General features: G+C 44.4%; 2 protein-coding genes across 3 annotated transcripts; one reads left to right on the top strand and one right to left on the bottom strand.

Annotated features, from left to right (window-relative positions):
* Positions 1 to 43,538: 43,538 nt before the first annotated feature.
* On the bottom strand, positions 43,539 to 100,494 carry LOC119930875 (cytochrome P450 20A1). Of its 2 annotated transcripts, XM_038749598.1 has the most exons (13): positions 100,373 to 100,494; positions 91,667 to 91,716; positions 91,369 to 91,535; positions 81,880 to 82,025; positions 64,896 to 65,063; positions 58,644 to 58,722; positions 57,855 to 57,970; positions 55,735 to 55,789; positions 49,161 to 49,281; positions 47,214 to 47,325; positions 46,998 to 47,062; positions 44,079 to 44,168; positions 43,539 to 43,878 (listed from the first exon to the last, which is right to left on the bottom strand). In XM_038749598.1, the coding sequence occupies exons 1-13, from the start codon at positions 100,442 to 100,444 to the stop codon at positions 43,728 to 43,730; spliced, it is 1,392 nt and encodes a 463-aa protein (XP_038605526.1). In that variant the 5' UTR covers positions 100,445 to 100,494; the 3' UTR covers positions 43,539 to 43,727. The 2 variants fall into 2 exon arrangements, with proteins under 2 accessions (XP_038605526.1, XP_038605527.1); XM_038749599.1 differs by lacking the exons at positions 91,369 to 91,535; positions 91,667 to 91,716 and having other exon boundaries at positions 100,373 to 100,438.
* A 6,351-nt stretch (positions 100,495 to 106,845) lies between these two features.
* Positions 106,846 to 143,828, top strand: LOC119930727 (alpha-aspartyl dipeptidase-like). Its single transcript, XM_038749338.1, has 8 exons — positions 106,846 to 106,962; positions 114,096 to 114,184; positions 120,259 to 120,333; positions 131,450 to 131,529; positions 139,503 to 139,676; positions 140,578 to 140,637; positions 142,567 to 142,649; positions 143,375 to 143,828. Exons 1-8 carry the CDS (start codon positions 106,859 to 106,861, stop codon positions 143,436 to 143,438), a joined length of 729 nt encoding a protein of 242 aa, XP_038605266.1. The 5' UTR covers positions 106,846 to 106,858; the 3' UTR covers positions 143,439 to 143,828.
* The last annotated feature ends 351 nt before the right edge of the window (positions 143,829 to 144,179 follow it).

Here is a 144,179-nt window from a genome sequence, read left to right as displayed (position 1 = left end):
TAGAACAGTGCTTTGCACATAGTAAGTGCTTAACAAATGCCATTATTATTATTATTATTATTATCTGCCAGATATTAAGGGGGAAGAAGTTGTTCCATTCATTCATTCATTCAGTCGTATTTAATGAGCGCTTACCATGTGCAGAGCACTGTACTAAGCGCTTGGGAAGTACAAGTCGACAATATATAGAGACGGTCCCTACCCAACAACGGGCTCACAGTCTAGAAGACTGGCAGGCAGGTAGACTGTGAGCCTGTTGTTGGGTAGGGACTGTCTCTACATCATCAATCATATTTATTGAGCGCTTACTGTGTGCAGAGCACTGTACTAAGCGCTTGGGAAGTACAAGTTGGCAACATATAGAGACAGTCCCTACCCAACAATGGGCTCACAGTCTACATGTTGCCGACTTGTACTTCCCAAGCACTTAGTACAGTGCTCTGCACACAGTAAGTGCTCAATAAATATGATTGAATGAATGAGAGAGGATGCAAGCAAGGAGTGGGTGATAAGAGAGTTGTTAGTAATAATAATTGTAGAATTTGTTAAGTGTTTACTTTGTGCCATGCACTGTACAAGGCACACAGTCCCTGCCCCACAAGGGGTTCACAGTCTCATTCCCCATTTTACAGTTGAGGAAACTGAGGCACAGAGAAGTGAAGTGACTTGCCCAAGGTCACACAGCAGACAAGAGGCAGAGCCGAAATTGGAACCCATGAACTTCTGACTCCTCTGACCATGTTCTATCATCATCATCATCAATCGTATTTATTGAGCGCTTACTGTGTGCAGAGCACTGTACTAAGCACTTGGGAAGTCCAAGTTGGCAACATATAGAGACAGTCCCTACCTAACAGTGGGCTCACAGTCTAAAAGGGGGAGACAGAGAACAAAACCAAACATACTAACAAAATAAAATAAATAGAATAGTATCCACTATCCACTAGGCAATGCTGCTTCAATGGGGTGAGGTTAAGGTACCGTAAGTAGGTTGGCATTAGAGGAATGCAATGTGGGATGTAGTAGTAAAGAAGTAATTAATTTTGCCTTCACAGCTCTTTGGGCAGAGTACCTCATTTGACCCATTTTCTTGAAGCCAGAAAGGGGCTGGAGAGGGAAGCAAAATCGGTTCCATCTCTTGCTGTCAACTGGCAGGACACAGATCTTGTCTGGCCATGGCCGGGGCTCCTGTGAGGTTCCTGTTGTCTCCACCAGGCATAAAAAAGATGGCTGATGAAAAGCAAAATGAGTAGGAAAAATTAAAGAGTGACAAAAAAAAATAATTTACATGAAACCTGGACAGTGGGTGAATAACACAGTAGTAAAGGAAACCCTACATGACTTCCAAACAAAGCAAAAGAAGTCATTGAAGGGAAAAGTATTCATCCTTAGAGAGAGAACAAGTAGACCCAAAAAATTGCAGCAAGGCAGTTACATATAGGAAAGTTGGCAGACCCGAAAGAAGGTTGAAGAATATCTCGTAAGGGATACCAAAGCTAGTAATAGATGATTCTTCAAATGCATCAAAAGTAGTCAGTCAGCTAGGAAATCACTTGATCATGATGTAAAAGTAGAACTCGGAGATGAAAAGGAGCTAGAGGAGCTGAATTAATCTTTCATTCATCTTCACTGAGGAAGATGCTCCAGAGGTTTCATTCATATTGTTATTCAGAGTAGAAAGGCCAGAGAGTTGGATTAAACTGCAGTAATCTGCAGTAAACTGCAGGGTGTTTAAGAACAAAATTAAAAAAATCAAATGTGAACAAAGCAGGAGGGCTAAATGGCAGTCGCCTAAGAGTCCTACAGGAACTTGGAGGGAAACTGGCGGAACCTGGCAAACGTATAAATTATCATTACAAATGGCCTCTGAACTAGAGAATTTGATGGCTGTCAAGATAACTCCCACCTATAAGAATGGTTCCAGAGGTGAACCTGGAAATTATAGGCCATTTTGAGCCTCACTGCTAAACCTGACAAACCAGTAGAAGTTATAATTATGTATTTACGTGTACTTATGTACATATCTGTGATGTATTTATTTATATTAATGCTTGTCTCCCCCTCTAGACTAGAATCTCGTGAGCAGGAAGCCTGTCTACCAACTCTTTTATATTTTACTCCCCCAAGGTCTTAATACAGTGCTCTGCAGAAAGGAAGCACTCAATGAACATGACTGATTGAGTGCCTACAATAATTATCAATGACTAGTTTAGTATATCCGTGTGGAAGAGATTTTTCTTCCGCAACTCTCGAGCATGGTTCATTAATTCAATCATATTGACCAAGCACTTACTGTGTGCAGAGCACTCTACTAAAAGCTTGGGAGAGAACAATATAACAATGAAGAGAAACATTGCCGGCCCACAGCAAGCTTACAATCTGCAGGAGGAGACAGACATTGATATAAATAAATAAATTACAGATATGCACATGAGTGCTGTGGAGCTGGGAGCGGGGATTGAATAAAGGGAGCAAGTCAGAGCGCAGCAGAAAGCTGTGGGAGAAGAGGAAAGGAAAGCTTAGTCAGGGAAGGCCTCTCGGAGGAGACTTGGAAGGGCAGATGCGTAATTGTCTGTCGGATATGAGGAAGGAGAGCGCTTCTGGCCAGAGGCAGGACGAGGGTGAGAGGTCAGCAGTGAGATAGATGAGATTGAAATATAGTGAGAATGGTAACATTAGAGAAGCGAAGTGTTTGGGCTGGGTTGTAGTAGGAGAGTAGTGAGGTGAGGTAGGAGGGGAGGCGAGGTAATTGACTGCTTTAAAGCCACTGGTGAAGAGTTTTTATTTGATGCAGAGGTGGATGGGCAACCACCGGAGGTTCTTAAGGAGTGGGAGAAACCTGGCCTGAACATTTTTGTAGAAAAATGATCTGGGCCGCAGAGTGAAATATGGGTCAGAGTGGGGAGAGACAGGGGGCAGGGAGGTCAGCAAGGAGGCTGATACAGTAATCAAGGTGGGATAGAATAAGTGATTGGATCTATTTATTTTATTAATGATGTGCATATAGCTATAATTAGCATCATCATCAATCGTATTTATTGAGCGCTTACTGTGTGCAGAGCACTGTACTAAGCGCTTGGGAAGTACAAGTTGGCAACATATAGAAACAGTCCCTACCCAATAGTGGGCTATAATTCTATTTATTCTGATGGTTTTGACACCGGTCTACATGTTTTGTTTTGTTGTCTGTCTCCCCCTTCTAGACTGTGAGCCCGTTGTTGGGTAGGGACCGTCTCTATATGTTGCCAACTTGTACTTCCCAAGCGCTTAGTCCAGTGCTCTGCACACAGTAAGCGCTCGGTAAATATGATTGAATGAATGAATGAATGAATAAATTAACATGGTAGCAGTTTGGATGGAGAGGAAAGGGTGGATTTTAGCGATGTTGAAATCCCAAACCCAACAGTATCATTGACTATATTTATATGCAACCACACACACAATTAGAAAAATACAGCATGGTGAGGGAAAGGTAGCATGACTTTTGAACATTCATTGAAGTAGACAATCAACATATGGTGAAAGGGGAACCAGAGGAGTATATTTGGATTTTTAAAAGGCCTTTGACAAACTACTTTTGACATACGTTTGGAGGAATAATTCTGTCAGCAATAAAAAACTAGTTAAAAGATAAGAAACAAAAGCCAGGGACTACATCATTTAATTGGATGGAAAGGTAGTGGGGTCTCCAGTATATTGGTTCAATGACTGGTTTTATTTAAGCATTTTCATAAGTGACATAGAAGAGAGAATGCATAGAAAATCCCCATGTCCACAGATGTCAGTAAATTCTTATGGGAGTTGAAATGACAAACAGGCAGGGAAAAACTGCAAGAAGTTTCCATAAAGCTGAGCACAAAAATGATAAATGACCTTCAGCGTGAACAACTGTCAGGTAATGCATTCAGGGAAAAAGAGTTAAGCCTACAACTTCATGATGATAGGCTCGAAGTGATCAGTCATGACTCAGAAAAAGGATCTTGGAGTAACTGTCAACTAGTATCTCAAGCGATTTTTTTTAATGTGCAGCAGCAGCCAAAAAAAGTCAACAAATACTGGGCATTGTCAAGAAGGAAATGGAAGATCAGACAAAAAGCACTCCCCGACTTCCATAAAAAGAGTTCGCTTTCTCGCAAAACCTTGCAATAAAGAAAATAAAACCATTTTCAACACCACACATTTGTCACGATAATAATAATAATTCATGGCATTTGTTAAGTGCTTATAATGTGCCAAGTACAAGATAATCAGGCTGGACATAGTCCCTGTCCTACATGAGGCTCACAGCCAAAGTAGGTGTGAGCACAGGAATGAGGAAACCGAGGCACAGAAAAGTTAAGCGACATTCACAAGGTCACAGAGCAGGCAAGTGGTGGAGCCAAGATGCAGACCAGCAGTTTCTTCAATAGCATGGCATGCAGTTCCCAAACAGGATTGCAGTTTTTTTTAAAGAATGTTCTATAATTCCCTAATAGAGTTGTATCCAAAATGCCTAATGAAAACATGTGTTATGCCCAGCCAAGGGCATTTTGCCATTATATAGCAACTGTTATATACGGAACTGGAATGCCACATGCCACCTTGCTCCCACATTTTAGGAAGAACACAGCAGAGCTGGAAAAAGTACAGAAAATAAACCACAGTGATCAAGCAGGAATGGTACAACAACCTATGAAAAACATTTTTTCTTAATGGTATTTGTTAGGCACTTACTCTGTGCCAGCCACTGTTGTAAGCACTGAGGTAGGTAAAAGCTAATCAGGTTGGACACAGTTTATGTTCCAACTGGAGCTCACAGTCTTACTCCCCATTTTACAGTTACTTGGTAATGAAGGCACAGAGAAGTGAAGTGATTTGCCCAAGGTCACACAGCAGACAGGCAGCTTAGCCAGGATTAGAACTTGGGTCCTTCTTGCTCCGAGGCCCGTGTTCTCTCTGCTAGGCCACTTTGCTTCTCATTGAAGAGACTAGTCCTCCAGACTGGAATGATGAATGCCCAAAGATCTAGAAAGAATTATTAGAGGGAAAAGTTTGGGTTATGGACTGGCCTAACATTTCTTGTATGCTTATTGGATGAGAAAATGTGAAAATATTGAGAAAAGAGGTTGGTCTGTGGGCATAGTTGTTCACAGCCCTTTTCTCATTGCTTTTACATTTCCATTTAATTAGTATATAAAAAACTAGCTAGCAATTAGTCCTAACACACTCTAGGGAATTTTCCTGAGGTGGGAAATTGAACAGCCTAATTTCGGGATGCTAGGGGAACTCTTTTGGTCGAAGAAAGCTACTTTAACTCCCAGTTTTCTGGCTTGGATTCCAGGCATTAACAATAAATTTTGAGGTGTGGGAGGCCTGCATGCTTAGTACAGTGCTCTGCACACAGCAAACGCTCAATAAATATGATTGAATGAATGAAGCCCTCCCTGTCATCAGAGTGAGCATTCATTCATTCATTCATTCATTCAATCAATCGCATTTATTGAGTGCTTACTGTGTTCAGAGCACTGTACTAAGCGCTTGGGAAGTACAAGTTGGCAACATATAAAGACAGTCCCTACCCAACAACGGGCTCACAGTCTGGAAGCCCTACTGAGAGCTCACCTCCTCCAGGAGACCTTCCCAGACTGAGCCCCCTCCTTCCTCTTCCCTTCCTCCCCCTCCCCATGCCCCCCACCTTACCTCCTTCCCCTCCCCACAGAACCTGTATATATGTATATATGTTTGTACATATTTATTACTCTATTTATTTATTTTATTTGTACATATCTATTCTATTTATTTTTTTTGTTTTGTTTTGTTTTGTTCTCTGTTTCCCCCTTCTAGACTGTGAGCCCGCTGTTGGGTAGGGACCGTCTCTATATGTTGCCGGCTTGTACTTCCCAAGCTCTTAGTACAGTGCTCTGCACACAGTAAGGGCTCAATAAATACGATTGTATGAATGAATGGAAGGAGGAGACAGACAATAAAACAAAGCATGTGGACAGGTGTCAAGTTGTCAGAAGAAATAGAATTAAAGCTAGATGCACATTATTAACAAAATGCATAGAATAGTAAATATGTACAAGTAAAATAAATAGAGTAATAAATCTGAACGAACATATATACAGGTGCTGTGGGGAGGGGAAGGAGGTAGAGCGGGGATGGGGAGGAGAAGAGGAAAAAGGGGGCTCAGTCTGGGAAGGCCTCTTGGAGGAGGTGAGCTCTCAGTAGGGCTTTGAAGGGAAGAAGAGAGCTAGTTTGGCAGATGTGCGGAGGGAGGGCATTCCGGGCATTCACACTGACTGAATGAATGAATGAATAGATGATAGCTATAGACTCAGATGAAAAGCAGCATGGCAGGCGTGGAAGTCAGAAGGTTATGGCTCCTAATCCATAACCACTTGGGCTTGGGAGTCAGAGGTCAACATCATCATCATCATCATCATCAATCGTATTTATTGAGCGCTTACTATGTGCAGAGCACTGTACTAAGCTCTTGGGAAGCACAAATTGGCAACATATAGAGACAGTCCCTACCCAACAGTGGGCTCACAGTCTAAAACGGGGAGACAGAGAACAAAACCAAACATACTAACAAAATAAAATAAATAGGAGAGATATGTACAAGTAAAATAAATAAATAGAGTAATAAATATGTACAAACATATATACATATATACAGGTGCTGTGGGGAAGGGAAGGAGGTAAGATGGGGGGGATGGAGAGGGGGACGAGAGGGAGAGGAAGGAAGGGGCTGAGTGTGGGAAGGCCTCCTGGAGGAGGTGAGCTCTCAGCAGGTCCTTGAAGGGAGGAAGAGAGCTAGCTTGGCGGATGGGCAGAGGGAGGGCATTCCAGGCCCGGGGGATGACGTGGGCCGGGGGTCGATGGTGGGACAGGTGAGAACGAGGTACGGTGAGGAGATTAGCGGCGGAGGAGCGGAGGGTGCGGGCTGGGCTGGAGAAGGACAGAAGGGAGGTGAGGTCGGAGGGGGCGAGGGGATGGACGGCCTTGAAGCCGAGGGTGAGAAGTTTCTGCCTGATGCGCAGATTGATTGGTAGCCACTGGAGATTTTTGAGGAGGGGAGTGATATGCCCAGAGCGTTTCTGAACAAAGATAATCCGGGCAGCAGCATGAAGTATGGATTGAAGTGGAGAGAGACACGAGGATGGGAGATCAGAGAGAAGGCTGATGCAGTAGTCCAGACGGGATAGGATGAGAGCTTGAATGAGAAGGGTAGCGGTGACTCCGCCACTTGTCTGCTGTGTGACCTCGGGGGAAATCACTTCACTTCTCTGGGCCTCAGTTACCTCATCTGTAAAATGGGGATTGAGATGGTGAGCCCTGCGTGGGACAGGGACAGTATCCAACTCAATTTGTTTGTACCCACCCCAGCGTTTAGTACAGTGCCGGGTACATAGTAAGCACTTAACAAATAACATGATTATTCAAGTGCTTAGTACAGTTCTCTGCACACAGGAAGCACTCAATAAATACAATTGAATGAATGAATTTACATTTTATACTCATAATAATAGATATTTTTATAGAATTTATCAAGTTCTTTCCATGTGCCAAGCACTGTGCTAAGAGTGTTAAAAACTGTGCTAAAAACAGTCAGTCAGTCATCCTTATTCATGGAGCACTTACTGTGTGCAGAGCACTGCACTTAGCATTACATAGAGTGCAATAACACAACAAACTCATTCCCTGCCCACAACAAATTTATCTAGACACAAAATAATCACATCAGATGGAGTCCCTGCCCCACGTGGGGCTATCAGTCTAAGAGGGAGAGAGAGCAAGCATTTTATCCTCATTTTATAGATGAAGAAACTGAGGCACAGGGAAGTTAAGCAGCTTGCCCAAGGTCACAGAACTGGCAAGTGGCTGATATGGGACTATCAGTCAACCTATCAATCAATCAACCAATTGTATTTATTACTAATAATAATTTAATAATTTTGGTATTTGTTAAGCACTTTCTATGTGCCAAGCACTGTTCTAAACGCTGGGGAAGATACAAGGTAATCAGGTTGTCCCACATGGGGCTCACAGTCAACTCCCATTTTATAGATGAGGTAACTGGGGCACAGAAAAGTTAAGTGGCTTGCCCAATGTCACACAGCTGACAAGGGGCGGAGTCAGAATTAGAACCCACAACCTCCGACTCCCAAACCCGTGCTCTTTCCACTGAGCTGTGTTGCTTCTCTATTAAGTGCTTACTATGTGCAGAGCACTGTACTAAGCTCTTGGGAGAGTACAGTACAACAGAATTAGCAGACACATTCCCTGCCCATATTGAACATACAGTCTAGAGGGGGGAGGCAGACATTAATTAATATGAATAACTTTATTTACTTATTTCCAGTCTAATTTCCACTCACATGTTCTTTCAATCAGGCCAGGCAAGCAAAAAGAAAAAAAAACACAGTATATTCACCAATGCTACGTTTTTGTTCTCATCTAAATCAATCATTCAGTCAGTGGTACTTATTGAGCGCTTACTGTGTGCAGAGCACCATACTAAGCCTTTGGAAATGTACAGTACAACAGAATTAGCAGACACGTTCCCTGCCCATAAGAAGCTCATAGTGTAGAGGACTCCCCCTCCTTCCTCTCCCCCTCCTCTCCCTCCCCATCCCCCCCGCCTTACCTCCTTCCCTTCCCCACAGCACCTGAATATACGTATATATGTTTGTATGTATTTATTACTCTATTTTATTTGTACATATTTATTCTATTTATTTTATTTTGTTAATATGTTTTGTTTTGTTCTCTGTCTCCCCCTTCTAGACTGTGAGCCCACTGTTAGGTAGGGACTGTCTCTATATGTTGCCAACTTGTACTTCCCAAGGGCTTAGTACAGTGCTCTGCACACAGTAAGTACTCAATAAATATGATTGAATGAATGAATGAATAAACCACAGTCAGGATTACACTCTTCCATTCAGTTGCAGTGCATGATGTTTCCTTCCCTAGTCAAGGAGTTTCACAATTTGATCTACTCTGGGTGTCTTTGGTCTTCTCACTCGCTGTTTATAACTTTGGGGTATCCCGTCTGTGAGATGAATTGCCTACCTATTATTCTGACATAGGACCATGTGTCTGTCCCATCTGTGCTGTCTTCAAAGTTACTTGAACTATGATCGTTTCCCCAGTACACTGCTCCTCCAATATACCATCTCATTAGGACACTCGGTCCATTCTTCATTCCCTCAATCTTCATTTTCTTTTCCTTACATCACTGAACGTTCAAAACCATACATCATGGACAGCAAAATGGTGGCAAAATGGAGAATTGAACAATTCTCTCATCAACAATAGGCCATCATCATCATCATCTTCGGTATTTATTGAGCGTTTACTGTGTGCTTACCATACAGAGCCCTGTATGGTAACAAAGTAGTTATTCCAAAGTAGTTGGGCCAAGCTGCCTTTCTTCTGCTGCTGTATTTACCATCAACATTTTTTCATTCATTCAATTCATTCAATCATATTTATTGAGCACTTACTGTGTGCAGAGCACTGTACTAAGTGCTTGGGAAGTACAAGTCGGCAACACATAGAGACGGTCACTACCCAACAACAGGCTCACAGTCTAGAAGGGGGAGACAGACAACAAAACAAAACACGCAGAAAAGTGTCAAAATCATCAGAACAAATAGAATTAAATCTATATGTACATCAACAAAATAAATAGTAAATATGTACAAGTAAGATAGAGTAATAAATCTGTACAAATATATGTACAGGTGCTCAGGGGAGGGAAAGGAGGTAGGGTGAGGGGATGGGGAGGAGGAGAGGAAAAAGGGGGCTCAGTTTGGGAAGGCCTCCTGGAGGAGGTGAGCTCTCGGTAGGGCTTTGAAGGGAGGAAGAGAGCTAACTTGGTGGATGTGTGGAGGAAGGGCATTCTGGGCCCGGGGGAGAACATGGGCTGTGGGGCGACGGCGGGACGGGCGAGAATGAGGCCCGGTGAGGAGATTAGTGGCAGAGGAGCGGAGGGTGTGGGCTGGGCTGGAGAAGGACAGAAGGGAGTTGAGGGAGGAGGGGGCGAGGGGATGGACAGCCTTGAAGCCGAGAGTGAGGAGTTTTTCCTTGATTTGTAGGTTGACAGGCAGCCACTGGAGATTTTTGAGAAGGGGAGTAACATGTCCAGAGCGTTCCTGCACAAAGATAATCCAGGCAGCAGAGTGAAGTATAGACTGAAGTGAGGAGAGGCAGGAGAATGGGAAATCAGAAAGGAGGCTGATGCAGTAATCCAGACAGGATAGAATGAGAGATTGAACCAGCAAGGTAGCAGTTTGGATGGAGAGAAAAGGGCAGATCTTGGCGATGTTGCGGAGGTGAGACCAGCAGGTTTGGTGACGGATTGGATGTGTGGGGTGAACAAGAGAGAGGAGTCGAGGATGACACCAAGCTTGTGGGCTTGTGAGATGGAAAGGATGGTAGTGCCATCTACAGTGATGGGAAAGTCAGGGAGAGGGCAGGGTTTGGGAGGGAAGATAAGGAGTTCAGTCTTGGACATATTGAGTTTTAGATGGGGGGCAGACATCCAGATGGAGATGTCTTGAGGCAGGAGGAGACCCAAGCCTGAAGGGAGGAAGAGAGAGTAGGGGCAGAGATGTAGATTTGGGTATCATCAGCGTAGAGATGATAGTTGAAGCCATGGGAGCAAATGAGTTCACCAAGCGAGTGAGTGTAGATAGAGAACAGAAGGGGACAAGAACTGACCCTTGAGGAACCCCTACAGTAAGGGGATGGGAGCAGGAGGAGGAGCCCGCAAAGGAGACTGAGAATGAATGGCTGGAGAGATGAGAACCAGGAGAGAACGGAGTCTGTGAAGCCAAGGTTGTATTGCATGTTGAGGAGAAGGGGGTGGTCCACAGTGTCGAAGGCAGCTGAGAGGTTGAGGAGGATTAGGATAGGGTAGGAGCCGTTGGATTTGGCAAGCAGGAGGTCATTGGTGACCTTTGAGAGGGTAGTTTCGATGGAGTGTAGGGGATGGAAGCCAGACCGGAGGGGGTCGAGGAGAGAGTTGGCGTTGAGGAATTCGAGGCAGCGGGTGTAGATGACTCATTCTAGGAGTCTGGAAAGGAAGGGTAGGAGGGAGATAGGGCGATAACTAGAAGGGGAGGTGGGGTCAAGAGAGGGTTTTTTCAGGATGGGGGAGATGTGGGCATGTTTGAAGGCAGAGGGGAAGGAACCAGTGGAGAGTGAGCAGTTGAAGATGGAAGTTAAGGAGGGGAGGAGGGAAGGGGCGAAAGATTTCATAAGATGAGAGGGAATGGGGTCTGAAGCACAGGTAGATGGAGAATCATTTGAGAGGAAGAAGGAGATCTCATCTGAAGATACTGCTGGGAAGGATGGGGAGTAGCGGAGAGGGTTGAGAGTGGGGGGGTTGGAGTAGAGGGAGGAGTGACTTTGGGGAGCTCAGACCTGATGGAGTTAATTTTACTAATGAGATAGGAGGCCAGATCATTGGGGATAAGGGATGAAGGAGGGGGAGGAACAGGGGGCCTGAGAAGGAAGTTAAATGTACGGGAGAGGGATGATGAGCAGGAGGAGAGGAGAGGAAAGAGAGGGAGGAGAGAGGGCAGAGTTAAGGCAGGAAAGGATAAACCTGCAGTGTACAAGGTTGGCTTGGTGTTTAGACTTTCACCAGCAGCGTTCAGCAGTCCGAGCATCCAGTGGGTTGTTTCTGAGGCCTGGTCGGGCCCTTCCTTGGGCCTGGCCTCAGCAGGGCCCAGGACATGGCAGGGCTCCAGGGCCAGGCTGGGGATTCCTCTTGCTTCTGGGTTTCAAGGTCCGGGCGGGAGGTCTTCCAGACGCTTCCAGGCTCCTGTCGCCTTAGTCGGCTATGGTTTGTGAGCTCTGGGCCCTGTCTGGGAGGCTTTCCCCTCCCTGCCTCACTCTGGGGAGGTCCCCATGTTTCAGTCGCCCCTATAACGCTACAAGACCAGCCAATCCATCACCAAAACCTGCCGGTCTCACCTCCACAGCATCGCCAAGGTGCTTTCCTCTCCATCCAAACTGCTACCTTGTTGGTTCAATCTCTCATCCTATCCCGGCTGTGTTACTGCATCAGCCTCCTCTCTGATCTCCCATCCTCCTGTCTCTCCCTGCATCAGTCTATACTTCACTTTGCTGCCCAGATTGTCTTTGTTCAGAAACGCTCTGGGCATGTCACTCCCCTCCTCAAAAATCTCCAGTGGCTGCCTGTCAACCTACGAATCAAGCAAATACTCCTCACTCTCGGCTTCAAGGCTGTCCATCACCTCGCCTGCTCCTATCTCACCTCCCTTCTCTCCTTCTCCAGCCCAGCCCACACCCTCCACTCCTCTGCTGCTAACCTCCTCACTATGCCTCGCTCTCGCCTGTCCCACCATCGACCCCCTGCCCATGTCCTTCTCCGGGCCCGGAATGCCTTCCCTCCACACATCTGCCAAGCTAGCTTGCTTCCTCCCTTCAAAGCCCTACTGAGAGCTCACCTCCTCCAGGAGACCTTCCCAAACTGAGCCCCATTTTTCCTCTCCTCCTCCCCATCCTCCCCGCTCTACCTCCTTCCCCTCCCCACAGCACTTGTATATATTTGTAAAGATTTATTACTCTATTTATTTTACTTGTACATATTTACTATTCTATTTATTTTGTTAATGATGTGCATCTAGTTTTAATTCTATTTGTTCTGATGGTTTTCACACCTGTTTACATGTTTTGTTTTGTTGTCTGTCTCCCCCTTCTAGACTGTGAGCCCGTTGTTGGGTAGGGACCGTCTCTATATGTTGCCAACTTGTACTTCCCAAGCGCTTAGCACAGTGCTCTGCACACAGTAAGTGCTCAATAAATGCAATTGAATGAACGAATGAATGAATTTCTGTGCTCCTGCCAATCAATCAATCATGGTAGTTTTTGACTGCTTCCTTTGTGTGAAACACTGTACTGGAGCAAGGGCAGAGAGCAAGATGGGGCTTCCATTCCCCCTGAAAGTCAGAAGGACTTGGGATCCAGTCACAACTCCTTCTGCTGTGTGACCTTGAGCAAGTCACTTCACTTCTCTGGGCTTCAGTTCCCTCATCTGTAAAATGAGGATGAAGACTGTGAGCCTCATGTAGGACATAATGTCCAACCTGACCAGTCAGTATCTACTCCAGTGCTTAGAACAGTGCCTGGTACATAGTAAGTGCTTACGAAATACCATAAAAAAATCCCAACCTCTTGATCTCATTCCTTGAAATCCCACCATGACCCCTTGAGGCTCCATTCCTTCATAATTCTTCCTCAACTTTGGCCCCGTGCTTGTTTTTTGTATGGTATTTAAGTACCTATTATGTGCCAAGCACTGTCCTAAGCATTGGAATAGATATCCCAACTCTGCCACTTGTCAGCTGTGTGACTTTTGGCAAGTCACTTCACTTCTCTGTGCCTCAGTTACCTCATCTGTAAAATGGGGATTAAGACTGTGAGCCCCATGTGGGACAATCTAATTACCTTGTATCTACCTCAGTGCTTAGAACAGTGCTTGGCACATAGTAAGCACTTAACAAACACCATTATTATTATTACAAGAGATATGAGATAATCAGGTCAGTCTCTGTCCCACATGGGGCTCACAGTTTAAGTAGGAGGGCATAGGATTTAATACTCATTTTTCAGATGAGGAAACTGAGCCCAGAGACATGAAGTGACTTGCCCAAGGTCACACAGAAGGCAAGTGGCAGAGCCGGGATTGGATAGGTCCTTCGATACTCAGGCCCATGCGCTTTCCACTAGACCAGGCTACTTCTCAACAGCTAAAGTTGGCCTCTCTGATTCAATGCCCCTATTTCTTGGAGAGAGATATCAGGAAGGATAATTAGTTGAAAAAGTCCTCAACTATTTGTACCAATGTAAATAGCAATGCAGGAAACTGCACTTATTTTTAAAAAATTATGTTCTTACATCTAAAATTTTTTTTACAGTACAGCATAATGGAAAGAGCCTGGAACTGGGAATCAGCAAATCTGGGTTCTAGTACCAGGCCTGACACTGGCCTGCTGTGTGATATAGGGCAAGTCACTTAACCATTCTATGCCTCAGTTTTCTCATCTGTAAAATGAGGTTAAAATGCCTGCTGTCCTCACTTCTTAGAACTTGAACCTCACATGGGGCAGAAACCCCATCTGATATGCTTGCCAGTCAGCCATTCAATTAATCAGATTTATTGAGCGCTTACTGTGTGCAGAGCACTGTACTAAGCATTTGGGAGAGTACAATACAGCAATAAACTGACACACTCCCTGCCCACAAGGAGCTTACCTTCTAGAGGTGCTAAGCACAAAATAAGAGATTAATAAATGCTATTATTAAGAACACTTTGCAACTATGAATTTAATCTGCTAGCCCTTATATCCAATGGCAATTTACCCACTCCACTTAGATGGTTTGACCTAAAGTAATAAGGGCACCTTCCCACTGCCTATTTCTGGATGACAATAAATTTCAAAGCTTAGAAGGGACATTTATTTATTTGGTAGTGGAAAACCTGGTAGCTCCATTATGTACCAAGTGTCCACTAATTACCCATACTCTTCAAGTTGCTGAAGGAAATGAAAATTTATTCATTTTAACAAATGAGTCATCATGAGACTACATCAGATGAAATAATATGGAAGAGTGGGTGCTTTTAAAAAAGTCCTCAGGGAGTAATATTACCAACTTCACAAATATTTCATGGGAATGTCAGTAGCTCTCCTTGAAGATTAAATTAAAGGGATTCCTTTAGCCCAAGTTTGAAAATAACGCAAACGACAGTATTTATCGAGTACCTACAATGTGCAAGTCTTGTAGAAAACAACATGCCCCCTGGACCAAACATCTTACAGTCTATCAGGGCAGACAGACATAAAATAATTTGCAAACTGGATGAAGAAGGGCTCGAATAGCCAAGTGTGTAAGGCGATAAATACAAAAATGTGATAAAAACATTGAGTGCATTGCGGCAAAATACTAAATTTTCTAAACTGAACTATCAGGGAATTTCAAGTGTTCAGAATTATATTTCTACATGTTAAAGAGGGGCAGTTCCCATCCAGCTTGAAACAGAAACTCTCTCTCTGGACAAAGTATGGAGTAAATAATTCTTTAAAATACGAGATGAATGAAGTTTTTCAATGCTTTGAAAAGTGACAGTAACAATTGTTTTTATTATCAGTCACATCTAGTTATTTTTATCCACATAAAGTAAGCCCTCACACTGTCTCACTTGGAAACCATAAATTGCATGTGTGAAGTCACTTTTCCTTCTTGCTTTGTACAGCTGGTTAAGCAATCCCTTTTCACTGAACATTGTCAATTCCTAGATATTTTCGGGGAGCTGGGGCTTGCTGTAGCACAACTTTAAAGTTATGGTTCCATTTCCCTTTTCGATGACAAAATAGGGTCAAAATATACACTCAGGTACAGAATATCTCATATGTGAAACAAAGAAAGGAGAATATTAGCTTATTCATGGGATTCTTTGGTTCCTTACAAACTTAAAGATAGACCAAAGAACAGTCAGTTAAGGAGAAGAAATAACTAGTTTCTATACACACTAGACTTACCACCTAATTTCACATTTAGTATATTATAAACACCACCAATAATACTAATTAAAAACAATAAAATTGTGGTAATTGTGACATGCTTCCCATGTGTCAAATACTGTATTAAGCACTGGGGTAGATTCATGAATATGAGACTATATATATATTCTCTGTCCCACATAGGGCTCACAATCTCAGTGGTGCTTTTTATTTTAATTTCTGTCTCCGCAGCTAGACTGTAAGCTGCTTGTGGGCAGGGATTGTGTCTACCAACTCTATTGTATTGTACCCTCCCGCATGCTTAGTACAGTGTCCTGAATGCAGTGGGTGCACAATCAGTACCACTGATTGACTGATTAATGGGAGAAAGATCAATATTTAATCCCCATTTTACAGAGGAGGAAATTGAGGCACAGAGAAGTGAAGTTACTTGCCTAAGGTCACACAGCTGCCAAGTGGCAGAACCAGATTAGAACTCAAGTCTCCTGACTCCCAAGCCCCTGTTCTTTCCATTACTTCACGTAGCTTTGCTTAGTTTATGATAATATTGTGATTTTCATGACTTAGAATACGAACTTATGTATATAGCAGCTGTCCTTGGGCATTTGAAAATGATGCATCTGGCTGTAAAATTTTATTTCACAATTTTTATTGTGTATTTGAGTGTGACCGACATGACTGTTGTTTGACTGACAATCCTTTATACATCCTAGGCATGAAAAGGCTGTCACATCAGCAAGGTATAGTCAGGATAGAGCACACGCCTGGGAGTCAGAAGGTCATTGGTTCCATTCCCGGCTCTGCCACTTGTCTGCTGTGTGACCTTGGGCAAGTCATTTCACTACTCTGGGCCTCAGTTACCTCGTCTGTAAAATAAGGATTGAGACTGTGAGCCCCACATGGGGCAGGAACTGTGTTCAACCCGATTCATTCGCATCCACCCCGGTGCTTAGTACAGTCTCTAGTGCATAGTAAGTGCTTAATAAATACCACAGTTATTATTATTATTATTATTATTATTATTATTATTATTATTATTATTATTGCACCTGGCCCCACTTTTGTCACCTACTGTGCTTGGCACCAATTTCATCTTTCCCACTGTGACATGATCTCCTCAAAGCCTGTGCCCTTAAAAAAGTCACCCCATTTCCAACTGCCGTTTGCCAATAATAATAATAACAACGATAATGGCATTTATAATAATAATAATGATGGCATTTATTAAGCACTTACTATGTGCAAAGCACTGTTCTAAGCGCTGGGGAGGTTACAAGGTGATCAAGTTGTCCCACGTGGGGCTCACAGTCTCAATCCCCATTTTACAGATGAGGGAACTGAGGCCTAGAGAAGTGAAGTGACTTGCCCAAAGTCGCACAGCTGACAATCGGCAGAGCTGGGATTCAAACCCATGACCCCTGACTCCAGAGCCTGGGCTCTTTCCACTGAGCCACGCTGCTTCTCTATCTTCTGTTGTTTCTAGACTGTGAGTCCACTGTTGGGTAGGGACAGTCTCTATATGTTGCCAACTTGTACTTCCCAAGCGCTTAGTACAGTGCTCTGCACACAGTTAGCGCTCAATAAATATGAATGAATGAATGTTGTTCTCCTCCAAATGTCCCCAAATGTGCCTCATTGCCTGCGGCTTTGTTTCACTGTGTCTGTTGCCCCTTGGGCCACTGGCCCACCAGCATTGAATGCACCAGCTGCAAAATAAGAAAGAACAGAAAGATAGTGCACCTGCATCAGTCCAAGACAAGACAGTTTGGTCATCAATCAATCAATCATCAATCGTATTTATTGAGCGCTTACTGTGTGCAGAGCACTGTACTAAGCGTTTGGGAAGTACAAGTTAGACACAGTCCCTACCCAACAGTGGGCTCACAGTCTAGAAGGTCATCTCTGGTACTGCTCATCATTCACTCATTCATTCATTCATTCAATCGTATTTATTGAGCACTTACTGTGTACAAAGCACTGTAGTAAACACTTGGGAGAGTAAAATTACTTTATTTATTTATTTATTTTACTTGTACATATCTATTCTATTTATTTTATTTTGTTAGTATGTTTGGTTTTGTTCTCTGTCTCCCCCTTTTAGACTGTGAGCCCACTGTTGGGTAGGGACTGTCTCTATATGTTGCCAATGTGTACTTCCCAAACGCTTAGTATAGTGCTCTGCACACAGTAAGCGCTCAATAAATACGATTGATGATGATGATGATGATAAAATATAACAATAAACAGACACAGTCCCTGCCCACAATGAGCTTCCAGTCATCCTGGAAGAAGGGTCCCCAGACACTAACTCTTGCCACACCAAAAGGGACCATCTCTATATGTCTCCAACTTGTACTTCCCAAGCGCTTAGTACAGTGCTCTGCGCACAGTAAGCACTAAATAAATACGATTGAATGAATGAATGAATCAGCAAAAGGAGGAGGAACCAAGATGATTTATATCACTAGAAGGAGAAATTTCCTCTCAAGAGTTCCTAGGGGGCACATAGCGCTCCCACATCCTGTACCTCCCAAGGACCTTGTCCACTGCTCTGCATCAGGTAGGCACTCAATAAATATGGTACTCTGTACTTGTTAAGCTCTTAGGGCCAAGCACTGTTCTAAGCACTGGGAAACAAGTGGGTTGACTTAGATATGATTAATCAGGTTGGACATAGTCCCTGGCCCACCTGGGGCTCACAGTCTAAGTAGGAGGGAGTAAATATTTCTACTTCTACTACTGGATCTAATATGTGACCAAACTTTTCTTCATCATCATCATCATCATCATCATCATCATCAATCGTACTTATTGAGTGCTTACTATGTGCAGAGCACTGTACTAAGCGCTTGGGAAGTACAAATTGGCAACATATAGAGACAGTCCCTACCCAACAGTGGGCTCACAGTCTAAAAGGGGGAGAAGGGTTTTCTTCACTCCTCTCCTCTCCTCCCACGCCCTTCTGCATCACCCTGACGTACCCCCTTAATTCATTCTCCCTCCCAGCCCCAAAGCACATTAATACCCATATGTGCATTTATTTATTTACAATATTAATATCTGTCTCCCCCTCTAGACTGTGAACACATTATGGGCAGGGAATGTGTCTGTTTGTCATTGCATTATACTCTCCCAAGTGCTCAGCACACAGTAAGCACTCAATAAATACAATCGAATGAATGAGTGAACAATTAGAACTACTCCCAATAGCTCTAGAACTCCAATCAACTGGTTTATGAGTAACTGTTATTATATGAATTACCGTTTGCTAGTGTAAGAACTTAATTTCCTGTCCCTTCAAACTTTTGTTACAGCTGAAAGGTATATGTGTTCTAGTTGAAGTTTCTTTTGATTATCCATTTACCATCTGACTACATTAGAGCGAGTTTCAGACATCTGCAGTGAAAGAGGTAATTGTTTCCTTGAGGTTGCCAGGCTGATGGCTCAATTCCAATCAACTAGGCTTCTAAAATTAACTAATTCTGAACCTATTTTAATTTGAATCCCTTTTGAATCCATCATAAGCCTTCAAGTTCAATAAATCAGCAGGCTTTTTAAAAAAATGGGAACTATATTTACTATCTCTTCATAATAGCCGTTCCACAGAGTACTCAAGTTTCATCCCTGGAATTTGATTGCTAAGGATCTTAACTGACCTGTATGGCACATGTAATCTTCAAGGCTTGTTAGATAATTGTTTTATACTAAAGTAATTTGTTTCTTGGAGTGAATTTCCTTTGTCGCCAGAATTAACTGTACTATTTATTTAGAAGCTAAATCATACAAGGCCCTCAGATCCCTCTCTATTGGGGCTCTGGCAACCTTGGGGAGACAGCTGAACTTTCCATGGCCAATCCCCTCCCACCTCCCTCCCCTATCCTGCTTTCCAAACATTTAAAATGCTGCAAAAGTTGGGACTGTTTTGAATAAGGCAACCTGCTCTCACAGTAAGAAATTTTCCTGTTGCACCTCCTACATTTTTTTTCAGTTCTCCCCACCCGCCTCCATTCTTCATTCCATGCATCTGTTCTCTCTTTCCACCCCCCTGCCCTGCCACACTTAGATTGTAGGATGGGGAATTCATCTGAATTAATATCCATGTCCTCTCCCCAGGGCTTAGAACAGTGCCTTGCACATTATAGGCGTTTAATCGGTGTTACTATTGATCAATCAAGAGTCATGGTAACAAGAAATCACTTGTAAGGAACAAGCGTAACAGAAATAAAGGTCTTTTTGATCACAAAAATCCAGGAAAGGGAGGCCAGGAGCAGGTAACTGATTCATCATTCTTTCCTTAATTACCAAACAAATTTTCAGTAACTCTCTACAAAGAAAATAATACAATAGAAAAATATTCTTGATCTTTTAAAATGGCAGGGTGCGCAGTAGATTTAACAGCACTTGAAATGCCGTCGGTAAGACTCCTTCCCTCCTCCTCCACAGGAATCAGCAGTTTTTCCTCACTGATTCCTATTAACTACTTTTTTCTATTATCTAAATGTCTGCCCACATGAGTAACTGTATGAATCATATCAGTGACATATTTTCTGTTTTTTTTTTAGGATGAGACTGCATGGTAAAATTCCAACTTTCCTCTCAAAATGAAGGCTTTGAGCTATTTTGATTACAATACCAGGCAAGGAGGAATTTTTTTCCCAAAAAAATTGGGTTTAAAGTGAGAGTTTGCATAATTGTGTTTTCAGTGTCTTTGAGCCCGAGGGCTGGACATCATTTTTTTTGGTCCTCAATCCCCTCCAGGTGACAGCAGGCCTGTGTCTTTCAGGTAACAGCCGGGACTTTCAACACTACCGGCTCCTTCATTTTGGATCCTGCTGCCTTGCTAATGAGATAGCGAGTTGCAGAAGTTCTTCCTATTAAAGGTGACCAAATTTCTGGTCCCCCAAGCTGGAATGGTGGCAGGGCCTTTAGAAAGGGCATAAAAGAGGGGACGGCTATAAAGAGAGATGTATTGTAACTGTTTGAGATATTAAGGTATTGCTGGAAAGATCCATAACCTCTGAGAGATGGAGGTGCACAGAAACCAAAACTACTTATTTTTTTCTCTCAAATAAAGGAATTCTTGGGGGAGTATTTAACCAAACAGAGGATTAGGCTTTTGATTTATTGCCTCCCCACCCCCTTAAATCATTTGCGGGAACCTTCCAAAAGTAATTGTTCGGGTACAAAAATCAATCGAGAGCTTATTGAGAGCTCACTAGGTGCAGAGCAATCAATAAATCAATCAATCATATTTATTGAGCGCTTACTGTGTGCAGAGCACTGTACTAAGCGCTTGGGAAGTACAAGTTGGCAACATATAGAGACAGTCCCTACCCAACAGTGGGCTCACAGTCTAAAAGGGGGAGTCAGAGAACAAAACCAAACATACTAACAAAATAAAGTAAATAGAATAGATATGTACAGGTAAAATAAATAAATAAATAAATAAATAGAGTAATAAATATGTACAAACATATATACATATATACAAGTTCTGTGGGGAAGGGAAGGAGGTAAGATGGGGGATGGAGAGGGGGACAAGGGGCAGTGTACTAAGCATTTGGGAGAGAACAGTACAATAGAGTGGGAAGATGTGTTTCCTGCTCCCATTGAGTCTACAATCTAGAGGGGGAGACAGATATTAAGATAAATAATTTATACTGTATGATTTAAAAATATGAACATAAATACTATGGAGCCGAGGGTGGGGTGAATATGAGATGCCCAAAGGTCACAGATCCAAATAATAATTATGATGGCATTTGTTAAGCGCTTACTATGTGCAAAGCACTGTTCTAAGCACTGGGGGTATACAAGGTGATCAGGTTGTCCCACGTGGGGCTCACAGTCTTCATCCCCATTTTACAGATGAGGTCACTGAGGCTCAGAGAAGTTAAGTGACTTGCTCAAGGTCACACAGCAGACATGTGGTGGAGCTGGGATTCGAACCCATGACCTCTGACTCCCAAGCCCGAGCTCTTCCACTGAGCCACGTTGATTCTCACTGAGCCCACTGTTGGGTAGGGACCGTCTCTATACACTGCCAACTTGTACTTCCCAAGCACTTAGTACAGTGCTCTGCACACAGTAAGCGCTCAATAAATACGATTGAATGAATGAATGAGCCATGCTGCTTCTCAAATGCGTAGATGACGCAGGTGGGAGAGGGTGGCGGGGACAAGATGGTTTAAATGGGAAAGGTCTCTTGGAGGAGATCAATCAATCATATTTATTGAGTGCTTCCTGTGTGCAGAGGACTGTACTAAGCGCTTGGGAAGTACAAGTTGGCAACATATAGAGACAGTCCCTACCCAACAGTGGGCTCATGCTGTGAAGGTGGAAAGAGTCATGGCTTGGCATTTATGGAGGGGTCGGGAGTTCCAGGCCCGGGGGAGAATGTGGGAAAGGGGTTGGCAGTGAGATAGACGAGATCGGGTCACAAATGGCAATATTGACTGGTCTGGGGAATAACTAATTTACTATGTGTAAAGAGCCTGGGCTTGGGAGTCAGAGGTTGTGGGTTCTAATCCCGGCTCTGTCACTTAGCTGTGTGACTCTGGGCAAGTCACTTCACTTCTCTGTGCCTCAGTTACCTCATCTGGAAAATGGGGATTAAGACTGTGAACCCCACATGGGACAACCTGATTACCTTCCTCCTTTCAAAGCCCTACTGAGAGCTCACCTCCACCAGGAGGCCTTCCCAGACTGAGCCTCCTCCTTCCTCTCCCCCTCCTTCCCCTCCACATCCTCCCCACCTTACCTCCTTCCCCTCCCCACAGCACCTGTATATATGTATATATGTTTGTACGTATTTATTACTCTATTTTGTTTGTACATATTTATTCTATTTATTTTATTTTGTTAATATGTTCTGTTTTGTTGTCTGTCTCACCCTATTAGACTTTGAGCCCGCTGTTGGGTAGGGACCATCTCTATATGTTGCCAACTTGTACTTCCCAAGTGCTTAGTACAGTGCTCTGCACACAGTAAGCGCTCAATAAATACGATTGAATGAATGAATGAATGACCTTGTATCTACCCCAGCGCTTAGAACAGTGCTTGGCACATAGTAAGCACTTAACAAATACCATCATCATTATTATTATTAGTTTTGATTTGTCCACTTGTGCTTTTTCTTTTTTTCATTATGCTCACGTTCTTTTAACTATTGTATATATAACGATTTATGTCTTGGCTTCACCATTAAATTGTAAGCTCCTTGAAGGCAGGAATACGAGTACCGTGCTTTGCATAAAGTAGATGCCCCCAAAAGGGCTGTTTCATTATTGACTATATGCCATCTACCTAGAGACTTAATCCTGCTAGGTTCTGATGTTTATTTTCCATTTTCAAGTACTTTGGCTAGAAGAGTTGCAGCCTGGCATAGTGGAAAGAGCCCAGGCCTGGGAATCAGAAGGTCATGGGTTCTAATCTTGGCTCTGCCACATGTCTACTGAGAGCTCACCTCCTCCAGGAGGCCTTCCCAGACTGAGCCCCTTCCTTCCTCTCCCCCTCGCCCCCCTCTCCATCCCCCCATCTTACCTCCTTCCCTTCCCCACAGCACCTGTATATATGTATATATGTTTGTACATATTTATTACTCTATTTATTTATTTATTCTACTTGTACATATCTATTCTATTTTATTTTGTTAGTATGTTTGGTTTTGTTCTCTGTCTCCCCCTTATAGATTGTGAGCCCACTGTTGGGTAGGGACTGTCTCTATATGTTGCCAACTTGTGCTTCCCAGGCGCTTAGTACAGTGCTCTGCACACAGTAAGCGCTCAATAAATACGATTGATGATGATGATGATGATGATGATGTCTGCTGTGTGGCCTTGGGTAAGTCACTTCACTTATCTTTGCCTCAGTTGCCTCATCTGGAAAACGGGGATTGAGACCGTGAGCCCCACGTGGGACAGGGACTATGTCCAACCTGATTTGCTTGTATCCACCCCAATGCTTAGTATGGTGCTTGACACATAGTAAGTGCTTAACAAATACCATTGTTGTTGTTATCATTTGGCATTAACGGCAGTAGCACTATTACCAGAGTCTTCATCTCCAGAAGAAGAACTTCAGTGGAAATATATATTTAGTATATTCCAAAATGATGCTGTTGACTGTGGGATTTTTATCAGCGCATGTGGATCTAGCTAGTAGGACCAATGCAAGACTGATATTCCTTCCACAGTGGGTGCAAATAAAGATGGTCTCTCACTACATTAGCTACCTATGATGCTTCGTGCTACTTTCATTTCTTCTTTTTTGTTGTGACCTCCCCAGAGCACCTGTTCAAGAAAGTCGTCCCATTTGAAAAGCATTCTCCAAAAGATGGGGCGGATTCCAGTTAGCCTTGAGCTTTAAGCCTGCCCTAGCAGGAACTTGAATTGCTACAGCTGCCCTCCCCTCCTATCAATCAATCAATCGTATTTATCGAGCGCTTACTGTGTGCAGAGCACTGCACTAAGCGCTTGGGAAGTACACCTAGAGGTCGGTCAGTCAACCAACTAATGATCTTTACCGCACAGACTGTGCGCAGAGCGTTGTTAAGGTCTTGCAAATCTCCCCGTGCTGACCTGCACTTCCCAGGCTGGGTTCATTCATTCATTCATTCATTCAATCTTATTTATTATCAATCAATCAATCAATCGTATTTATTGAGCGCTTACTGTGTGCAGAGCACTGTACTAAGCGCTTGGGAAGTACAAGTTGGCAACATATAGAGACAGTCCCTACCCAACAGTGGGCTCACAGTCTAAAAGGGGGAGACAGACAATAAAACCAAACATACTAACAAAATAAAATAAATAGAATAGATACGTACAAGTAAAATAAATAAATAAATAAATAGAGTAATAAATATGTACAAACATATATACATATATACGGGTGCTGTGGGGAAGGGAAGGAGGTAGGATGGGGGGATGGGGAGGGGGACGAGCGCTTACTGTGTGCAGAGCACTGTACTAAGAGCTTGGGAAGTACAAGTTGGCAACATATTGGCACTTGATCACTGTTTTTTTTTCCAATCAATTATATTTCGATCAAACATGTTTAGTGAGTGCTTACTCTGTGCAGAGCACTGTACTAAGCACTTGGGAGGGTACAATTTAACAGAGTTGATAGACACTTTCCTCGCCCACGACGAGCTTACAGACCTGTCGTGGAAAACCGTAGACTATAAGCTTGTCGTAGGCAGGGAATGGGTTGGCCAACTCTGTTGTACTGTACTTTCCAAGTGTTTAGTACAGTGCTCTGCATATAGGAAGTGCTCAATAAATACCACTGATGATGGTGATGGTGATGATGATGATGGAAGAAGATGCAGAGAATCACTGATTACTTCAGTGAAGCCCCCGTGATTACTAAATCTCCCTGCCCATACTGATAGATCCCACAAAGAATTTCTTGTGCCCAGATTCGGGGCCGGGATAAAGGAAAATGCCCACCAAAAGAAATACATAAAATTTGCTTTTCACACTCATAAAATAGGTTGCCATGGCAACCTTGCTTGAAGATATGTATTTTTAAAGCCATGCAAATTTTAGCATTCCAAACACATTTGCATCTTTCTCCATGGTTGCATAATATAGAGGACAATTTTTCTAGTTTTTGTGACTCCCCTGTGAACAGCTAGTCCCCTAAGCAATTTACGGAAGATGTGGTGGTCCTAATAGCGTCATGCACAAATGAAAAATCTGGCTGTAATAGGAAATCTCAAGCTGAGGAAACACCGGAGCAAAAGTTAGGCCCAGCCTCTTCTGGGATAGTGGTTAGAGCGCAGGCCTGGGAATCAGGAGGTCATGAGTTCTAATCTTGGCTCTGCCACTTGTCTACTACGTGGCCTTGGGCAAGTCACTTCGCTTCTCTGTGCTTCAGTTATCTGTAAAATGGGGATCGAGACAGTGAGCCCCATGCGGGACAAGGACCGTGTCAAACCTGATTTGCTTGTAGCTATCCCAGGGCTTAGTACAGTGCCTGGAACATAGTAAGCACTTAACAAATACCACAGTTATTATTATTATTATTCTGTTAAAACCAGGGTGGACCCTGAGGGGAGAGGACTGATGCTCTGTTGACCACGGGGTCCTTCCCAACCTGGAAAAGCTTAGGAATCACTCATTCATTCAATCATATTTATTGAGCACTGTACTAAGTGTTTAGCAGGGCAGGTTCTACTTTTGCAAGAGTTTAGCATAGTGCATTTCACTTAATTGTCATTCATTACTGCTACTACTATAAACCAATCGATGGTATTTATTGAATGTTTATAGGGCAACACAACATATTTGGTAGACAAAATCCTTGTCCAGGGGCAGCTTACAGCCTAGGAGGGGAGACAGACATTAAAATAAATTAAATTAATTAAAATAAAATAAATAAGTGCTGAAGGGCTGACAAGTGGGGTGAATATCAAGTGCTTAAAGAATATGAATCCAAATGCATAGGTGACAAGGAGTGAGAGGGAGTAGGAGAAATGAGGGCTTCCTCAGGGAAGGCCATTTGGAGATGTGATTTTAGTAAGCCTTTGAAAGTGGGCAGAGTGATGGTCTGTTATATATTCATTCTATCGTATTTATTGAGCATTTACCGGGTGCAGAACACTATACTAAGCACTTGGGAAAGTACAATACAACAATGAACAGTGACACTCCCTGCCCACAATGAGCTAACAGTCTAGATAATAATAATAATAATAATAATAATAACGATGGCATTTATTAAGTGCTTACTATGTGCAAAGCACTGTTCTAAGTGATGGGGAGGTTACAAGGTGATCAGGTTGTCCCACGTGGGGCTCACAGTCTTAATCCCCATTTTACAGATGAGGTAACTGAGGCCCAGAGAAGTTAAGTGACTTGCCCAAAGTCACACAGCTAAGTGGCAGAGCCGGCATTCGAACCCATGACCTCTGACTCCAAAGCCCGTGCTCTTTCCACTGAGCCACGCTTCTTTTAGATGAAGGGGTAAGGAACTCCAGGTCAGAGGGAGAACGTGGGCAAGGGATTGGTGAAAGGATAGATGAGATTGAGGTACAGTAAGTGGGTTAGCAATAGAGGAGGAAAGTCTGTGGGCTGTGATATAGTAGGAAATCAGCAAGGTTTTACTACTACTACTATTATTAATAATAATAATGATAACAATAATAATTGTGATATTGGTTAAGCTCTTACAATATGCCAAGCACTGTTCTAAGTGCTGGAGTAGATACAAGGTAATGAGGTTGTCCCACATGGGCCCCACAGTCCTAATCCCCATTTTACAGATGAGGTAACTGAGGCACAGAGAAGTTAAGTGGCTTGCCCAAGTCACATAGCAGACAAGTGGTGGAGCCGAGATTAGAACCCATGTCCTCAGACTCCCAAGCCCGTGCCCTTGCCACTAAACCACGCTGCTATTATTACTACTACTGCTACTACAGTGTGGCTCAGTGGCAAGAGCCTGGGCTTGGGAGTCAGAGGTCGTGGGTTCTAATCCCGACTCCGCCGCTTATCTGCTGTGTGACCTTGGGCAAGTCATTTCAGTTCTCTGGGCCTCAGTTCCCTCATCTGTAAAAAGGGGATGAAGACTTTCAGCCCCATGTGGGACAACCTGATTATCTTGTATCTCCCCAGCACTTAGAACAGTGCTTGGCACATAGTAAGCGCTTAACAAATACCATCATTATTATTATTATTATAGTAAACGTTTAACAAACGTCATCATTATTATTATTATTACTACCACACCACTACAGCTTAGTCTACCCTTCTAGACTGTAAGCCTGTTGTTGGGTAGGGACCATCTCTATAGGTTGCAAACTTGTACTTCCCAAATGCTTAGTACAGTGCCCTGCACATGGTAAGTGCTCAATAAATACAACTGAATGAATGAATGAACTGGGTACGGGAGGTTAAAGAGCACTTAAGAGAGATGAGGAAGTTAGGGGCAACCTTTTGAAACAAGTGAGGGGGATTAAGCGCTTAGTACAGTGCTCTGCACATAGTAAGCGCTCAATAAATACGATTGATGATGATTGGGGTCCAAGACACAGAAAGAAAGCCTAACTTTCCAAATTAGGCTGATCTCCTTTTGGGAGACAACTGAGGAGGAGAATGTGGATGGGAGGAGATGAGAGTGAGGAGGAAGAAGGGTCTCGTGAGGTAACTCATTTCTAATGGCCTCCGTCGTGTTAATGAAGTCATTTTTGATTTATCACAAATTGGGGAAAGAGAAGGTGGGGCCACACTGGAGGCTTTGGAAGAAATAGCCTGAAAGAGTTGGTGAGGATTTTTGGCAAAGTCTTAATTGGAGATTAGTCCGGGGAATCGGAAAAGGCAGGAGCTTTTACATTTTTTCTCTGACTTTATGAAGAAGAGAAAATGTGAACATCTGATCAGGGCAAACTCCATTTCCAGTGGAAAGCTGAAACGTCAAAGTAGAATAGGGAAAGAAGTAGTTAGAGCCGCTATTTCTAAAACCTCAAAGGATGAGACGGAAGCAGCGTGGTTCAGTGGAAAGAGCCCGGGCTTTGGAGTCAGGGATCAGGGTTCAAATCTCGGCTCTGCCAATTGTCAGCTGTGTGACTTTGGGCAAGTCACTTAACTTCCCTGTGCCTCAGTTACCTCATCTGTAAAATGGGGATTAAGACTGTGAGCCCCCCGTGGGACAACCTGATCACCCTGTAACCTCCCCAGTGCTTAGAACAGTGCTTTGCACATAGTAAGTGCTTAATAAATGCCATTATTATTATTATTATTAACAGAGCAAATGCTATGCCAACTTAAAGAGGGCAAAATATGCCTCTGTAATCAGTCAGACAATCCATCAATGGTATTTATTGAGTGTTTACTGTACTAAGCACCCTGGTAATTACAGACTGGCTGATTTATCAGTATTTGTGAGGATGCTAGCACAAATGTTCAAAACAATTTTCAAGCATCTGGAAGAGCAGAACATACTAGCAGGCAACCGACAAGGCTTTAGAACAGTGCTTTGCACATAGTAAGTGCTTAACAAATCCGATTATTATTATTATTATTATTTATGAAGCACAAATCTTGCTCGATTGCCTTTCCTGCTCATAAAATGACAGGCCATGTATTCAAGGATAACAAGCTCAAAATAAAGCAGGAGAGGTTTTGGTGACATTAGAAATGAGCCCACCTTTTAGACTGTGAGCCCACTGTTGGGTAGGGACCGTCTCTATATGTTGCCAACTTGTACTTCCCAAGCGCTTAGTACAGTGCTCTGCACACAGTAAGCACTCAATAAATACGATTGATTGACTTCTTGGCTCTTCAAGTAACAAAATCCTGGGACAGGCTTCCATGAGGAGACAAGGAGTCAGCATCTCCAGAGAGATGCCCTGGATGGTTTAATCAGTAATCTTTCTGGAGACTGTACCCCATGATCTCTTGAACTTCTTTCTAGAACGATGAATCTCCGATTCTAAGGTGCAAGAAGGCTTTGGATAGACCTATGAATAAATCCATGATGGGTTGGTCACTAGGTGGTTAGAGTACTAAAATATGTATCTTTCTCAAGAAGGATGGCAGCCGTGATAATCTTCACCCAAGCATCTTTCGGTTTTAAGGTCGGAGTCATTAAACTGGTCTGGATGGACCAACGGTCTGATAATGTGGCTTTTATGTCCTAAGTTCCTTGCATGCTTTTGCCCCATATCTTCAGTAATGCCCACTTAAATAATTCATTTACCTTCACCAGTGTCCAAGTCCAGCAAAGACTCTGGACTTCGGATAACTGGGCAAGTAGAATTTATTCTAGGCAAAAAGAACTCTCTTCCTGTTCTGTGATTTTCTTTTTTCTATTCAGTCAGTCCTTTCAGCACATAATTTCACTAATTCTGTAGCATTGTACTCTGTTGTATGCTGGGAATCAGCATGGCTTAGTGGCTAGAGCACAGGCTGGCAGTCAGAAGGACCTGGGTTCTAATCCTGGCTCCGCCACATGTCTGCTATATGACCTGAGGCAAGTGACTTAACTTTTCTATGCCTCAGTTACCTCATCTGTAAAAGGGGGATTAAGAGTATGCCCTATGTGGGACAGGGACTGCGTCCAACCCAATTACCTTGTATCTACCCCATTCATTCATTCATTCATTCATTCAATTCAATCGTACTTAATGAGCACTTACTGTGTGCAGAGCTCTGTACTAAGCGCTTGGGAAGTACGAGTCACAACATATAGAGATGGTCTCTACCCAACAACGGGCTCACAGAGTGCCTGGAACATAGAAAGACTTTCCAAATACCACAATACATTATTATTATTATTTTTTTTTACTCTCCCAAGCCCTTAGTGCAGTGCTTTGCACATCATAAGTGCTCAATAAATATGACTGATTGATTGAATGCCCATCATGGACAGAAAACCAGGCAGAATATGGGAATATTCTTCAGACAGTGCACATCTGACTGTATACGGTGATGCAGTAGCAGTTGAAATGGCTGTGCCATGAGTTTCCTTTAAGGGGGCATTGGCAAGAACGCACCCTCCAGTTATAGGGGAACTGATAGACCTGGAAACTTTTCCTAGACCCCACCAAAATTCCCGAGAAAAGTTCAATGCTCACATGGAGTAGGCTCACATGGTATAAGTTTACTTTTCCCATGTTAGTATGTCATTTAGCAGGTTTTCTAAACAGAAATGAGGATCACTCCTCAAAGTTTTAGAAGTCACTTTGAGGTCGTTATCCTTTAATGTCATTGAGTTCTGAAATACTGCCTTAATGCAGCATTGCCCATAAATATCGTTGTTTAGGTCTCGTGGCGCCTTAGAGAACTATTTTAGAAACACCATAGATTGAAAAAGGAACAAACAACTATTATGAAAGGGAAAGAAATAGAAAGTGTTGGAACACATCATTAGCCCACTCCAAAATCCCCGATGGCTCCCATCACTTCTCATACAAAATAAAACTTCCCGTCGGCTCTGAGACTCTCGAATGGTTGGATCCTTTTTACCTTTCTGCTCTCTTATTCTGCATCCTTCCAGATTGTGTTCTTCACTCCTCCCAAGCAAATCTGGTAACTGCCCCTCCCCCTCCCCCTCGACTTATCTCCTTCCCCTCCCCACAGCACCTGTATATATGTATATATGTTTGTACAAATTTATTACTCTATTTTATTTGTGCATATTTATTCTATTGATTTTATTTTGTTAATATGTTTTGTTTTGTTCTCTGTCTCCCCTTTCTAGACTGTGAGCCCACTGTTGGGTAGGGACCATCTCTATATGTTGCCAACTTGTACTTCCCAAGTGCTTAGTACAGTGCTCTGCACACAGTAAGCGCTCAATAAATATGATTGAATGAATGAATGAATGAACTCTCGACTATTGCGCTCCCATGGGAAGTAGCATGGCTTAGTGGAAAGAGTATGGGTTTGAGAGTCAGAGGACATGGGTTCTAATCCCGGCTCCACCACGTGTCTGCTGTGTGACCTTGGGCAAGTCACTTCACTTCCCTGGGCTCCACGTGGGACAACCTGATTACCTTGTATCTACCCTAGCACTTAGAACAGTGCTTGGTACACAGTAAGTGCTTAACAAATACCATCATCATCATCATCCCAGCGCTTAGGACAGTACTCAGCACATAGTAAGCACTTAACAAATACCATCATCATCATCATCCACTCCTTATCTTTCCCTCCCCCAAATCGGGAATGCACTCCCTATTCAACTTTGGCAAAGTACATCCCTTTCTCCTTTCAAAGCCATCCTAAAAAGTCACCTCCCCTAAAAAGACATTCTCTGATTAATCCCTCTACCTTTCTGGTCATGTCATCTCAGCACTCATGTATTTTTCCATTTATTTATTATGGAACATTTATTTATTTATTTATCTATTTATTTATTTATTTATTTATTTGTCCATTTATTTATTATGGAACATTTATTTATTTATCTATCTATCTATCTATTTATTTATTTATTTATTGGCTGCTCCCCCTCTAGACTGTAAGCTTATTGTGAGAAGGGAATGCACCTACCAACTCTGCGGTACAATCAAACCTTATAAACCAGAGAGAAATTCAACCTAGGAAAACTGCCGCCACTGGACTATACCTCTAAGAGGAAGGTCTTAAAGATATTTTTGAGAGACTCCTCGTCTCTAAGACTTCAGCCTTGTACATTTCCATATGAAATAAAGTATCCACCAAGTTAACCAGTCTAGAAACTTCCTAAGCATGTGTAGTAAAACACAGCTAGTGTTTCTAAATTGATGTGTCTCCCCCTCTACATTGTAAGCTCATTGTGGGCAGGGAACATGTCTACCAATTCTTGTTATATCGTACTCTTCCCCAGCCCTTACTTAAGCACTCAATAAATGTAACTAACTGAGGGAGAAAAAGAAAAGAGGGACTGAAAAACCTCTTTAGGAGGTTTTGTTTTAGAGGTAGGAAAGACTGTGTTACGATCAATTTATTTTGGTATTTTGTCTTCAGATATTTATAGAAGGGGTATCTAAACATGTGTAAGGGGCACAATTGCCCCACCTTAAGTAGATTTGTAGACACACAGCCAGAAACACTCACCCACACGCAGAACCACAATCAATCAATCAATCAATCAATCAATCGTATTTATTGAGCGCTTACCGTGTGCAGAGCACCGTACTAAGCACTTGGGAAGTACAAATTGGCATCACATAGAGACAGTCCCTGCCCAACAGTGGGCTCACAGTCTAAAAGGGGGAGACAGAGAATAAAACCAAACATACTAACAAAATAAAATAAATAGAATAGATATGTACAAGTAAAATAGAGTAGTAAATATGTACAAACATATATACATATATACAGGTGCTGTGGGGAAGGGAAGGAGGTAGGATGGGGGGGATGGAGAGGGGGACGAGGGGGAGAGGAAGGAGGGGGCTCAGTCAGGGAAGGCCTCCTGGAGCAGGTGAGCTCTCAGTAGGGCCTTGAAGGGAGGAAGAGAGCTAGCTTGGCGGATGGGCAGAGGGAGGGCATTCCAGGCCCGGGGGATGGCGGGACAGGTGAGAACGAGGTACAGTGAGGAGATTAGTGGCAGAGGAGTGGAGGGTGCGGGCTGGGCTGCAGAAGGAGAGAAGGGAGGTGAGGTAGGAGGGGGCGAGGGGATGGATGGACAGCCTTGAAGCCCAGAGTGAGGAGTTTTTGCTTGATGCATAGATTGACTGGTAGCCACTGGAGATTTTTGAGGAGGGGAGTAACATGCCCAGAGCGTTTCTGGACAAAGACAATCTGGGCAGCAGCATGAAGTATGGATTCACAAAAATCTCCTTACCCACAGGAAAGGGAGAGAAAAGAGTGAGCCTGTTGTTCGGTAGGGACCGTCTCTATATGTTGCCGACTTGTACTTCCCAAGCACTTAGTACAGTGCTCTGCATACAGTAAGCGCTCAATAAATATGACAATGAATGAATGAATGAATGGTGGTGTAGGATGAGGTGAGATGAGGATGGGCGAGGAAGGAAATTTGGCTGTGGAGAGTGGGAAGTGTTTCACTGCTGCGGGGATTTGGGCCCCTGTGGTGGCAGGGATGAGTGAAGACATGGAGAACATTATGGGGGAGACTAAAACTTTTGGAGGGCAGCCTGCGAAGGTTGGGGAGGGGAAGAGGTTTTCATAGGGCAGGGGCTAGTGGTAGAAGGGGACAAGAAACTCTTTGACTGGGGGGCTTTTAGGTCTTTGCAATTCGTTCATTCATTCAATTGTATTTATTGAGTGCTTAGTGTGTGCAGAGCACTGTACTAAGCGCTTGGGAAGTACAAGTTGGCAACATATAGAGACGGTCCCTACCCAACAGTGGGCTCACAGTCTAGAATGGCCACTGGGCAGGGAGGCCGGCCATCGGGATTGTTTGAGCCATAGACCTGTTCCTCCACGAGTCAAGATGGCCATGGGAGGGGCAGGGGCCGAGTCAGGGGAGGGACCAGCTGGAGCTACTTTTCACGAGCCGTCTAGCCAATTAATAATAATAATAATAATAATAATGGCATTTGTTAAGCGCTTACTATGAGCAGAGCACTGTTCTAAGTGCTGGGGGGGATACGAGGTGATCAAGTTGTCCCAGTTGGGTCTCACAGTCTTAATCCCCATTTTACAGATGAGGGAACTGAGGCTCAGAGAAGTTAAGTGACTCGCCCAAGGTCACACAGCAGACATGTGGTGGAGCCGGGATTCGAACCCATGACCTCTGACTCCAAAGCCCGGGCTCTTTCCACTGAGCCACGCTGCTTCTCTGATGCTGCCATGCTGCTTCTCAGTTGCTGCCCAGGCCATCAGCAAGCCTATCAGGGTGCCCTTTCCTTTTTCACACATGAATGTTTAACTATACTTGTTGAAATTAACTTTAATAATGAAATGAAATTTACTAATAAAATGTATTCTTTCATAAAATGTCATAAAAATACCTATAACTCAAATCTACCACCTCATTTTTTACAGAAAAGAAGATTTCGGACTTTAAAAGGACACTGCCATGATAAATTTTATGTATTTATTCATAAATATTTAACATTTATTTATAAATGTAATTTTATTTGAATTTATTATTATTATAATGGCATTTATTAAGCGCTTACTATGTGCAAGGCACCGTTCTAAGCGCTGGGGGTGATCAAGGTGATCAGGTTGTCCCACAGGGGGCTCACAGTCTTCATCCCCATTTTACAGATGAGGTAACTGAGGCCCAGAATTGTCTGTTTATTTGTATTGATGTCTGTCTCCCCCCTGCTAGACCGTGAGCTCATTGTGGGAAGGGATTGTCACTCTTTATTGTTGTATTGTACTTTCCCAAGCGCTTAGTACAGTGCTCTTCACATAGTAAGCACTTAACAAATACAATTGAATGAATGAATAAATTAAATTTTAGCTAGTTACGGGCAGGGAACTTGTCGGCTAATTCTGTTGTACTGTACTCTCCCGAAAGCTTAGTACTGTGCTCTGCACATGGATAAGCACTCAATAAATACCACTGATAGATATATATATGTATATATGCCTGTACATATTTATTACTCTATTTATTTATTTATTTATTTTACTTGTACATATCTATTCTATTTATTTTATTTTGTTAGTATGTTTTGGTTTTGTTCTCTGTCTCCCCCTTTTTAGACTGTGAGCCCACTGTTGGGTAGGGACCGTCTCTATATGTTGCCAACTTGTACTTCCCAAGCGCTTAGTCCAGTGCTCTGCACACAGTAAGCTCTCAATAAATACGATTGATTGATTCAAGGAAAGAAAATGATTCATCTGAAAGCGAGCAGAAGCGGCTAATTTTAATGTACCCACCGGAACATCAATTAAAAAGGCCACTCGGCTGACTCTGTAACAGCCATACAATTCCTAAATCCGTTTTGCTGTCACTGTTGCTGACACAGCCAGAAATACACAAAAGGAATACTAATTTCAATTATATCAGAGGGTCAGCCAGAACAACAGATGAAAATCAATACCATATCTTTGCCCACGAAAGATGCAGTATTTTTTGTTGTTTTGGTTATCAAAATCAGCACCCGCTTGGGAACGGAACCATTTGTCTGGTCCTCCCTGCTCTGGTTTAAAGCGATGTCTGGCTTTTGGTAATTAATGACTTCTGCCTGGCCTCGCTAGCAGGAACAAACCCTGATCCTACTGAATTCTGCTTCCTTTGCTTTCACCCGCTGCTTACTGGAGCTCACTCGCTTTATAGCTTTTATTTTCAGCTTTCCAGCTCCCACCCACTCTTCTTGGAGGAGTGGCAACCGTTCAAAAATCCCTCCTGCTGCCTCCGGTTTCCAGGAACATTGTCGACATTGTTGTGCACCAGGAGCTGGAGAATAATTTATAATGTGTATATGTATATATGTTTGCACATATTTTTTACTCTATTTATTTATTTATTTTACTTGTACATATCTATTCTATTTATTTTATTTTGTTAGTATGTTTGGTTTTGTTCTCTGTCTCTAGGCCCTGCTGAGAGCTCACCTCCTCCAGGAGGCCTTCCCAGACTGAGCCCCTTCCTTCCTCTCCCCCTCGTCCCCCTCTCCATCCCCCCCATCTTACCTCCTTCCCTTCCCCACAGCACCTGGATATATGTATATATGTTTGTACATATTTTTTTTACTCTATTTATTTATACATATCTATTCTATTTATTTTATTTTGTTAGTATGTTTGGTTTTGTTCTCTGTCTCCCCCTTTTAGACTGTGAGCCCACTGTTGGGTAGGGACTGTCTCCATATGTTGCCAATTTGTACTTCCCAAGCGCTTAGTACAGTGCTCTGCACATAGTAAGCGCTCAATAAATACGATTGATGATGATGATGATGATGAATTACCTGGCAATTATAACCAGTCCCCTAAGACTGTCAGCTCATTGTGGCCAGGAAAGGTGTCTGTTGTATTGTTCCCTCCCAAGTGCTTAGTACAGTGTTCTGCCCACAGTAAGCGCTCGGTAAATACGATTGATGGACTGACTGGCATTCATTCATTCATTCAATCGTATTTATTGAGCGCTTACTGTGGGCAGAACACTGTACTAAGCGCTTGGGAAGCACAAGTCGGCAACATACAGAGACGGTCCCTACCCAACTGGCAGACATAGCAAAGATGGGTGACATCGCCCTTGCCCTGTGGTGATGTCGAGATACCTCAGACTTGCCTCAGAGACACCCCCCCGAGAAGAGGGTAAGTTTTATCTGGACAAGGTATATATCATATGCTTCTGTCATGCTTTCCCAAGTGCTTAGTACAGTGCACTGGACCTAGTGGCATTCAGTAAATACCATTACTATTAATAATAATAATAATAATCATGGCATTTATTAAGTGCTTACTATGTGCAAAGCACTGGCTGGGGAGGTTACAAGGTGATCAGGTTGTCCCACGGGGGGCTCGCAGGCTTCATCCCCATTTTACAGATGAGGTAACTGAGGCCCAGAGAGGTTAAGTGACTCGCCCAAAGTCACACAGCTGGCAAGTGACTGTAAGCCCACTGTTGGGTAGGGACTGTCTCTCTATGTTGCCAACTTGTAATTCCCAAGCGCTTAGTACAGTGCTCTGCACACAGTAAGGGCTCAATAAATACGATTGATTGATTGAAGTGGTGGAGTTGGGATTTGAACCCGTGACCTCTGGAACGAACTCAGGCTTGGGTGTCAGACGTCGTGGGTTCTAATCCCGCTCTGCCACCTGGAGCCCCCAATAATGATGGTATTTAAGTGCTTACGCTATACATACATACACATATATCTTTATGGTATTTGTTAGGCACTTACTATGTGCCAGGCACTGTTCTAAGCACTGGGGAAAACACACGCTAATCACTTTGGACATAGTCCTTGTTCTCCATGGAGCTCGATGTCTTCATCCCCATTTTACAGATGAGGTAACTGAGGCACAGAGAGGTGCAATGACTTGCCCGAGGTCACAAGTGACAGAGCTGGGATTAGAATCCAGATCCTGCTCTATTCACTAGGCCATGCTGCTTCCCCTATATGTCAAGCACTGTTCTAAGCGCTGGGGTAGATACAGGATTATCAATCAATCGTATTTATTGAGCGCTTACTGTGTGCAGAGCACTTTACTAAGCGCTTGGGAAGTATAAGTTGGCAACATAGAGAGTTTGAACAGCAGCTCCTGTCCCACATGGGGTTCACAGTCTCATTAGGAGAGAATTCAGGTTTTGGATCTCCATTTAACAGATGAAAAAACTGAGGCATGGGGAAGTGAAGTGACTTGCCCAAGGTCACACAGCAGAGCCAGATTAGAACCCAGGTCCTCTGACTCGTAGGCCGGTCCTCTACTACTACTATTAATAATAATAGTAATAATGATGGCATTTGTTAAGCGCTTACTATGTGCCAAGCACTGTCCTAAGCACTGGGGAGGATACAAGGTGATCAGGTTGTCCCCCGTGGGGCTCACAGTCTTAGTCCCTGTTTTACAGATGAGGTAACTGAGGTTCAGAGAAGTTAAGTGACTTGCCCGAGGTCACCTAGCAGACATGTGGTGGTCGGGATTCGAACCCATGACCTCTGACTCCAAAGCCCGTGCTCTTTCCATTGAGCCACGCTGCTTCTCTATTCCTACTCCATCTATGACTGCGGTGGGTCACAGATGTCCATTCTGGGCTGGGCTGCCCCATCCTGACTGGGAGAAGACCTGAGGTGTGGGAAGGTTTGAGAAAATGCAGATTGACCAGGCCCAAATAGTGCAAGTCCCAGATTGGGAACCCCATGTGGGACATGAGCTGTAGACTGTGAGCCCGTTGTTGGGTAGGGACCGTCTCTATATGTTGCCAACTTGTACTTCCCAAGCGCTTAGTACAGTGCTCTGCACACAGTAAGCGCTCAATAAATACGACTGAATGAATGAATGATTAGCTTATAGACTGTGAGCCCAATGTTGGGTAGCGACTGTCTCTATATGTTGCCAATTTGTACTTCCCAAGCGCTTAGTACAGTGCTCTGCACATAGTAAGCGCTCAATAAATATGATTGATTGATTATATCTACCCCGGTGCTTAGAACAGTGCTTGTGAGCCCAGTGTGAGAACAGTGAGCCCCTTCCTTCCTCTCCCCCTCGTCCCGCTCTCCACCCCCCATCTTACCTCCTTCCCTTCCCCACAGCACCTGTATATATGTATATATGTTTGTACAGATTTATTACTCTCTCTATTTTACTTGTACATATCTATTCTATTTATTTTATTTTGTTAGTATGTTTGGTTTTGTTCTCTGTCTCCCCCTTCTAAACTGTGAGCCCACTGTTGGGTACGGACTGTCTCTATATCATCATCATCATCAATCATATTTATTGAGCGCTTACTATGTGCAGAGCACTGTACTAAGCGCTTGGGAAGTACAAATTGGCAACATATAGAGACAGTCCCTACCCAACAGTGGGCTCACAGTCTAAAAGGGGGAGACAGAGAACAAAACCAAACATACTAACAAAATAAAATAAATAGAATAGATATGTACAAATAAAATAAATAAATAAATAGAGTAAAAAATATGTACAAACATATATACATATATACAGGTGCTGTGGGGAAGGGAAGGAGGTAAGATGGGGGGGATGGAGAGGGGGACGAGGGGGAGAGGAAGGAAGGGGCTCAGTCTGGGAAGGCCTCCTGGAGGAGGTGAGCTCTCAGGAGGGCCTTGAAGGGAGGAAGAGAGCGAGCTTGGTGGATGGGCAGAGGGAGGGCATTCAACCCTCATAAGCCAGAGAGAAATTCAACCCAGGAAAACTGCCGGCACGGGAGTATACCTCTGAGAGGAAGGTGTTTCAGATGCTCTTGAGAGAGACTCCTGGTCTCTAAGACTTGAGCCTTGTACATTTCTATATGAAATAAAATATTAATCAAGCTAACCAGACTAGAAATCTCCTACGAACGGATGTAAAACACAGCTAGCGTTTCTGGTCCGACCAGAAAAATCATCCATCTTAGTCTGTCACTAAAAGAGAATATTTGAAAATACATTAAGAAACATTTGCATATTTCCCAAGTAATTAAGAACCACTCAAAATGCCAAGGTTTGTCTAAGTTGTGGAATGAACGCCGTCGTCTGGAGACATAACTGAGCTTCAGTTAACCAGAGGGCAAATACCGGCCGAGACTTTTAATGAGCCAAACCAGGTGATAATGCGATGGACCTGAAACACCAGCCGACATATGGAGAAGGCAAAAATAGCAATCTCGGGATTGAAATTATATGAAGCCCTTCATTCTCCTAAGAAACACATTAAAATGTACTAAGGAGAACCCTAGAGGTGCGGGATTTAGAGGTGCCACCTAAATCTGAGCTGACAATTTCAACTTAAGTATTATTTTTTCTCTTCTGAATTCGGAACCATCATCCAATGTCAACCTTGGAAGTGCTTTCACATCACTATAGTGTGACACGACAGCAGTTCACTGAAAGAGGAAAATGCCAAGGCTATCACTCATTAGGAAGTTGAGGGAAAAGGACTAAAACAACATAAAATTTGGTAAAACTCAAACCCAAACCATTCTGGTGTATTGTACTCTTCCGAGCACTTAGTACAGTGCTCTGCATATAGTAAGTGCTCAATAAATAGCATTGATTGTTTCCATCCCCTACTACTACTCTACTTGGCAGTAACCAAAACCATTCTGGTGTATTGTACTCTTCCAAGCACTTAGTACAGTGCTCTGCATATAGTAAGTGCTCAATAAATAGCATTGATTATTTCCATCCCCTACTACTACTCTACTTGGCAGTATCATTGATTTTTCTTAATGGTATTTGTTAAGCACTTACTACGTGCCAGGCACTGTTCTAAGCGCTAGGGTTGATGCAAGTAAACGGTGTGGGACACAGTCCTTGTCCCACATGGGGCTCACAGTCTTGATCCCCATTTTAGAGATGAGGGAACTGAGGCACCGAGAAGTGATTTGCCCAAGGTCACATAGCAGACAAGTGGCAGAGCCGGGATTAGAACCTGGGTCCTCCGGCTCCCAGTTCAGTGGGAGTTCATCCCAGTTCATCCACTATGCCATGCTGCTCAATCATTAAAAGCTAAAAGCTTGCAGGACTAATGCACTGTAATGTACAGATCTTTGAATTATACATTATAATTCACTTATTTCATATTAATGTCTGTCTCCCCATCTTGACTGTAAACTCATTATGGGCAGGGACCATGTCTGCTAATTCTGTTTGCACCCTACTCTCCCAAGTGCTTACTATGGCATTCAATAAGTACGATTGAATGAATAGTAAGCACTCAATAAATACAATTGATTGATCATACTTGGTACTGGGTTGAGAAGCAGTACAGTGGTCTTCAAATGACCCACCCTGAGAGGAACACTATCCCATATTTCCCTCGTCCCGGATTTGTTTCTAATCCGAGCTTTTCATTTATGGATATCTGGGATCTTTATTTGAATGGAGTCTTTTGGACTGTGAGCCCCTTTTAGACTGTGAGCCCACTGTTGGGTAGGGACTGTCTCTATATGTTGCCAATTTGTACTTCCCAAGCGCTTAGTACAGTGCTCTGCACATACTAAGCGCTCAATAAATACGATTGATGATGATGATGATGAATGGAGGAGGATCAAATCATGGCATATTAACAATATATGTCATACCATGTTCTCATTCCGCTTTACTGATTTGTAGAGAAGCAGCGTGGCTCAGTGGAAAGAGCATGGGCTTTGGAGTCAGAGTTCATGGGTTCAAATTCCGGCTCTGCCAATTGCCAGCTGTGTGACTTTGGACAAGTCACTTGACTTCTCTGTGCCTCAGTTACCTCATCTATGAAATGGGGATTAAGACTGTGAGCCTCCTGTGGGACAACCTGATCACCTTGTAACCTCCCCAGTGCTTAGAACAGTGCTTTGCACACAGTAAGCACTTAATAAATGATGTTATTATTATTATTATTATTATTACTGATGCTTAACCAACTCTGCTATATTGTACTCTACTTGGCAGAATCATTAATTTTTTAAAATGGTATTTGTTAAGCACTTACAATGTGCTCAATAAAGATTAAACTGGAGAGGTGGACTTTCATAAGCTCCTTGATGATGGGGATCATGTATATTCCTTCTATGAACCTCCCCAAGCTCTTAATTTAGTGCTCTACATGCAGCATTTATTGAGTTCCTACTGTGCGCACATCTTTATGGGACTTGAATACAATTAGCAGACATGATCCCTGATCTTAAGTAGCATACAGTCAGCTGGGGGAGATACTAAAACAAACCTCTAACTAAAGATTACCTAAAGATAGATAAGGGAGTCAATAGTGTATGAAGCTAAGCTTTATAGCAGGGGGTGAGAACCTAAGTGCTTAGGTAGTGCTTAAGTGCTAATTTCCTTTAATAATAATAATGATGGCATTTATTAAGCGCTTACTATGTGCAAAGAACTGTTCTAAGCACTGAGGAGGTTACAAGGTGATCAGGTTGTCTGGGGGGGGCTCACAGTCTTAATCCCCATTTTCCAGATGAGGTAACTGAGGCACAGAGAAATTAAGTGACTTGCCCAAAGTCACACGCTGACAATTGGCAGAGCCGGGATTTGAACCCAGGACCTCTGACTCCAAAGCCCGGGCTCTTTCCACTGAGCCATGCTGCTTCTCCATGAAACTTTAAAAGACACTGCAAAATGAGGCATATTTTAATCGATTTCTGTCTTCCCCTACAGCACTCGGTGTTGACGGAGCCTTGTCTGAATATGTTTATGGTGGATCTTTTGTGCCCGGGCTCTTCTTAAGAATGACGTAAGAGTACAACGCTGCTCCCGAGACAAAATGTTTTTTTGAGGTCAATCTACCTTAAAAATGAGTCACAAAAGGTATCAGTATAAATCCACTTTAGTATAGTAACATTAGTATGAAAAAGATACTGGGTTAACAATGTGCAAAGAATAAAGTCTATTCACTTTTAATTCTCCGTGAATCCTGGAGATTAAGATTGTGAACCCCATGTGGGACAACCCGATTACCTAGTATCTACCCCAGTGCTTAGAACAGTCTCTTTTGCAGGCTCCTCCTCCCCCTCCCATCCTCTCACTGTGGGGGTTCCCCAAGGTTCAGTGCTTGGTCCCCTTCTGTTCTCAATCTACACTCACTCCCTTGGTGACCTCATTCGCTCCCACGGCTTCAACTATCATCTCTACACTGATGACACCCAGATCTACATCTCTGCCCCTGCTCTCTCCCCCTCCCTCCAGGCTCGCATCTCCTCCTGCCTTCAGGACATCTCCATCTGGATGTCCGCCCGCCACCTAAAGCTCAACATGTCGAAGACTGAGCTCCTTGTCTTCCCTCCCAAACCTTGTCCTCTCCCTGACTTTCCCATCTCTGTTGACGGCACTACCATCCTTCCCGTCTCACAAGCCCGCAACCTTGGTGTCATCCTCGACTCCGCTCTCTCATTCACCTCTCACATCCAAGCCGTCACCAAAATCTGCCGGTCTCAGCTCCGCAACATTGCCAAGATCCGCCCTTTCCTCTCCATCCAAACTGCTACCCTGCTCATTCAAGCTCTCATCCTATCCCGTCTGGACTACTGCACCAGCCTTCTCTCTGATCTCCCATCCTCGTGTCTCTCTCCACTTCAATCCATACTTCATGCTGCTGCCCGGATTATCTTTGTCCAGAAACGCTCTGGGCATATTACTCCCCTCCTCAAAAATCTCCAGTGGCTACCAATCAATCTGCGCATCAGGCAGAAACTCCTCACCCTGGGCTTCAAGGCTGTCCATCCCCTCGCCCCCTCCTACCTCACCTCCCTTCTCTCCTTCTACTGCCCAGCCCGCAACCTCCGCTCCTCCACCGCTAATCTCCTCACTGTACCTCGTTCTCGCCTGTCCCGCCGTCGACCCCCGGCCCACGTCATCCCCCGGGCCTGGAATGCCCTCCCTCTGCCCCTCCACCAAGCTAGCTCTCTTCCTCCCTTCAAGGCCCTACTGAGAGCTCACCTCCTCCAGGAGGCCTTCCCAGACTGAGCCCCTTCCCTCCTCTCCCCCTCGTCCCCCTCTCCATCCCCCCATCTTACCTCCTTCCCTTCCCCACAGCACCTGCATATATGTATATATGGTTGTACATATTTATTACTCTATTTATTTATTTATTTATTTATTTTACTTGTACATTTCTATCCTATTTATTTTATTTTGTTGGTATGTTTGGTTCTGTTCTCTGTCTCCCCCTTTTACACTGTGAGCCCACTGCTGGGTAGGGACTGTCTCTATGTGTTGCCAATTTGTACTTCCCAAGTGCTTAGTACAGTGCTCTGCACAGAGTAAGCGCTCAATAAATACGATTGATTGATTGATTGCTTGGCACATAGTAAGAGCTTAACAAATACCATCATGCTGTACAGCACTCGGTGTTGATGGAGCCTTGTCTGAATATGTTTATGGTGGATCTTTTGTGCTCGGGCTCTTCTTAAGAATGACGTAAGAGTACAACGCTGCTCCCGAGACAAAATGTTCTGAGGTCATTCTACCTTAATAATGAGTCACAAAAGGTATCAGTATAAATCCACTTTAGTATAGTAACGTTAGTATGAAAAAGACACTGGGTTAACAATGTGCAAAGAATAAAGTCTAGACACTGAACCTTTCTAACAGGTTCTGTGAATCAGTTCGGAATGAAGTACTGAAATGCTTTTTGTTGCCAAAAGGCTAAGGCACTTTCCACTCTGCTTCGACGTCCGTTTTTAGCTTCTCTTAGAAACTGTGATCCAAGCCTCTTCCTTTGGTGAGGTCACCAACTCGTACTTGGTTTCGACTACTTGTCCTTCCACGGGATGCAGGTTCAGTTTCCTCACCAGCACACTAAGGAGAATAGTAGCCACCACATACGCAAACCTACCCAAGAAAAGGGGCACATCATTATCAGAGAAACTTTCCATAGCCGGCACTGAGGCAAAAGTAATTCATTCATTCAATCGTTTTTAGAGCACTTACTGTGTGCACAGCACCGTACTAAGTGCTTGGGAGAGTACAATATAACAATAAACAGACACATTCCCTGCCCTTTCTCCCTTCCTCCTTCTGCCCCATCTCACCTCAGCTCAGGACACTCCTGAGTTCCTGAAAACCCCAACACGGAGAGATTTTTCTCAGCAGATTCATCAACAAAGCGGTCTGGATCAAACCTAGAAAGAGGAAAATGGGGCTGAGGGCTGATCGTGAAACACGCTCGGCCGCAAGTACTTCAGATCTGGTATGTTTCACAGGGTCACATTATATATTAATCAATCCTTGGCTTTTGTTGAGCACATATTGGGCACAGAACCCTGTACTAAGAGCTGATACGATGTACAGTACTCATATTACAAATTACCTATATGTATTGTACACTGTAGCAGCACTTAGTTCAGTATTCTGCACACATTACGTGCTCAAATACATATTACAAATATGTCCACATACGTGTAAACAAAAATAATGAGGGGAAGAGCCTACTGAAACTCTGTCGTACTGGTTGATCATATTTTTGAAAGTCCCTTGGTACTATTGATGCCCAGTTTTACAAGGGAATTCAATCTCTTCGCCTTTTCTCCCTTCACTGCTTTCCCAAGAATGATTTTCAGACTCCATTTTATGCAATAGAATAGGGTCAGAATTCATTATTGTTTTTTAAATTGCTTTCATTATGAATGTTGGCTTCAAGATAAGTAGTAAGGAGCCAGATTTTAATTAACACAGATTTCCATGAGTAAACGATACAGTGAGAATGAAATATCAAGAAGGGCACCACTTGAAAAAGATTTTTGGAACCAACAACTGTCAATAGCTCAGGCAATTTCTTTTGTAGCTCAGGCATTTCATTTCATCTCTTCAATGGCCAATTCGTTAAAATCTTTGGTTCAGGTTTACCTATACCCGTGTCAGCCTTAATTTAAAAAACGTATTCTTGATCTCATCTTAGAAGTGGGATCTCATCTTGATCTTGATCTCATCTTAGGGTCAAAAGTGGTGACCCTGAGATTGTGCTCCCTATTTTCCAGAGCTTAGTTTTATATCTGATCCTCCAACACAACAAACATCCCTCCCCGATGCCCTGGCTTTGCAAGCAACCTCTTCTTTATTGGGAAAACCCTCCAGCTTTAAAAGTAACCCCTTCACATCTGTAAAGATTTACCTACAAGGTTAATATCAACCTTTTCGTTCTTCTACCTTTCCCTCCCCATGCCCACGACTAAACAACCTGGTTGATATAATAATAATAATTACTATATTAATATGAATGTTAATATTGATTAAGCATTGATTAAGCATGTCAAGCACTGAGCTAAGCACGATCAGACACAATCCCTTTCCTACATGGAGCTCACGATGTTTAAGAGGGAGAATGAGTATTTTAATCCCTTTCTACAAAAAAGGAAGCTAAAGCCCAGAGAGGTCAAATGACTTGCCCAAGGTCACTCAACAGGCAAATGGAGGATCCGGGAACAGAACCCAGGCCTGTGGCCTCGCTAGACTGTAAGATCCTTAAGGACCTAAGGGCAGGAATCATATCTACCACCTTTATTGTACTGTAATCTCCCAAGCTCTAAGTACAGTGCTCTGCACACAGTAAACGCTCAACAAATATGACTGAATGGCTACTACAGTGCTCAGCACACATTAAGAGCTCAATAAATATCATTGCTTGATTGCTCTTTCCACTACACCACACTGCCTCTGACTCCCTACTGTAGAGAAAGAGAATGGAAAGGATAGAGAAGTAGAAAACGAGGGACTAGATATTCTCTATGAATCTTGAAATGTATGAGAAAGACATGTAAACTTTAATTTTAAAGACTGGAACGGCTTGGGTTGGCCTAAAGAAATGAATGAAAACAGAGAGTATCTGGAGAAGACTGGGAAGTCAAGACATGATGAAATACTGGGGAGAAGAATGGAAGTGAGGAAAGTAGCCCAGAACAAAAAGAAGGAAAAATAATGAATACAGATACCTCATCTCTGCTGTAGCATGTACTTTCTTGACTAGAAGCAGTGTGGCTTAGTGGATACAGCACAGACCTGGGAACCTGGGTTATAATCCTGGCTCTGCCACTTATCTGCTGTGCAACTATGGGCAAGCCACTTAACTTCTCTGTGCCTCATTACCTCAGCTGTAAAATGGGGATTAAGCCTGTAAACCCCATGTGGGACATGCACTGTGTCCAACCTGATTAGCTTGTAGTTACCCCAACACTTAGTACAGTGTCTGGCTCAGAAGAAGCACTTCATGCAATCCATTTCCAAAACAAACAGAAAATCAAAAACATGGTTTGGATCTAATATGATGGACGTATTAGAGAGTTTTCCTCCCCGTAGTCTGCTCTGGGTAAAACATGATCCACAGGTTGTCCAATTAGATTTAGTGCAAGAAGAAAGAGTTGTGCTCATGAGTGTTGTGTTGGTCACAGTGTGATACTGCCACCCATTTCAGCCTCTGCCTTAAGGCTACCTGTTCAGTACAGGACTTTGCTTTCTCTGGGTCTTTGCAACTTTACAATATTTAACACAGTAAAAGAGCAACGTGGAACAAGAGTGTAAAGTCTTCTGTTAACGGTGGAGAGTGGACAGGTCTGAATGTACGAATATCTGAATTTGGTTCATAAGATGTCAGCCTTCAAACCATCTCCTCCCTAAGCCATTAATTCCCATTGAATCAATCCATCAATCAATGGTATTTATTGAGTGCTTACCCTGCTCTAAATGCCTGGGAGAGTACAAGGCAACAGAGTTAGGAGCCACAATCCCTACTGCAAGGAATGTAGTCCTAGAGAAAACTCGATTTCTCCATAACACGTGGTTCTACAAGAACACAAATCTTAAAAGAATGCTTTCTTAATCCATATGCAATTTTTTTCTATGAATTTGGAAAATTCAATAGACGTGTCCAGTGTGAATAACCCCCCCCAGATGCAAAGAAACATCGCCAGAGCCTCTATATTTAAACGGTGATGAATGAAAAGATTGGGATTTCATACTTGTAGGGGGATGGCCAAGCTGAGTGATCCTGAAGCATCACACCAAGAGCATAGAGAACAAGAGTCTGAAATGACAAGAAAAACCCAGGATTAGACAGAATTGAACAAAGAGAAATAAACGGAACCCAGGCACGTTCTTATAAACGCACCTATTCCGTGGCCTCTTTTCTAATACCTGTCGTGCAGAAAAAGTGTGGATTTAAAGATATTTCTTACCTTTCTAGGGATAACATGTTGGCCAATCTTTCCCTCTAGCTCCTGCAGCTTTGCAGCAATAGGTGTTAGTTTTGCTGTCCTCACTGTTTCACTCAAAACCTGCCGGCAATATCTAGTGAAAAAGAAAATCTCAGTCTGAAACAGGAAATGTTACGTTAAACGTCAGAAACAGTGTTGCCTAGTGGACAGACTACGGATCTGGGATTCAGAAGGACCTGGGTTCTAGTCCCAGTTCCACCACTTGTCTGCTGTCTGACATTGGGCAAGTCACTTAACTGCTCTGAGCCTCACCGTTCCCTTATAATAATAATAATAATAATAATGGCATTTATTAAGTGCTTACTATGTGCAAAGCACTGCTCTAAGCGCTGGGGTAGATACAAGGTAATCAAGTTGTCCCACGTGGGGCTCACAGACTTAATCCCCATTTTCCAGATGAGGGAACTGAGGCCCAGAGAAGTGAAGTGACTGGCCCAAAGTCACGCAGCTGACAAGTGGCGGAGCCGGGATTCGAACCCATGACCTCTGACTCCAAAGTCCGGGCTCTTTCCACTGAGCCACGCTGCCCTTATCTGTAAAATAGGGAGTAAGACTGTGAACCCCATATGGGACAGGGACTGTGTCCAACTTGATTACCTTGTATCTTCCCCAGCGCTTAGAACAGTGCCTGGCACATAGTCAGCGCTTAGCATGGCATGAGAATCAGAAGGTCATGAGTTCTAATACCGGCTCTGCCACTTGTCTCGGGCAAGTCACTTAATTTCTCGGTGCCTCAGTTGCCTCACCTGTAAAATGGGGTTTGAGACTGTGAGCTCCAAGTGGGACAGGGACTGTGTCCAACCTGATTTGCTTGTATCCACCCCAGCACTTAGTACAGTGCCCGGCACATAGTAAACACTTAACAGATACCATAAAAAATTGCCATACCCAGATATCCCCCGGGCCTGGAATGCCCTCCCTCTGCCCATCCGCCAAGCTAGCTCTCTTCCTCCCTTCAAGGCCCTGCTGAGAGCTCACCTCCTCCAGGAGGCCTTCCCAGACTGAGCCCCTTCCTTCCTCTCCCCCTCGTCCCCCCTCCATCCCCCACATCTTACCTCCTTCCCTTCCCCACAGCACCTGTATATATGTATATATGTTTGTACATATTTATTACTCTATTTATTTATTTTACTTGTACATATCTATTCTATTTATTTTATTTTGTTAGTATGTTTGGTTTTGTTCTCTGTCTCCCCCCTTTTAGACTGTGAGCCCACTGTTGGGTAGGGACTGTCTCTATATGTTGCCAATTTGTACTTCCCAAGCGCTTAGTACAGTGCTCTGCACATAGTAAGCGCTCAATAAATACGATTGATGATGATGATGATGATATCCATTTGCCACAGGATGCTAGGAGCCCTCTGAGAGTCCCCGAAGACTAGGGAGGACTGGTGAGGGGTGTTGGGAAAACCAGGTAAAAGGCCAGCTGTTGGAGATACCGAGGCATCTTAACTTTCCTGGGGTAGGCACCAGGACTGCATTGGGTCACTTGGGAATTGCTGCAGATTCTTTGAAATGTCAGTGACTCCTCTGCTGGGGTTACTTAGAACAATCTTGCCCATGGGAAGGAAGATAAGGGAGAAACTTGATAAGGCAGTTCCATCTTAGGGTGGTGGAGCCGGGACTAGAATCCCGATCCTTCTGATTCCCAGGCCGGTGCTCTTTCCGCTAGGCCACACTGCTTCTCAATGCTACTTATGTCTATGGATGACTCAAATGTCTTTGAGTGTCAGACAACCACCTCATCAGTAAGATTAAAAATAAAAACCGAACGTGACTTTTAAGGAAAGATTAAAAGAGAAAAATAATGTAGGTGAGCAAACACAGCTACAGAAAAAAAAACCTTTGAAAACCTCCCTTCTAGGACAGTCTTTTCCTCCCACTTTGCTGAGACTTGCCAGTTCGTACCTGAGCTGCTCAATTTTCTCCTGGGTAATTGAGCCTTTCCCGAGAACTTGGTCCACCTCCTTGAACAGTTTCTTTTGAACATCTTCTGATGTGCTCAGGAAATAAATCGCCCATGTGCACACTGGAAATCATGCAAGTGACCATACAATACAAAAAACAGCTTCTTAGTACGGGTGGGGAAGAGAAATTTCTAAGCCTGCAAATTGGTGATTTTCCTTTTCCTAATGCAAAAGTTGAAATGTAGAAATTTTGGGCCGCTCCAAAATAAAACCCGGTTTTTCACACACAACAGAATGTATGGTGTTGTCGAATTGTTTACTGGACTTCTGGGATCTCAGGACATATGGAATAATAGGAATAGAACATGGCTGTGAACATACTGTTGCCAAAAAGAGATACTGCAATCTGGAATTCTTCTTCCTGGCAAACCAGGACCAAGCCTGCTGAATTCCAACATCTCTTGGATTTAGTGATAATGTTTTAAAAAAGACTGCAATATAACGGAGTTGATAGACAAGTTCCCTGCCCATAACAAGCATTAACACCTGATGAATGATGATGGTATTTTTTAAGCTCTTACTATGTGCCAGGCATTGTTCTAAGCACTAGGGTAGATACTAGGTAATCGGGTTGTCCCACATGGGGTTCACAATCTTAATCTCCAGGATTCACAGAGAAGTTAAGTGACTTGCCCAGGGTCAAAGAGCAGACAAGAGGTGGAGACAGGATTAGAACCCAGGTCCTTCTGACTCCAGGACCATGCTCTATCCACTACATCAAGTGGCTCCTTGAGTTTCTCAACCACTACATGAGTGCTTGTTCAGTGAGAAGGGCTTAATCGTAAGCGATTGAACAGGGTATGAGGTTTAAGAATGTTATTCATTTTTTATTTTTTAAAAAATTGCTGGCACTGAGACCAATCTTGCTCCCTGCCTCACTGGAGAAGTCAATCAATCATATTTATGGAGCACTTACTGTGTGCAGAGCACTATAGCAAGTGCTAGGGAGAGTATTCATTCATTCATTCATTCAATCGTATTTATTGAGTGCCTACTGTGTGCAGAGCACTGTACTAAGCGCTTGGAAAGTACAAGTTGGCGACATATAGAGACAGTCCCTACCCAACAGCGGGCTCACAGTCTAGAAGGGGGAGACAGACAACAAAACAAAACATATTAACAAAATAAAATTAATAGAATAGTAAATATGTACAGGTAAAATAAATTGAGTAATAAATACGTACAAACATATATACAGGTGCTGTGGAGAAGGGAAGGAGGTAAGGTGGGGGGGTTGGGGAGGGGGAGGAGGGGGAGAGGAAGGAGGGGGCTCTGTCTGAGAAGGCCTCCTGGAGGAGGTGAGCTCTCAGTAGGGCTCTGGAGGGAGGAAGACAGCTAGCTTGGCGGATGTGCGGAGGGAGGGCATTCCAGGCCAGGGGGAGGACGTGGGCCGGGGGTCGACGGCAGGACAGGCCAGAACGAGGCCCAGTGAGGAGGTGAGCAGCAGAGGAGTGAGGGTGCAGGCTGGGCTGGAGAAGGAAAGAAGGGAGGTGAGGTAGGAGGGGGCGAGGTGATGGACAGCCTTGAAGCCGAGAGTGAGGAGTTTTTGTCTGATGCATAGGTTGACTGGTAGCCATGGAGATTTTTGAGGAGGGGAGCAACATGCCCAGAGCATTACTGCACAAAGATGATCCGGGAAGCAGCGTGAAGTATAGATTGAAGTGGGGTGAGACAGGAGGACGGGAGATCAGAGAGGAGGCTGATGCAGTAATCCAGTAGGGACTGGATAAGAGATTGAACCAGCAGGGTAGCGGTTTGGATGGAGAGGAAAGGGCGGATCTTGGCAATGTTGTGGAGGTGAGACTGGCAGGTTTTGGTGACGGATTGGATGTGAGGGGTGAACGAGAGAGTGGAGTCGAGGATGACACCAAGGTTGCGGGCTCGTGAGGTGGGAAGGATGGTAGTGCCGTCAACAGTGATGGGAAAGTCAGGGAGAGGGCAGGGTTTGGGAGGGAAGATAAGGAGTTCAGTCTTGGACATATTGAGTTTTAGATGGCAGGCAGACATCCAGATGGAGATGTCTTTGAAGGCAGGAGGAGACCCGAGCCTGAAGGGAGGGAGAGAGAGCAGGGGCAGAGATGTAGATTTGGGTATCATCAGCGTAGAGATGATAGTTGAAGCCGTGGGAGCAAATAAGTTCACCAAGGGAGCGAGTGTAGATAGAGAACAGAAGGGGACCAAGAACTGACCCTTGAGGAACCCCTACAGTATGGGGATGGGAGGGGGAGGAGGAGCCTGCAAAAGAGACTGAGAATGACCGGCCGGAGAAGATAAGAGGAGAACCGGGAGAGAACAGAGTCCGTGAAGCCAAGTTTGGATAGTGTGTTGAGGAGAAGGGAGTGGTCCACAGTGTCGAAGGCAGCCGAGAGGTCGAGGAGGATTAGGATAGAATAGGAGACGTTGGATTTGGCAAGCAGGAGGTCATCGGTGACCTTTGAGAGGGCAGTTTCCGTGGAATGTAGGTGACGGAAGCCAGATTGGAGGGGGTCGAGGAGAGAGTTGGCATTGAGGAATTTGAGGCAGCAAATGTAGACGACTCATTCAAGGAGTTTGGAAAGGAATGGTAGGAGGGAGATAGGGTGATAACTAGAAAGAGAGGTGGGGTCAAGAGAGGGTTTTTTTAGGATGGGAGAGACGTGGGCATGTTTGAAGGCAGAGGGGAAGGAACCAGTGGAGAGTGAGCGGTTGAAGATGGAAGTTAAGGAGGGGAGAAGGGACGGAGCGAGAGATTTCATAAGATGAGAGGGAATGGGGTCAGAAGCACAGGTGGCCGGAGTAGCACTTGAGAAGAGGGAGGAGATCTCATCTGAGGATACTACTGGGAAGGATGGGAGAGTAGTGGAGAGGGTTGAGAGTTGAGAGCCAGGGGGTTGGAGAAGGGGGAGGAATGACTTTGGGGAGCTCAGCCCTGATGGATTTAATTTTATTAATGAAGTAAGAGGCCAGATCGCTGGGGGTGAGGGAAGGAGGAGGGGGAGGGAGAGGGGGCCTGAGAAGGGAGTTAAATATATGGAAGAGCTCACGGGGATGATAGGCATGGGTGTCAATAAGGCAGGAGAAATAGTTTTGTTTGGCAGAGGAGAGGGCAGAGCTAAGGCAGGAAAGGATAAACTTGAAGTGAACGAGGTTGGCATGGTGTTTAGACTTTCGCCAGCAGCATTCAGCAGCTCGAGCATAAGAGCGAAGGAAGCGGACAGTGGCAGTGATCCAGGGCTGTGGGTCAGTGGTACGAGAGCGGTGAAGGGAAAGGGGAGTGAGGGAGTCAAGCTGAGTAGAGAGGGTAGAGTTGAGAGCAGTAATCTGATCATCAAGATCAGGTAGAGAGGTGAGGTGGGGTGTGAGGCGCTCAGAAAGATGGTAGACATGTTCCCTGCTGTACAGTCTACCTGGATTCCTTTCTTCCTCACCTGCCGTGGAACATGCTACAAAGTGTCATAGTGCTTACTATGTGCAAAGCACTGTTCTAAGCGCTGGGGAGGTTACAAGGTGATCCGGTTGTCTCACGGGGGGCTCACAGTCTTCATCCCCATTTTCCAGATGAGGTAACTGAGGCCCAGAGAAGTGAAGTGACTTGCCCAAAGTCACACAGCTGGCAATTGGCGGAGCCGGGAATTGAACCCATGACCTCTGACTCCAGAGCCCGGACTCTTTCCACTGAGCCACACTGCTTCTCTATCTCAGGATATGCTGGGGGAGGGCCCACTGTCCTTTGGAGGAGAGGCCTGAGGAGGTGATCCTGCTAGAGGGAGGGCCACCATTACTCTATTCCCCTTCAACTAGCTTCTTAATGCACAGGGCCACCCAGGGAGGAGGGAATCAGGAGGGGACAGCCCCTCCTGTCTTCCAAGAGACACCTGGGGCTGCACCTCTGCTCCCTGAACTCTACACGGGACACCTGGACTCAATAATAATAATGATGGCATTTGTTAAGCTCTTACTATGTGCCAAGCACTGTTCTAAGCACTGGGGTAGATACAAGGTAATCAGGTTGTCCTATGTGGGGTTCACAGTCTTAATCCCCACTTTACAGATGAGGTAACTGAGGCACAGCGTGGGTCAGTGGAAAGAGCCCGGGCTTTGGAGTCAGAGGTGGTGGGTTCAAATCCCAGCTCCGCCAATTGTCAGCTGTGTGACTTTGGGCAAGTCACTTCACTTCTCTGTGCCTCAGTTACCTCATCTGTAAAATGGGGATTAAGACTGTAACCCCCCCGTGGGACAACCTGATCACCTTGTAACCTCCCCAGCACTTAGAACAGTGCTTTGCACATAGTAAGCACTTAACATATGCCATTATTATTACAAATAGCTTGCCCAAGATCACACAGCAGACAAGTGGCGGAGCCAGGATTAGAACCCTTGTCCTCTGACTCCCAAGACTTGGCTTTTTCCTCTAAGCCGCACTGCTTCTCTAATAGAAGAAGGGGCCACTTCTAATAATAATAATAATAACATGGACATTTGTTAAGCGCTTATTATGTGCCAGGCACTGTACTAAGCGCTGAGGTGGATACAAGCAAATCGGGATGGACACAGTCCCTGTCCCACATGGGGCTCACAGTCTCGATCCCCATTTTACAGATGAGGGAACTGAGGCACAGAAAAGTGACTTTCCCAAGTTCACATAGCAGACAAGTGGTGGAGCCGGAATTAGAACCCAGGTCCTTCTGACTCCAGCCGGGCTCTAGCTACTATGCCATGAGCCAACTCATTCACTGAGTCAGTACTGTGTCACCCACAATGGCAACAAGATGCTTGAGAGTCTCATGTGCTAACTGTCCTTTTGGATAGCCACCCCTGATATTTAAGTGTGCAAAGGGCTTAAAAGAGCAAAGAGGATCACTGGTGAGTTTTATCAAAACTTCACCCCAAACTAAAAGTAACAGAAGGATGTCATTCCTTCCTAGTCCCTACTTCCCCCTAGAAGAGCAGCTTTAAAGTTTTCAGTATGGAAAGCGACACTGTTACTGATTAACTAAACCTTCTAGAGACCTGTGAATAAAGTGCGCAGTTTTATCAATTAAAACACAAAATAAGTGGCTTGATGTGCAATTGAATAGGTCTTCTTCACTTGAAAGCACATTTTGGGGAAGTTTGGAAAAATTCCCTTAGGACAGCTAAGGCTTGGGAACAATCTTTTCCAGCTGAACAGATTTTCCATGGTTTCAAATACATAGCTCTATATTTCCCTTAGCTTTGGGGTGGGGATCATGGATTAATATATAGTATGAAAGAACTCTGTCGTGTGAAAAAGGGATGGAGAATTATGGCAGCAAATGGCTCCCTTTGGGAGAAAAAAATCCTCTCGAACTGAGGGGTTTGATTCGGCTTCACTGACAACTATCCTTTCCTGGTTCTCCTTTTATAATAATAATTCATTCATTCTTTCAATCCTTTTTATTGAGCGCTTACTGTGTGCAGAACACTGTACTAATACAATTACGGTATTTGTTAAGCGCTTAATGTATGCCAGTAAACTTTAAGCGCTGGGGTGGACACAACCTCATCGGATTGGACACAGTCCCTGGTCCACATCATCATCATCATCAATCACATTTATTGAGCACTTACTATGTGCAGAGCACTGGACTAAGCACTTGGAAAGTACAAATTGGCAAAATATAGAGACAGTCCCTACCCAACAGTGGGCTCATGGGGCTCACAGTCTCGATCCCCATTTTACAGATAAGGTAACTGAGGCCCAGAGAAGCTGAGTGACTTGCCCAAGGTCACAGGGCAGGCAAGTGGTGGATCTAGGATTCGAACCCATGACCAGGCCCATGCTCTATCCACTACGCCATGCTGCTTCTGTCCTCTGAGTGTTCGTTCTCAGTCTCTTTTGCAGGCTTCTCCTGCCTCCCACCCCGTAACTGTGGGGGGTCCATCAAGGCCCAGTTCTGGGTCCCCTTCTATTCTCCATCTACACCTTCTCCCTTGGGGAAACTCATTCGCTCCTACAGCTTCAACTATTCTCTGCCATTTCCCCTATCTGTAATTTATTTAAATGTCCGTCTCCCTCTCTGGTCTGTAAGCTCCTTGTGGACAGGGATTGGGTCTACCTACTCTGCTGCACGGTACTCTCCCGAGTGCTTAGTCCACAGCTCTGTACACAGTAAGCCCTCAATAAATACCTCTGATCGACTTGACTTCGAATCATGATATCTGTGGCCAATTAGTTCTTCTCCTTGGCAGAACTCAATAGTAGCAAGCTGGGATCAGAGTCATAATGAAAAGGAATTACAGGAATCTTCGTGGCTCAACAGGCCCAGTTGGTGGGATATTGGTAATACATCATTTTTTTGTGACTAACAAGAATGCCCTAACTGTGAAGCTGAACTTACATAAGGGCTCTTGATCAGCCTGCTGCTGCTGTCAAGGTGCCTAAGTGAATCATTTTTTCAAATTACAGTAACAGGGAGGAATATTGGGAAACAGGGAATTAAAGGAACAATCCTTCGCTTTCTAATACCTTTACCTATACGCGCTTGGAAAACAACAAGACAAACTCCATTACTTACAGTTGGCAGTTATTACACACCCTGCCAGGGAGAAAATCATACTGTCTTCTAGGACCTGGGAATGGAAATGAAGATGATTCAGAGATGGCATCAACTAGGGGCGGGGGGGCTAAGCGGGAGAATGCCCTCCTCCGGCTTGGAGACAGAGGGGTGAAACTTTGGGTCAGGATGGTGTGAATGTCCGACAGTCAATCAATCGTACTTACTGAGTGTTTATTGTGTGCAGATCATTTCATTCGATTGTATTTATTGTACGCTTACTGTGTGCAAAGCACTGAACTAAGTGCTTGCACTGTACTAAGTGCTTGTGCGAGTACAATAGAACAATATAACAGACACTTTCCTTGCCCACAGTGAGCTTACAGTTTAGAGGGGGAGACATACATTAATACTGAAAAAGCGAAATTGGGGGTATTTGTGGACGAGGGTATTGGTCTGTGGGGGTGTTTGTATCCCTTTGGGTGACTCAATGTGGGAATGCAACCGGTGTGGTGAAGGCTGCTTTTGCCTACCATCCCCTACCTGAGGGCAAGGCTGAGTAAATTCCACAAGATTTCACTACCGGTGGGAATGGTGATCGTTGTACACAGGGCACTTCACAGTAAACACTAAATAAATGCTTAGGATGATGACAAGGCTGAAATACACGCCTGAACTGGTGTCCAGGCCAAAATGGGGAGGATAGAGAGTGAGACCCTAAAAGGATGGGGATTCACAATGCTCCAAACAAATAACTTGGCGGTCTTCTAGCTTTAAATTTCTCAGATTCACTTCACCATTACAGAGTTCCTGGATTCCACTATACAAATGATGACAGTTTTCCTCCTGGAAAAAAGAGGGCAGTCATCTCTTGGGCTCTGGATTTTGGGGAGGGCTGGTGAGGTGGAATGAGGCAGCAAAAGGCTGAGAATGTGGCATTAGGGATTCCCGGTTCATGTGGACCCCTTCCAACTTATTTTCCTCACCTTTTCTTTTGCCCCTCTTTGTTTCATGTCTTTTCCTTTACTGCCTCTGCAGCTAGCTCCTCTCCTTTAGAGTGCTTTCTCAGGGCTAAACCCTCCCGGCCCCTCCCCTCAACTCTGCATGGCATTTATCTTGTCTCAGTTTGCTCACCGCTTTCTCTCTCCCACGCCGGTAAGGTTTGGTACCTCTCCAAGCTTTTAAATGCAGGTGTTTGTGGTGAAGGGAACTGAATAATCAGGGCAGTTCCTGCTGCTTTTCGATTCATTCATTCATTCAATCGTATTTATTGAACACTTACTGTGTGCAGAGCACTGTACTAAGCACTTGGGAAGTCCAAGTTGGCAACAGATAGAGACGGTCCCTACCCAACAACGGGCTCACAGTCTAGAAGGGGGAGACAGACAACAAAACAAAACATGTGGACAGGTGTCGGCTCATCTTGTGGTGTCATTTATATTAATGTCTGTCTCCCCCTCTAGACGATAAGCTCGTTGTGGGCCAACTCTGTTGTCCTCTCCCAAGCGCTTAGTACAGTGCTCGGGACACAGTAAGCACTCAATAAATCCAACTGATAAAGATGATGGTGGTGGTGTTTGTTTCAGTCTGTCCTCTGTCTTGGACGGTTTAAGATCGAGGGTCAGAGCTGCATTATGGACTATGGCTAATTTCTTTTTTTTAGCTTTATGAGTCAGCCCTGGGAGGGCAGAGTTACCAGAACTTGAGTTATAGAGAAGCAGCGTGGCTTAGTGGAGAGATACGGACTTGGGAGTCTGAGGACGTGGGTTCTAATCCTGGCTCCTTCACTTGTCTGCTGCGTGACCTTGGGCAAGCCACTTAACTCCTCTGTGACTCAATTACCTCAACTGGTAAATGCGGATTAAGACTGTGAGCCCCCCATGCGACAACCTGGTTACTTTGTTTCTACCTCAGAGCTTAGAACAGCGCTTGGCACATAGTAAGCACTTAACAGATACCAAAATAATAATAATGGAACCAGTTCTTGGAAGAGGCAGTGAGAACAGTAATGGGAAGGTCAGAATTGTCACCAGAGAGAGCCCATCCTGCATGCAGCACTGAGCAGCAGCTCCAAATTGAGGGGGCGGAGGGAAGGCCTCAGGATTTAACAGGGCGGCAACAGCAGAGTTGCTAACAATTACCTGCTTGTCATTTAAGTTCCCTTGTAATAAGGAGTCTACGAAGACGTGCTGGTTGAAGTTCCTTCCTCTTCGATCTTTTATGACTTTCTTTAAAACGGATTCCATATCCATTACAGCTTAAAAAAAATCCAAAGACATGATGCTGCGTTAGGATAATCAGTCTCTTGAAACTGGAGAAAATGTCGCTCATGTAATCAGAACGACGGGTATAATTTTTTTAATGGCATTTGTTAAGCACTTACTTTATGTCAGGCATTGTTCTAAAAGCTGGGGTAGAGACAAGGTAATCAGGTTGGACACCATCCTTGTCCCACATGGGGCTCAGAGTCTTAATCCTCATTTTAAAGATGAGGTAATGGAGGCACAAAGAAGTGAAGCGGCGTAGCTCAGTGGAAAGAGCCTGGGCTTTGGAGTCAGAGGTCATTGGTTCAAATCCCAGCTCCGCCACTTATCAGCTGTGTGATTTTGGGCAAGTCACTTAACTTCTCTGTGCCTCAGTTACCTCATCTGTAAAATGGGGATTAAGGACTGTGAGCCCCAGGTGGGACAACCTGATCACCTTGTAAATTCCCCAGCGCTTAGAACAGTGCTTTGCACACAGTAAGCGCTTAAAACAAATACCATCATTAGGATTAACGGGTGATAATAGAACGGGATTGTAATTAAATTCTCTTTTCTAGACTCTCCTGCTTTTCAAAGGGGATGGTATTAGTGTTCACATCACTGGGTTTGTGCAGTTATGCTAATTTGTTTTTGCTTTTTATATCCATTTCTGACAGCTAAACTTACCCTCTTCATACTGCTTTTTTCGGGTAGCACTTTTGTCAAGTGATCCATCCAAGAAACCCTTTCCAATTTCAGACCAAATCTGAAAGAGGGAGACAGAGAGAGGAGAGAGAGAGCAAGAGAGAGAGAAATGAACTTCATCACATGTTCTAGAGGCAACTCTTGAAAGCCATGTCTAACGCCGAGTTAAATGAGCTACGAAATGAGGAACATTTCCTCTTTGATGGTACTAAATAATTGAACTTTTTGTAGATGTAGAATTTACACTCTTAGAGACATGTTTTAGAGATGATAAGTCTATGTGTCAGGATTTGTGACTCTGAGTCAAGATGTTCCAAATCTGAGTCACTGGAAACAGAAAGTTTCCTAGTTAAATGATATTTCCAAAATCCGCTCCTCTCCGCCATCCAAATGGTCACCATGCTGGTCTGGGTGTTTATCACATTCCAGCTTGATTACCGAACCACCCTCCTTGCTGATCTCCTTGCCTCCAGTCCAGAATTCACCCTGGATCACCTTTCCAAAGTGTTCTTTTTTATGGCATTTGTTAAGCGCTTATTACGTGTCAGGCACTGTACTAAGTGCTGGGGTAGATACAAGCTACTCAGGTTGGACACAGTCCCTGATTATTGGACACAGAACTCACAGTCTTAATCCCTATTTTCCAGATGAGGTAACTGAGGCGCAGAGAATTTAAGTGACTTGCCAGAAGTCACACAGCAGACAAGTGGTGGAGCCAGGACTAGAATTCATTCATTCATTCAATCGTATTTATTGAGCGCTTACTGTGCACAAAGCACTGTACTAAGCGCTTGTCCAGGTCCTTCTGACTCCCAGAAGTTCTAATCCCAGCTCCGCCACTTGTCTACTGTGTGACTTTGGGCAAGTCAAATTACGAGTCTGTGCGTCAGTTCCCTCATCTGTGGAATGGGGATTAATTAAATCCTTCTCCTTCTTCAATGCTTGCAACAATGCTTGGCACATAGTAAGCGCTGAACAAATACCATTATTATTATTATTATTACAGCTTTATTACAGAAAGCTCTTGCTTTCTGTGTGACCCTGGGTAAGTCACTTAACTTCTCTGTGCCTCGGTTTCCTCAACTGTAAAATGGTGATACACTACCTGTTCTCCCTCCTACTAAGACTAGGAATCCCACACAGGACAGGGACTTTGCCCTAACCTGTACCCACCCCAGCACTTGGAACATCATCAATCGTATTTATTGTATTTATTGAGCGCTTACTATGTGCAGAGCACTGTGTTTAATACTTAGTAAACAGGAACAGTGTTTAATACTTAGTAAACTCTTAACAAATGCCATAAAACAAGGCAAACAATAACAGTAATAATAATGACAGTCATATTTGTTAAGTGCTTACTCTGTGCAGGCACTATACTAAGAGCTGGGGTAGATGCAAGATAATCAGGTTGGACACAGTCCCTTGTCCCCCCCCGGGGCTCACAGTCTCAATCCCCATTTTACAGATGAGGTCACTGAGGCACAGGGAAGTGAAGGGACTTGCCCAAGGTCACAGAGCAGACAAGTGGCAGAGCTGGGATTAGAACCCTGGTCCTGCTGACTCCCAGGGCTGTGCTCTATCCACTAGGCCAAGCTGTTTCTCATCATCATCATCATCATCATCATCATCAATCGTATTTATTGAGCGCTTACTGTGTGCAGAGCACTGTACTAAGCGCTTGGGAAGTACAAATTGGCAACATATAGAGACAGTCCCTACCCAACAGTGGGCTCACAGTCTAAAAGGGGGAGACAAAAACAAACATACTAACAAAATAAAATAAATAGAATAGATATGTACAAGTAAAATAAATAGAGTAATAAATATGTGCAAACATATATACATATATACAGGTGCTGGGGGGAAAGGAAGGAGGTAAGATGGGGGGATGGAGAGGGGGACGAGGGGGAGAGGAAGGAAGGGGCTCAGTCTGGGGCTCAATATACAAGAGTTGGTAGAAACGTTCCCTGTCCACAGCAAGCTTGAAGTCTAAGCTTCCAGTTACACCACTAAGCACTTGAGGACTCACAACATCCCACTACCCTTTATGAACCAATATTTATACACTATCACTTCCTCCCATCTGTAATTTATTTTAGTGTCAGCGTCCTCCATTAGATGGTAAACTCCTGCTGTACTGTACTCTAATTAGAACTGTGCTTTGAACAAATACCATCATTATTAATTCAGCACTTAGCACAGTAAATGCTTAATATCACTGATAGATTACTGTGCTGTCAAGAGCTTTGTAAAGTGCTCTGCCCACAGCAGCAGGTGCTCAATACATATTTTTGATTGACGCATTGATAGCCACACTGTTATCCAATACTGGTGGAGACAACACAGATGAATTAGAGCTACAGATAATCCTAAAGCTTCATTTTAGTCTACACACTGAAATCAGAGAAGGGAGAAGAGAACAAGCGCGGCTAGAGAAGTAGTGTAGCTCAGTGGAAAGAGCCCGGGCTTTGGAGTCGGAGGTCATGGGTTCAAATCCCGGCTCCGCCAACTGTCAGCTGTGTGACCTTGGGCAAGTCACTTAACTTCTCTGGGCCTCAGTTCCCTCATCTGTACAACGGGGATGAAGACTGTGAGCCCACGTGGGAGAACCTGATTACCTTGTATCTCCCCCAGCGCTTAGAACAGTGCTTGGCACATAGTAAGGGCTTAACAAATACCAACATTATTAAATCCGTAATAAGACTACATTGTGCTCTTGGAAAATGTTACAGTCCCTAATTCTTGAGCCAAAGCAAAGTAAGGTTGAGTGCCCATCGCTTGGGACACCCGAACTCACCCTCCTTTTTCCTGTCTTAAATCATTAGGACACTTTTCATAAAGATGTGGGGGGTCTGATCTAGATTAACCCTGGGTCTCTAGCAGCCTGTTTCTCCTTCCAAGCACTCAGTACAGTGTTGGGACAAAGTGGGTGTTCAATAAATGTTACTACTACTACAATAATAATGACGGCATTTATTAAGTGCTTACTATATGCAAAGCACTGTTCTAAGCACTGGGGAGGTTACAAGGTGATCAGGTTGTCCCATGGGGGGCTCACAGTCTTAATCCCCACTTTACCGATGACGGAACTGAGGCCCAGAGAAGTTAAGTGGCTTGCCCGAAGTCACACAGCTGACAATTGGCGGAGCCGGGATTTGAACCCATAACCTCTGACTCCAAAGCCTGTGGCTCTTTTGAGCCACGTTGCTTCTTGTGTAAGCAGCTATTACTACTACTACTACTGAAGGGCTGGGCAGCAGTGGAGCTAATTAGTTAATCAGGAAAGCAGGTGGCTTAATGGAAAGAGCCCAGGCTTGGGGGTCAGAAGATCTGGCTTCTAATCTCATTTCTGCCACTTGTCTGCTCTGTGACCTTGGGCAAGCAACAGTTTCTCTGTTCTTCAGTTTCTTCACCTGTAAAATGGAGATTAAATCCTACTCCCTCCTTCTTAGACTTTGTGTCCCATATGCCCAACCTGATTATATTGAATGCACCCCAGTGCTTAGTGTATTTTTTGGCATAATGTAAGCACTTAACTAATACTATTATTATTACTGCAAGGCTATAGTTGCGCCCCATACCTGAATCCAAGTTCACTGTGTCAAGCAACACTCCCTTGTGGGATGTACTTCTTTGGAGCCCCCAGAAAGTGAGTTATCAGACTCAGTTTACCATTAACCGCTTTGTTGATGAATCTGCTGCGAAAAACCTCTCCGTGTTGGGATTTTCAGGAACTCAGGAGTGTCCTGAGCTGAGGTGAGATGGGGCAGAAGGAGGAAGGGAGAGAGGGCAGGGAATGTGTCCGTTTATTGTTATATTGTACTCTCCCAAGCACTTAGTATGGTGCTTTGCTTCTAGAGTGCTTCTAGACTGTGAGCCCACTGTTGGGTAGGGGCCGTTGCCAACTTGTATTTCCCAAGCGCTTAGTACAGTGCTCTGTACACAGTAAGCGCTCAATAAATACGATTGATTGATTGATTGATTATCTTGGATGGTCACTTTGGGGTTGGAGATAGCCTGGAAATCGCTCTACATGCCACTCAGTGAGGCAAGTCCCAGCTCTCACTGGAAATGGGGGTTAGGAGTATTAAATGCTGGCAAATTGGCATCTTTTAAAGGCAGGCTTTTAGAACTTTAAGACTGTGATTTCAGCTTTTCCTATCAATCCATTTTACCTTCTCTAGTCAGAAGGGCCTGGGTTCTAACCCCAGCTCTGTTACTTGTCCGCTGAGTGACCCTGGGCAAGTCCCTTCACTTCTCTGGGCCTCAGTTACCTCATCTGTACAAAGCAGATTAAGACTGTGAGCCCCATGTGGGACAGGGACTGTGTTCAACCGGATTTCCTTGTATCTACCCCAGCGCTCAGAACAGTGCCTGGGACATAGTAAGCCTTTAACAAATAACATTACATAAACAGAATTAAAATAAATAATTAGCCACAATGGAAAATTGATTGCATTCTCCAGTCATGTAGTCCCCAAATGTAAATTCAGGTCCAGAAAGCAAGCTTACTGTTGGTACTGTCTTAGTTCGACTTTTGGATTACTCAACTGTTACATTTTTGGTAGTCTAGACTCATCTAGACTCATGAGAAATCGCTCCATTACGTAAAACTTCCTTTTTATGTTTTGAAATGCATTTATGCAGCGTAAATGGAGGAGATTCCCTATGTCAACATTTGTTCATTTTAAAAAGAATAAGGCAGTTTAGTTTCTATTTATGTGTCTATAAGCTTTATTCATCAGTGATATGTGTCATCATCATCAACAATGGTATTGAGTGTTTACTATGTACAGAACATTGTGCTACGCATTTGGGCTCAATGGAGCAGCGTGGCTCAATGGAAAGAGCACGGATTGGGAGTCAGAGGTTATGGGTTCAAATCCAGACTCCGCCAATCGTCAGCTGAGTGACTTTGGGCAAGTCACTTAACGTCTCTGTGCCTTAGTTACCTCATCTGGAAAATGGGGGTGAAGACCGTGAGCCCCACTTGGGACAATCTGATCACCGTGTATCCTCCCCAGCGCTTAGAACAGTGCTTTGCACATAGTAAGCGCTTAACATATGCCATCATTATTATTTGGGAGAGTTTGATGCAACAGAAATGACAGGCACGTCCCCTGCCCACTTACTGAAAACCTATTGAGTGCCTTTCTTTTCCTCCACTCCCTTCTGTGCTGTTCTGACTTGCTCCCTTTATTCAACCCCCATCCCTGCCCCACAGCACTTATGTACCTATCCGAAATTTATTTATTTCTATTAATATCTGTCTCCCCTTACAGACTGTAAGTTCACTGTGGACAGGGAATGTATATATTGCTCTCTCCCAACCACTTAGTCCAGTGCCCTACACACAGTAAGTGCTCAGTAAATACAAATGACTGACTACTGAGTACAGAGTATGTACTAAAGGCTTGAGCGAGTATAACAGCATAATCAAGTATCTGCCCCAGCACTTAGGACATTCATTCAATCGCATTTATTGAGCGCTTACTGTGTGCAGAGCACTGTACTAAACGCTTGGGAAGTACAAGTCGGCAACATATAGAGACGGTCCCTACCCAACAACGGGCTCACAGTCTAGAAGGGGGAGACAGACAACAAAACAAAACGTGTAAGTGCTTAATAAATACAATAATAAAAAGAATCAATTAATCGTATGTATTGAGCACTTACCTCTATGCAGAGCACTGTGCTAAGCGCTTGGGAGAGTACAGTACAACAGAATTAGCAGACACATTCCCTGCACTGGTAATAAAAATAACAGTACATCCCCTACCCTCAAGAAGCTTGCCACCTTTCCAAAACAAGTGACAGAAGATGGCTTTTGGATTCTCTACATCATCATTATTATCAATCATCAGTGGTATTTACTGAGCGCTTTCTGTGCACAGAGCACTGTAATAAGCACTAGGGAGAGTACATAATAATAATAATAATGATGGCATTTATTAAGTGCTATGTGCAAAGCACTGGGGAGGTTACAAGGTGATCACGTTGTCCCACGGGGGGTTCACAGTCCTAATCCCCGTTTTACAGATGAGGTAATTGAGGCACAGAGAAGTGAAGTGACTTGCCCAAAGTCACACAGCTGACAACTGGCAGAGCTGGGATTTGAACCCACAATCTCCGACTCCAAAGCCCGGGCTCTTTCCACTGAGCCACACTACTTCTCTAGCATAACAGGAACAGGACAAGAGAGTTGGTACACACCTTCTCCCCGTGACTTACCGCGTCGTGATTCTTGCGGAAACGAATGATTTCTTGATCATTTTCAAAGCTACCACCCATCGCTACTTGTGTGACGGACTTGATGGCGTAGCCCAGCATGTGTTGGCAGAGGGGCACGTGCTGAGATTCTGGGCAAGAGAGCCATTTTGCCAATAACTCTTCTGAAAGCTGAAAGATGAGAGAAAACCATAAACACTTCTGGGCTCATTTTGCTACATTTAACAATAATAATAACAACGATAATAATTGTGATATTTGTTAAGCACTTACTAGGTGCCAGGCACTGTATTTATTCATTCAGTCGTATTTATTGAGCGCTTACTGTGTGCAGAGCACTGTACTACGCGCTTGGGAAGCACAAGTCGGCAACGGGTAGAGACGGTCCCTACCCAACAACGGGCTCGCGGTTTAGAAGGGGGAGACAGACAAGCGAACAAAACGCTGTACTAAGCGCTGGGGTGGATACAAGAAAATCAGGTTGGACACAGTTCCTGTCCTATGTGGGGCTCAAAGTCTCCATCCCCATTTTACAGGTGAGGGAACTAAGGCACAGAGAAGTGAAGTGACCTGTCCAGACTCATACAGCAGACAAGTGGAGGAACCCACATCTATGTTGCCAACTTGTACTTCCCAAGCGCTTAGTACAGTGCTCTGCACACAGTAAGTGCTCAATAAATATGATTGATTGATTGATTTTGACTCCCACACTCGGGCTCTGTCTACTATGCTGTGAAATATAGTCACTGATTATGTAAGGTTGATGCCTGTGCTTCCTCACTCAGTTAAAAAAACATGTTTGGTTTCTGTTCAACCTTTGTCGTCTGAAGGATTAAAATTATACTTTGTGACAAATCGAATTCATGCCTTGCAGGGCCAAAAAAATCGAGTAGTCCTCTGAGTCAGTCCGGGAAGTTTTATGAAGAAATCATTAAATCCTTTCCCTGCGCGGGGTGGGGAAAATCAAGAAGTGAACGTCAAGAGAAAGAAGCAGACTGAGACAAAAGGAGGCCCACCTCAAAACACAAAGTGGCAGTATCACCCCAAGGTGAAAAAGACACAGTCACCACCTCCCCTCTGGTACAAATATCATTTAAAAAATAGTAATAATAGTGACGTTGGTGTGCCTGTTCAAGTGATCGTGAGTGCTTCTGAGTGAAATGGTGTGGATCGGCCCCATCCACACCATTTCACTCAGAACATTGACGATCACTTGAACAGGCACATCAACATCATTATTATTACTATTTTTTAAATGATATTTGTTAAAACGCTTACTACGCGCTAGGCACTTTACTAAGCTCTGGGGTAGATACAAGGTAATCAGATTGGACACGGTCTAGGTCGCGCATGGGGCTCAGTTTTAATTCCCATTTTACAGATGAGAAAATTGAGACACAGACAAACTAAGAGACTTGACCAAGGTCACGCAGCAGAACAGAGATTAGAACGAGGTCCTTCTGACTCCCAGCCTATGTTCTAGCCACCAGACCATGCTGCTTCTCATTGTCATATTAAGACTGGGAGCCCCACATTGGACAACCTGACTACCCTGTACCTACTCCAGGGCTTAGAACAGTGTATAGCACATATTAAGCGCTCAGTGGAAGAGCCCGGGCTTTGGAGTCAGAGGTCATGGGTTCAAATCCCGGCTCCGCCAATTGTCAGCTGTGTGACTTTGGGCAAGTCACTTCACTTCTCTGGGCCTTAGTAACCTCATCTGTAAAATGGGGTTTAAAACTGTGAGCCCCCTGTGGGACAATCTGATCACCTTGTAACCTCCCCAGCGCTTAGAACAGTGCTTTGCACATAGTAAGCGCTTAATAAATGCCATAAAAAAACAAATTCCATCATCATCATCATTTAACTTCTCTGTGCCTCAGTTACCTCATCTGTAAAATGGGGATTAAAACTGTGAGCCCCCTGTGGGACAACCTGATCATCTTGCACCCTCCCCAGCGCTTAGAACAGTGCTTTGCACATAATAAGCGCTTAATAAATGCCATAAAAAAACAAATTCCATCATCATTATCATCATCACTTAACTTCTCTGTGCCTCAGTTACCTCATCTGTAAAATGGGGATTAAAACTGTGAGCCCCCTGTGGGACAACCTGATCACCTTGTAACCTCCCCAGCGCTTAGAACAGTGCTTTGCACATAGTCAGCGCTTAATAAATGACATTATTATTATTATTATCATCACATGAGAAGCATCATGGCATAGTGGATAGAGCCGGGGCCTGGACGTCAGCAAGGTCCTGGGTTCTAATTCCGGCTGCACCACTTGTCTGCTGCGTAATCTTGGGCAAGTCACTTCACTTTTCTATGCCTCAGTTACCTCATCTGCAAAATGGAGACTGAGACTGTGAGCCCCATGTGGGACAGGGACTGTGTTCAACCAGATTTGCTTGTATCCACCCCAGGGCTTAGTACAGTGCCTGGCACAAAGAAAGCGCTTAAAAATAGTATAATTCTTATTATTTTCAGAAACACGGATATCAATCATCAACCAAATTTAATGAGCTCTTACTGTGTGCAGAGCACTGTAACTAAGTGCTTGGGAGAACACAATACAACAGAGTCAGGGCTCACCTTCCCTGTTCACAATGACCTTACACTCTGGGGGCGGGGGGGGAGACATGAATATAAATAAATAATTCACACTATTAGTCATAATCAATCAATCAATTGTATTTATTGCGCTTGGGAAGAACAAGCTGGCAACATATAGAGACAGTCCCTACCCAACAGTGGGCTCACAGTCTAGAAGAGGGAGACAGAGAACAAAACCAAACATAAAAAAAAAAAAATAGAGTAGATAGGTACAAGTAAAATAGAGTAATAAATATGTACAAACATATATACATATATCCAGGTGCTGTGGGGAAGGGAAGGAGGTAAGATGGTGGGGGATGTAGATGGGGACAAGGGGGAGAAGAAGGAAGGGGCTCAGTCTGGGAAGGCCTCCTGGAGGAGATAAGCTTTCAGTAGGACCTTGAAGGGAGGACGAGAGCGAGAGGAGGGCACATGGAAGCTGAGGGAAATGGGGAAGCAATTTTAAAATCTGTGATGACGGGGAAAAGAGGGGCTAACTGAAGATGCCGGGGGATGAGGTGGTAGTGAGGTTGGGGGGCAAGAGGGGTTACCTGATCACAAAGTGGAGTCAATGGTGGGGGTTGATGAGTTCGTAACTCTATTTTGTCCTTCTAGAATCGCATCCAGTATACTATCAATCAATCGTATTTATTGAGCGCTGTGTGCAGAGCACTGTACTGCCTGGGAAGTACAAATTGGCAACATATAGAGACAGTCCCTACCCAACAGTAGGCTCACAGTCTAAAAGGGGGAGACAAAACCAAACATACTAACAAAATAAAATAGAATAGATATGTACAAGTAAAATAAATAAATAAATAGAGTAATAAATATGTACAAACATATATACATATATACAGGTACTGTGGGGAAGGGAAGGAGGTAAGATGAGGGGATGGAGAGGGGGACGAGGGGGGGAGGAAGGAAGGGGCTCAGTCTGGGAAGGCCTCCTGGAGGAGGTGAGCTCTCAGTAGGGCCTTGAAGGGAGGAAGAGAGCTAGCTTGGCGGATGGGCAGAGGGAGGGCATTCCAGTCTACTAGTCTACTAGGTATAGACTAGGGATATACTAGGTCGCCGCTGACCTCTCGCCCACGTCCTGCCTCTGGCCTGGAACGCCCTCCCTCCTCTAATCTGAAGGACAATGACTCTCCCCCACGTTAAAGCCTTATTGAAGGCACATCACCTCCAAGAAGCCTTCTCTGACTAAGCCCTCCTTCATCTTCTTCTAATCCCTTCCACGTCACCCTGACTTGCTCCCTATATTCATCCCCCACTCCCAGCACCACAGCACTTCATATCTGTCATTTATGTATATATTTTAATGTCCGTCTCCCCCTCTAGACTGTAATCTCGTTGCGGGCAGGGAATGTGTCTGCTTATTGTTCTATTGTACTCTCCCAAGTGCTTAGTATGGTGCTCTGCACACAGTAAGCCCTCAATATATACCACTGACTGACTCTCTGACATAACCTGACGATTAATTTTTAATGCTCTTCTTGGAGATACTCTGAATTGTTTGGCATTCCTGATTGATACTGCACATTATATTAATGATGTGAAGGAAGTCAACAATGATCCAAAATCTTTTCTGTAGATAGTGACTGATATGGATGATTTTTGTCTTTGACCTTCCTCATTCTGAAGCATAGCTACCACTTTTCTGTCCCACCACTCAGCTGTAGGAGAACCTTTTTGTATTTTATCTCGGGCTGCATGGCATTTCATTATCTAAAAGTGTTCAGAATCGAGATTTCCTAGCACATTGCCTCTTTCAACTTATTTCTGAAAACGTTAAATAAAACCAGTTCTAGCCCCCATCCAGAGAAGCAGCCGTTTATTCCTGCTCTTTACTTCCTATTAGCCAGTTTTCTATCCATGATAGAACATTCCCTCCAATCTCACAGACACTGAAAAATCCCTAATTACGTCTCCTGGTTCCCTCTATCCGATGGTTTTGAACACCTCAAAAATATGTAGCAGAATAGCGAGGCAAGATTTTCCCTTACCATATTGTCTTTTCTCCCACATATAGTGCTTTTTTAAGGCTGACTGCTCCTAAACTAAAACTTGCAGGCATATGTGGGACACTCCAGTGAATAGCTCCCAAAATTCCCTAGGGAAGACTTTTAATAGATGGGATTCCCATTCGTTCTCCAGAATAGTGGCCATTTGCACTTTCTTGGTAACAGGTAGATGCCACGAGTCCTGGGAATTATTTATATCTCACTTACCACCTGCTACATCCTGCGCAGGGACCACAGCTGGGGGAAAGTGAGAGAATCTCTCTAACATTTTCCTCCAAAAAGGCCCAATATAGTCTAATCTAAACTCATTTTCCTTGAAAGTGCCATCTGATTGCCTCTGAACCCCCAAACTTCCCATGTCCTGGTGTCAACTTCTTCTTGGAGGCTGTATCTATCAGGGTCCCCTACCATCCCACTCTCACTGGCCTCCCCTGCTTTTTATTTAAAAACCACTCCGTCACTTGTTTCATTTTGAGCCAACAGCCTAGTGGCACTGTTTTTTCTTTTTAATGGTATTTGCTAAATGCTTACTATGTGCTAGGCTCTGTACTAAGTGCAGGGGTAGATACAAGCTAATGAGTTGGGACACAGTCCAAATCCTACTTGGGGCTCACAGCCTTAAATCTCCATTTTACAGCTAAGGAAACTGAAGCACAGAGAAGTGCACAGCAGATAAGTGGTACAGCCGGGATTAGAACACAGGTCATCTGACTCCCAGGACTGCGCTCTATCCACCAGGCAATGCTGCTTCCCCAGTTCAAGTGGAACTCGTCGTGAGCAGGGAATATACCTGCCAACTCTGTTGTACTGCGCTTATCCAAGCGTTTAGTACAGTGCTCAGCAGATAGTACTACCATTGATGATGGATAAGTGGAACCTAACATTTCTATACAGGTGTCACCTGTCTCAAAACCCCCACCGGTTTCTAATACCTAGGCTTCCTTTCCATATTTTATTTTCAGCCACATGTTGAGATTCTGTAACTCTGTCTTTCAGGTCCTCAGAGCATTTCAGAACATGCTACCAAGGAGGTCCCATACCTTAAACTCCTGCCTAGCTACTAGGGAAGCAGCGAAGCAGCGCTGCTCAGTGGAAAGAGCCTGGGCTTTGGAGTCAGAGGTCATCGGTTCAAATCTCGGCTCTGCCACTTGTCAGCTGCGTGACCTCGGGCAAGTCACTTAACTTCTCTGGGCCTCAGTTACCTCATCTGGAAAATGGGGACTAAGACTGTGAGCCCCCCGTGGGACAACCTGATCACCTTGTAAACTCTCCAGTGCTTAGAACAGTGCTTTGTACATAGTAAGGGCTTAATAAATGCCATTATTATTATTACTAAATCGGGCCTCTGCGGAATTCCCTGATAAATTTTTCCAAATCAACGGTATTAATAGGCGCTCAAATCTCCAGTTTCTTCCTGTTCCCTGTAATCCCCGGAGCACATCTGTGTGATTCACAACATCTGTACCAGGCAGCCAAGTCACCATATAATTTTCTCAGATGCCACAAGTCCAGCTATATACATACATAACGATTAACTTTCCTAACACCCCAGCCTGCTTTTGTCTCCTGCCCGAAACTCCTTCTTAAATGTAAAGCCTATGACATCAGTAGGATGAGGACAATCTCTTAACAGTTCATTTCCCTGGCTAGATTCCCTCCCTCGGATCCATCCACACACTTTCCCCCAAATATCCCACCTAGCCAGCCACCCACTGTCTCTCCCCTCAGCCGGCCTCACACTCTTTCTCCATCACACACACGTTCTCGCTCTCCTCCCACGCCCGCAACTTCTCTCTTCCTCAATATAACTGCCTCACGCATACCTACTCCTAGGAACATTTGCTCTGACCAAGGAAATCAATGTTAGGCACTACCTGGTAGGGGATAGAAAAATCAATCAGTCAGCGGATTCATTGAGCGCTGACTGTGCAGAGCACTGTACTAAGCACTTTGGAGTACGAGTTGTAGATATGATCCCTGAGCTCAAGGAGCTTACAGATTTTATTAATTGCTAAAACTTCATATCTAATTGGGAGTGGGAAGATGGATTAGAAGAGAAGGGACAATTAAAAGTCGGTAATTTAGATGAACAGTATTGTACAAATAGTGTTCTTGGAAGATGCCAAAAGTCATAGGGAGGGTATCGTCCCTTTTTCTGGTTCATTCATTCACTTTCCTCCTACTGTACAAAGATTCAGGGAGTCCATCCGACCAATACGCCTACTGCTTCATCTTGAGCCAAGTGGATTCTTCAGCCTTTGGGTCAGCTTTTATACCACCAAGTTTAATAATAATAATAATGACGGCATTTATTAAGCACTTACTATGTGCAAAGCACTGTTCTAAGCATTGGGGAGGCTCCAAGGTGATCAGGTTGTCCCACGTGGGGCTCACAGTCTTAATGCCCATTTTACAGATGAGGTGACGGAGGCACAGAAAAGTTAAGTGGCTTGCCCAAAGTCACACTGCTGACAACTGGTGGAGCCGGGATTTGAACCCATGGACCTCTGACTCCAAAGCCTGTGCTCTTTCCACTGAGCCATGCTGCTCTGCATTTAACTAGTTCTTTAAAGTGGATCTGCAGTTTCAGAAGGGTCATTTTGTATCTTTTTCAAAATCCTATCAATCATATTCACTGAGCACTTACTGTGGGCAGAGCACTGTACTAAGTGCCTTGGGAGGGTACAACAATCAATCAATCAATCAATCGTATTTATTGAGCGCTTACTGTGTGCAGAGCACTGGACTAAGCGCTTGGGAAGTACAAGTTGGCAACATATAGAGACAGTCCCTACCCAACAGTGGGCTCACAGTCTAGAAGGGGGAGACAGACAACAAAACCAAACATACTACAAAATAAAATAAATAGAAAAGATATGTACAAGTAAAATAAATAAATAAATAAATACAGTAATGAATATGTACAAACATATATACATATATACAGGTGCTGTGGGGAAGGGAAGGAGGTAAGATGGGGGGATGGAGAGGGGGAGAGAAAGGAAGGGGTTCAGTCTGGGAAGGCCTCCTGGAGGAGGTGAGCTCTCAGTAGGGCCTTGAAGGGAGGAAGAGAGCGAGCTTGGCGGATGGGCAGAGGGATTGGGGGCATTCCAGGCCCGGTGGAGGACGTGGGCCGGGGGTCGATGGTGGGACAGGCGAGAACAAGGTACGGTGAGGAGATTAGCGGTGGAGGAGCGGAGGGTGTGGGCTGGGCTGGAGAAGGAGAGAAGGGAGGTGAGGTAGGAGGGGGCGAGGGGACGGACAGCCTTGAAGCCCAGGGTGAGGAGTTTCTGCCTGAAGCGCAGACTGATTGGTAGCCACTGGAGATTTCTGAGGACCAACAGAACAGGTTGGTCGACATGTGAAGTGTGCAGTCTGGACTTCACGTAAGTAAGCACAGTGCTAAACTTCATCGCTTCCTATGATCGCAGGTGAGCCAGACGGATGGGCTCCTGAGCGAAGACCTAAACGCTGACCCACCCACCGGGAGTCAGGGCCAGATGTCTTCTAAGAGCAGAAGGCAACGAAACTGTAATTAGTAGATCAGGGCCATGATGCTGAAGAAACTCGATGCAATGGTCAACAAGCCCATCCTGGCCTCAGCCCATACTTGGCTGCTTGCTTTTTCCTCTCCTCCTCCCCACCCACACCACCCTGCCTCCTTCCCCTCCCCACAGCACCTGTATATATGTTTGTACAGATATATTACTCTATTTAGTTTCCTTGTACATATTTACTATTCTATTTATTTTGTTAATGATGTGCATCTAGGTTTATTTCTATTTATTCTGATGACTTGACACCTGTCCACATGTTTTGTTTTATTGCCTGTCTCCCCCTTCTACACTGTGAGCCCGTTGTTGGGTAGGGACCGACTCTATTTGTTGCCGACTTGGACTTCCCAAGCGCTTAGTACAGTGCTCTGCACACAGTAAGTGCTCAATAAATACGATTGAATGAATGAATGAAGGCAGGGACAGCACGGGCTCGAGGGACCTCTTGGCCAGGGGACGCCCTTACCAGTTTGGCCAGTTAAGGACTTGAACACCCAGTGGGACCCATCATCCGGCAGTAGGAAATTCTCAATGCTCCTGGGGGTTGAGGGCTTAAATGCTGTCATTCATTCATTCGTATTGAGCGCTTACTGTGTGCTGAGCACTGGACTAAGTGCTTGGGAAGTACAAGTCGGCAACATATAGAGACGGTCCCTACCCAGCAACGGGCTCACAGTCTAGAAGGGGGGAGACAGACAACAAAACAAAACATGGAGACAGGTGACCACATTGCACATTGAGAGAAGCAACGTGGCTCAGTGGAAAGAGCATGGGCTTTGGAGTCAGAGGTCACGGGTTCAAATCCCGGCTCCACCAAGTGTCAGCTGTGTGACTTTGGGCAAGTCACTTCACTTCTCTGTGCCTCAGTTACCTCATCTGCAAAATGGGGATTAAGGCTGTGAGCCCCCAGTGGGACAAACTGATCACCTTGTAACTTCCCCAGCGCTGAGAACAGTGTTTTGCACATAGTAAGCGCTTAATAAATGCCATCACTATTATTATTATTATTGCCCCCAAGTTGTGGGCTTAACAGAAGCATTAATCTGCCATGCTTTATGTTTTTCTGTAAGTTAATAAATGTTTTCTTACTGTCACACTGAATATCATGGTTTGTTCCTTCTGTAAAGCTGAGTCACAAACCCCCTTGTCCCTAATTGACTCTCTTGGGATGTTAATGACATGTTCCCTGCCTACAGTGAGGTTACAATCTAGTTGGGGAGACAGACATTAACAGACATCAATAAATGATGGAGATGTACATAAGTGTTGTTTGGTTGAGGGAGGGGTGAATAAAGGGTGCAAATCCTAAAATATTTGATTTGACTTCTTCCTCCCAGGGTATTCATTCATAAACCACCACCTCAAACTCTCCTTGTGACACAGACATTAAGCACGGCCTCCCAACATTTTTTGACAGGAGTTGTTAAACAGCTTTGTAATTCACTCTTCAACTTCTTCGGATAATTACAGTTTCCTATATATGGCTCAAAAAAGGATTAATTATTATGAACAATGGTATTTGTTAAGCACTTACTATATGCCAAGCATTGCACTGGGATAGACACAAGATTGGATGCTGTCCCTGTCTCACATGGGATTTAGTTTAAATCGCCGGGGGTTGGGGAGAATAGGCATTGAATCCCCTCCTTCCTTTTTACCCCTAGATCTTTGTTTCTACAACTTTCAGGTTGCTTGTTTTCCCTCTTGCTCTACAGCAGAAATGCCATATCTGCAGGCTTACAAAGTATTGGCTGTGTAAAATGAGTTGGGTCTATTTAGCAAAAGAAAATTGAGGTCAGCCTCAAGGGCCCCACATCTGTGCAGTTATGAAAGTTGAACCTGGCTGTTTTATCACTAATTTCCCCTTGGCAAAGCCACACCTGCGGTTTCGCACCTGCTCTCCAGGCATTTTTAAAAACAGATTGATTCGATTTTGCTTTTTCCTCACTTTGGTGTATGTGTGTGAACCTGCTAAGTCACGAAAAGAGAGGATTCTTGAAATTCCTTTCGATAATACCTTCCTCCCCTAAATCACCACTGATTGGTCCGTATAACTTCTTGTTTCCTTTTTATTTTGAATCCAAACCAGTGGTGTCGTTCAAGGACAGCTATTCATCAGCAATGAGTATCATAAACTGCCTTTATTCTTTTCCCTGACTCGTTCATTCATTCATTCATTCATATCTGAGCACTTACTGTGTGCAATGCACTGTACTAAGAAGCACTCTGGAGAAGCCTCCTGTAATTCATTCATTCATTCAATCGTATTTATTGAGTGCTTACTGTGTGCAGAGCACTGTACTAAGCGCTTGGGAAAGTACAATACAGCAACAAAGAGAGACAATCCCTGCAATTCCTCACGGTCCTCTCTATCACCTTCTCCTTCATTCATTCATTAATTCATTCAATCGTATTTATTGAGCGCTTACTGTGTGCAGAGCACTGTACTAAGCACTTGGGAAGTACAAGTTGGCAACATATAGAGACGGTTCCTACCCAACAGTGGGCTCGCAGTCTAGAAGTGGGAGACAGAGAACAAAACAAAACATATTAACAAAATAAAATAATTAGAATAAATATGTACAAATAAAATAAATAGAGAAATAAATAAGTACAAACATATACACCTATATACAGGTGCTGTGGGAAGGGGAAGGAGGTAAGGTGTGGGGGTGGGGAGGGGGAGAGGAAGGAAGGGGCTCAGTCTGGGAAAAACTTTCTCCTTTTTACCTCAAATATCTCCTTTTGAGGCCATGAAGACCCTTGGTAGAGAAATCAAAGCTGCACACTCCTCGCATACAGCAAATTTCTCCTTTAACATCTCAAATATTCTCTTTTCTGGCCTTGAAGACCGTTGATAGAGAATTCAAAGCTGGAAGTTGTTTGCAAGAAGGAAATGTTCTCTTTTATCTAAAATACTTACTTTTGAGGCCTTGAAGACCCTTGATAGAGAATTCAAAGCTGGAAGTTGTTTGCAAGAAGGAAATGTTCTCCTTTTTTACCTAAAATACTTACTTTTGAGGCCTTGAAGACTTTAGACAGAGAAGTAAAAGCTGGAGTCGGATTGCATTAAGTGAATTTCTCCTAATGCGCCTCAAATACTCTCTCTTTTGGCCTAGAAGGCCTTGGGTAGAGAAATCAAAGCTGGAGGTCTTTGCAGGAAGAAAATTTCTCCCTTTTCACCTCATATATTCTCTTTTTCAAGGCATGGAAGACCTTAAGTAGAGAAATAAAAGCTGGAGAGGGTCTGCATGAAGCAAATTTCCCCTTCTACACCTCAGATATTCTGTTTCTGGCCTTGAAGACCTTGAGTAGAGAAATCAAAGCTGGACATCTTTGCAGGAAGAAAATGTCTCCTTTTTCCTTCCTCGACATCATCATAACATTCTATCTATCTAATCTATCTATCTATCTACTTATATTAATGACTTTCTCCCCTTCTAGACTGTGCGCTCGTTGTGGGCAGGAATGTATGTTATTATATTGCACTCTCCCAAGTGCTTAGTACAGTGCTTTGCACAAAGTAAGCGCTCAATAAATACGACTGAATGAATCAACTGCACTTATTGAGTGCCTACTGTCAAAAACACTGTACAAGACAAATTGTGAACAAACTCTCAAGTATACAATACGCAAGTAAAAGGGTAAGATCGTGGCTACTAAAATAATAAAGGTAAGCAATTAAATACGTAAATAGAAAATGAATATGTAAGCAGAAAGACACAACTGCTAAGGCAGCTGAGGGAGCGGGGGTGGAGCCCGTTGTTGGGTAGGGATTTTCTCTATCAATCAATCAATCGCATTTATTGAGCGCTTACTGTGTGCAGAGCACTGTACTAAGCGCTTGGGAAGTACAAGTTGGCAACATATAGAGACAGTCCCTACCCAACAGTGGGCTCACAGTCTATCTGTTGCCGAACTGTATTTTCCCAGTGTTTAGTACGATACTCTGCACACGGTAAGCGCTCAATAAATGATTGAATGAAAAAATGAATAGTATAATGGACTGCCCTCCCTCTGCCCATCCGCCAAGCTTGCTCTCTTCCTCCCTTCAAGGCCCTACTGAGAGCTCACCTCCTCCAGGAGGCCTTCCCAGACTGAAATCCCCTTCCTTCCTCTCCCCCTCACCCTCCCTCCATCCCCCCCACCTTACCTCCTTCCCTTCCCCACAGCTCCTGTATATATGTTTGTACATATTTATTACTCTATTTATTTATTTATTTTAATTGTGCACATCTATTCTATTTATTTTGTTTTGTTAGTATGTTTGGTTTTGTTCTCTGTCTCCCCCTTTTAGACTGTGAGCCCACTGTTGGGTAGGGACTGTCTCTATATGTTGCCAACTTGGACTTCCCAAGCGCTTAGTACAGTGCTCTGCACACACTAAGCGCTCAATAAATACGATCGATTGATTGAAGTAGAAGGATTAAGTAACAGGATGGGTATCCTAGCCTGATGTCCAACAGGGTTTCTAGACAGCTGGGCAATACAGGACCCAAGCTGATAACCATTTTATGGCTTTCTATCACGCCTCAGCAAGCATTGTGTCTTTATTGCATCTCTGTACCACTTAAATGGTTCTACCTATAATTTATCTTAGAACTTGTCTCCTTGGCTTTAAAGCACTCAATCAACTTGTCCCCTCCGACCTCACCTCACTACTCTCCTACTGCACCCCAGCCTGGCCTAGAGGGAGGAACTTCCAGTCTAATGTTCTTGGAGAACACCATGCTAGGAAATCTTGAGTTATGATGTGTGTGCCTTGACTGACACCACAGACATTCATACAACTGTTTCCTCCAACATAGTGATGGTATTTATTAAACACATACTATGCTCCAAACACTGTCCTAAGCACTGGGGTAGATGTAAACATAGCAGATCATCACATCCTATCTTATAGCTACCACAGCAATTGGTACAGTGCTCATCATGTTGTAAGCCTTTAGCAAATATCCATCAATCAGTGGTGTTTTTTATTATTATTATTATTATTATTATTATTATTAATAATGGCATTTGTTAAGTGCTTACTATGTATAAAGCACTGTTCTAAGTGCTGGGGTAGTTATAAGGTGATCAGGTTGTCCCACGGGGGGCTCACAGTTTTAATCCCCATTTTACAGACGAGGTAACTGAGGCACAGAGAAGTTAAGTGACTTGCCCAAAGTCGCACAGATGACAATTTGCGGAGCCGGAATCTGAACCCATGACTTCTGACTCCAAAACCTATTCTCTTTCCACTGGGCCACACTGCTTCTCTATTGAGTGCATCTATTTATTGAGTGCATACTCTGTTGGAAGAGTGCAATACATTGCGGTAGGTAGACCCATTCCCTACCCATCACAAGCTTAGTCTAGAGACTGTGATAATATCATTATTATACTATTATATTATGGCCAGATAGACATGCATCATCAGAAGAACGTTCCCTAATGGCACACAAACCAAAACATGTAATGAAAATATATCTCATTGGGAGAACTGAATGAATTTTTCCCCTTTTTCCTAGCCTTGTCTATTGACATTTATTGTCCTCGATACAAGAATCATCTATATACGTGGCATTTAATTTTATTTTCCCAGAGCGATCCATTGCATGGTTTGGTTTCAGCTGACATCCTCCCACCCTCTCTTCTTAGAGAAGCAGCATGGCTTAGTGGCTAGAGCCCGGGCTGGGGGTCAGAAGGTCATGGGTTCTAATCCCAGCTCTGCCATTTGTCCGCTGTGACACCTTGGGCAAGTCACTTCACTGGGCCTCAGTTACCTCATCCGTAAAATGGGCACTGAGACTGTGAGCCCCACATGGGACAGGGATTGTGCCCAACCTGATCTGCTTGTTTCTACCCCAGTTCTTAGTTCAGTGCCTGGCACATAGAGAATTCTTAACAAATATCACCAGTATTATTACTATTATTATTATTACCACCCACACAATCTGCTCCACACATTTGTTATCAAATTACATAATGGTGTCTTTAATGGCCCCAGTTATCCATTATATTGGAGAATAACTAATTAATTAATGATGACATTTATTAAGCGCTTACTATGTGCGTATTTACTATGTGTAAATACGATCAAAGTGCTGGGGGGGGGGCGTTACAAGGTGATCAGGTTGTCCCACAGGGAGCTCACAGTCTTCATTCCCATTTTCCAGATGAGGTAACTGAGGCCCAGAGAAGTTAAGTGACTTGCCCAAAGTCACACAGCTGACAATTGGCAGAGCCGGGATTTGAACCCATGATCTCTGACTCCAGAGCCCATATTCTTTCCACTGAGCCATGCTGCTTCTCTAGTACTCTAGTAGAGTGCTAAAATTTAATTTTTGTCAAACAATCTATTCTACTATTCTATTGCTATTCTATTATACTATTTACTATTCTATTTATTTTATGTTGTTAATATATTTTGTTTTGTTGTCTGCCTCCCCCTTCTAGACTGTGAGCCTGTTGTTGGGTAGGGACCGTCTCTAGATGTTGTCAACTTGTACTTCCCAAGCGCTTAGTACAGCGCTCTGCACACAGTAAGCGCTCAATACGATTGAATGAATGAATCTGCACTGACCAGTTGCTTCAGTGTTTTAAAACGATCTCTCTCTAATGCACCCTCCCGAGTGCTCAATACAGCGCTCTGCATATAGCGAGTGCTCAGTAAATACAATTGATTGATTTATATCACAACACAGCCTTATGTGATAGTTTGAAATCACTTTGTTGACATGTTTCTGCCTTATTAGGCTGCTTTTAAAGGATTTCTCAAATAGCTTTATTTAAACTGTCATTCATATGTGGTGGCGGTGCCCTGATAAGAAAGCCCAGTTTATTAAGGGGTTGGAGCATGGAACCCTGGCCGTTTCAATTGCTCAGACTATGAGAAAGACTGCAGGCCATCTACACTGCCTTTGTACAAGAGAAATAATAATCAGTCGTATTTACTGAGCACTTACTCTGTGCAGAGCACTATATTAACCATTAGGGAGAGAATAAGATAATACTGGCCTATTCTGGGCCACCCCAACCATTAAACAATGTGGTGAATTAAACAGCCTTCAGTTGCAGCTCTGTTGGAGATAAAAGGGTGACACTAAGCCCTGTGATTCATTTTCAGTGGCAAAGTTCAAACCTTTCAATGCTCAGTGTCTTATCTGTGAAGCTCTCAATAAAAAAAGCCTTTCTAATCAGAAAGACGCTTCGAGACCATCCGTCCAAATTGGTTGGTGCAGGTGTTTTGCTCTCTGCTCCGAGATATTTTTACAGTTTCAGTGAAGACGGTTGCTTTTTCACCCCAGTCTGAATTAAAATCGTATGCTTACGGGCCTCCCAGTGTCCCTTAACACTGATCTTTTAAACTGTGAGCCCACTGTTGGGTAGGGACTGTCTCTATAGGTTGCCAATTTGTACTTCCCAAGCGCTTAGTACAGTGCTCTGCACATAGTAAGCGCTCAATAAATAAGATTGATGATGATGATCTATCGCGCGATCTAGCCGCTGGAACTAAACATACATGACTTATGAAATTACAGTAGCCTGATACAATGCGTGGCACGGCTCAGCCCTGTGCGGCATCGTATTTCAGCTTTTATTGCCACATTTTCAAAGGGACCCAGGGAAACGGGAGAGGGCACAGAGAACGGTCTCCTGTAGAAATGCGGCAGAGATGTTGGCTGCTTATTCAAAATTCCCGAGTGCACAAAATGAGTCTGAGCTACCAATATCCATCGGCCGTTCTCTTCAAGGAGACACAGGAGGGGCGGGTAGGAAAGGTCACCCTCCTAGAAGAGCTTCGGAAATGAGCAGCGGCAGGATAGGGGAGAGACCGGCCGAGGCAAAAGGCTGATGGAGATGGTAGGATTTCCAGGCCTTGGGATGAGTTGAGAGAAGGGGGCCGTTAGGGTTTCGGCTTGAGAGGAGTAGAAAGTGTGAGCTGGGGAGTAATAATAATAATGATGGCATTTATTAAGCGCTTACCACGTGCAAAGCACTGTTCCAAGCGCTGGGGAGGTTACAAGGTGATCAGGTTGTCCCACGGGGGGCTCACAGTCTTAATCCCCATTTTACAGATGAGGTAACAGGCACAGAGAAGTTAAGTCACACAGCGGACAATCGGCAGCGCTGGGATTCGAACCCATGAACTCTGACTCCAAAGCCCGTGCTCTTTCCACTGAGCCAATGCTGCTTAAGAGGACCAATGTGTGAAGTGGAGAAAGTTTCCCCTGGAGGTTGTGGAAAATGGGCAGCCACTGGATTGCCGACATCTAAAAGGAACCTAAAGAGGGATTTTTCAAATGAGCTTCTGCAGAGATCAGGACCAGCGGATCCTCATCCCTACTGAAATCAAACGAAGGAAATGGGCTCAAATGGTAGTAAAAGGGAATAGAAAGGAGACATTTCTGTCACAATGGGATATTAAGCCCTGGAGTAGATTTCCAAGGGTGTTGATAGAGTTTTCTTCCCCAGAAATCTCCACAGAGCAGACAAGCATTCATATGATAGCCTTTGATTACAGTTCTGCCTGGAGGGAGAGGAATACAGACCAGAATAGACAGCACCTGGAAACCCATGCTAGTGTTAGGATTTCAATTTAGTGGCTTGTTTCGGTTTTTTGGAGGCAGGAGGGCCGTAACACCTCAGAAATGAAAAGATCGGTATCTGTACTGCAAGGGGAAAAAAACGATAAATAGAAAAAGGAGTGTAGAGATTAGAAACAACAATTCTAGGTTACTTTCAATTGCAGAAAGTCAGCTACTGTGAAAGTTGTTCAGTTTAGCCTACAAAGCAAAAACTCAAGGCAGATCATGTATCACCATACCTTTATCAGGACAGCAAAATTACTCTGAAGAGCCTTGCTCACTCCATTTTCATAAAGTTTCTTCCTTATGTGGCTCTCGCCTGCATCTCCTCCGAGACCGGACTGATACCTCAGTAATGACTTCAGCATCATTTCGAAAGGATCGGCTGAAAGACAGAAAGTGAGCCGCAAGGTAAAAAAAGAAGATGCTCTCTGGAGAGAGAGAGGAGACTGATACCTCAATAATGACTTCAGCGTCGTTTCAAAAGGATCGGCTGAAAAACAAGAAGTGAGCCGCAGGGTAACTGGAAGAAGCTTACCGGAGAGCAAAGGAGTTGCAAAAAAGCAAGGCGTTACCGATAGGATTGTGGTTGTTTTTTCATTGCATCTTAACTTCAGGTAATGATGATCGGTTCTAAACTACCAGTGTGGCCCAGTAAAATGAGCACGGGCCTGGGCGCCAAAAGAGCTGGGTTCCAATCCCGGCTCTGTCTCTTGTCTGCTACGTGACCTTGGGTAAGTCACTCAACTTCTCTGGGCCTCAGTTACCTCACCTGTAAAATAGGGATTAAGGGGGATTAAGACTCTGAGCCCCCTGAACGACATGGACCCGATTAGCTTCTATCTACCCCAGAGCTTAGTACAGTGCCTGGCACAAATACCATTTTTAAAAAAAGGACTTTGGAGTCAGTGTTGACTATTCTCTCAAAATACTCATTGAACATGCAGGGGCAACCCCTCCAAAAATCAACAGAATTCTCAGCTATCTGGAAGGGGATGGAAAATCAATAATTCGATGGTATTAATTGAGTGCTTCCTGTGTGCAAAGCACTGTCCTAAGCACCTGGGAGAGTGCATTAGAAAACTAAATAATATCCAAAATTTCACCACTCAAGAAAATGACTGCCGTTCTGGTTGCTGCATCTTAATATGTCACTTGTTGTTTTGTACTTCCCTAGATCTTAATACAGTTCACTGCACCCAGTAGGCGCCTGATAAATACTATTACTTCTAGGCAGGACATAATAGAGCAGTTGAGAGAAGTGTCGAAAAAAGGAACCAAAATGACTGGGGAGGATGGGAGGGTGAAGCAACTCCGCATGAGGGGAGACCGCAAAGGTAAGGACTTTTTATTCTGGAAAGAAAACGGCTCAGAGGGGATTGGAGGAAAGTTTATGAAATCGCGGAAAGTGTGGACAGGGTCACCATGGACTTGTTTATAGAATCCCCAATCTGGAACTGAGGGGACAGCTACTGAGGCATGAAGAGAGTAGGTTCAAGATCAAAGCAAATCTCTTTCATACCATGGAGGGAGAGATAAGAGGAAAGGTATGTGGAATTTTTTTGAGAGAAAGGGCAATCAGTTATATTTACCAAGTGCTCAGTAAATACCACTGATTGACTGAGTACTTACCGTGTGCAGTGCACTATACTAAGCACTTGAGATAGTTGGATAGAGTAAGTCCAAATACTATAACAGCCTCCTTGCTGAGCTCCCTGACTGCAGCCTCTCCCATTTCCAATTAGGTATTTATCTCGCAGCCCACTTCTCGCCCACAACCTGCCTCTGGCCCAGAACGCCCTTCCTCCTCACATCCAACAGACAATTCCTCTCCCCTCGTTCAAAGCCTTATTGAAGGCACATGCATTCATTCATTCAATCGTATTTACTGAGCACTTACTGTGTGCGGAGCACTGTACTAAGCGCTTGGGAAGTACAAGTTGGACATCTTCTCCAAGTGGTCTTCCCTGCCTAAGCCCTCCTATCCTTTTCTCCCACTCCCTTCTGCGTCACCCTGACTTGCTCTATTAACCCCCCACCCCCCAACCCTGCAGCACTTCTTTCCATATCTGTCATTTATTTATTTATGAGCCCCTTCCTTCCTCTCCCCCTCGTCCCCCTCTCCATCCCCCCATCTTACCTCCTTCCCTTCCCCACAGCACCTGTATATATGTATATATGTTTGTACACATTTATTACTCTATTTATTTATTTATTTTACTTGTACATATCTATTCTATTTATTTTTTGTTAGTATGTTTGGTTTTGTTCTCTGTCTCCCCCTTTTAGACTGTGAGCCCATTGTTGGGTAGGGACTGTCTCTATATCTTGCCAACTTGTACTTCCCAAGCACTTGGTACAGTGCTCTGCACACAGTAAGCGCTCAATAAATATGATTGATTGATTGATTATATTAATGTCTGTCTTCCCCTCTAGACGGTGAGCTCGTGGTGGGCAGGGAATGTGCCTGTTTATTGTTATATTGTACACTCCCAACCGCTTAGTACAGTGCTCTGCACAAACTAAGTGCTCAGTAAATACAACTGGAAGACTGACAGACAGTCCATGCTTCACTCTGCTGCCTGGATCATTTTTCTAAAAATCCATCTGGCGCTCGTCTCCCCACTCAAGTCGTCCATCCCTCTCTGCAGCAAGCGGAGACTCTTCACCATCAGATTCAAGGCACTCGATCAGCTCTCTCCCCCTTACTTATCCGCATCCTCTCCCACACAGAAGCAGCGTGGCTCAGTGGAAAAAGATTGGGAGTCAGAGGTCATGGGTTCTAATTCTGACTCCGCCACATGTCTGCTGTGTGACCTTGGGCAAATCACTTAACTTCTCTGAGCCTCAGTTCCCTCATCTGTAAAATGGGGATTGAGACTGTGAGCCCCACGTGGGACAACCTGATCAACTTGTATCCCCCCCAGCGCTTAGAACAGTGCTTTGCACATAGTAATTGCTTAACAAATGCCATCATTATTATTACCACCCAACCCGCACACGGAGTTTTTCTAATATCGACCTACTCACTCCCCCTAACTCTGGCCTCATCTGGTGTTGACCCCTTGCTCAACCCCTCCCTCCTGGTTGGAATTCCCTCCCCCTTCACATACACAGAAGTAGCATGACCCATTGGATAGAACCCAGGCCAGGGAATCAGGACCAGGGTTCTAATCCTGGCATCACCACTTGCCTGTTGTGTGACCGCGGGCAAGTCACTTCACTTCCCTGTGCCTCAGTTACCTCATCCGTAAAATGGGGATTAAGACCGTGAGCCCGTTGTTGGGTAGGGGCCGTCTCCATATGTTGCCGACCTGTACTTCCCAAGCGCTTAGTACAGCGCTCTGCACACAGTAAGTGCTCAATAAATACGACTGAATGAATGACGGTGAGCTCCACGTGGGACAGGGACCGTATCCAACCTGATTATCTTGTATCTAACCCAGCGCTTAGAAAAGTGCTTGACAAATAGTCAGCGCTTTACAAATACCATTATTATCATTATTACTGTATATGACAGACCAGCCCACTCCCCATCTTCAAAGCCCTACTGAAAACAAACCTCCTCCAGGAAGCCTTCCTGGATTATCAATCCTCTCTCCTGCCTTCAGTTCTGCCCCCAACCCATATCCCCACAGCACTTCTGTACATATTCTTATATTCAGTTGCTCCCTTTACCTGTAATTTATTTTAATGTCTGCCTACCACCATTAGACTGTAAGCTCCCAGTGGGCAGGGAATGTGTCTGCTAACTGCATTGTAATCAATTACTCAATCAGTGGAATTTATTGAGCGCTTACTGTATGTGGAGCCCTGTACTAAATGCTTGGGAAATGCAGTATGGCAGAGCTGGTAGATCAATCAATCAATCAATCAATCGTATTTATTGAGCGCTTACTATGTGCAGAGCACTGTACTAAGCGCTTGGGAAGTACAAACTGGCATCACATAGAGACAGTCCCTACCCAACAGTGGGCTCACAGTCTAAAAGGGGGAAACAGAGAACAGAACCAAACATACCAACAAAATAAATAGATGTGATCCCTGCTCCTTGTAAGACAGTTTACAGTATTCAAGGGGAGATTTGTTCTCTTTTAAGTGCTTAATACCATGCTCTGCACAAACTAAGCTCTCAATAAATATCATTGATTGATTAGCTAGACACCTGGCCCCTGCTATCAAGGCCCTCACTCTCCGCTACTTTCCCATCCTTCCCAGCAGTATCTTCAGAGGAGCTCTCCTCCCTCCTCTCAAGTGCTACTCCAGCCACCTGTGCTTCGGACCCCATTCCCTCTCATCTTATGAAATCTCTCACCCCTTCCCTCCTCCACTCCTTAATTTCCATCCTCAACCGCTCACTCTCCACTGGTTCCTTCCCCTCTGCCTTCAAACATGCCCACGTCTCCCCCATCCTAAAAACACCCTCTCTTGACCCCACCTTGCCTTCTAGTTATCGCCCCATCTCCCTCCTAACATTCCTTTCCAAACTCCTTGAACGAGTTGTCTATACGCGCTGCCTCGAATTCCTCAATGCCAACTCTCTCCTTGACCCCCTCCAATCTGGCTTCCGTCCCCTACACTCCACCAAAACTGCCCTCTCAAAGGTCACCAATGACCTCCTTCTTGCCAAATCCAACGGTTCCTACTCTGTCCTAATCCTTCTCGACCTCTCGGCTGCCTTTGACACTGTGGACCACCCCCTTCTCCTAAACATGCTATCCAACCTTGGCTTCATAGACTCCGTCCTCTCCCGGTCCTCCTCATCTCTCCAGCCACTCATTCTAAGTCTCCTTTGCGGGCTCCTCCTCCCCCTCCCATCCCCTTACTGTCGGGGTTCCTCAAGGGTCAGTTCTTGGTCCCCTTCTGTTCTATATCTACACTCACCCCCTTGGTGAACTCATTCGCTCCCACAGCTTCAACTATCATCTCTACGCTGATGACACCCAAATCTACATTTCTGCCCCTGCTCTATCTCCCTCCCTTCAGGCTTGGGTCTCCTCCTGCTTTCAGGACATCTCCATCTGGATGTCTGCCCGCCATATAAAACTCAATATGTCCAAGACTGAACTCCTTATCTTCCCTCCCAAACCCTGCCCTCTCCCTGATTTTCCCATCACTGTAGACGGCACTACCATCCTTCCCGTCTCACGAGCCCGCAACCTTGGTGTCATCCTTGATGCCACTCTCTCGTTCACCCCTCACATCCAATCCGTCACCAAAACCTGCCGGTCTCACCTCCGCAACATCGCCAAGATCCGCCCTTTCCTCTCCATTGAAACCACTACCTTGCCGGTTCAATCACTCATCCTATCCCAACTGGATGACTGCATCAGCCTCCTCTCTGATCTCCCATCCTCCTGTCTCTCCCTGCTTCAGTCTATACTTCACGCTGCTGCCCAGATCATCTTTGTGCAGAAACGCTCTGGGCATGTTACTCCCCTCCTCAACAATCTCCAGTGGCTACCAGCCGACCTACGCATCAATCAAAAACTCCTCACTCTCGGCTTCAAGGTTGTCCATCACCTCGCCCCCTCCTACCTCACCTCCCTTCTCTCCTTCTCCAGCCCAGCCCACAGCATCTGCTCCTCGGCCGCTCACCTCCTCACCGGGCCTCGTTCTCGCCTGTCCCGCCATCGACCCCCGGCTCACGTCATCCCCCGGGCCTGAAATGCCCTCCCTCTGCACATCCGCCAAGCTAGCCCTCTTCCTCCCTTCAAGGCCCTACTGAGAGCTCACCTCCTCCAGGACGCCTTCCCAGACTGAGCCCCCTTTTTCCTCTCCTCCTCCCCATCCCCCCTGCCCTAACTCCTTCCCCTCCCCACAGCACCTGTATATATGTTTGTACAGATTTATTACTCTATTTTACTTGTACATATTTACTATTCTATTTATTTTCTTAATGATGTGCTTCTAGCTTTATTTCTATTTATTCTGATGACTTGACACCTGTCCACACGTTCTGTTTTGTTGTCTGTCTCCCCCTTCTCGACTGTGAGCCCGTTGTTGGGTAGGGACCGTCTCTATATGTTGCCAAGTTGTACTTCCCAAGCGCTTAGTACAGTGCTCTGCACACAGTAAGCACTCAATAAATACTATTGTATGAATGAATGAATAATGAGGAAGACACAAGTCATTCACAAGTAGGAGGAAGAGGAGAAAGAGACCACTACAACTGTCAACAGAAGTTTAGAAATATCATTAAACTAGTTAGGTGGCAAGAGAGAACATTTCAAGAGCTTCAGAAAGGACTTGAATAAATTAATGGAGGCGTCTATAACCAGTTATTAGAGGGAAAGTTAGCAATTTTAGAGTAATAATAATAATGATGGCATTTATTAAGCGCTTACTATGTGCAAAGCACTGTTCTAAGCGCTGGGGGCATTCAAGGTGATGAGGTTGTCCCACGTGGGGCTCACAGTCTTCATCCCCATTTTCCAGACGAGGGAACTGAGGCCCAGAGAAGTTAAGTGACTTGCCCACAGTCACACAGCTGACAAGTGGCAGAGCCGGGATTTGAACCCATGACCTCTGACTCCAAAGCCCGGGCTCCTTCCCACTGAGCCATGCCGCTTCTCTGAAAAGTTAAAAGTTCTTAGATACATGGATGAAAACTCTTTGACGGGTATTAGAGGGGAGAGTTATGAACGTCAGATGGTCTAGTCACACAAGCCTGGATGTCACACAGTGGGTAATTAACGGAGAGTTCCTCCAAGCCTGCTTCATTGCCATTGTCAGGGACGGACTATTTTGGCTGGGTGAACCGTGGGCCTGACCTCGCTTGGCTTTCTTAGATTCTCTTAGCGGCCTTTCCTATCCTTGCGGTTGGTTCAGTGGAAAGAGCCCGGCCCTGGGAACCAGGAGACTCGGGTTGTAGACTGTGAGCCCACTGTTGGGTAGGGACTGTCTCTATATGTTGCCAATTTGTACTTCCCAAGCCCTTAGTACAGTGCTCTGCACATAGTAAGCACTCAATAAATACGATTGATGATGATGATGATGATGATGTACCTCGTTCTCGCCTGTCCCGCCATCGACCCCTGGCCCACGTCCTCCCCCGGGCCTGGAATGGCCTCCCTCTGCCCACCTGCCAAGCTAGCTCTCTTCCTCCCTTCAAGGCCCTGCTGAGAGCTCACCTCCTCCGGGAGGCCTTCCCAGACTGAGCCCCTTCCTTCCTCTCCCCCTCGTCCCCCTCTCCATGCCCCCCTTCTTACCTCCTTCCCTTCCCCACAGCATCTGTATATATGTATATATGTTTGTACAGATTTATTACTCTATTTTACTTGTACATATCTATTCTATTTATTTTATTTTGTTAGTATGTTTGGTTTTGTTCTCTGTCTCCCCCTTTTAGACTGTGAGCCCACTGTTGGGTAGGGACTGTCTCTATATGTTGCCAATTTGTACTTCCCAAGTGCTTAGTACAGTGCTCTGCACAGAGTAAGCGCTCAATAAATACGATTGATGATGATGATGATGATGTAGTGGGCTAACATGGGGGCAGAATGCACATGCACCTTGCGATGGCTGTGCCCAAGGCCACCCACTGGCTTGCATGCACCTGACGGGCAGGTGCGAGAGGGTGCAACTGGCGCTGCACAAACCACTGACTTCAGAATCAATTTCTCTGTGCGCGTTCTTGGTCCTGAGGTTGAGGCTCTAGATTGTAAGCTCGCTGCGGGCAGGGAACGAGTCTACCAACTCTGCTGCATTCTACTCTCCCAAGCACTTAGTACAGTGTTCTGCAGACAGTAAGTGCTCCATAAATACGAGTGAATGAACAGTACAGTGCTCTGCACACAGTAAGCTCTCAATAAATACGACTGAATGAATGAATGAATCCCCCCACCTCACCTCCTTTCCCTCCCCACAGCCCCTGTATATATGTTTGTACAGATTTATTACTCTATTTTACTTGTACATATTTACTATTCTATTTATTTTGTTCTGTAAATTTGTTTTGTTTTGTCGTCTGTCTCCCCCTTCTCGACTGTGAGCCCGCTGTTGGGTAGGGACCGTCTCTAGATGTTGCCAACTTGGACTTCCCAAGCACTTAGTCCAGTGCTCTGCACACAGTCAGCGCTCAATAAATATGATTGAATGAATAGTACTGTGCTCTGCACACAGTAAGCGCTCAATAAATACAATTAATTGAATGAATGAACGAATGAATATGTCCTTCTCGATGGGCAACTATCGGCTGTCCTTTCTTAAATGGGCAGCCGTACGGCACGATAGATACTCAAGCGCTTAGTACAGTGCTCTCTGTCTCCCCCTTCTAGACTGTGAGCCCGCTGTTGGGTAGGGACCGTCTCTAGATGTTGCCAACTTGTACTTCCCAAGTGCTCAGTACAGTGCTCTGCACACAGTAAGTGCTCAATAAATACGATTGATTGATTGCTCTGCACACAGTAAGCGCTCAATAAATACGATTGATTGAATGAATATTGCAAGACAATCATGACTCCCTGCAATGTGCATCGCTGTGGGCGTGGAATGTGTCTTCCACCAACTCAGATGTTGTATACTCTCCCAAACGCTTAGTACAGAGGCCTTCCCTGACCAAGTCTCACTTTCCCCATCTGTCCTCCCTTCTGTGTCAACTGTGCACTTGGGTCTGACACACTTAAAATTTGCTGCTGTGAGAATGATGAGTTGTATTAAATACCAACTCTTTTATAATGTACTCTCCTACTGCTGTATTTATGTATTTATTTTATTTGTACATATTCTATTTATTTTATTTTGTTAATATGCTTTATTTTCTTCTCTGTCTCCCCCTTCTAGACTGTGAGCCCACTGTTGGGTAGGGACCGTCTCTATATGTTGCCAACTTGGACTTCCCAAGCGCTTAGTACAGTGCTCTGCACACAGTAAGTGCTCAATAAATACGATTGAAGAAGAAGAAGATTTAAGCCTCTTGATTTTCACCCCACCACCACAGCAAACCACCGGTAATTTATTTTAATGTCTGTGTCTCTTTCTAGTCTTTAAGCTCCTTGCGGTCAGGGGTCGTGTAACCCTAGTCTGTTGTACTCTCCCGAGCACTTGGCACAGTGCTCTGCACAGAGAAAGTGTTCAAAAAATACCACAGATCGATGGATTAATTTGAAAAGGACAGTGGAACCATGTGGCAAATGAGTAGCACGCATCTTCCTCCTAAGTGTACATTATTTCAGTGTTTGTCTCCCCCTCTAGATTTTAAGCTCCTCGAGGGGAGGAAGCATATCTACAAACTCTACTGAGCTCTCCCCAACACTAAGTTTAGTGCTCTGCGCACAGTAGGTGCTCAATAAACATTACATTTTTTTTTTTTTTTTGCTAAATGCCACACCGTTCACCCACTGAAGATTCCTTTTGGGAGCCACTGGCAGAAGGGAGAACAGAATCCAGGCCTCTGTACAACATTAGCTCTTGAATATGAAGGAAAACTGGGCAGGGAATGTGTCTAACACTGCTGTATTGAACTCTTCCAAGTACGTAGTACAGTGCCCTGCAAACAATAAGTGCTCAATAAATACCATTCAATCATTCAATTGTATATATAGAGCACTTACTGTGTGCAGAGCACTGTAGTAAGTGCTTGGGAAGTACAAGTTGGCAACATATAGAGATGGTCCCTACCCAACAACGGGCTCACAGTCTAGAAGAAATACCACTGACTGACTGATTGATTATTGTGGGTACGCAGTAAATAGTAAAGACCTCTTTAAAAAGAAAATTCAACTTACTTGTCCAGTTGGGGTTGACATGCTGCTTCAGTAGGTCAACCGTGCCCAAACTAACCACCAAACGCCGGCCAAACCAGAAGGAGACCACAGGCCCGTATCTCTCGTGCAAGTTAACTAGGAACTCATGTAAACTGCCCTTAATCACAATATCTGGAAGATTTCCATCCCTGGTACAGAAACAGGATGGGGGGGGGGGGGGGGAAAAGAATTGACTTTGTTTCAGAATAATTACTAAAACACAGCAACGGTGAAAAACCCCAAACCCCACCACCCTGATATGAGGGAGAAAACGACTCACTTTTCTTCAGTTGGAGTCAACCCCGGGATACCTGAAGCTTGTCTAGAAGCCTAAGAGAGAGGAATTTGCATGAATGTAGACTGTTAGCATAAAAGATAGATCGACTACTACTTTGATTGACATACTGCATCAACTTTTTATTGAGGCTAAGTATCCTAATAAAGTGAAAAACTACCCATCAGCTGGGGGTTTTGCCTCGAAACATCCAAATCACAGAGCTCAAAGTGTATTTTTAGGCCCAAATTATCCATAGAATATGGCAGCAGCGATCTACACTGACCTTCAGGAGAAAAGGGTAGTTTCCCCACAGTCTTCCGGAGGATGGGAAAAGTCCTCTATTAACGTTTGAGTATGTTGTGAATCCACAAGATGACACCGTGAATGAGTTTCCTCATACGTATACAGAACCCCGTCAGGTGAACGTATCCAAGGTAGAGCCTGTTTAAACTCTGGTGGGCTTGGGGAGGGATGGATTTACAATAGAAGATTTATCCCATCTTCATTTTTTTTCCACACCTTGCTACATAGTCTTCTGTCACCAACACCCCTGGGCCATTCTGAGCTGGGACCAGCAGCGGGAAGCGGGAAGAGAGAGACAGGGTGTCTCCTGATAATGGCAGAGGGCCACTGCCACCGCAGATAATAATAATAATAATCATAACAATGGCATTTATTAAGCACTTACTACGTGCAAAGCACTGTTCTAAGCGCTGGGGAAGTTACAAGGTGATCGGGTGGCTTTCTGAGGGTGATATGCTCAGACCGACTGGCCACATTTGCCCAACAGTAAAAGTGGCCTTGAAAGGAGACCTCCTCTGGATAGATTCCCTTGGGCAGGAAGAACATTTTTCAGATGTGGCCTGGGCTCTGAGACTGGCCCAGAGGGAAACGCCGCTATGGTAACAGTACAGTATTTATACATAAATTTCATTTCCAAAGTGCTTTCATATGTAACCAACCTCTGAGACCCAAGAGGTCCTAATTTGTGGACTCACCAGTGATCCCGCCTTCCCTTTTTTCCTCTCCTACTACTGCCTCTCGCAGCTTTTCCCAACTCTTGTAAAGAATGTCGAAGGGAATGGGTGGAGAGGAAATTCCGATTTGGGGAGCTGAAGCTTATTTCTTAACAGTTAAAAGGAGGGATCTGTATTGCCAGATTTCAACCATCCTTTCTGCTTTTGCGCTTCCAGGTCCACGAAGAATCACAAGTTGGCTGCATATCTCTCATTTTATCCTTGTGATATTTGAGTGGCCCCTGTTTTAGGAAGGGAGAGGAGGGTAGACACACCCCAGCTTCCCGGGATAAGGTCACTTCCTACTCCGCTTGCTTCATGTCTGTGGATTCAATTAAGGGCTAGGAGGATGCAGAGATAAACACAAACACCACAGGGTGCTTATATTTATATTGTATTTAGTGGAAAGCCCATGAGACTGGCATACCAGGTTTTGCCTCGGGCCTCCTGTAATCCTGGGCAAGCTGCTTGACCTCTCTGGGCCTCATTTTACTTATCCGTAAACCAGGGACAATAATACACACCTCTCCCTACCTTTCAGGGACCCTGTACGGCAGTGCTTTGCACATAGTAAGCGCTTAATAAATGCCATTATTATTATTATTATTATAAAAAGAGATTATCGAGGTGAAAGTTCATTGGAAACACAAGAGTACTACGCAAAACTACGATATTATAATTCCTTGCACTCAAGTATCTCATCTTATCCCCGAAACCCCACGGCACTTTTGTAAATATCTTTAAATTACATACTGTAAATCACTTTATTCATTTATTCATCTGTCTCCCCTTCTAGACCGTAAGTTCATTACGGGCAGAGAACGTGTCTGCTAATTCTGTTGTATTGCACTTTCCCAAGCGCTTAGTATAGTGTTTTACACATAGCACTCAGTAAATACCACTGATGGATTATTACTCCTTAGAGGCTTTTCTCTTCTCGCCCTCCAAGGAGGTGAGGTAGGGAAGGAGAAAGGAGAGCTACCATAACCATCATCAATCGTATTTATTGAGCGCTTACTATGTGCAGAGCACTGGGTGAAAGGCCTGGCGTACACTCAGTGGCTCGCCAATCCATCAGTGGTATGTACTGAGCGGCTACTGTGTGCAGAGCACTGTACTAAGCACTTGGGAGAGTCCAATTCATTTATTCAATTGTATTTACTGAGCGCTTACTTTGTGCAGAGCATTCATTCATTCAATCGTATTTATTGAGCGCTTACTGTGTGCAGAGCACTGTACTAAGCGCTTGGGAAGTACAAGATGGCAACATATAGAGACGGTCCCTACCCAACAACGGGCTCACAGTCTAGAAAGCAGGAGACAGACAACAAAACAAGCAGATAGGCATCAACAGCATCAAAATAAATAGAATTATAGATATATACACATCATATGTTGCCAACTTGGACTTCCCAGGCGCTTAGTACAGTGCTCTGCACACAGTAAGCGCTCAATAAATACGATTGAATGAATGAACTTGTACTTCTGCACTTAGTACAGTGCTCTGCACACAGTAAGCGCTCAATAAATACGATTGAATGAATGAACTTGTACTTCCCAAGCACTTAGTAATAATAATAATAATAATAATAATGATGGCATTTATTAAGCGCTTACTATGTGCAAAGCACTGTTCTAAGCGCTGGGGGGTTTACAAGGTGATCAGGTTGTCCCACGTGGGGCTTACAGTCTTCATCCCCATTGTACAGATGAGGGAACTGAGGCCCAGAGAAATTGGGTGACTTGCCCAAAGTCACCCAGCTGACAAGTGGCGGAGCCGGGATTCGAACCCATGACCTCTGACTCCCAAGCCCGTGCTCTTTCCACTGAGCCACGCTGCTCTGCACACAGTAAGTGCTCAATAAATACGATTTATTACGTATAAATGCGATCATATTTACTTATATACGACAATATAATACAATATAATATATAATATAATATAAATATAATGTAATACAAATTATATAATATGATTATATTATATACAATAAATACGATTGAATGAATGAATGAATGAATGAATGAATAGAATAATATGTACAAATATACACAAATGCTGTGGGGCAGGGAGGGGGGTAGAGCAGAGGAAGGGAGTCGGGATGATGGGGAGGGGAGGAGGAGCAGAGGAAAAGGGGGGTTCAGTACAACCAAGTTGGTAGCTCACTGCCTTGGAGGGCTGGAGGAGATTAGGGTGCCGGGCCGGCCTCGGGTCCTGCACCCCTCCCACTCATAAAATAATAATAATAATAATAATGATAATAATAATAATAATGCTATTTATTAAGCGCGTACTGTGTGCCACACACTGTTCTAACAGCTGGGGTAGTTACAAGATACACAGTCCCTGTTCCACATAGGGCTCACAGTCTTAATCCCCATTTAACAGATGAGGGCACCGAGGCCCAGAGAAGTGAAGTGACTTGCCCAAGGTCACACAGCAGACAAGAAGCAGAGCCGGGATTAGAACCCATGACCTTCTGACTCCCAGGAGCCTGCTCTGTCCAACTGTGGTCTTGGCTAAGCGCTTATTGTGTGCCAGGCCCTGTACTAAGCGCTGTACAAGCAAATCGGGTTGGGCACAGTCCCACGTGGGGCTCGCGGTCTCAATCCCCATTTTACAGATGAGGAAACTGGGGCCCAGAGAAGTGAAGTGACTTGCCTAAGGCTGCACAGTGGACACGTGGCAGAGCGGGGATTAGAACCCATGACCTTCTGACTCCAAGGGCTGGCTCTAGCCACTAGGCCTTGGACTTCCCAAGCGCTTAGTACAGTGTTCTGCTTCCTATGTGCCACCACTGTCCTAAGCATTGGAGTGATATCTATTGTATTTATTTTATTTTGTTAATATGTTTGGTTTTGTTCTCTGTCTCCCCCTTCTAGACTGTGAGCCCACTGTTGGGTAGGGACTGTCTCTATCTGTTGCCAACTTGTACTTCCCAAGCGCTTAGTACAGTGCTCTGCACGCAGTAAGCGCTCAATAAATACGACTGATTGATTGATAAGCATTGGAGTAATAATAATGATAATAATAATAATAATGATGGTATTTGTTAAGCTCTTACTATGTGCCAAGCACTGTTCTAAGCACTGGGGAGGTTACAAGGTGATCAGGTTGCTCCACAGGGGGCTCCCAGTCTTCATCCCCAATTTACAGAAGAGGGAACTGAGGCTCAGGGAAGTGAAGTGACTTGCCCAAAGTCACACAGCTGACAAGGGGTGGTCACAGTCCAGAAGGGGGAGACACACAACAAAACATATTAACAAAATAAATAGAATACATATGTACAAATAAAACAGAGTAAAATATTTTACCTCATCTGGAAAATGGGGATGAAGACTGTGAGCCCCCCGTGGGACAACCTGATCACCTTGTATCCTCCCCAGCGCTTAGAACAGTGCTTTGCACATAGTAAGCGCTTAATAAATGCCATTATTATTACAATAAGGCCCCTAACCAACTCACCCCACCTTCCTTAGCTGCTCTCTTCACCCATTACTCTCCCCCTCCCCATCCCCCCCGCCTTACCTCATCATCATCAATCGTATTTATTGAGCGCTTACTGTGTGCAGAGCACTGTACTAAGCGCTTACCTTCCCCTCCCCACAGCACCTGCATATATGTATAGATGTTTGTACGGATTTACTACTCTATTTTATTTGTACATATGCATTCTGTTAATTTGTTATTACTCTATCATTCTATTCTATTACTCTATTATTATGCTATTACTCTATTTATTTATTACTCTATTTTATTTGTATAGAGTAATAATAGAGTAATAGTATTCTGTTAATGTACTGTGTGAAGAGAAGCAGAGAAGCAGCGTGGTTCAGTGGAAAGAACCCGGGCTTTGGAGTCAGAGGTCACGGGTTCAAATCCCGGCTCCGCCACTTATCATCATCACCAAACGTATTTATTGAGCACTTACTATGTGCAGAGCACTGTACTAAGCGCTTGGGAAGTACAAATTGGCAACATATATCAGCTGTGTGACTTTGGGCAGGTCACAACTTCTCTGGGCCTCAGTTCCCTCATGTGTAAAATGGGGATTAAGACTGTGAGCCCCCCCAGGGCACAACCTGATCACCTTGTTAACCTCCCCAGAGCTTAGAACAGTGCTTTGCACATAGTAAGTGTTTAATAAATGCCATCATTACTATTATTTACTAAGAGCTCGATCAATACTATTTATTTCTTTGATTTGTACATACTTATTCTACCGTCTCTGGATGTTGCCAACTTGTGCTTCCCAAGCGCTGAGTGTTGTCCACTAGCGGCCTTGACATGACTGACTCCATTTTGATCCCCCCCATCTTACCTCCTTCCCTTCCCCACAGCACCTGTATATATGTTTGTACATATTTATTACTCTATTTTATTTATTTATGTATGTATTTTACTTGTACCTATCTATTCTATTGATTTTATTTTGTTAGTATGTTTGGTTTTGTTCTCTGTCTCCCCCTTTTAGACTGGGAGCCCACTGTTGGGTAGGGACTGTCTCTCTATGTTGCCAATTTGTACTTCCCAAGCGCTTAGTACAGTGCTCTGCACACAGTAAGCGCTCAATAAATACGATTGATGATTTTGTGTATGCTGACAGTAACCCTCCACTGGTGCGGGCCGAGGGAACAAGGCTGCAACAGATGCCTTCAAGGCCATCAAGGGACACCCATCCGAAGATAAGGAGAATTTACCTCCCTATTAACTGTACTAAGCGCTCAGTCCAGTGCTCTGCACATAGTAAGCGCTCAATAAACACGATTGATGATGAATCGTCCTAGCCAGGCGCTCAGTCCAGTGCCCCGCGTGCAGGGAGCGCTCAATAAATAGTAGGGCTGACTGAAGTGGGGGCTCCCAGGGTGGAAGGGGGAGCGTTGGTCGGTTGAGAAGCAGCGTGGCTCAGTGGAAAGAGCCCGGGCTTTGGAGTCAGAGGTCATGGGTTCAAATCCCGGCTCGGCCAATTAGCTGTGGGACTTTGGGCAAGTCGCTTCATCATCATCAATCGTATTTATTGAGCGCTTACTGTGTGCAGAGCACTGGACTAAGCGCTTGGGAAGTACAAATTGGCAACATATAGAGACAGCCATCATCAATCGTATTTATTGAGCGCTTACTATGTGCGGAGCACTGTACTAAGCGCTTGGGAAGTACAAGTTGGCAACATATAGAGACGGTCCCTACCCAACAGTGGGCTCACAGTCTAAAAGGGGGAGACAGAGAACAAAACCAAACCTACTAACAAAATAAAATAAATAGAATAGATACGTACAAGTAAAATTAATAAATAGAGTAATAAATCTGTACAAACTCCCTACTCAACAGTGGGCTTACAGTCTAAAAGACTTCTTCATCATCATCATCATCAATCGTATTTATTGAGCGCTTACTATGTGCGGAGCACTGTACTAAGCGCTTGGGAAGTCCAAATTGGCAACATCTAGAGACGGTCCCTACCCAACAGTGGGCTCACAGTCTAAAAGGGGGAGACAAAACCAAACCTACTAACAAAATAAAATAAATAGAATAGATAGGTACAAGTAAAATAAATAAATAAATAGAGTAATAAATCTGTACAAAGTCCCTACCCAACAGTGGGCTCACAGTCTAAAAGGGGGAGACAGAGAACAAAACCAAACATACTAACAAAATAGAATAGATAGGTACAAGTAAAATAAATAGAGTAGTAAATCTGTACAAAGTCCCTACCCAACAGTGGGCTTACAGTCTAAAAGACTTCTTCACCATCATCATCATCAATCGTATTTATTGAGCGCTTACTATGTGCGGAGCACTGTACTAAGCGCTTGGGAAGTCCAAATTGGCAACATCTAGAGACGGTCCCTACCCATCAGTGGGCTCACAGTCTAGAAGGGGGAGACAGAGAACAAAACCAAACCTACTAACAAAATAAAATAAATAGAACAGATAGGTACAAGTAAAATAAATAGAGTAAGAAATCTGTACAAAGTCCCTACCCAACAGTGGGCTCACAGTCTAAAAGGGGGAGACAGAGAACAAAACCAAACATACTAACAAAATAGAATAGATAGGTACAAGTAAAATAAATAAATAAATAGAGTAGTAAATCTGTACAAAGTCCCTACCCAACAGTGGGCTTACAGTCTAAAAGACTTCTTCATCATCATCATCATCAATCTTATTTATTGAGCGCTTACTATGTGCAGAGCACTGTACTAAGCGCTTGGGAAGTCCAAATTGGCAACATCTAGAGACGGTCCCTACCCAACAGCGGGCTCACAGTCTAAAAGGGGGAGACAAAACCAAACCTACTAACAAAATAAAATAAATAGAATAGATAGGTGCAAGTAAAATTAATAGAGTAATAAATCTGTACAAAGTCCCTACCCAACAGTGGGCTTACAGTCTAAAAGACTTCTTCATCATCATCATCATCAATCGTATTTATTGAGCGCTTACTATGTGCGGAGCACTGTACTAAGCGCTTGGGAAGTCCAAATTGGCAACATCTAGAGACGGTCCCTACCCAACAGCGGGCTCACAGTCTAAAACGGGGAGACAAAACCAAACCTACTAACAAAATAAAATCAATAGGAATAGATAGGTACAAGTAAAATAAATAAGTAAATAGAGTAATAAATCTGTACAAAGTCCCTACCCAACAGCGGGCTCACAGTCTAAAAGGGGGAGACAAAACCAAAGATACTAACAAAATAAAATAAATAGAATAGGTACAAGTAAAATTAATAAATAAATAAATAGAGTAATAAATCTGTACAAAGTCCCTACCCAACAGTGGGCTCACAGTCTAAAAGGCTTCTTCACTTCTCTGGGCCTCAGTGACCTCCTCTGGAAAATGGGGATGAAGACTGGGAGCCAACAGTGGGACAATCTGATCACCTTGGAACGTCCCCAGCGCCTGGAACAGTGTTTTGCACCTAGGAAGCGCTTAATAAATGCCATTATTATTATCATCATCATCAATCGTATTTATTGAGCGCTTACTATGTGCGGAGCACTGTACTAAGCGCTTGGGAAGTCCAAATTGGCAACATCTAGAGACGGTCCCTACCCAACAGCGGGCTCACAGTCTAAAACGGGGAGACAAAACCAAACCTACTAACAAAATAAAATCAATAGGAATAGATAGGTACAAGTAAAATAAATAAGTAAATAGAGTAATAAATCTGTACAAAGTCCCTACCCAACAGTGGGCTCACAGTCTAAAAGGGGGAGACAAAACCAAAGATACTAACAAAATAAAATAAATAGAATAGGTACAAGTAAAATTAATAAATAAATAAATAGAGTAATAAATCTGTACAAAGTCCCTACCCAACAGCGGGCTCACAGTCTAAAAGGCTTCTTCACTTCTCTGGGCCTCAGTGACCTCCTCTGGAAAATGGGGATGAAGACTGGGAGCCAACAGTGGGACAATCTGATCACCTTGGAACGTCCCCAGCGCCTGGAACAGTGTTTTGCACCTAGGAAGCGCTTAATAAATGCCATTATTATTATCATCATCATCAATCGTATTTATTGAGCGCTTACTGTGTGCAGAGCCCTGGACTAAGCGCTTGGGAAGTCCAAATTGGCAACATAGAGAGACAGTCCCTACCCAACAGTGGGCTCACAGTCTAATTATTATTATTATTATTATTATTATTATTATTACTATTATTGTTGGTCGTTCGGACGGGCACGTACCGGGCAGAGGTAGAGGACAGCGCCCACCAGGACCAGCAGGAAAGTCACGGCGAAAAGGACAAAGTCCAGCATGGCGGACGGACACACACACACACCGAACCGCGTTACCACAGCACCCACAGGCCCCTCCGCGCCCCGGCGACGCCAGCGCGCATGCGCGACGCCGAAAAGGGGGCGGGGCGTCCGAAAGGGGGCGGGGCCTGAGGACGGGGGGAGCTCGTGAGTGGGCGTCTCCTCGTGAAGGGGCGGGGCTTCCCGAGGGGGCGGGGCCTCCGGACGGGGCCTCGTGAGGGGGCGGGCCTCATGAGAAGCCTCGTGCCTCAGTGGAGAGAGCCCGGGCTTCGGGGTCAATCATCAATCGTATTTATTGAGCGCTTACTGTGTGAGGAGCGCTGTACTGTGTTATCGACAAGGAGGGTGCAAAATAGGTTAACACGGTGTAAATCGGCCGCAGGGTTCTTGAACCCAGGGTGGTGACGCAGATAGGAGAAATGAAATGAAATGAAAAATGAAAAATAAAATATTTTGTCAGTATGTTTGGTTTTGTTCTCTGTCTCCCCCTTTTAGACTGTGAGCCCGCTGTGGGGTAGGGACCGTCTCTAGATGTTGCCGATTTGTACTTCCCAAGCGCTTAGTACAGTGCTCTGCACATAGTAAGCGCTCAGTAAATACGATTGATGATGATGACTCGGAGACATGAGTTCAGATAGAGCAGTAAAGAAGGAAAGTGGCTACCTGCCCGTTCACCTCCCGGGAGAGGGACGAGTGACAAGCAGCCCCGATCCCAATATCACTGTGTCTTTTATTGAGTTACAGCAACGTGGGAATGGGGCATCTGGAATCTCAGGAATTTCAGGAACTGGGACCGGCAGGGTGTTACAAATTATCCTTGTTCTCAGTTCCCACGCCTTGCATAGATAGGTAATAGGGATGTAAATTCTTGTGCCCTATGGCCTTTAATGGATAGGTAATAGGGATGTAAATTCTTGTGCCCTATGGCCTTGCATAGATAGGTAATAGGGATGTAAATTCTCTTCGGATGGGTGTTACTTGTTGATGGCCTTGGAGGCATCTTTTACAGACTTGTTCTCTCAGCCTGCAGAAATGGAGGGTTACTGTCAGCAAGCATATACAAAATGGAGTCAGTCATGTCAAGTCTGCTGTGGACAACAACTGACCGCTTGGGATGTACAAGTGGGCAACATAGAGAGATGGTCCCTAACCAACAGTGGGCTCACAGTCTAACAGTCTTTGGTCATGGGTTCAAATCCCGGCTCTGCCAATTGTCGGCTGTATGACTTTGGGCAAGTCACTTCACTCCTCTGGGCCTCAATTACCTCATCTGGAAAATGGGGATTAATCAATCTATCAGGCAATCAATCAATCGTATTTATTGAGCGCTTACTGTGTGCGGAGCACTGTACTGAGCGCTTGGGATGTACAAGTGGGCAACATAGAGAGACGGTCCCTACCCAACAGTGGGCTCACAGTCTAACAGTCTGTGGTCATGGATTCAAATGCCGGCTCCTCCAATTGTCGGCTGTGTGACTTTGGGCAAGTCACTTCCCTCCTCTGGGCCTCAGTTACCTCATCCGGAAAATGGGGATTAATCGATCGATCAGGCAATCAATCAATCGTATTTATTGAGCGCTTACTGTGTGCGGAGCACTGTACTGAGCGCTTGGGATGTACAAGTGGGCAACATAGAGAGACGGTCCCTACCCAACAGTGGGCTCACAGTCTAACAGTCTGTGGTCATGGATTCAAATGCCGGCTCCGCCAATTGTCGGCTGTGCGACTTTGGGCAAGTCACTTCCCTTCTCTGGGCCTCAGTTACCTCATCTGGAAAATGGGGATTAATCAATCGATCAGGCAATCAATCAATCGTATTTATTGAGCGCTTACTGTGTGCAGAGCACTGTACTGAGCGCTTGGGATGTACAAGTGGGCAACATAGAGAGACGGTCCCTACCCAACAGTGGGTTCACAGTCTAACAGTCTGTGGTCATGGGTTCAAATCCCGCTCTGCCAATTGTCAGCTGTGTGACTTTGGGCAAGTCACTTCCCTCCTCTGGGCCTCAGTTACCTCATCTGGAAAATGGGGATTAATCGATCGATCAGGCAATCGATCAATCATATTTATTGAGCGCTTACTGTGTGCAGAGCACTGTACTGAGCGCTTGGGAAGTACAAGTGGGCAACATAGAGAGACGGTCCCTACCCAACAGTGGGCTCACAGTCTAACAGTCTGTGGTCATGGGTTCAAATCCAGCCTCCGCCAATTGTCAGCTGTGTGACTTTGGGCAAGTCACTTCCCTCCTCTGGGCCTCAGTTACCTCAACTGGATAATGGGGATTAATCAATCAATCAATCGTATTTATTGAGTGCTTACTGTTTGCAGAGCACTGTACCAAGCGCTTGGGAAGTACAAGCTGGCAACATATAGAGACAGTCCCTACCCAACAGTGGGCTCACAGTCTAAAAGGGGGAGACAGAGAACAAAACCAAACATACTAACAAAATAAAATAAATAGAATAGATATGTACAAGTAAAATAAATAGAGTAATACATATGTACAAGCATATATACATACATACAGGTGCTGTGGGGAAGGGAAGGAGGTAAGATGGGGGGATGGAGGGGGGACGAGGGGGAGAGGAAGGAAGGGGCTCAGTCTGGGAAGGATTAAGACTGTGAGCCCCCCGTGGGACAGCCTGATCACCTTGTAACCTCCCCAGCGCTTAGAACAGTGCTTTGCACATAGTAAGCGCTTAATAAATGCCATTATTATTATTATTACTATAAGGGGTGGGCCTCGTGAATGGGAGGAGCCTCGGAGGGGGCGGGGCCTTATAAAGGGATGGAGCCTCGTGAATGGGCGGGGCCTCTGGAAGTGGGCGGGGCCTCCGGACGGGGGGCCGCGTGAATGGGCGGTGCCTCATTAAGGGGCGGAGCCTCGTGAATGGGGGCCTCGGAAAGGGGCGGGGCCCCGGGAAGTGGGCGGGGCCTACGGGCGGGGGGGTCCTCATGAATGGGCGGTGCCTCATTAGGGGGCGGGGGCTCGGGAAGGGGCGGGCCTCCGGACGGGGGAACTCGTGAGTGGGTGGGGACTCATAAAGGAGGCGGGGCCTCGGGAAGTGGGCAGGGTCGCCGGACGGGGGAGACTCGTGAATGGGCGGGGCCTCATAAAGGGGCGGAGCATTGCAAGGGGCGGGGCTCGTGAATGGGTGGAGCCTCGGGAAGGGGCCCCTGGGAGGGGGCGGAGCCTCGCGAATGGGGGACACGTGATGGCCGGGGCCTCGAGAAGGGGGCGGGGCCTCGGGAAGGGGGCGGAGCCTCGGGAAGGGGCGGAATTTACCTAGTTGAGTGAAAACTAAATGGATGTGTCATGGACAGTTGTTACCTATCTGTAAATAACTGGTCAGAACCACTTCTAATAATAATAATAATGGCATTTATTAAGCGCTTACTATGTGCAGAGCACCGTTCTAAGCGCCGCGGAGATTACCTCTAACTCCAACCACTACTTCCCAAGCGCTTAGTCCAGTGCTGTGCACCCAGTAAGCACTCGGTCAGTACTGCTGGATGAATGAATGGATTGGAGGAGGCGGGATTTGAACCCACGACCTCTGACTCCAAAGCCCGGGCTCTTTCCACTGAGCCACTACTTCCCAAGTGCTTAGTCCAGTGCTCTGCACACAGTAAGCGCTCGATCAATACGACTGGATGAATAAATGAATGGGGGATTTGAACCCACGACCTCTGCCTGCAAAGCCCGTGCTCTTTCCACTGAGCCACTACTTCCCAAGCACTTAGTCCAGTGCTGTGCACCCAGTAAGCGCTCGATCAATACGACTGGATGAATGAATGGATTGGAGGAGGCAGGATTTGAACCCATGACCTCTGACTCCAAAGCCTGTGCTCTTTCCACTGAGCCATTACTTCCCAAGCGCTTAGTCCAGTGCTCTGCACCCAGTAAGCGCTCGGTCAGTGCGGCTGGATGAATGAATGGATTGGAGGAAGCGGGATTTGAACCCACGACCTCTGACTCCAAAGCCCGGGCTCTTTCCATTGAGCCACTACTTCCCAAATGCTTAGTCCAGTGCTGTGCACACAGTAAGCGTTCGGTCAATACGACTGGGTGAATAAATGGATTGGGGATTTGAACCCACGACCTCTGACTGCAAAGCCCGGGCTCTTTCCACTGAGCCACTACTTCCCAAGCGCTCAGTCCAGTGCTGTGCACACAGTAAGCGCTCGGTCAATACGACTGGATGAATCAATGGATTGGGGATTTGAACCCACGACCTCTAACTCCAGCCACTACTTCCCAAGCGCTTAGTCCAGTGCTGTGCGCACAGTAAGCGCTCGGTCAGTACGGCTGGATGAATGAATGGATTGAAGGAGGCGGGATTTGAACCCACGACCTCTAACTCCAAAGCCCGGGCCCTTTCCACTGAGCCACTGCTTCCCAAACGCTTAGTCCAGTGCTGTGCACACAGTAAGCGCTCGATCAGTACGGCTGGATGAATGAATGGATTGGAGGAGGGGGGATTTGAACCCACGACCTCTGACTGCAAAGCCCGGGCCCTTTCCACTGAGCCACTACTTCCCAAACGCTTAGTCCAGTGCTGTGCACCCAGTAAGCGCTCGATCAATACGACTGGATGAATGAATGGATGGGGGATTTGAACCCACGACCTCTGACTCTAAAGCCGGGGCTCTTTCCACTGAGCCACTACTTCTCAAACGCTTAGTCCAGTGCTGTGCACACAGTAAGCACTCAGCATGGCTCAATGGAAAGAGCCCGGGGTTTGGGGTCAGAGATTGTGGGTTCAAATCCCTGCTCTGCCAATTGTCAGCTGTGTGACTCTGGGCAAGTCACTTCCCTTCTCTGTGCCCCAGTTATGTCATCTGTAAAATGGGGATAAAGACTGTGAGCCCCCCATGGGACAACCTGATCACCTTGTAACCTCCCCAGCGCTTAGAACAGTGCTTTGCACGTAGTAAGTGCTTAATAAATGCCATCATTGGCTCAGTGGAAAGAGCACGAGCTTTGGCATCAGAGGTCATGGGTTCGTATCCTGGCTCTGCCACATGTCTGCTGTGTGACTTTGGGCAAGTCACTTAACTTCTCTGAGCCTCAGTTCCCTCATCCGTAAAATGGGGATTAAGACTGTGAACCCCACGTGGGACAAGCTGATCACTTTGTGGGACAACCTGATCACTTTGTATCCCCCCAGCGCTTAGAACCGTGCTTTGCACATCGTAAGCGCTTAACAAATGCCAACATTATTATTATTATTATTATTATTATTATTATAATGAATGGATTGGAGGAGGCGGGATTTGAACCCACGACCTCTGACTTTCCACTGAGCCACGCTGTCAGGGTGCGGGGGGGGGGGCGGGAAGGAAGAGCGGCCAAGGCCCTGCTGAGAGCTCACCTCCTCCAGGAGGCCTTCCCAGACTGAGCCCCTTCTTTCCTCTCCCCCTCGTCCCCCTCTCCATCCCCCCATCTTACCTCCTTCCCTTCCCCGCAGCACCTGTATATATGTTTGTACATATTCATTACTCTATTTATTTTACTTGTACATATTTACTATTCTATTTATTTTATTTTGTTAGGATGTTTGGTTTTGTTCTCTGTCTCCCCCTTTTAGACTGTGAGCCCACTGTTGGGTAGGGACCGTCTCTGTATGTTCCCAACTTGTACTTCCCAAGCGCTTAGTCCAGTGCCCTGCACACAGTAAGCGCTCACTAAATACGATTGAATGAATGAATGAATATATGTTTGCACATATTTATTAATCTATTTATTTATTTATTTATTTTACTTGTACCTATCTATTCTATTTATTTTATTTTGTTAGTATGTTTGGTTTTGTTCTCTGTCTCCCCCTTTTAGACTGTGAGCCCACTGTTGGGTAGGGACCGTCTCTAGATGTTGCCAACTTGGACTTCCCAAGCGCTTAGTCCAGTGCTCTGCACACAGTAAGCGCTCAATAAATACGATTGAATGAATGAATGAATGAATGAATGACTGTCTCTATACGTTGCCAACTTGGACTTCCCAAGCTTTTAGTCCAGTGCTCTGCACACAGTAAGCGCTCAATAAATACGATGGAATGAATGACTGTCTCTATACGTTGCCAACTTGGACTTCCCAAGCTTTTAGTCCAGTGCTGTGCACCCACTAAGCGCTCGGTCAATACGACCGGATGAATGAAGGGAGTGGAGGAGGCGGGATTTGAACCCACGACCTCTGACTTTCCACCGAGCCACGCTGGCAGGGGGGGCGGGGAGGAGGAGAGGCCGAGGCCTGTTGGCCCGAGAGGGGCGGAACCGGTGGGTGGGTGGGTGGATCGGTGGGCAGGACGGGTCAGTGGGTGGGTCAGTGGGCAGGACGGGTCAGTGGGTGGGTCGTTGGGCAGGAAGGGTGGGCTTATCCCAGCGTTTGGGCCCCCCCCCGTGCCCCCTGTGCCATGGGCCCCCGTCCCCCCCGCCTGCTGCTGGCCTCCAACTCCTGCTTACACGGCCAGGGCTACCTGGACCACTGCCAACCCCAGCTTGGCTCCTTCTTCGGACGGTGAGACCCCCCCCCCCTCCAATCAATCAATCAATCAATCAATCGTATTTATTGAGCGCTTACTGTGTGCAGAGCACTTCCCACACTGAGCCCCCTCCTTCCTCTCCCCCTCCCCCCTGGATATATGTTTGCACAGATTTATTACCCTATTCATTTTACTTGTACATATTTAACTCCAACTCCCTAGACTGTAACAGCACAGATTTATTACTCTGTTTTACTTGTCCATATTTACTATTCTATTTATTTTGTTTTGTGAATATGCTTTGGTTTGTTGTCCGTCTCCCCCCTTCTAGACTGTGAGCCCGCTGTGGGTTAGGGAACGTCTCTATATGTTGCCCTTAGGAATATTTACTATTCCATTTATTTTACTTTGTTAATATGTTTTGTTTTGTTGGCCGTCTCCCCCCTTCTAGACTGTGAGCCCGCTGTGGGTTAGGGAACGTCTCTATATGTTGCCCTTAGGAATATTTACTATTCCATTTATTTTACTTTGTTAATATGTTTTGTTTTGTTGGCCGTCTCCCCCCTTCTAGACTGTGAGCCCGCTGTGGGTTAGGGAACGTCTCTATATGTTGCCGACTTGGACTTCCCAAGAGCACTTAGGAATATTTACTATTCCATTTATTTTACTTTGTTAATATGTTTTGTTTTGTTGGCCGTCTCCCCCCTTCTAGACTGTGAGCCCGCTGTGGGTTAGGGAACGTCTCTATATGTTGCCGACTTGGACTTCCCAAGAGCACTTAGGAATATTTACTATTCCATTTATTTTACTTTGTTAATATGTTTTGTTTTGTTGGCCGTCTCCCCCCTTCTAGACTGTGAGCCCGCCGTTGGGTAGGGACTGTCTCTATATGTTGCCAACTTGGACTTCCCAAGTGCTCTGCACACAGTAAGCGCTCAATAAATATGAATGAATGACGGGCCTGCAGACCCCGTTGGGGGTTGGCTCCCCAACTGCCGCCCCCCTAGACTGTAACAACAACACAGATTTATTACTCTATTGATTTTACATGTACATATTTACTATTCTACTCATTTTATTTTGTTAATGTGTTTTGTTTTGTTGTCTGTCCCCCCTTCTAGACTGTGAGCCCGTTGTGGGGTAGGGACCGTCGCTATATGTTGCCGACTTGTACTTCCCAAGCGCTTAGTACAGTGCTCTGCACACAGTAAGCGCTCAATAAATACGATTGAATGAGTGAGTGAATGTTTTGTTTTGCTGTCTGTCTCTCCCTTCTAGACTGTGAGCCCGCTGTGGGGTAGGGATCGTCTCTATATGTTGCCGACTTGGACTTCCCAAGTGCTCTGCACACAGTAAGCGCTCAATAAATACGATTGAATGAGTGAATGAATGACTGACGGGCCTGCGGACCCCGTTGGGGGTTGGCTCCCCAACTGCCGCCCCCCTGGACTGTAACAACAACACAGATTTATTACTCTATTTTACTTGTACATATTTGCTATTCTACTTTTTTATTTTGTTAATATGTTTTGTTTTGTTGTCTGTCTCCCCCTTCTAGACTGTGAGCCCGTTGTGGAGTAGGGATTGTCTCTATATGTTGCCGACTTGTGCTTCTCAAGCGCTTAGTGCAGTGCTCCGCACACAGTAAGCACTCAGTAAATAGGATTGAATGAATGAATAAATGAACGAATGACGGGCCTGCGGACCCCGTTGGGGGTTGGCTTCCCAACTGCCGCCCCCCTGGACTGTAACAACACAGATTTATTACTCTATTGATTTTACTTGTACATATTTACTATTCTATTTATTTTATTTTGTTAATACGTTTTGTTTTGTTGTCTGTCTCCCTCTTCTAGACTGTGAGCCCGCTGTGGGGTAGGGACCATCTCTATATGTTGCCAACTTGGACTTCCCAAGTGCTCTGCACACAGTAAGCGCTCAATAAATACGATTGAATGAATGAATGAATGATGGGCCTGCGGACCTCGTTGGGGGTTGGCTCCCCAACTGCCGCCCCCCTAGACTGTAACAACAACACAGATTTATTACTCTATTTATTTTACTTGTACATATTTACTATTCTATTTTATTTTGTTAATCCATTTTGTTTTGTTGTCTGTCTCCCCTTTCTAGACTGTGAGCCCGTTGTGGGGTAGGGACCGTCTCTATATGTTGCCGACTTGTACTTCCCAAGCGCTTAGTACAGTGCTCTGCACACAGTAAGCGCTCAATAAATACGATTGATTGATTGATTGACCGTCTCTATATGTTGCCTACTTGTACTTCCCAAGCGCTTAGTACAGTGCTCTGCACACAGTAAGCACTCAATGAATACGATTGAATGAATGAATGAATAACGGGCCTGCCGACCCCGTTGGGGGTTGGATCTCCAAATGCCACCCCCCTACACTGTAACAACACAGATTTATTACTCTATTTATTTTACTTGTACATATTCATTCATTCATTCAATTGTATTGATTGAGCGCTTACTGTGTGCAGAGCACTGTACTGAGCAGTTGGGAATATTTACTATTCCATTTATTTTACTTTGTTAATATGTTTTGTTTTGTTGTCTGTCTCCCCCTTCTAGACTGTGAGCCCGCTGTGGGGTAGGGACCATCTCTATATGTTGCCAACTTGTACTTCTCAAGTGCTTTGCACACAGTAAGCGCTCAATAAATACGAATGAATGAATGAATGACGGGCCTGCGGACCCTCGTTGGGGGTTGGCTCCCCAGCCGCAGCCCCACTAGACTGTAACAACAACACAGATTTATTACTCTATTTATTTTACTTGTACATATTTACTATTCTATTTATTTTATTTTATCAATGTGTTTTGTTTTGTTGTCTGTCTCCCCCTTCTAGACTGTGAGCCCGCTGTTGGGTAGGGACCGTCACTATATGTTGCCAACTTGGACTTCCCAAGCGCTTGGTACAGTGCTGTGCACACAGTAAGCGCTCAATAAATACGATTGAATGAATAAATGAATGAATGAATGACGGGCCTGCAGACCCTGTTGGGGGTTGGCTCCCCAACTACCACCCCCCTAGACTGTAACAACAACACCGATTTATTACCCTATTGATTTTACTTGTACATATTTACTATTCTATTTATTTTATTTTGTTAATATGTTTTCTTTTTGTTGTCTGTCTCCCCCTTCTAGACTGTGAGCCCGCTGTTGGGTAGGGACCGTCTCTAGATGTTGCCAACTTGTACTTCCCAAGTGCTTAGTACAGTGCTCAGCACACAGTAAGCGCTCAATAAATACGATTGAATGAATAATGAATGAATAATGAATGAATAATGAATAATGTTGGTATTTGTTAAGCGCTTACTATGTGCCGCTCACCTCCTCACTGGGCCTTGTTCTCACCCGTCCCGCCGCCGACCCCCGGCCCACGTCCTCCCCCTGGCCCGGAATAATAATAATAATAATAATAATAATAATAATAATAATAATAATGGCATTTGTTAAGCGCTTACTATGTGCAAAGCACTGTTCTAAGCGCTGGGGGGATACAATGTGATCAAGTTGTCCCACGTAGGGCTCACAGTCTTAATCCCCATTTTTACAGATGAGGGAACTGAGGCTCAGAGAAGTTACGTGACTTGCCCAAGGTCACATAGCAGACGTGGCGGAGCCGGGATTCGAACCCACGACCTTTGACTCCAAAGTCCGTGCTCTTTCCACTGAGCCACACTGCTTCACTTACATACCACCATAATAATCATTATAAATACGATCAATTGAATGAATGAATTCCTTTCACGAATGAGAATGCATTCATTCAATCGTATTTATTGAGTGCTTACTGTGTGCAGAGCACTGTACTAAGCAATTGGCCTCAAAAGGCCAATCAGTCAGTGGTGAACAGTGTTTGGCACATAGCGCTTAACAAATACCATCATTATTATTATTATTATTGGGTGCTTACTAGGTGCAGGGCACTGTAATGAGCGCTTGGGAGAGGAGTTGGTAGACACTTTCCCTGTCTACGAGGAGCTAAAGGACTGAATAAGCTCCCATCTGCTCTAATTCTAGTGCAGAGGCCTTTGCTCCTAAGTCTAAGCCGTCCTTAATGTGACACCACTGGTAATGTGATTCTGTAGGATAATAATAATCGTGCTATTTGTTAAGTGCTTACTATGTGCCAAGAACTGTATACTAAGCACTGGGGTAGATAGATCAATCAATCAATCGTATTTATTGAGCGCTTACTGTGTGCAGAGCACTGGACTAAGCGCTTGGAAAGTACAAGTCAGCAACACATAGAGACCGTCCCTACCCAACAGCGGGCTCACAGTCTAGAAGGGGGAGGCAGAGAACAAAACCAAACATACTAACAAAATAAAATAAATAGAATAAATATCTACAAGTAAGATAAATAAATAGAGTAATAAATATGTACAAACATATATACATATATACAGGTGCTGTGGGGAAGGGAAGATAATCAGGTTCCAAATGGGGCACACAGTCTATGTAGGAGAGAGCATGGGGTTTGAGTCCCCATTTTGCAGGTGAGGGAACTGAGGCACAGAGAAGTTAAGTGACTTGCCCGGGGTCACCCGGCAGACCTGTATATATGTATATATGTTTGTACATATTTATTACTCTATTTATTTTACTTGTACATATTTATTCTATTTATTTTATTTTGTTAATATGTTTTGTTTTGTTGTCCGTCTCTCCCTTCTAGGCTGTGAGCCCGCTGTTGGGGAGGGACCGTCTCTATATGTTGCCAACTTGTACTTCCCAAGCGCTTAGTACAGTGCTCTGCACCCAGTAAGTGCTCAATAAATACGATTGATTGATTGATTCTAGACTGTGAGCCCGCTGTTGGGTAGGGACCGTCTCTATATGTTACCAACTTGGACTTCCCAAGTGCTTAGTACAGTGCTCTGCACCCAGTAAGCGCTCATTAAATACGATTGAATGAATGAATGAACACGTGACAGAGCCGGGATTAGAACCCAGGCCCTCTGACCCCCAGGCCCAAGCGCTTTTCCAGCAGGCCACACTAACCTGGCCCTAAATCTGCTTAGTCCAGTGCTCTGCACACAGTAAGTGCTCATTAAAGCTCATTGAAGCAGCGTGGCTCAGTGGAAAGAGCCCGGGCTTTGGAGTCAGAGGTCATGGGTTCGAATCCCAGCTCCTCCACATGTCTGCTGTGTGACCTTGGCCGAGTCACTTCACTTCTCGGAGCCTCAGTTCCCTCATCTGTAAAATGGGGATGATGACTGTGAGCCCCACGCGGGACAACCTGATCACCTTGTATCCCCCCAGCGCTTAGAACAGTGCACATAGTAAGCGCTTAACAAATGCCATTATTATTATTATTATTATTAAATACGATTGAATGAATGAGTGAACATGTGACGGAGCCGGGATTAGAATCCAGGCCTTCTGACCCCCAGGCCCAAGCGCTTTTCCAGCAGGCCACACTAACCTTGCCCTAAATCTGCATTGCTGTGGGACTGGGAAGAGACGGGGAGACGGGGAGGGCCCTTGGAAACCCTAGGATCACTCGGCTCCGTCCTGGAAGAAGCCGCCACCCCATCCTCCCCTTTCCACTAGGAATAATAGCTTTTGTTAAACACTGTGTGTCCAGCACTGTTCTAAGCACCGCGATTGGCACAAAATAATCAGATGGGCCACAGTCCCTGTCCTACCTGGGCCTCACAGCCCAAGTAGGAGGAAGAACATTGCACAGAAAAGGCAAGTTAGGCCCAGAGAAGTTACAGAATTTGTCCAAAGTCACAGAGATATTCATGCTCTTCCTTGCCGCCGCAGCCCACCCTGTGCAGAAGAGTTACGACGGACACTCCTGACCGCCCACTTTGGCACCGAAGGTCTCCCGTCTCTTACTTCTTGGATTTAGTATCCGCTCTCCGACAGCCCTTGCAAGAAGGAAACTTCAGATCATATCAGAGCCCCGTCATCCAGAAGCCTAGATAGCTTTCGCATTGAAAGTGGCAGCTAATAACTATCTAGAGAAATCATCTGTAGCCATTTATTCATCCATCCTCCCGGCTGACAGTGCCGAGTACTGGAGTTGAACTTTTAACTCTCCGGCGGAGAATAGCTGGGTTCTTCCATATATCTGCAGGAGAGGATTCTTTGAACTTTGATCGAAAGCCGTTACTTTCCCGAAAGATAATATAGAAAACTCTGTTTACTTGTGACCCACTATGTTTCACTGAAGAGCAGTGCTTTTGTACTTGGTTTGCAAACCTCTGAGACTCCATCAATCAATCAATCAATCAATCGTGGTTATTGAGCACTTACTGTGTGCAGAGCACTGTACTAAGCGCTTGGGAAGTGCAAGTTGGCAACATATAGAGTGCTCTGCACACAGTAAGTGCTCAATAAATACGATTGAATGAATGAATGAATATAGAGACAGTCCCTACCCAACAGTGGGCTCACAGTCTAGAAGCGGGAGACAGAGAAAAAAACCAAACATACTAACAAAATAAAATAGAATAGATATGTACAGGTAAGATAAATAGAGTAATAAATATGTACAAACATATATACATCAACTATATCTGAGAACTGATGAGAAACAGAATTTTATAGGTATTTGGGTAGAAGTCAGGGGAACATAGATGAGAATCTACCCAGTGAAGATCGCCCAGTTGATTCCCAGGTGAAAAACAGCCTTTTAGGGGTGACAGAACATTAGATGGGAGTCAGGGTAATGGAAATTTTGGTTATAATAATAATAATAATAATGGCATTTCTTAAGCGCTTACTATGTGCAAAGCAAGCAGTGGCGGGCGTGATAATCCTTGGGTAACTTCTTGTCAAACAGCAGTGTTTCTTATAGAGCACTGTGCTAAGCACTTGGGAGACTACAGTACAACAGGGCCGGTAGACACATTCCCTGTCCACAAAGAGCTTATGGTGTAGAGGGGGAAGCAGTCATTAAAATAAATTAGGGATATGGACATAAGTGCCATGGGACTGAGGGTGCGGAGAATATTAAATGCTTCAGGGGTACAGATCCAAGTACAAAGGTAATCCAGAAGGGAGAGGGAGGAGGGGGGGAAAGAGGGCTTAATCACGGAAGGCTTCTTGGAGGAGATGTGGTTTTGGTGTCTTTCATGGTGGTACAAGAACATATGATCAAAAAATTCCTTTTTTTTCTTCAGAGAAGTGAAGAGGATTCTATTTGTTCCTTATGCCTTGCATGACCGAGATGCCTATGCCAAGACCGTCAGAGAAAAGTTTGAAGCATTAGGTAAAGACATCCACCACTCCCCTGGTATTGCTTGCATATCTAAGGTTGTGTGCCGAGCCCACTGACAGGTGTGTTGTTTGTCTTTATTTTGTTCCTTTTTGAGCCGAAATTATTGGCAGGAGTATCTCTTTTTCTCTCTTCGAATCTTCCCAAGTGAGATAAAGAAGAAAGGAATGAGAAAAAGTCAGAAAGGTAGACTGTAAGCTGGACTGCAAGCTCGTTGTGGACAGGGACCATGTCTACCAGCCCTGTTCTTCTACTGTTCTCTCCCAAGCGCTTAGTACAGTGCTCTGACCACAGTAAGCGCTCAATAAATACCATTAATTGATTAACAGAAACAGAGAGAGGTAGAAGCCAGGATATGGCGGCCAAGCGATAAAGAGTGAGAAGCAGCGTGGCTTAATGGAAAGACTCCCAGCGTGGCTTGGGAGTCAGAGGTCATGGGTTCTAATCCCGGCTCTGCCACTTGTCAGCTGTGTGACTTTGAGCAAGTCGCTGAACTTCTCTGTGCCTCAGTTCCCTCATCTATACAATAGGGATTAAGACTGTGAGCCCCACGTGGGACAACCTGATTACCTTGTATCTACCCCAGCGCTTAGAACAGTGCTTGGCACATAGTAAGTGCTTAACAAATACCATAATTATTATATTCATTCATTCATTCAATCGTATTTATTGAGCGCTTACTGTGTGCAGAGCACTGTACTAAGCACTTGTAAAGTACAATTTGGCAACAGATAGAGATAATCCCTTCCCAACAATGGGCTCACAGTCTAGAAGGGGGAGACAGACAACAAAACAAGTAGAGAACCTTTCTATCAGCACAATCCCTCACCACTACTGCTATTAATAATAATAATAATAATAATAATAAGATAGAGGGAGAAAAAGACAGAGGTTGAGCACTACAGTCAGGAGGAGGTGGAGAGAGAGATGGGCACAGGTAGTAATAATAATAATAACAATGATGGCATTTATTAAGCGCTTACTATGTGCAAAGCACTGTTCTAAGCGCTGGGGAGGTTACAAGGTGATCAGGTTGTCCCACATGGGGCTCACAGTCTTCATCCCTATTGTATAGATGAGGGAACTGAGGCACAGAGAAGTTCAGCGACTTGGTCAAAGTCACACAGCTGACAATTGGTGGAGCCGGAATTTGAACCCAAGACCTCTAACTCCAAAGCCCGGGCTCTTTCCACTGAGCCACGCTACTTCTCTGTGGTCCCCCAACCAGACACGCTCGGCTCGTATCAGCCAACAGCATCAGAAGGGGGATGCGGGAAACGGCAGTCACCCCCGTCTCTGTCTGCCAGCAGACTCCGCAGCAGCTGTCCATTCATTCATTCATTCATTCATTCATTCAGTCGTATTTATTGAGCGCTTCCTGTGTGCAGAACACTGTATTAAGTGCTTGGGAAGTACAAGTTGGCAACATATAGAGATGGTCCCTACGCAACAGTGGGCTCACAGTCTAGAAGGGGGAGACAGAGAACAAAATAAAACATATTAACAAAATAAAATAAATAGAATAGGTATGTACAAGTAAAATAAATCAATAAATAGACTAATAAATCCGTACAAGCATATATACATAGATACAGGTGCTGTGGGGAAGGGAAGGAGGTAAGGCGGGGGGGGATGGGGGCGAGAGGAAGGAGGGGGCTCAGTCTGGGAAGGCCTCAGACTGATGATGATGATAATAGTAATAATAGCATTTATTAAGCACTCACTACGTGCAAAGCACTGTTCTAAGCGCTGGGGAGGTTACAAGGTGATCAGGTATTGAGCGCTTACTGTGTGCAGAGCACTGTAGTAAGCACTTGGGAAGTCCAAGTTGGCAACATATAGAGACGGTCCCTACCCAACAGCGGGCTCACAGTCTAGAAGGGGGAGACAGAGAACAAAACAAAGCATATTAACCAAATAAAATAAATAGAATAGATATGTACAAATAAAATAGAGTAATAAATACATACAAACATATACATATATACAGGTGCTGTGGGGAGGGGAAGGAGGTAAGGCGGGGGGGGATGGGGAGGGGGAGGAGGGCGAGAGGAAAGAGGGGGCTAATCTCCTCTCCGTACCTCGTTCTCGCCCGTCCCGCCATCGACCCCCGGCCCACGTCCTCCCCCGGGCCTGGAATGCCCCCAGTCCCTCTGCCCATCCGCCAAGCTCGCTCTCTTCCTCCCTTCAAGGCCCTACTGAGAGCTCACCTCCTCCAGGAGGCCTTCCCAGACTGAGCCCCTTCCTTCCTCTCCCCCTCGTGCCCTTCTCCGTCCCCCCCTTCATACCTCCTTCCCTTCCCCACAGCACCTGTATATATGTATATATGTTTGTACATATTTATTACTCTATTTATTTTACTTGTACCTATCTATTCTATTTATTTTATTTTGTTAGTATGTTTGGTTTTGTTGTCTGTCTCCCCCTTTTAGACTGTGAGCCCACTGTTGGGTGGGGACTGTCTCTCTATGTTGCCAATTTGTACTTCCCAAGCGCTTAGTACAGTGCTCTGCACATAGTAAGCGCTCAATAAATACAATTGATGATGATGATGATGGAGGGGGGTGGAGGGGGAGAGAAAGGAGGGGGCTGAGTGTGGGAAGGCCTCCTGGAGGAGGCGAGCTCTCAGTAGGGCCTTGAAGGGAGGAAGAGAGCGAGCTAGCCAGCGATGGAGTTGAAGGTGACCCTTCTCTGGGCTGCTGAAGGAGCTGGCGCTGCAGGGAACCAGAGGTGCAGTGACTATTGCAGTTGCTGCTGCCGCTTTACCTCTCGTTCCACTGCTTCCCCAGGGCCCTGTCGTGGCCTAAAGAGAAGCAGCGTGGCTCAGCGGAAAGAGCCCGGGCTTTGGAGTCAGAGGTCACGGGTTCAAATCCCGGCTCCGCCAACTGTCAGCTGTGTGACTTTGGGCAAATCACTTAACTTCTCTGGGCCTCAATGACCTCATCTGCAAAATAAGGATTAAGACTGTGAGCCCCCCGTGGGACAATCTGATCACCTTGTAACTTCCCCAGCGCTTAGAACAGTGCTTTGCACATAGTAAGCGCTTAATAAATGCCATTATTATTATTATTATTATTATTAAAGCGGGAGACCTGTGGGCGGTGACAGCTGTCCGCCAGGTGACCCAACTCTTAGTTAATAATAATAATAATGTTGGTATTTGTTAAGCGCTTACTATGTGCCCAGCACTGTTAACATTCGTGCTCATCATCATCATCATCGATCATATTTATTGAGCACTTACTGTGTGCAGAGCACTGTACTAAGCGCTTGGGAAGTACAGTGCTCATCTAGTCCAGTGCAGGAGAGTTCTATTAACCGTGTAGAAAATGTTTCCTGGCCTTTCATTCCAAAATTGGTTAATAGAGCAAGATGTTCTTGTGGTTCAGTGGAAAGAGCCCGGGCTTTGGAGTCAGAGGTCACGGGTTCAAATCCCAGCTCCGCCACTTGTCAGCTGTGTGACTTTGGGCAAGTCACTTAACTTCTCTGGGCCTCAGTGACCTCATCTGGAAAATGGGGATTAAGACTGTGAGCCCCCCATGGTACAACCTGATCACCTTGTATCCTCCCCAGCGCTTAGAACAGAGCTTTGCACATAGTAAGCGCTTAATAAATGCCATTATTATTATTAGCATTATTAAAGCAGGAGACCCGTGGGCAGTGACAGCTGTCTGCCAGGTGACCCAACTCTTATTTAATAATAATAATAATAATAATAATAATGTTGGTATTTGTTAAGCGCTTACTATGTGCCAAGCACTGTTAACATTTGTGCTCATCTAGTCCAGTGCAGGAGAGGTCTATTAACCGTGTAGAAAATGTTTCCTGGCCTTTCATTCCAAAATTGGTTAACAGAGCAAGATGTTCTTGTGGTTCAGTGGAAAGAGCTCGGGCTTTGAAGTCAGAGGTCACGGGTTCAAATCCCGGCTCAGCCAACTGTCAGCTGTGTGACTTTGGGCACATCACTTAACTTCTCTGGGCCTCAGTGACCTCATCTGGAAAATGGGGATTAAGACTGTGAGTCCCTTGTGGGACAATCTGATCACCTTGTAACTTCCCCAGTGCTTAGAACAGTGCTTTGCACATAATAAGTGCTTAATAAATGCTATTATTATTATTATTATTATTATTATTATCAAAGCGGGAGACCTGTGGGCAGTGATAGCTGTCCGCCAGGTGACCCAACTCTTAGTTAATAATAATAATAATGTTGGTATTTGTTAAGCGCTTACTATGTGCCCAGCACTGTTAACATTTGTGCTGTGGGACCTTGGGCAAGTCACTTTACTTCTCTGTGCTTCAGTTACCTCATCTGAAAAGTGGGGATTAAGACTGTGAGCACTCAACATGTCCAAGACTGAACTCCTTGTCTTCCCTCCCAAACCCTGCCCTCTCCCTGACTCTCCCTCTCTCTTCCTCTCCATCCCCTCGCCCCCTCCTACCTCCCCTCCCTTCTGTCCTTCTCCAGCCCAGCCCGCACCCTCCGCTCCTCCGCCGCAAATCTCCTCACCGTCCCTCGTTCTCGCCTGTCCCACCATCGACCCCCGTCCCACGTCATCCCCCGGGCCCGGAATGCCTTCCCTCTGCCCATCCGCCAAGCTAGCTCTCTTCCTCCCTTCAAGGCCCTGCTGAGAGCTCACCTCCTCCAGGAGGCCTTCCCAGACTGAGCCCCTTCCTTCCTCTCCCTCTCGTCCCCCTTTCCATCCCCCCCATCTTACCTCCTTCCCTTCCTCACAGCACCTGTATATATGTATATATGGTTGTACAAGTTTATTACTCTATTTATTTATTTATTTATTTTACTTGTACATATCTATTCTATTTATTTTATTTTGTTAGTATGTTTGGTTTTGTTCTCTGTCTCCCCCTTTTAGACTGTGAGCCCACTGTTGGGTAGGGACTGTCTCTATATGTTGCCAATTTGTACTTCCCAAGCGCTTAGTACAGTGCTCTGCACACAGTAAGCGCTCAAGAAATACGATTGATGATGATCATCATCATCAATCGTATTTCTTGAGCGCTTACTGTGTGCAGAGCACTGTACTAAGCGCTTGGGAAGTACAATGCTCATCTAGTCCAGTGCAGGAGAGTTCTATTAACCGTGTAGAAAATGTTTCCTGGCCTTTCATTCCAAAATTGGTTAATAGAGCAAGATGTTCTCGTGGTTCAGTGGAAAGAGCCCGGGCTTTGGAGTCAGAGGTCACAGGTTCAAATGCCGGCTCGGCCAACTGTCAGCTGTATGACTTTGGGCACGTCACTTAACTTCTCTGGGCCTCAGTGACCTCATCTGTAAAATGGGGATTAAGACTGTGAGCCCCCCGTGGGACAATCTGATCACCTTGTAACTTCCCCAGTGCTTAGAACAGTGCCTTGCACATAGTAAGTGCTTAATAAATGCCATGATTATTATTATTATTATTAAAGCGGGAGACCTGTGGGCAGTGACAGCTGTCTGCCAGGTGACCCAACTCTTAGTTAATAATAACAATAATAATAATAATAATAATAATAATAATAATAATAATGTTGGTATTTGTTAAGCGCTTACTATGTGCCAAGCACTGTTAACATTTGTGCTCATCTAGTCCAGTGCAGGAGAGGTCTATTAACCGTGTAGAAAATGTTTCCTGGCCTTTCATTCCAAAATGGGTTAATAGAGCAAGACGTTCTCGTGGTTCAGTGGAAAGAGCCCGGGCTTTGGAGTCAGAGGTCACGGGTTCAAATCCCAGCTCCGCCACTTGTCAGCTGTGTGACTTTGGGCAAGTCACTTAACTTCTCTGGGCCTCAGTTACCTCATCTGGAAAATGGGGATTAAGACTGTGAGCCCCCCGTGGGACAACCTGATCACCTTGATCCTCCCCAGCGCTTAGAACGGTGCTTTGCACATAGCGCTTAATAAATGCCATCATCATTATTATTATTATTCTCATTGTTGCAAAGGAACTTTACGTTTCCTTCCTGCCTTTCTCCTCGCCAACTACCAGGGGTAGGGATCTGTGTTTCTCTTTTCATTTAAACGGGAAGCGGATACCAAATAGAAACAAATTTAATTCTGCTTCTATTTTAAGGATATGGACTAGACAGTATTCATGAGTCTTCTGATCCTATTGAAGCTGTGAGAAAATGTGAAGCAATATTTATAGGTAAGTTTCAGATATTTTTATTTAAACGGTTCACACGTTTTTAATGTATAGCACCATACAGTTAACATGCACTTAAACTTCTAGTGTGCATTTTCTTAGTAGTGAGCGCACAAAATGGACTTTGAGGCTGACAAGGTTGTACAGTTATTTAAGAGCTGGAATCAGAATTTGTTAACTCTTTAGTAGAGAAGAAGCATAGCCCTAGTAAAAAGAGCTTGGATTTGGCTCAGTGGAAAGAGCCTGGGCTTTGGAGTCAGAGGTCATGGGTTCAAATCCCGGCTCCACCACTTGTCAGCTGTGTGACTTTGGGCAAGTCACTTAACTTCTCTGGGCCTCAGTTACCTCATCTGTAAAATGGGGATTAACACTGTGAGCCCCACGGGGGACAACCTGATCACCTTGTAAATTCCCCAGCACTTAGAACAGTGCTCTGCACATAGTAAGCGCTTAATAAATGCCATTTTTTAATTAAAAAAAGACCTGGATTCTAATCCTGGCTCTGCCAACTGCTTGCTGTGTAACCTTAGACAAATCACTTAACTGTAAAATGTGGATTAAATTATATTCCCTTCTAATTAGATTGCGAGCTGCATGTGGGACAGGGACTGTGCCTAATCTGATAAACTTGTATCTACCCCAGTGCTTACAACAGTGCTTGACACATAAGAAGTGCTTAACAAATACTATAACCCCCCCTGAAAAAAACCTGTAATGGTGTATTATATAAAATAATCTTGACCTATGTTTTCTACACTCAAACTCCGGTGGGATTTGCTTTTCCTGGGCGTATAAAGTTATTTTATAGCAAACATAATATCCAAGACCTCTTGTTTGGGAAAACTTCAACCAAAGCTTTATATATATATTTATATTTATATATACGTGTGTGTGTATGTGTTAAAAATAATCAATCAAGGGTATTTATTTAGTGCTCACCTTCTGCAGAGCACTGTTCTAAGTGCTTGGGAGAGTACAATACAACAGAGTTGGAAGACATGTTCAACACAAAAGCACAAAGTCTTAAAATTCAGGTACAGGCCGACCTCTGAATTATGGTACAGGTGGCTACTAAACTGCATCTTAAAATAAAATGTTGTAAATAAGAACCAATTTTGCTCATAGGAACAGTAGAGAAGCAGCATGGCTCAGTGGACAGAGCCCGGGCTTTGGAGTCAGAGGTCGTGGGTTCGAATCCCGGCTCCGCCACATGTCTGCTGTGTGATCTTGGGCAAGTCACTTAACTTCTCACAGTCTCAGTTGCCTCATCTGTAAAATGGGGTGATGACTGTGAGCCCCACACGGGACAACCTGATCACCTTGTATCCCCCCCAGCGCTTAGAACAGTGCTTTGCACATAGTAAGCGCTTAACAAATGCCATTATTATTATTATTATTATTATTATTATTATTATTAATGGGGAATTAGTTCTTGAGCCAAGTTTGAGCAGCATGGCCTAGTGGACAGAGCTCAGGCTTGGGGGTCAGAGGACCTGGATTCTAATTCTGCCTCCATCTCTTGCCTGCCGGGTGACCTTGGACAAATTACTTAACTTCTCTGAGCCTCAAGTTCCTCATCTGTAAAATGGGAATTCAATACCTGTTCTCCCTCCTACATATACTGGGAGCCCCATATGGAGGACAGAGACTGTATCTGACCTGATTACCTTGTGCTTAGAACCGTATTTGAAGCATAGTAAGTGCTTAACAAATAGCGTAATTAGTATTATTATTATTACCAAAGTGACCCACTTGATACACTATAAAGCGGTAATAATGATCCATGAATGTATTTATATTGAGTGAGATTCTGTGGTAGGGTAGCTGACCTACTTCAGTGAAAATAAAATGGACTGTGTCACGGACAATTGTTAGCTATCTGTAAATAACTGGTCAGCACCCCTTCTAATAATAATAATGATGATGATGATGATGGCATTTATTAAGCGCTTACTATGCACAAAGCACTGTTCTAAGCACTGGGGAGGTTACAAGGAGATCAGGTTGTCCCACGTGGGGCTCACAGTCTTAATCCCCATTTTACAGATGAGGGAACTGAGGCCCAGAGAAGTGAAGTGACTTGCCCAAAGTCACACAGCTGACAATCGGCAGAGCCGGGATTCAAACCCATGACCCCTGACTCCAAAGCCCGGGCCCTTTCCACTGAGCCACGCTGCTTCTCTAGACTGTGAGCCCATCGTTGGGTAGGGACCGTCTCTATATGTTGCCGATTTGTACTTCCCAAGCGCTTAGTACAGTGCTCTGCACACAGTAAGCGCTCAATAAATATGATTGAATGAATGAATATAAAGCTGGAGGAAACTTTATAGAAATTAGCTCTTTTCTCCCCCAGGGCCATGCTTCTAGAGCAATGAGATATCTTTGTAGAAATAGAAAATGAAAATCATTGCTTAGATTGTGAGCCTGAGGGTCAGAGATTCTGTCTGACCTAAGTACCTTGAATAATAATAATAATAATAATAATAATAATAATAATAATAATGTTGGCATTTGTTAAGCGCTTACTATGTGCAAAGCACTGTTCTAAGTGCTGGGGGGGTACAAAGTGATCAGGTTGTCCCACGTGGGGCTCACAGTCTTAATCCCCATTTTACAGATGAGGTAACTGAGGCTCAGAGAAGTTAAGTGACTTGCCCAAGGTCACAAAGCAGACATGTGGCGGAGTCAGGATTCGAACCCATGACCTCTGACTCCAAATGGCATTTGTTAAGCGCCTACTACGTACCAGACACTGTACTAAGCTCTGGGGCGGATACAAGCAAATTGGGCCGGACACAGTCCCTGTCCCATGTCGGGCTCACGTTCTCAATTCCCATTTTACAGAGGAGGTAAGTGAGGCACCGAGAAGTGAAGTAATAATTATAATAATTATGGTATTTGTTAAGGGCTTACTATGTGCCAAGCACTGTTCTAAGCACTGGGGTAGATACAAGGCAATCAGGTCGAACACAGTCCCTTTCCCACATGGGGCTCACAGTCTCAATCCCCATTTTACAGATGAGGTAACTGAGCCAACAGGGAAGTTAAGTGACTCTGCCTAAAGTCATAAAGCAGAGAAGTGGCAGAGCCGGGATTAGAACCGGGATTGCCTCAGTTCCCTCATCTGTAAAATGGGGATTAAGACTGTGAGCCCCCCATGGGACAACCTGATTAACTTTAGAGAAGCAGCATGGCTCAGTGGAAAGAGCCTGGGCTTTGGAGTCAGCGGTCATGGGTTCGAATCCTGGTTCCGCCAATAATAATAATTGATAATAATTAATAATATTGTCATTATTAATAATAATAATGATGGCATTTGTTAAGCGCTTACTATGTGCAGAGCACTGTTCTAATCGCTGGGGGTGGATACAAGGTGGTCAAGTTGTCCCGGGGCCGTAGCTCAGCGTGACTCAGTGGAAAGAGCCCAGGCTCTGGAGTCAGATGTCATGGGTTCAAATCCCGGCTCTGCCAATTGTCAGCTGTGTGACTTTGGGCAAGTCACTTTACTTCTCTGGGCTTCAGTTACCTCATCTGTAAAATGGGGATGAAGACTGCGAGCCCCACATGGGACAACCTGATCATTTTTTAACCTCCGCAGTGCTTAGAACAGTGCTTTGCACATAGTAAGCACTTTAATAAATGCCATTATAATTATTATTAGAATCCACGACTTCTGATTCCCAAGCCCATCTGCCACCAGGCCATGCTGCTTCTCATGCTTCACACAGCAGGAGAGTGGTGGAGTCAGGATTAGAACCCATGACCTTCTGATTCCCAGGCCAGTGCTCTACCCATTACGCCATGCTTGTGTGTACCCCAGGGCATCGGGCAGCGCTTAATCCATAATAAGCCCATAACAAATACCACACACAATTAGTATTATTATCGCAGAGCTGGTTTTTAACTTTGCTTCTTTAAACTCCTTTTCTTTGGAACGCTTTTTTCCCAGAAGCTTGATACAGATCTGTCATATTTGAAAACGGCACTACAAAAGTCTGAGTTTGCCCATGAGCACGACAGTGTCTGAAGGAGCCTGTGGGGAGAAGGGACCCCCACTAGGTACCTGCAGACAGCCATTTTTACACTGTAATATTCACTGAGTGCAGCAATTGATGCTGTTTTAACTTTGGCTCTTTGTCTCATAATCATCTCAAAGCTCGTACTCAAAAATAACCCTCTTGTTCCCTGCGATGCCCCCGGTCTGCTGCCTCTTTTAACTCTGATCTTTTTAGGCCGGATACCGTATCGTCCGTGCTCTAAAATGGTTCCTCCATCCCCATTACTTCTGATTGCCCCATTTCAGCTCACTAGACAGCTGCTGTTTGCGTGTCCTACTGGCGTCTCTCGTATTAATAACAATAATGATAATAGTGGTGTAAGTCATTTATTCATTCAATCGTATTTATTGAGCGCTTACTGTGTGCAGAGCACTGGACTAAGAGCTTGGTCTTTCCTCTCCCCGTCCTTCCTCTCCCCCTCGTCCATCCCCATCTTACCTCCTTCCCTTCCCCACAGCACCTGTATATATGTATATACGTTTGTACATATTTTTTACTCTATTTATTTATTTATTTATTTTATTTGTACATATCTATTCTGTTTATTTTTTTAGTATGTTTGGTTTTGTTCTCTGTCTCCCCCTTTTAGACTGTGAGCCCACTGTTGGGTAGGGACTGTCTCTCTATATGTTGCCAACTTGTACTTCCCAAGCGCTTGGTACAGTGCTCTGCACACAGTAAGCGCTCAATAAATACGATTGATTGATTGATTGATTGATTGGGAAGTACAAGTCGTCAACATATAGAGACGGTCCCTACCCAACAACGGGCTCACAGTCTAGAAGGGGGAGACAGACGACAAAACAAAACATGTAGACAGGTGTCAAAACCGTCCTTACTATATGCCAAATACTATACTAAGTTCTGGGGTAAGTCCAAGATATCAGGTTGGATGGTTTCTGCCCACTCAGTCAGTCAGTCAGTTGTATTTATTGAGCGCTTTAATGGGTGCAGAACACTGTACTAAGCACTTGGGAGAGTACAATATAACCTACACATTTCCTGGTGTCTCTCATATTAATAACAATACTGATTATAGTGGTGTAAGTCATTCATTCATTCAATCATTCAGTCGTATTTATTGAGCGCTTACTGTGTGCAGAACACTGGACTAAGCGCTTGAGAAGTACAAGTCGGCAACATATAGAGACGGTCCCTACCCAACAACAGGCTCACAGTCTAGAAGGGGGAGACAGACGACAAAACAAAACATGTAGACAGGTGTCAAAACCGTCCTTACTATATGCCAAATACTATACTAAGTTCTGGGGTAAGTCCAAGATATCAGGTTGGATGGTTTCTGCCCAATCAGTCAGTCAGTCAGTCGTATTTATTGAGCACTTTAGTGGGTGCAGAACACTGTACTAAGCACTTGGGAGAGTACAATATAACCTACCCATTTCCTGGCATCTCTCAGATTAATAACAATAATGATAATAGTGGTGTAAGTCATTCATTCATTCAGTCGTATTTATTGAGCGCTTACTGTGTGCAGAACACTGGACTAAGTGCTTGGGAAGTACAAGTCGGCAACATATAGAGACGGTCCCTACCCAACAACGGGCTCACAGTCTAGAAGGGGGAGACAGACGACAAAACAAAACACGTAGACAGGTGTCAAAACCGTCCTTACTATATGCCAAATACTATACTAAGTTCTGGGGTAAGTCCGAGATATCAGGTGGGATGGTTTCTGCCCAATCAGTCAGTCAGTCGTATTTATTGAGCGCTTTAGTGGGTGCAGAACACTGTACTAAGCACTTGGGAGAGTACAATATAACCTACACATTTCCTGGCGTCTCTCATATTAATAACAATAATGATAATAGTGGTGTAAGTCATTCATTCATTCAATCATTCAGTCGTATTTATTGAGTGCTTACTGTGTGCAGAACACTGGACTAAGCGCTTGGGAAGTACAAGTCGGCAACATATAGAGACGGTCCCTACCCAACAACAGGCTCACAGTCTAGAAGGGGGAGACAGACGACAAAACAAAACATGTAGACAGGTGTCAAAACCGTCCTTACTATATGCCAAATACTATACTAAGTTCTGGGGTAAGTCCAAGATATCAGGTTGGATGGTTTCTGCCCAATCAGTCAGTCAGTCAGTCGTATTTATTGAGCGCTTTAGTGGGTGCAGAACACTGTACTAAGCACTTGGGAGAGTACACTATAACCTACATATTTCCTGGCATCTCTCATATTAATAACAATAATGATAATAGTGGTGTAAGTCATTCATTCATTCAATCATTCAATTGTATTTATTGAGCGCTTACTGTGTGCAGAACACTGGACTAAGCGCTTGGGAAGTACAAGTCGGGAACATATAGAGACGGTCCCTACCCAACAACGGGCTCACAGTCTAGAAGGGGGAGACAGACAACAAAACAAAACATGTAGACAGGTATCAAAACCGTCCTTACTATAAGCCAAATACTATACTAAGTTCTAGGTTAAATCCAAGATATCAGGTTGGATGGTTTCTGCCCAATCAGTCAGTCAGTCAGTCGTATTTATTAAGCGCTTTAGTGGGTGCAGAACACTGTACTAAGCACTTGGGAGAGTACAATATAACCTACACATTTCCTGGCGTCTCTCATATTAATAACAATAATGATAGTAGTGGTGTAAGTCATTCATTCATTCAATCATTCAGTCGTATTTATTGAGCGCTTACTGTGTGCAGAACACTGGACTAAGCGCTTAGGAAGTACAAGTCGGCAACATATAGAGACGGTCCCTACCCAACAACGGGCTCACAGTCTAGAAGGGGGAGACAGACGACAAAACAAAACATGTAGACAGGTGTCAAAACCGTCCTTACTATATGCCAAATACTATACTAAGTTCTGGGGTAAGTCCAAGATATCAGGTTGGATGGTTTCTGCCCAATCAGTCAGTCAGTCAGTCAGTCATATTTATTGAGCGCTTTAGTGGGTGCAGAACACTGTACTAAGCACTTGGGAGAGTACAATATAACCTACACATTTCCTGCCCACAACGAGCTTACAGTCTGCAGTCCCACTTTGGGCTCACAGTCTAAATAAGAGGGAGAACAGATGGCGAATCTCCACTTTTCAGATGAGGAAACTGAGGCACAGAGAAGTTAAATAATAATAATAATGATGGCATTTGTTAAGTGCTTACTATGTGCTTCTAAGCGCTGGGGGTGATACAAGGTGATCAGGTTGTCCCACATGGGGCTCACAATCTTAATCCCCATTTCAATCAATCAATCGTATTTATTGAGCGCTTACTGTGTGCAGAGCACTGTACTAAGCTCATGGGAAGTACAAGATGGCAACATATAGAGACAGTCCTTACCCACCAGTGGGCTCACACTCTAAAAGGGGGAGACAGACAACAAAACCAAACGTACTAACAAAATAAAAGAAATTCACAGATGAGGTAACTGAGGCTCAGAGAAGTGAAGTGACTTGCCCAAGGTCACGCAGCAGACGTGTGGCAGAGCTGGGATTCGAACCCATGACCTCTGACTCCCAAGCCCGGGCTCTTTCCACTGAGCCACGCTGCTTCTCTGCCCAAGTTGGCGTAGCAGGCGAGCGGCAGAGCTGGGATTAGAAGTCAGATTTCCAGGCCCATCCTGTTCCCACTAGGCCATGCTGCTTCTCTCACCCATTTCCTCATGAAAGAAAGCGAACCCACTTCAGAGCTAGTAGTCTGACTTCAATCCCGGATTTTGTTTTTGTGACTCCATCCTGAAACTTGATGTTGAGAACGATCCATCAGTGATGCTGATGAAACTACTGGAGGAATCAAATATAGTGTTCAGTGAGCCCACTGTTGGGTAGGGACTGTCTCTATGTGTTGCCAATTTGTACTTCCCAAGCGCTTAGTACAGTGCTCTGCACATAGTAAGCGCTCAATAAATACGATTGATTGATTGATTGGTGGGTCCGGATTAGCCCTGCATCCCTCCAGATCTGCTGTTTGGTCTGGAGCCTGATGCTAAATGCTCCGTCTGACCGTCTCCCACAAGATACGCTGGAGTTTTTAATTCCATTTTCAACTTTCTTATCCATCATTGCGTTGTTGCCCGCTTTTGGCTTGGGCAAATTGAATTTTGAGACACCATTTAGTTCCTTGTTGCCACTGAAAATCTTTGGTTGTGTGTATGACTTCTTTGGTGCAAACTGACACAGTAATAATAATAATAATAATAATAATAATGATGGCATTTGTTAAGCTCTTACTATGTGCGAAGCACTGTTCTAAGCGCTGGAGGGGGATACAAGGTGATCAGGTTGTCCCACGTGGGGCTCACAGTCTTAACCCCCATTTTACAGATGAGGTCACTGAGGTACAGAGTAATGATAATAATAATGATGGCATTTATTAAGCGCTTACTATGTGCAAAGCACTGTTCTAAGCGCTGGGGAGGTTACAAGGTGATCAGGTTGTCCCACGTGGGGCTCACAGTCTTAACCCCCATTTTACAGATGAGGTCACTGAGGCACAGAGTAATGATAATAATAATGATGGCATTTATTAAGCGCTTACTATGTGCAAAGCACTGTTCTAAGCGCTGGGGAGGTTACAAGGTGATCAGGTTGTCCCACGTGGGGCTCACAGTCTTAACCCCCATTTTACAGATGGGGGTCACTGAGGCACAGAGTAATAATAATAATAATGATGGCATTTATTAAGCGCTTACTATGTGCAAAGCACTGTTCTAAGCGCTGGAGGGGGATACAAGGTGATCAGGTTGTCCCACGGGGGGCTCACGGTCTTAATCCTCATTTTACAGATGAGGTAACTGAGGCACAGAGAAGTTAAGTGACTTGCCCAAAGTCACATAGCTGACAAGTGGAGGAGTCGGGATTAGAACCCATGACTCTGGCTCCCAAGCCCAGGCTCTTTCCACTGAGCCACGCTGCTTCTCTATAAAGTACCCTTTATCATGCACATTTTTTAAGTGATATTTGTTAATTGCTTACTCTGTGCCAAGCACTGTACTAAGTGCAAGGGGAGATACAAGCTAATCAGGTCAGACCCAATCCCTATCCCTCATGGAGCTCACAGTCTAAGTAGGAGGGGGAAGCCCGAATTCTTGAAAATTATGAGCCTCATATTCAAGTTTAAAGTCCATTTCTTCACTGGAAGAACAGCTGAGTTTAGCAGAAGAATATCAGCATACCAAAGAACCCTGCGAAGTTCACGAGAGTTCATTTTACATTGGGCCATAAAAATCTTGTTATCATCATCATCACCATCAATCGTATTTATTGAGCGCTTAATATGTGCAGAGCACTGGACTAAGTGCTTGGGAAGTACAAATTGGCAACATATAGAGACAGTCCCTACCCAACAGTGGGCTCACAGTCTAAAAGGGGGAGACAGGGAACAAGACCAAACATACTAACAAAATAAAATAAATAGATATGTACAAATAAAATATCTCTACTGGTTGGTGAAGTTGGAGATAGGTTATTGAATAATAATAATGATGGTATTTGTGAAGCGCTTACTATGTGCAAAGCACTGTTCTAAGCGCTGGGGAGGTTCCAAGGTGATCAGGTTGTCCCCGGGGGGCTCACAGTTTTACAGATGAGGGAACTGAGGCACAGAGAAGTTAAGTGACTTGCCCAAAGTCACACAGCTGACAGTTGGCGGAGCCAGGATTTGAACCCATGACCTCTGACTCCAAAGCTCGTGCTCTTTCCACTGAGCCAGGCTGCTTCTCTATCAGATTTTTCAGCACACCTTATGTCGCCTAGTCGAATTGCTCTATGAATAGGGTATGGATTTTTTGGGTTAAAGAAACGTAATTCCCATAAAGCAACCTCCCCCCTTTCCCTCCTGGCTGCTGTAATCATCGTCCATCGTCTTTTTGCCCTCCGGAATTCCTGCCAGGGATCGTCTGCTCCCTTTCCCAACGCTGTGGGCCTGAGCCACTCGCAGGCTTATTTAGTCAGGAAGGCAGGACGTGATCAGACACAATTGAGAAGCAGCGTGGCCCACGGAAAGAGCCCGGGCCTGGGAAGCAGAAGACTTGGGTTTAATCCCGGCTCTGCCAGTTTGCTTGCGGTGTGACCCTGGGCAAGTCACTTCGCTTCTCTGCACCTCAGTTTCCTCCACTGTAAAATGGGGATGATACCCGTTCTTCCTCCTGTTTAGACCGTGAGCCCCAAGTGGGACAGCGACGGCCTCTGACCTAATTAAGTCGTACCTATATCTAGCCTAGCGCTTAGAATAATGCTTGGCACAAAGTAAGCGCTGGACAAATATCATAAAACAAACTCTTCGGCAATTTCACTTCCAACAGGTCTTTTCCCTGATTCATTTTTATTTATTTTATTTTGTTAGTATGTTTGGTTTTGTTCTCTGTCTCCCCGTTTTAGACTGTGAGCCCACTGTTGGGTAGGGACTGTATATGTTGCCAACTTGTACTTCCCAAGCGCTTAGTACAGTGCTCTGCACACAGTAAGTGCTCAATAAATACGATTGATTGATTCTCCCAAGGTCATATCCTCCCAGCGAGCATCTGGGTGTTTTTTTGTTTTTGTTTTTTTTTTTTTGGATGGCATTTATTAAGCGCTTACTATGTGCAAAGCACTGTTCTAAGCACTGGGGAAGTTACAAGGCAATCAGGTTGTCCCTCAGGGGGCTCACAGTCTTAATCCCCATTTTACAGATGAGGTAACTGAGGCACAGAGAAGTGAAGTGACTTGCCCAAAGTCACACAGCTGACAATTGGCAGAGCCGGGATTTGAACCCATGACCTCTGACTCCAAAGCCCGGGCTCTTTCCACTGAGCCACGCTGCTTCTCAAAACCTGTTATCAGACATTCACACAAATCGATTTACATTACTATTTGAGCCAGTATGTGAGTTTATGTCTGTCTCTTCTCTCTGTGGGCAGGCATAAGGGTTTCTACCATTTTGGTACTGAATTCTCTCCCTAGAGTTTAGTCCTCTGAACAAGGGTGCACAATAAATTCTATTGATTGATTGATTGATTTGATTCACTCGCTATTGACAGGATTGGAAAACTAGAAATTAAGGTTATTATTCCTTCGTCTCTCTTCACAGGTGGCGGTAACACTTTCCGACTTCTGAAAACTCTCTACGACAATAATTTGATCCCAGAGATTAGGAAGAGAGTCTTGCAGGTAAATTCGTTAGTCATTTGTTTTGGTAAAATTAAGTCATTTGTGGAGACTTCGGGTACGTACTCCTTAAATTTCTGCCCTTCCTTCAAATGTAAAAGTGCGGTTCAGTCAGTTCTTCTGTGATGTGCGTTTTCATTACCTATTTTGGCTAGAATGTAACTGAAAAAATTGGGAGTGTTGTTTCCACAGCATGGATCTGTAGGAATAATGGGATTCAGGTTGGTGCAAGTAGATTAAGCGGTTGGAAGAAACAGTTATGCACAGTGTGTGTGGCATCAGTTCAAAGTATGAGAAGTACTATGTAATTTTCACATAACATCAGGTTCTACAAGAACAAGATGACCCTGCTCTAGCAGCATTGAACTGAACTGGTTTAATGTATTCCTAGAAGCAGTTACTGTTCAGAAGTATGGAAATGCATTGTAGCCATTAAATCCAGAAAGTTTGGTTACTGACACTTTAAAGACTTTAAAAACAAACTCTTCTGAGTTTGTTTGATAACTCTTTATCAGAAAAAGACGTGTGATGATGTAAATCATTGAATTGATTCCTGTCTCAGAAGATGGAAAGATTACTGGGAGTTTTGGATGAATTCATACCACCCGTAGTCGTCAGATTCTGTGAACCATCAACGAGGAAGGAGAAATAAAGAGAAAGAAACCAAAAATAGGCCTCACCCTTTTTCATTAAAGAGGCTGCCGATAGCTGGAGGAACAATAAAAAGTGTTAAAGAGTCTCCAGTGAGGATTGCAGGGAATGGTTTGGCCACAATTGTAGTAATAGAAGTAGCATTTATTGAGCTCCCACTTGGTGCTTTGCTCTGTAACTGGGCTAACATAGGGAATCTTCACCCATTAGCAGTGGGCTGTTTACCAGAGGATTTTTGTTCATTCATACAATTGTATTTGTTGAGCGCTTACTGTGTGCAGGGCACTGTACTAAGCGCTTGGAAAGTTCAATTTTGTTGTGGGCAGGGAACACAAATGCCAACTCTGTTGTATTTAACTCTTCCAAGCGCTTGATAGAATGCTCCACACACACTAAGCGGTCAAGAAATACGACCGAATGATTTTTCGGTTTGACCAAAACAATCAATCAATTGTATTTATTGAGCGCTTACTGTGTGCAGAGCACTGTACTAAGCGCTTGGGAAGTACAAGTTGGCAACATATAGAGACAGTCCCTACCCAACAGTGGGCTCACAGTCTAAATGGGGGAGACAGAGAACAAAACCAAACATACTAACAAAATAAAATAAATAGAATAGATATGTACAAGTAAAATAAATAAATAAATAGAGTAATAAATATGTACAAACATATATACGTATAAACAGAAACAAAAGCCTGAAAGGAACCAGGTGAGGTTATCGAACCATTTCCGTGCCTCCTGGCAGGACTCCACCTAAACCGCTTAGTACGGTGCTTGATGCATAGTAAGCAGCGTGGCTCAGTGGAAAGAGCATGGGCTTGGGAATCAGAGGTCATGGGTTCAAATCCCAGCTCCGCCGCAGGTCAGCTGTGTGACTTTGGGCAAGTCACTTAACTTCTCTGTGCCTCAGTGACCTCATCTGTAAACTGGGGATTAAGATTGTGAGCCCCACGTGGGACAACCTGATCACTTTGTATCCTCCCTAGCGCTTAGAACAGTGCTTTGCACATAGGAAGCGCTTAACAAATACCAAAAAAAAGGCACTAAAAAGAACCACAGTTATTATCATTATAAACATTTCAGCCTGGTGGCTCCTATTCAGGCTTAAAGATCTCTAAGAAGGGCCACGCCACTCCGCTTCGGGTACCTCGCTTATCCTCCGAGGACCTGCTTTCCATCACTTGAATGATCTTGGTGATTCTCCTCGGGGTTCTTCCCAGGTTTTCTGCACCCCTTTAAAAGTGGAGTGATTAAACGCGGACATAATACTCTAATAAGGCTCTGTGGCAAAAGGGAGCAGAAGGATTACTTTTTAAGTCTTTTTTAAAAATGGTATTTGTTAAGCACTTACTGTGTGCTAGACACTGTACTAAGCCCTGGGGTAGATTCACTCATTCAATCATATTTATGTAAAATATTTCATATTATTTCAAATGTTAGAATGGTGGTAGTTTAGTTGAATTGTCCTCTGTGATTCATTCGTCCAACAGTTAGGCCTACTTAGCAGTTGGGCATTGTGCCTTAGGTATGTTTGTACATATTTATTACTCTATTTTACTTGTACATATCTATTCTATTTTATTTTGTTAATATGTTTGGTTTTGTTCTCTGTCTCCCCCTTCTAGACTGTGAGCCCACTGTTGGGTAGGGACTGTCTCTATATGTTGCCAACTTGTACTTCCCAAGTGCTTAGTACAGTGCTCTGCACACAGTAAGCGCTCAATAAATACGATTGATTGATTTATTGAGCGCTTACTGTGTGCAGAGCACTAATAATTATAATAAGATAATGATGGCATTTGTTAAGCGCTTACTATGTGCAGAGCACTGTTCTGAGCCCTGGGGGGATACAAGGTGATCAAGTTGTCCCACGTGGGGCTCACAGTCTTAATCCCCATTTTACAGATGAGGTAACAGGCTCAGAGAAGCTAAGTGACTTGCCCAAGGTCACACAGCAGACATGTGGTGGAGCAGGGATTCGAACCCATGACCTCTGACTCCAAAGCCCGTGCTCTTTCCACTGAGCCACGCTGCTTCTGTACTGTACTAAGCGCTTGGGAAGTACAAGTTGGCGACATCTAGAGACGGTCCCTCCCCAACAGCGGGCTCACAGTCTAGAAGGGGGAGACAGACAACAAAACAAAACATATTAAGAAAATAAAATAAATAGAATAGTAAATATGTACAAGAAGCTGATTAGATAGAAGCTAATCAGGTTGGACCCAATCCATGTCCCACGTGGGGCTCACTGTCTTAATCCCCATTTTACAGATGAGGTAATAAGTCTTATGATCAATACACCTTTTTATACATCTAGTGTCAGGTTGGCTTTCCTAATACAGACATTATCATCATCATCAATCATATTTATTGAGCGCTTACTGTGTGCAGAGCACTGTACTAAGCGCTTGGGAAGTACAAGTTGGCAACATATAGAGACAGTCCCTACCCAGCAGTGGGTTCACAGTCTAAAAGGGGGAGACAGAGAACAAAACCAAGCATACTAACAAAATAAAATAAATAGAATAGATATGTACAAGTAAAATAAATAGAGTAATAAATATGTACTAACATATATACATATATACAGGTGCTGTGGGGAAGGGAAGGAGGTAAGATGGGGGGATGGAGAGGGGGACGAGGGGGAGAGGAAGGAAGGGGCTCAGTCTGGGAAGGCCTCCTGGAGGAGGTGAGCTCTCAGCAGGGCCTTGAAGGGAGGAAGAGAGCTAGCTTGGCGGATGGGCAGAGGGATTGGGGGCATTCCAGGCCCGGGGGAGGACGTGGGCCGGGGGTCGATGGCGGGACAGGCAAGAATGAGGTACGGTGAGGAGATTAGCGGCAGAGGAGCGGAGGGTGCGGGCTGGGCTGGAGAAGGAGAGAAGGGAGGTGAGGTAGGAGGGGGTGAGGGGATGGATGGATGGACAGCCTTGAAGCCCAGGGTGAGGAGTTTCTGCCTGATGCGCAGATAGATTGGTAGCCACTGGAGATTTTTGAGGAGGGGAGTAACATGCCCAGAGCGTTTCTGGACAAAGACAATCCGGGCAGCAGCATGAAGTATGGATTGAAGTGGGGAGAGACACGAGGATGGGAGATCAGAGAGAAGGCTGATGCAGTAGTCCAGACGGGATAGGATGAGAGCTTGAATGAGCAGGGTAGCGGTATGGATGGAGAGGAAAGGGAGGATCTTGGCAATGACATTATATTCCTGATAGATTTATCTTGTGTTTAATCTTTCCCCATCTTGGATTTTGGGAGTATTTTTCACTTCTAAAATGGATGACCTTGTGCTCTCCCCAGCTTCACGGCCTTCTCAGAGCCTACTTCCTGCAGGAGGTTTGCCCTGATTGTTTTTTCTTCTCCCCAGGTCATGTCCTTTCAACAGTCACATCAGCTCTTTTGCACCAATCAGTCAATCAGTGGCATTTATTGACGTGTTTACTCGACCATCCATAGCATTTCAACATATCAGCTTCCAATACTCCATTATAGAACGTACACATATAATAATAGCGCTTAGAACAGTGCGTGGCACATAGTAAGCGCTTAACAAATACCATCATTATTAATAATAATGCTTTCCACTCACATCTCTCACCTATCTGTCATTTATTTTGAGTTTGCCTTTCCTATTAGATGGCAAATTCATTGAAGGCAGGGAACGTGAGTTCTGACTAGCGTGGCTCAGTGGAAAGAGTCAGAGGTCATGGGTTCAAATCCCGGCTCCGCCGCTTGTCAGCTGTGTGACTTTGGGCAAGGCACTTAACTTCTCTGGGCCTCAGTTACCTCATCTGTAAAATGAGGATTAAGATTGAGAGCCCCACATGGGACAACCTGATCACCTTGTATCCTCCCCAGCGCTGAGAACAGTGCTTTGCACATAGTAAGTGCTTAACAAATACCAAAATTATTAAATTATCATTATTATTGTTCTGAGATAAGTACAGTCCTCTGCACACTCTAGGTGCTCAATAAAATACTATCTATTAATTGACTTCATCCTGTTGTTGCGAGATCACTTGGAATTTTGTTCTTGTCTGCTGAAGTATCCAATATAGTATCTCTGCCCTTGATCCTTTAAGTCATTGATATTAAATTTACCGGCCTCGGATTGAATTTCCGGGGGACACCAGTGGAAAACTGCGTCCTCCTACCCACCCACCCACAATTTTGACGACAAATTTCTGGTGACTGTCTCCTTTGGGTACCATCCACATTCCAACTGTACACCCATCTAAACATCTTAAGGTCAAGACTAATCTTTCCTAGATGGTCATGGGGACCAAATCAAAAGGAGTAGTAAGAAATGTGTGAATTGTACCTCTGCTTTCTGTTCTATGTGGCCTGCCAAGCTCACAAAAGGAAATTAAATTGGGCCTGTGCCTGATTTCTTCTTTTCTAAGCAAATGGATGCTTTGATCATTTGTTTTAGCATCCTCTCATCCGACTGTGAGCCCACTGTTGGGTAGGGACTGTCTCTATATGTTGCCAATTTGTACTTCCCAAGCGCTTAGTGCAGTGCTCTGCACATAGTAAGCGCTCAATAAATACGATTGATGATGATGATGATGACTCATCTCAAATTACCAAACCATTCCTTTCTTCCTTTGTTAGGGCGAAACGGTGGCCTTTTCCAATCCTCAGCAACTTCTGATCCCCATGAATTCCCCAAAACAGTAACTAGTGGCCTTGAAATAACATGGGCCATCACTTCTCTAAGTGCTCTTAGATGCATCACCTCAGCTCCAGTATTTACTTCTTCAAAATAGTCTCATCTCTACCGTATTTCAGTTCCTTTCCAATCTTCCATCTCAAATGGGACTTGTCCTGATCAACAATCCTCATTTGATTCTAGACTGTGTCTTCTAGACCGTGAGCCCACTGTTGGGTAGGGACTGTCTCTATATGTTGCCAACTTGTACTTCCCAAGCACTTAGTACAGTGCTCTGCACACAGTAAGCGCTCAATAAATACGATTGATTGATTATCTTTTGTATGGATAGAAAAGAAAAAGATATTTAAACCTCTGCCTATTCATAACCATTTTATCATCTTTCCTTTTCTGTCTATGAGGCTCAGTGTAACTATTGCATTTTCTATCCTGCCCTAGTTGAATCTCCTCATGGCATTTGCTTTGCTAATCTTGCCCTTATGTTGTCCAGTAATTTCTTTGTATTTTCGTTTTCAGGCCCACATTCCACTTTCTGTGTTATTTTTATTATTCTCTGTGCCTTAGATTCCTCGTCTGTAAAATGGGGTTTAAATACCTGTTCTCTCTCCCCCTGAGACGGTGAGCTCCATGTGGGACAGGGACCGCGTCCAATCTCTTTTTATTGCTTCTACCCCGGTGCTTAGCATGGTGCTCTGCACACAGTAAGTGCTCAAGAAATGTGATCGAATGAATGACTTGGCCAACCATCTTTCATTCATTCATTGTCTTATTTGTTGAGCGCTTAAAGAGCACTGTACTAAGCACTTGGGAAGTACAAAGCACTGTGGGAAGGTACAAGGGAGCAGAGCAGAATAGCTTAGTAGGTAGAGCATGGGCCTACGAGTCAGAAGGTGATGGGTTCTAATCCTGGCTCCGCCACTTGCCTGATGTGCGACCTTGGGCAAGTCACTTCACTTCTCTGTGCCTCAGTTTCCTCATCTGTAAAGTGGGGATTAAGACTGTGAGCCCCATATGGGACAGGGACTGTGTCCAACTCGATTTGATTGTATCCACTCCAGGGCTTACTACAGTGCCTGGCACACAGTAAGCGCGTAACAAATACCATTATTGTTATTATTATTATTATTATTATTATTATTATAAGAGCTTACAAATTAATGGAGATGCAAGATACGTATATATGTTTGTACATATTTATTACTCTATTTCACTTGTACATATCTATTCTATTTATTTTATTTTGTTAGTATAGTTTTGTTCTCTGTCTCCCCCTTTTATCATCATCATCAATCGTATTTATTGAGCGCTTACTATGTGCAGAGCACTTTTAGACTGTGAGCCCACTGTTGGGTAGGGACTGTCTCTATATGTTGCCAACTTGTACTTCCCAAGCGCTTAGTACAGTGCTCTGCACACAGTAAGCGCTCAATAAATACGATTGAATGAATGAATGAACGCTGGGGTGGCTCCCAAGGAGATCGAGTTGGACGCAGGTCTTGTCCCGCAGCGGGCTCTTACCATGTGTATTATTTATTTATTTGTTTATCTTATATTACTCTTTATTTACTTATTTTATTTGTACATGTTTATTCTATTTATTTTATTTTGCTAAGATGTTTTGTTTTGTTTTGTTGTCTGTCTCCCCCTTCTAGACTGTGAACCCACTGTTGGGTAGGGACCGTCTCTATACGTTGCCGATTTGTACTTCCCAAGCACTTAGTACAGTGCTCTGCACACAGTAAGCGCTCAATAAATACGATTGAATGAATGAATGAACCAGTAAACTCATTTAAGGACACCAAAGGCAAATAGCTGGCAAAAATTTAAAAGGAGATACAAAAGTATACCTGAAAGAGATGTCCAAAAGTGCTCTTCAGTTAAGTTTGGGAGTGGCAGAGAACCAGTAAACTCATTTAAAGATACCAGAGGCAAATAGCTGGCAAAAATTTAAAAGGAGATAGAAAAATATACCTGAAAGAGATGTCCAAAAGTGCTCTTCAGTTAAGTTTGGGAGTGGCAGAGAACCAGTAAACTCATTCAAAGATACCAAAGGCAAATAGCTGGCAAAAATGTAAAAGGAGATACAAAAATATACCTGAAAGAGATGTCCAAAAGTGCTCTTCAGTTAAGTTTGGGAGTGGCAGAGAACCAGTAAACTCATTTAAAGATACCAAAGGCAAATAGCTGGCAAAAATTGAAAAGGAGATAGAAAAATATACCTGAAAGAGATGTCCAAAAGTGCTCTTCAGTTAAGTTTGGGAGTGGCAGAGAACCAGTAAACTCATTTAAAGATACCAAAGGCAAATAGCTGGCAAAAATGTAAAAGGAGATACAAAAATATACCTGAAAGAGATGTGCAAAAGTGCTCTTCAGTTAAGTTTGGGAGTGGCAGAGTGCCTGCAACAAGGACAGATTAATCCAGAAATGCCTCAAGGAGGGACAGTTTTAATAGTTTTGAAGGAGGAAAGGGACATAGTTATATTGCTATTCTAGGTGGGGTAATGACACAAATTTGAGAGCTCTTTGTGGGAAGGAAGATGTTTTTACATGGATATTGTAAGTGGGGTGATAACCCAAATTTGGGAGCTGTTTGCAAAAGATGGCAAGTTTTGTTTGGCTGACTGATTACTTACAAGCTTTTTGTATATTTCAGGCTGGCGTTCCCTATATGGGGTCTAGTGCTGGAACAAACGTAGCAACCGTCAGCATCAACACAACCAACGATATGCCCATTGTGTTCCCTCCTTCATTAGAAGCTCTTGGATTTGTCCCTTTTAACATCAATCCCCACTACCTGGATCCAATCCCTGGCAGCACGCACATGGGTGTAAGTCCCACGTCGGTTTTAACTAGAGATTTTTCGTCCAACCCTAATATAGATTTTGGCTTATGCAACCAATTGGAGCGTAGCATGGTTCGCTATTTTATTTTTCTGAAGGGCAGGTAAGAGAAGGTGGGGGCTTGGGGACATTTTGAGTGGGAAGTTCACCGCCCCCGAAAGCAGAATAATGGTAATTGTGAAGTGTCCCCTGCTTCCTGCCCTCCCACTGCTAAACGCAGACTGGGGAGAAGAAAAACAAGAGGATATCATCATCAATCGTATTTATTGAGCGCTTACTGTGTGCAGAGCACTGTACTAAGCGCTTGGGAAGTACAAGTTGGCAACATATAGAGACGGTCCCTACGCAACAGTGGGCTCACCTCTATAGGACACCAAAACCCCCCAGATAACTGGAATGATACTGATATGATTTGAATTGAATATCAATTTGACTTGATACTGATATGATACTGAATGATACTGATACTGAGAAGCAGCGTGGCTCAGTGGAAAGAGCCCGGGCTTTGGAGTCAGAGGCCATGGGTTCAAATCCCGGCTCCGCCAATTGTCAGCTGTGTGACTTTGGGCAAGTCACTTAACTTCTCTGTGCCTCAGTTCGCTCATCTGTAAAATGGGGGTTAAGACTGTGAGCCCCATGTGGGACAACCTGATCACTTTGTATCTCCCCAGCGCTTAGAACAGTGCTTTGCACGTAGTAAGTGCTTAACAAATACCATTATTATTATTATTATTATTATTATTACATTTAGCACAAATTCCAAAGTACTAACACCTTAATTTTCTGGAGCATTGCAACTTTGTTAGAATGTGATTTTTCTCAGCAGAAAACTGAACACAGGTAAAAACTGCATTTTTTTCAATTAAGCTATTTTTCTCCCTCCCTTAGGAGACACGTGAGGATCGTATTCGTCAATTCCACGAGGAAGCCAACACCCCTCCTGTTTTGGTAATATTTCTTTCCTCTTAAGAAGCTGGAGGCAGCAATGTTCTCCTAGCACCAATCTAAAATTAAAGGGTGCGGACTCAGAAAGCTGGAAGAGTCGGTACTCTTGGGTCGGCCCTGCCCTTGCATCTCCCGCTTTTTCAGATGCACAGCTTAGCTTTTCTTGGCTTTTCCCTCTTCCCTTCTTCTTGGTTTGTCCTTCCTTTTATTGGTTTTCCTTCCCCCTCCAGTTCACGGAGGGAGAACTCAGGAATGCCTCCTGCTTAATTTTATTTCAAAGATCACCAGTATTTGAATATTAACGGGAATGGAACATTGAAGGGGAAAAACTAGAGTCCCGAGGAGTTGGAGATGGTAAAATTCAATCTATCAATGATATTTATTGAGCATTTACTGTATGCAGAGCACTGAGAGTAATAATAATAATTGGGAGAGTAATAATACTAATGGTATTTGTTAAGCGCCAGGCATTGTACTAAGTGCTGGGGTGGATACAGGCAAATTGGGTTGGATGCAGTCCCTGTCCCATGTGGGGCTCATCATCATCATCAATTGTATTTATTGAGCGCTTACTATGTGCAGAGCACTGTACTAAGCGCTTGGGAAGTACAAATTGGCAACATATAGAGACAGTCCCTACCCAACAGTGGGCTCACAGTCTGAAAGGGGGAGACAGAGAACAAAACCAAACATACTAACAAAATAAAATAAATAGAATAGATATGGACAAGTAAAAAAATAAATAAATAAATAGAGTAATAAATATGTACAAACATATATACATATATACAGCTGCTGTGGGGAAGGGAAGGAGGTAAGATTGGGGGGATGGAGAGGGGGACGAGGGGGAGAGGAAGGAAGGCGCTCAGTCTGGGAAGGCCTCACAGTCTCAATCCCCATTTTACAGATGAGGTAACTGAGGTCCAGAGAACTGAAGTGACTTGCTCAAGGTCGCAAAGCAGAAAAGTGATGGAGTCAGGCCCGTGCTCTACCCACTAGGCGGTTCTCCCAATGGCTTCCTGCAGGATGACTCGATCCTTATCGGCCTGCTCCCTCAAGGGTCCCACTCTTAGAAAGCCCATGGGACTCTGCCCAGCTGTTTGGTGGCAGGTGTGTGACCCTGAGAAGTCCTAGTGCACTGTACTGAGTGCCTACTGGCCGCAGTGCACCGCACCGGGCATCCACTGCCTGAGGGTGCTGTACTGAATGCCCACCAGCTGTGTTGAGCGCTTACTGGTTGCAGTGCACTGTACTGACCATCCACCGAGGGCCAGAAAAGTTAAGTTACTCACCCAGGGTCACACAACACACAAGTGGCCGAATCAGGATTAGAAGCCGGGTCCTTTGGCTCCCAAATTTATGCTCTTTCTACTAGTCCACCCTGTTTCCTAAAACGGCCACACTGCTTATGCCCCTGAATGGGTTTACGAACCAACTCACCTTAAACACCACGGCCACGGAACATCATTCTAATTGTCAGGTGCGAGAACCAGCATCTCATTATCATCATCATCATCATCAATCGTATTTACTGAGCGCTTACTAGGTGCAGAGCACTGTACGAAGCGCTTGGGAAGTACAAATTGGCAACATCTAGAGACAGTCCCTACCCAACAGTGGGCTCACAGTCTAAAAGGGGGAGACAGAGAAAAAAACCAAACATACTAACAAAATAAAATAAATAGAATAGGTATGTACAAATAAAATAAATAAATAGAGTAAAAAATATGTACAAACATATATACATATATACAGGTGCTGTGGGGAAGGGAAGGAGGTAAGATGGGGGGGTTGTCACTCAACAGGGCACAGAGAGCCTTGGGTGCGAGCCGGTGAGAGCCACATCCCAAATCACTTTCCAGTTACAAATGAACAAGCCATAGCTGGTTCCAAAGCAGAGGTCACATTCGTTTAAATATTTTTCTGATAAAGGGTTTACGTGAAGGATCCCTGTTGCTGGTGGAAGGAGACAAAGCGACTCTTCTTGGAAGCACCAAAGCTCGGCTCTTTGTGAGGTACGAATAACCTTGCTTTCAGTTGACTGTAGTCTTGGACTTTTTGTGTGTGCAAGTAACTGGAGGGTTTGGTCATTTGTTCTGCAAAATGCCTCACATGCTACTTAGCAAGTGGAAAATTCCCCATATCACATGGGCACCTCACTGTCTTCTTGCCCTGAATAGGATCTCACAATAGGTCATCCTTCTGTGGCCATTATCGAAAGTTATCTAGTAAGTGCTTATTCTAGCCAGACACTAATAAAGGCACTCATAATCTGGGGGAGAAGTAAAGAAGTCACAGAGGAAAAAAAAAATCCTCTCTGGATTTTCACCGACTGAAATCGTAAGATGCCGGTATGCTGGAAAACCTTAGATTCCACAGAGGCCTAGAGAGATGGAATTTAAATATTCCATTTAAAATTCAGAGGTGCTTGTCATGTCTGATACAGAGAAGTTTTCGTTTTGCCATTAAACCCATCAGCGTCCTCCCAGCCCCCACCCAGTATTTTAACTTTAAACAAATCAGAGCATTGTATACCAGTTCTGTTATATATATATATATATATATATATATATATATATATATATATATATATATATATATATGTAGTAGGGCCTCTGCATCAACTGCCCAATCAAGCAATTCTCTGAAACCACTAACTGTGAGCAGTATCTAATAACGTTGCATTAATATATTAATGCCTTGTAATCATCTTACTGCTGTCTTCTTGTTTTGAAACTAGGGGCAAAGCACCAACGGAGCATGAGCCTGGGACAGATTTCAGTTTCTTGCTGAACAAGATCTAGAAACCAGAGTCACAGCTGAAAAAAAAAAAGCCACCACAAAGATGACTGTAGGGGAACATGAAAATAATCAACTTGATTTATTTTTATAAGTTTAATCACAAATGGATGTAAGGATGGGAGTGGGGGAATCCCTCCATCGAGATATAGAAGAACAATGTTAGAGATTTGTTCTGATCTTTGGGGAAATCCAGTCTCCCAGGCATATGCATTACAATAAATCCTTGGTTATGGTTAAGTGCTGGCTGTGATCTAGAGGTTTTGCGCCCTGATTTTTATTTTTTTCAGAGCCCGACACAAGAAGTAGCAGAGAGACACTACAGAGGCTTGCTTTACACTTTCTTGGTATGACAGTGTTTATTTTGTGACTTTAGAGTGCCGCTATAAAGTTACCTTTAAATGAAAATATGCAGTGATCCGTTTACCATCTGTCAATCTACTGTCTGTAGCGATTTTCACTCTGACCTCAAGCCATGAACTAAAGAAAATAACACATCCAGTTTTTTTATTAGATTCAAACCCACTTGTTATATACAAAGCTAACTTAATCATTTTATGTACAAAATATTGTGCATTCTTAAACCGTTAGATTACAAATTTGGAGGGGCTAAAAAAGTGCAAAAGTTTTAGAGTATTTTCCAATCATGCTGTACAGAAACAAATCAAATATTTAGCTCATATACACACACTTAAAATTATTAGAACAAGTATTAAAATGACACATACCATACATAATTAACTCAA

Source organism: Tachyglossus aculeatus, chromosome 7, assembly GCF_015852505.1.
Source record: "Tachyglossus aculeatus isolate mTacAcu1 chromosome 7, mTacAcu1.pri, whole genome shotgun sequence".
Lineage (NCBI taxonomy): Eukaryota > Metazoa > Chordata > Mammalia > Monotremata > Tachyglossidae > Tachyglossus > Tachyglossus aculeatus.
The sequence above is the reverse complement of the archived record's forward strand: the minus strand, read 5'-3'. Positions and strand labels throughout refer to the sequence as shown.

Bases quoted from the DNA above. Each gene is read 5' to 3' on its own strand.
- LOC119930875 (XM_038749598.1), bottom strand. From the start codon at position 100,444: ATGCTGGACTTTGTCCTTTTCGCCGTGACTTTCCTGCTGGTCCTGGTG. The intron at 82,026-91,368 runs GTAAGTTGAATT...TCTGTCTTTCAG, and splicing joins TGTCAACCCCAACTGGACAA to CCGATCCTTTCGAAATGATG. The intron at 55,790-57,854 runs GTAATTGTTAGC...TTCCATTCCCAG, and splicing joins GGAACTTAAATGACAAGCAG to GTCCTAGAAGACAGTATGAT.
- LOC119930727 (XM_038749338.1), top strand. From the start codon at position 106,859: ATGGGCCCCCGTCCCCCCCGCCTGCTGCTGGCCTCCAACTCCTGCTTA. The intron at 120,334-131,449 runs GTAAGTTTCAGA...CTCTCTTCACAG, and splicing joins ATGTGAAGCAATATTTATAG to GTGGCGGTAACACTTTCCGA. The intron at 142,650-143,374 runs GTACGAATAACC...TTTTGAAACTAG, and splicing joins AAAGCTCGGCTCTTTGTGAG to GGGCAAAGCACCAACGGAGC.